Source organism: Strongylocentrotus purpuratus, unplaced genomic scaffold, assembly GCF_000002235.5.
Source record: "Strongylocentrotus purpuratus isolate Spur 01 unplaced genomic scaffold, Spur_5.0 spur5_scaffold_9, whole genome shotgun sequence".
Lineage (NCBI taxonomy): Eukaryota > Metazoa > Echinodermata > Echinoidea > Camarodonta > Strongylocentrotidae > Strongylocentrotus > Strongylocentrotus purpuratus.
Genome location: NW_022145615.1, coordinates 7,640,083 through 7,784,261, shown reverse-complemented (window position 1 = coordinate 7,784,261; position 144,179 = coordinate 7,640,083). Strand labels below are relative to the sequence as shown.

The 144,179-nt window shown below is 38.1% G+C and overlaps 6 protein-coding genes across 8 annotated transcripts in view; 4 read left to right on the top strand and 2 right to left on the bottom strand.

Annotated features, from left to right (window-relative positions):
* LOC583039 (SURP and G-patch domain-containing protein 1) overlaps nucleotides 1-5,159 on the bottom strand; it is a 13,234-nt gene extending 8,075 nt beyond the window's left edge. The window contains exons 1-5 of one of the 2 annotated variants that reach the window (XM_030976639.1): nucleotides 5,033-5,159; nucleotides 3,613-3,894; nucleotides 2,666-3,009; nucleotides 1,492-1,701; nucleotides 179-302 (exon numbers count right to left, since the gene is read on the bottom strand). In XM_030976639.1, coding sequence (XP_030832499.1) covers nucleotides 179-302; nucleotides 1,492-1,701; nucleotides 2,666-3,009; nucleotides 3,613-3,848 — 914 coding nt within the window. In that variant the 5' untranslated portion in view covers nucleotides 3,849-3,894; nucleotides 5,033-5,159. The remainder of the gene's footprint in view (nucleotides 1-178; nucleotides 303-1,491; nucleotides 1,702-2,665; nucleotides 3,010-3,612; nucleotides 3,895-5,032) is intronic. The other variant, XM_030976640.1, reaches the window with a different exon arrangement.
* Nucleotides 5,160-6,896: 1,737 nt separating this feature from the next.
* On the top strand, nucleotides 6,897-14,324 carry LOC105436648. Its single transcript, XM_030977070.1, has 5 exons — nucleotides 6,897-6,942; nucleotides 10,352-10,719; nucleotides 11,745-11,916; nucleotides 12,303-12,617; nucleotides 12,988-14,324. The coding sequence occupies exons 2-5, from the start codon at nucleotides 10,396-10,398 to the stop codon at nucleotides 14,322-14,324; spliced, it is 2,148 nt and encodes a 715-aa protein (XP_030832930.1). The 5' UTR covers nucleotides 6,897-6,942; nucleotides 10,352-10,395.
* Nucleotides 14,325-18,052: 3,728 nt separating this feature from the next.
* LOC115920642 lies at nucleotides 18,053-49,601 on the top strand. Its single transcript, XM_030976924.1, has 3 exons — nucleotides 18,053-18,213; nucleotides 40,899-41,134; nucleotides 47,953-49,601. Exons 1-3 carry the CDS (start codon nucleotides 18,109-18,111, stop codon nucleotides 48,044-48,046), a joined length of 435 nt encoding a protein of 144 aa, XP_030832784.1. The 5' UTR covers nucleotides 18,053-18,108; the 3' UTR covers nucleotides 48,047-49,601.
* Nucleotides 49,602-69,433: 19,832 nt separating this feature from the next.
* Nucleotides 69,434-92,075, top strand: LOC577098 (glutamate receptor 3). The gene is made up of 10 exons (XM_777350.5): nucleotides 69,434-69,864; nucleotides 81,131-81,307; nucleotides 82,012-82,266; nucleotides 82,926-83,101; nucleotides 84,160-84,213; nucleotides 84,650-84,973; nucleotides 85,494-85,601; nucleotides 86,440-86,571; nucleotides 87,114-87,365; nucleotides 87,888-92,075. The coding sequence occupies exons 1-10, from the start codon at nucleotides 69,753-69,755 to the stop codon at nucleotides 89,103-89,105; spliced, it is 2,808 nt and encodes a 935-aa protein (XP_782443.3). The 5' UTR covers nucleotides 69,434-69,752; the 3' UTR covers nucleotides 89,106-92,075.
* A 2,919-nt stretch (nucleotides 92,076-94,994) lies between these two features.
* Nucleotides 94,995-112,461, top strand: LOC591955 (glutamate receptor 3). The gene is made up of 10 exons (XM_030976307.1): nucleotides 94,995-95,492; nucleotides 103,919-104,092; nucleotides 104,682-104,936; nucleotides 105,531-105,709; nucleotides 106,250-106,303; nucleotides 107,210-107,533; nucleotides 108,286-108,393; nucleotides 108,791-108,922; nucleotides 109,421-109,699; nucleotides 110,239-112,461. The coding sequence occupies exons 1-10, from the start codon at nucleotides 95,372-95,374 to the stop codon at nucleotides 111,460-111,462; spliced, it is 2,850 nt and encodes a 949-aa protein (XP_030832167.1). The 5' UTR covers nucleotides 94,995-95,371; the 3' UTR covers nucleotides 111,463-112,461.
* A 787-nt stretch (nucleotides 112,462-113,248) lies between these two features.
* On the bottom strand, nucleotides 113,249-131,540 carry LOC591929 (glutamate receptor 2). 2 transcript variants are annotated; one of them, XM_030976461.1, is made up of 9 exons: nucleotides 124,880-125,033; nucleotides 121,933-122,108; nucleotides 121,425-121,478; nucleotides 120,548-120,829; nucleotides 119,569-119,680; nucleotides 118,250-118,384; nucleotides 117,383-117,558; nucleotides 115,852-115,939; nucleotides 113,249-115,085 (listed from the first exon to the last, which is right to left on the bottom strand). In XM_030976461.1, exons 4-9 carry the CDS (start codon nucleotides 120,622-120,624, stop codon nucleotides 114,114-114,116), a joined length of 1,560 nt encoding a protein of 519 aa, XP_030832321.1. In that variant the 5' UTR covers nucleotides 120,625-120,829; nucleotides 121,425-121,478; nucleotides 121,933-122,108; nucleotides 124,880-125,033; the 3' UTR covers nucleotides 113,249-114,113. The 2 variants fall into 2 exon arrangements, 1 of the variants encoding a protein (XP_030832321.1); XR_004062394.1 differs by lacking the exons at nucleotides 113,249-115,085; nucleotides 115,852-115,939 and adding exons at nucleotides 125,756-125,941; nucleotides 131,099-131,540 and having other exon boundaries at nucleotides 117,537-117,558; nucleotides 124,880-125,128.
* Between the last annotated feature and the right edge of the window lie 12,639 nt (nucleotides 131,541-144,179).

Below are 144,179 nucleotides of genomic sequence, written 5' to 3'. Positions count from 1 at the left end.
AATGTAAATGCTGTAGATCTATGACAATGTGAACCCTTGAGAAACCAATGCCAGTAAATGGTGAGAGCAAACAGTGGCATGGACGGCCTGCCATAGTTAAATCTAACTTAAAGTTGATCTTAATCATTGTGAAACAATCCCCAGATGTGCAACCTGAGAGTGTGAGAACTGAACTAACCTGTACTTTGGTATGTCCCGGTAGGTGCTAAGAAGTACCGCCTCCACCGCGTCCCCACCCTCGGCCACCTGCCTGGCGATGCGGTCAACCAGGTCCTTCAGATCCACGTCCTCTGGCGGAGAGACTTAATATGCTTCTATGAGTATCTGTTGCACTCTGAGCTGGGAGGGGGGCACTATCGACCCCCTCCTCCCATAAATCGGGGGCTCTCTCTCACACCACTCTTTTACCTTACTTGTAATGACAAGGGCTTTGGAAGCGAGAGAATGGTTCAGAAGAGAAGACAGATTGCCGGGCAAATTATAAGGCTCTTTTTGTTTTTTTCTATCATGGGCTATGCAAATTGGAGAGGGGAAGGGGTAGGTGGGGAGTGGAGGAACATTGTTTTGTACACTTCAGATAATTAGGATATGACTAAGAAATTTTTGTCTACAAATCATTAAGGATTTCTTAAATGACTTCTGTCATGCAAACTTGATATACTCTTATAAGTACTTTGATAAGAAATCTCATAACATCATGGTCTAGATCAATGAGGATTATATAGATAATGGTTTTGTTTAGACACAGCATTAATCTATCCAAAATGAAAAAAGGCCGTAATTTGGGAAATTAAAGAGTGATATTTATAAACAATTTTACCACTCAAATCTACTAAATAGAAGGGGGGAAATGATGAATAGGGCAGGTTTTGTTTAGACTACCAAAAAGGGGCTTTCAAAACAGGCCTAGTAGACACATGGGAATCCAATTCAGACAGTTGCCAACTTTTCCATGAGGTAAAACTGTATATGAGATGACCTTTGTACGATAACATCCTCAAAAGTGAAATCATCTCACACATGAAGACTAGATTGCAATTGATATTCTAATAATGAACTTCAAGAAATATATAAAATTTTGTCCAAGTGTGTATTTGCCATACACACAATAAGGTCAAGTGAACTCACGACGACGTAACTCCATTTTGGCCATTTTGATAAAAAAAAGTGGTTTAAAGATAGAGGTTCACTTGGTCCTTAAGGAGTTAAGTGGTGGTGGTAGTGGTTATTTTACCTGACTGCTAAGAAAGCATAAATGCTTGTAAGTAAGCAACCAGGGGACCAAGGCACCTGGCAATGAGGATTAAGTCTTTGTTTCACTAGTCATTGACTTCAACAGGGTGTTGGGTGGAGATAAGTCTTTGTGTTTCCTGGAAAGCCCACCTTTTCCTGAACCTTTTGATATCAAATACTCATTTGAGCAAACTATGGAGTTACGTTTTTGTGTCACTGAAGAACCCTCGCAATCATCACTGAGGACAAGCAACTTACCAAGTCCGGCATTGCTCGATGAATCCACCCCCTTTCCTGCTGAGCCATGTCCTTCGTCTTCCTCTTCAGAGTCGCTAGAGTTTCCAAAGACGTTTGCTATCTGTCTCTCCCTTTGCTCCCTGATCTTGGCCCGGACAGCAGAGGTGCTTGGTCTGTTTAGGGGTACGGGGCTGGTTGGTGATCTGGCTTTGCTGGGGGGAAAGGGCACTGCTGGAAGAGGAGAGGGTGTCAGGGTGAGAGCCAGATCAGAAACAAAACAAGGGGAGAAAGGGAAAGAGACAGAGGCAGTGAGAGAGAAGGGGGTGGGGGGGGGGGGAAGAGAGATAGCGAGAGATAGAGAGTGAGAGAGCGAGAGATGAATACCAGTCTGGTTGAATTAATACATAATTACTACTTAAGTTAACTAGGACTTAAACTTTTGAATTTTTTCAAATAGAAGAGTATTATACTGATGGTCAGATTCCATTATTTGTCTCCTTTAAAACCTTCAGCCTTTTTTGACACACGAGTAAAATTCTTTAAAGCTGATTTGTTTAAAGGGCTTTAAACTAATCAGCTTTACATACAGCATCATTCACACACAGAAATTTTGGTGCAATCGTTAATCGTTTTGTGATTAACTACTGCTCATAAAATGCGCCGTAGTGCCATTGCGCATAGAAGGTCAGGTCATATCAAACAAAGCGCACGTTCCATCCAGTTTAAACACGTATAACCGTTCACACACAAAATGTCAAGCTCTCTAGATAAAAACTTCGTATCTGCAGCCTGCTTTGAGGGGCGTATGAATTGCGACTTTGTATCTATCCGAACATCGTATAAACGATGTTCACACAGGGAAAATTTTCTTTAAAGCTGTTCAAAACTGTTGAGTTAAACAGCTTTAAACTAATCAGCTCTAGATACGATGAATTTTAGCTGTGTGTGAAAAGGCTGCATGTTCATGAGAGTTCATAAACTATTTGATAGTTTCCAGATATTTCACTCCTGTATTTCCATAAATCATACACATCTATATTACAAACATTAACAAAGATTTCATTGCAAAATAAATGTATGAATTACATTAAAAAAGAAAATCATAATAACATTTCCTTGACATCTTTCCTAGTCAGACACTTTCAGGCATTTACGTCCGAAGCTTTGAATAAAACATTTCTGAACAGATTCTTACCTACTTCAGGGGGAGGTGGCAAGGGTATTTTCTCTATTTCTGCTGCCTTCTCTTCTGCAAAGTGTCTCATCTGCATTCCAAGAGATGGGGAGAAGCCTTGCTGGGCCTCCTGCAGCAGCATGGCATGGGTGAAGTCTCGGGGTGGCGGTGGGGGCTGCTGGGCAAGCGCTGCCGATGATTCGGCGGCCTTCTTCCTCTGTTGCTCTTGCTGCATCTTCATGAAGTGAGCCATGAAGCTGCCGTCGTTTGAGAATGTATTCTGAACAGGGCTGGGTGCGGCCGGTGGGGGTTTGGCCTGAGCGGCACTGGACGTGGATGCGACTGGGGTCTTCCGCGATTGGTTGCTGATAAGGAACAGGCAGTTGAAAGGAACATTGCATTATAAACTTATGCAATGTATAAAGGGTATGTGATTAAATACTGTACTGTGACATACGATTTGGCATCACTTAAATCTTAAATCAGATGCAGGCTAGATAATTATCTTCTAGATGCAGGATGCCTTTAATGTCTCTTTCCCTGTCTGTAAACTCATCAATTATATATGGAAAACCTGGCAGTATCAATTTTTAAAGTAATTTTTTTTTCTGAAGCAGTAATAGAGGAATTCAAGCAAATGTACATTTATGAAATAATCCCTTGTAATGATGAAAAACATACTCTAACAAAAATATTCATGTTCACAGACAAGTTACGGTACACAGAATATTGACCATACTACAGGTAAAGCTAAACAAGCTACATTGTAAAAAGGCTGATACATTTTAACAAAACGTCTCATATATACAGGATATTAAAACGTCAAATGTGCTTTGCAGGAAAAGTGATTTCCAGCTAGTTGATATTTTCTTTTACTGGTCTAAACAACTTATTTCAGCCTCATGAAAAATGACAAATGAGTGGCTGCCCTCCACACCTGAAACTGAAGGACAAGCATCAATACTTACAATCTAGCCAACGCTGAAGTAGCGCCACCAGGAGAAGTCTTGGGTTTAGCTCCAGCAGCAGCAGCTTGTGCGGCAGCCGCTGCTGCTGCCTCTTTCTTCTTCTGAGCCATCTTCCTCTCGATCTCCTGTCTCTTCTGGAGCAGCATACGTTCCTGATCGCTCAAGCTCTTCATCTTATCCTGAAAGCTGGGTTTGATGGGGCCCTTGTCCGCCCCATGCTTGAAAGAGAAGGCCATGGTCAGAATCTAGGCCTGGCTGCAAAATCAGATCTATCCCTTGGCCCTGTAGAGTTAAATATATGATGTATATAATATAATGTATTTGATTTTGATTTACAGGCATGTAAGTATCAAGTTTAGGGTTTACCAAGGTGTAGTGGGCAATATCTCTAGGAAAAACATTGGGGTAAGTATGGAGTTAATTTCCCGAAAGGACAGAAATCGTCATTTACTACAATCCCGAACATCCCGACACTGTCGCTCAAATTGTCCGCCAAGTGTTTCACAAAACCGTCTTTGCCAAGATGAACGACAACTTCCGCGACTTGTAAATTTGATTCCAAACCTGTCATATCTTTTTAGAACGGGTAACTTTAAGTTTGTCTATGGGCAGTGAAAAAAAATGAAAATTGACAATATTTTTGTAAACTTATTTCTTATTCTTCAAGCTCTCATTTCACTAATCAGTTTATATTTGTAAGGCCGGGATCCGGTAACTTTGTCTTACTCTTAGATCCTTTGAAAAAATCCTTGCTTTAGCTTATGCTGCAATGATAATTATAAACCTTTAGGTCAGTCAGGAACCCCATAACCTTTACAAGCCTGTCTGATTGCCAAGATATTTATGAATGAAAATCGAATTCCCCTGGCTGCTCACCAGAGACTCTACTCTAGATCTAGAGGGTTTGACTGAAATATCATAATTTTGGTATTGAATTAAACAGAAAATCGCAAGCTTACTGCTCCTCGCCTAAATTTCTCATAACATTGAGTGATGGAAGCCAGCGTGCAGCAATAAGGGCACTTGACCAATTTAGTAAAATGAGACTGCGATTCGCGAGATTGGATTACATTTTGTACTTGCGCTTAGAAATCTAATAAATGTAAGCTAAAGTTCAACGTGCAGAGAAGCCAGATGCAATCTCAGCGGAACAACCATTGATATCAGAGACTGAAACTTTGTGTGCCCAGCAAGCCATACGTACGTGCATACCCCGCGCCCGCGAGCCGGGCCGCTGTTCGACTCCCAGCAGCCCAGACCGACCCTCCCACGGCCCAGGCCCAGGGGCGCGGCCGAACCGCGACGCAGCCTTAGCGCTGGCCGGTGAAGTGGTTTTCCCACATATTTTGCATACATTTCTCTCCGGTTTTATCAAACTTAAATGCTTCAAATTAGACTAAAAATGTTCTGATTGTCCTACCTTCGAATTGCAAACACTGAACTGCACAAAACCTGAGTATTTTTGCGACTTCCCGTTGTTTCTTTCTGCACATTTTCTGTCGCGGGTGCACGGCTCACGCAATATACGTCGCCTGAAATTTACTGAAGTTGCTGACAATACACAAGAGTGGTACGCGTACACTAAAACTTGCGAGTGTGCCAATTTGACAAGCCGTAACATAGGGAAGATCAGCAGGGATGCAAAGTATATTGAAAGTATAAATATGATGTTTGTTTTAATATAGTCTACTTGGAATCTTTCTGGGCTTAGGCCCTACATATTATTCAAATCATGCATTGTCATAAAAAAAATTGTTCTTATCAAAAATGTTGAAGACAAAATAGTATGATATGGAGGGGGGGGGGGGGGGGGGGGGGGAGTCGGTATAGTCCGGACACTATAACAACACTGACCTCTATACATGTATAACAAACATAACTCCGAGTTTGCCTTAATTCGCTATTGGGGGCGATACACAAAACAAATTTCAGTTGTGACATAATGAAAAACTGAGTTTCAAATTTGAAAGAACATACAATTTAAATGACAAAATCATCTTTGTTTGATCAAAATCGGTTCAGAGACGGCTGAAATTTAATATAGCGGTTTCTAATAGTCATGTACCACCACAAATATTAGATATTTTGAAAAAAGCTGTTGAAAAAACAAAATAGCGCCTTTTACGTTGTATTTCAGCCAATGCCGATGTTGGCTTTTTTGTTGGCATTTTCTTGTTGGTTATATTACGTACAACCAGCCGGCCCATGTATTGTTATTTTTAATTAAATAATTAACGGTCACCGTATTTTTTGGAAAGTGCAGCTACATTGGTATGATCATATTGGCTAAATTTCACACATTTTTGGGGTCTAAAGTTACCTTCATAGCAATTTTAGGTTCTAAAAGGGCACTAGAAATGTCAAAGATAAGAATAAGAGCAATAACCATGCACTTTGAAGGCCGCGGTCTGAAAACAGAACTCAACTGTCCCTTTAAAGTCCCATCATATTAGCTACTTATGCTCTCTAAGTGTCTATAAACGGCCAAATCGGTGACCATTGGTACCCCCATGGTCCCCTTTTTATGCTAATTGATAGCTGTTTTGATGTGAGTAACCCCCCAGGGGCCGGGGGGGGGGGGGTACTCACATATTAAGACATACGGGGGATGTGCCGCTCCAATATGGGTCACTTTTTCACAACAAATCCCTAAACATGGGTCCAATTTAAAACAAAATATGTACATGAGTCCGTTTTTTTTTAAGTTTCAAAAAAATGTCGGGCCTGTTTCCATAGCAAACACCTGTCAGTGACCATGCAATGAGGTTTAATTCATCCTGGCCTAGCCAGTGCAGATATTCATCAATTTTTTTTTTGTCCAACATAAGTCCTAGAATATTTATGAAAAATTACTTGTATCATCTTCAAATTTTTGTTTTAAATCAACTGTCCGAATCAATACACAACTAAACCTGTCTTTGAAGCTTTTGGAGTCTTAAATTCATAGCCCCACCCACCCCCTCTCCTGGCCGCCTCCCCCCCCCCCCCCCCCCCACAAAAAAAAAAGAAAAATCTCGATTTTCCTTGTTACACCCATTACAAGATTTATTAATTTTAGTGTTGTTTCACATTTAACAGTTCAAAAAGAAGAAGAAGAAGAAGTAGAAAGAAAAAAAACAAAATATACTTAAATGACGGTAAACAATTTTATCATAAAACCATAAATCTATTTTCCAACAAGTCTCTAAAACCATAAATCTATTTTCCAACAAGTCACTAAAATATTGGTACTACGGCCATATAGATGTAGCGCGTGCCTGCTGTGTTCCTCTCATGAATAGCTGGTAATTTCAGTTTAGATAGATGCCGCTCGAGACTTGAAAATAAACGGTAAACATCACAACATTTTTCTTATTTTGTGTTTACTTACAATTGCTTATTAATAATTGATAGATTCATATCAAGGCACATTTTTCTATGTGTAGATCTCCGTAATACATTATCCAATGATTGGTGCCATGCAATGGAAATTTACTTGTATTTCAATCGTTCTAATAGTAATATGTCGTCGAGTCCCATATGCAGTAATTCGTGTACCAAACTGGTAGAGTGTCACACCGCTGAGCCGCCCCGTCGTCATGCCAGCGGCCACGGCGGAATCGAATGAGCGAGCTCTAGCTCTCCTACAAAGTATGAAGGGGTGACCAAAGTTCGCAGAGATTTTGATATTAGGGGCTTTCCGTTTGTGTGGACAAGGACGGCGTTTCCGTCCTCTAACGATGCGAATTGTTATTCTTTGTTTTTATCTTTCTATCACTTTCTCTTTCTGTCTTTCCTAATGTTATTCTTTGTCTTTTCCTTCTTTCACGTTCTCTTATTAGGGAGGCCAATGCCCAAATCTAACTTTTTAATTACTAATTTGTTTATACTAAAACTAAGATTAAAAGAAAGCATTTACTTTCACTAAGAAAATCCACCCATCTGCCGACTCCATAGGTTCCATCAAATAGGAGATATCCAGCTGGTTTGTAGCCAATTCCTTCTACGCCTTTCCGTACGTAAGAGCCTTGAAACAATTATATTTCATGTCGCAAAGTTACGTTCATAATTAGACAGGCCCGAGGGACAAAGTTCATGATGAAGTTTAAAACTTCGCGCGAAAGTGCAATCACTCAACAGCGGCTAGCCTTGAATCGGTCGCACACGTACACACCTTCTTCTTCTTAGTTGATCCCTCCACCGACACAGGCAACCCCCGATGCAGGCTGAAGTCCAGCCATCAATGTGCGAACGATTACATCTTCTACTACTACGAGCCGAAGACGATGGTTCAAAAAAGGAAAGAAATATATATAATTCATTGATATTTACCTTTGATGTGTATTCCAATAATTTGATTTCCTCATGAGTATTCCTTATTATCAACGATCGAGAAGTTACGAGGTCCAATTAAAATCCATCTTGCAGCGAACACAATCATAGCGCACATCCATGCATGCAACGTACGTGTACTAATATTTCTCTCACTCTCTCTCTCTCTCTCTCTCCCTTTCGCTATACGTAACATACACACTCACTAACCAACACACACCTTCAAATCATGGCTTTCATTTCAATTCTCAATTGGAGTATAGACTGCTCACGTAGACTTTTTTTTTTACTGAAATATCTTTTTTAACACTTCTCATACATTACTGCACGACACTCGTATCTAGTGCTGTGAGAATAAGGTACTAGGGTCTATAAATAAGACTACGCTTTGCGCACGATTTGACCGGAGCTCAGATTATGTCGCAATACCCTTTATTTTTGGCGCGAACAATGACGTCACTGTTCACTGTTTTCCTTCTCATTTTGAGATGGATGTAGTTATAGGGCTCAAACCAACGCAAGATTGACAGAAACATCGTACTCTATCTACTTTCGAATGTTCAGTTTGTAAAAATCTGTATTTAAAAAGATATAATCTTTTTTCTTTATATTTTCTAGTTGTTAGAAGTGGCAATTGTGAACATCTGAAATGTTGATCTCTATCAAAAGTTCTTTACTCAAAACGGATCCCATATTTTTAGGGTCTACCTTCTGCCAATGAGAAGGTTTTTAGTGAGCAAACCTCTACGCCCTCTAGGATTTTCTTAGTCGGTGGTGCGAGTGCGTCAAGGTCGTCTGCAACCACAATTATTGGATTAAAAAACGTCAAAATCTGCAAGATTGTCAACAAATGGTGAAAGACTGTTACAGATCCGTGATTATAGGTATGTTGTGAAATGTATAATTGTATTTTCTTTTCATATTTTCTTCAATTTTTATTTTTACATCATTTTTTTCCCTTTGCTAATTTTTTGAAGTGGGCGACGAGCGCACAAATCGTAGGTGTAGAAGCCTTACGCCCGGGCATTGGCCTCCCTACTCTTATGGTTATGGCATTCTTTGTGTTTTTTTATCATTCTAGATCTACCACTTTCTCTTTCTGTCTTTCCTTATTTTATCCTCTGTTTCTTCCTTCCATCATCTTCTCTTACATTTTGTTTTTATCATTCTAACACTTTCTCTTTCTGTCTTTCCTAATGTTATTCTTTTTGTCTTCCTTCTAATTCTATAAGTATAACCATATCTTTCTCTCTTTCCTTATGTTATTCTTTGTTTCTTCCTTCTATCACCTTGTCTGTTATTTTTTCTTTTTATCATTCTATCACTTTCTCTTTCTGTTTTTACTCTCTGATTTACGCTGCGATGTAGCAAGATGACATCATTCTGACAACGGGGCACTAGTTTACATTTAGTAGGGTGTCTGATCGCGCACTCGTGATCGTTTTGTCTGCCAAAACCCTTCCCATAGACATTGCACGCACCCCTATGCAGTCTACATGCATTGCAAAATTGGTCAACGTTTTTAAAAATAAATTTAGATTCAAACCTTTATCTGTTGTGATCCTAAAGGTGATACTCAATATATGAGGTGTCATATGAAAGAGCAGATTAATCTCCATATTTCCAAAGGGGTGTAATTTCGGATTTTTAAAAATATCTTGGTCAAAACAGAGATTTAAATGTTGTTCCCATGGTAACTCAGAGATTTCCCACTTTTGAGAATCGATCCCCAGGAATAATTAGTTCAAGTTTTAAGGAATATGTTGATGTGCTTACTTTTTTGCTAGCCCCAAGGGATCACATATGATTTAAGTTTGAAAATACCCTTCCCCCAATTTTTTGCATATCGCCTAATGCATTGTAATGCAGCTGTTGAGCAAAAATTATAACTCGGCATGTACCACTTTTTTGTCCATTCTGGACCAAAATTGGATGAATATTGCTTATATTTCAGGGGACCGTATCTTTTGATAGAGACATCGGTGAGTCTTGAAATTTGTATTGTGTTCTTCTGAGTAGTTGATTTTTTCAATTATCCAACCATAATGGTGAAAAACAATCCGAAAGGGAAAATTTAAAAAATCGTTCAGACACCCTACATTTAGCGCATGCGTAGATCGTTCATCCAATGTCAGCCTCATTTTTGTCGTAAATTGGCGCCTAGCCTAGACCAAAAATTTCTGTTGTTAGCCTCTGATTTGGGTAGGACCCTCGACTCCTCTCTTTCGAAACAGAAACCGACCACAGGGACTGCATTGTTAGGGATCTGAACACCAAACTTGTGCCCAAATACTACATTTTAGAGGATGCATATCCCATGCATTTATGTTTGAAAATTAGGCCTAGGCTAATATACATCGGTTCCACTTATCGATTTGACTGTATAATCCGTTGAAAGGTCCCTTCTTCTTCTTCTCCATCTTTCCAGGAAATAACAGACAGGTATACCGTGTAGCATGCTCAGCCATCACGATGCAAACAATGGAAGGCGTAAGGAGACTTACCATGAGTGACATGAATGGCCGACCTGCAGGTCAGATGGACTTCCGGTACAGGTCGGTCAAGTCCAACCACCAGTCTATACCCATGAGCAAGAGCCTTCCTGTGAACCCTCCCAAGGTCATGACCCCTCAAGACGACATCTGGCGCAGTTCTCAGAGTCTTACCGGTCGAACCTCGGTCATGACGTACAACCACAGGCAGTACCCATCGGCATCGGCGGCGCTGTCCGATTATATTTCAGACTATGAGAGCCAGAGTTCTTCACAGGATTCACAGTCTCAACCCTCCTACAGAGTGAGTGTTTGGAATTGTTTGTAGGCTGAGTGGTTTGACAATAGTGCACATCATGTGGGGATTCTTTGGTCCCAATATGTTTTGTATATTTTGCTAATTGTTTTTGTAAAAATGCTAATTGAAAGACTTTAGGCCTTTAGCTTTATGCAATAATGTTAATGAGAAGTAGGTAAGTGACTAGACCTCTTCAGGCCGTTGTGTACTTTTGTTTTATTTTATTCTTAGCTCTCTCTCTCCCCCTCTTTCTCTCTTCTTAGAAACATTATATTAATTAAGCAAGTTGTGTAAATGTTACGTGGCTTAAACTCTTTGTATTATATCATCAATGAGACGTAAAGTGTAAGAACTCAGGCCTGATAAAAACCTGATTTAAATCGGTTTACCGATTTTTTCCTGATTTTTTTTTTTTCTTCCCGATTTACAAAAAAAAAAAAAAAAAAATCCAGATTTTTTTTTTTTTTTTTTTTACCAATTTTGTTTTCTTCTTCCATATTTTATTCTGATTTTCCCGATTTCCCTCTTATTTTCCTCTTATTTTCTCTATTCTTCCCTATTTTGCCCTATTTTTCCCCAATTTTGTCCCAATTTTCTTACTTGAAAGGGGGGAATGTTGTTAGATGCCATTTTTTCCCCGCGAATCCTCTTTTCTTTTTTCTTTTTTACTTAAGGGGGGCGTGGTTGAAGGGAAAACAAAAACCTTTTTTTTTTTAGTGCTCACTTTCACCCCTGGAACTGCATTATTGAAATTTTAACGCTCTATCACCATCAGCCACAGTCTCATGATGATTACTGTTGAATTTTGTTTGTGATGGAATCTTAATGGTAATGCCTTACAGATTTAACATAAAATGTGTACATAGTAAATTATATTTAGTTTACAAAGATACATATGACTGTCAAAGGTTGCTGTTTACAGTACTCTGTTGAAATAGTATGATTTCTTGTTGAAAGGAACCATCAGAAAATGGAAAGGGAAAAAACAAATCCTCACCCGCCGTGATTTTTGTTTGTATCCCCACATATAGAGAACTGTAAGTGATCTTCTGCTTCCTAAGACATCACTTCAGAAAACTGTGCAGAGAAGCTTGGACACCGGAGATCGAGACACCAAGGATGAATTTCATCGCTATAACGTCCGCAAGCTCATCGATGACTCGTATGAGCAGATTTTAAGGGCAGACTTAGAGCAAGGAAAAGGTACGAAACTGAGATTTCCAAGAAAATTTAACAATTTTTTTTCTTCATTTGAATTAAGAAAAAGAAAGTATAGTAATGAAAACTAGCTCAATGTGAATGTATTTTCATCAAGCTTCCAATTACATAGATTACTGGTAACACTTTTCCATTACAAGTCACAGTGGTTGCATTTTATAATGTTCTGAGGTTAAGTTGATTTGATTTTATGACTGGAAAGTGCAGACATGGATTTTATTTTCTGTGAGTCACTTTCTCCTTGTTGCTACATTAACACTGAATATTTCAGTGTGATTATTCTGTTTGTCATGAGAGTTATTTTTTTCTTCTTCTTGTTTTTCTCCTTTCCCCACCATACTCCTTGGCCTTGGATTCCTAAAAATCTTCAGCATCTGCAATAGTCGCTACTGCAAAACATCTAGGTACAGAAAGCACTTTATCCTTTGAGGATACAGCTCCTCGTGAGAAAGAGTTTTCAGACTCTGTAAGTGAAATCAGCTCCTCGACTGATGCTCTACTGTTGGCCAACCCATACATAGTGAACTTCGGTCACAGGGATAGGAAATTACACCATGGGGGTATGCCATCGTCAAAGAGCATAGATTCTGCACGCCTTCCCATGGCATCCAGCTATGCTAGGCAAATGCACATGAAGAGCAGAGGGAGAATGAATGATTCAAGACAACAGACCCGTCCAACCTCAAGTAAGTTTAACGATGAAGTTGAGTTCTGGTCATGCGATCGCATTGTCAAAGAAAACGTGTGGAATGGATCTGAAAAAGTTGATCATGTAGCATGTAAGTATTGTTGTGTACTGCAAGGTTCTGGAATCATCAAAATGATAAGAAATTTGGCCCAGTCTTGGTAAAGTTACAATGCTGTACACATAAAGATGTATATGGGACTACACAAACATGAATGATTTAATGATTTTCATGATGTAACATGCAATATTTCGAATATGGAGGCATTTGAAGAGCCATGCTTTTCAGGGAACATTTTTTATCTGATGTTCTTCCAAACTTGCATAATAACAATGATAAAGCTCACAAATTATTTTTCACCTCTTCCCAGAACTCAGTCTTCCCTTTAAGGATCAAGGACCTCATGCCTCTTTGGACAGCACCAGCTTCTTGGGGACATCGCATCATGGAGTCGTGTCGCCCAAGCATTCGGTGTATGATAGGAGACAGGAGTTGAGGAAAGCAGTGCCTTCCAGGAGTGATGGAAGACCCATTCCAGCATGGGTCTCTGACCTGGACAACTCGGTGGCTAGCCAGAAAAGTCTGAATACCCTCTACACGGACACATTGCTGGGTGCAGATGGGCATGCCACATCGCACCAGGACTCCATGAGACAAAGTCAGATGAACGGAGCATCCATGTCGTCGGCTAACCACGGTCAAAGGATACGCAGTCTGTCTTCGCAGGGTCAGTCAGAGGAGCGACCTATGTCCGTTATGTCAGGAGCAAGGCCTCCACCCTCTTGGGTTGAGGATTTAGATACGACCGTTGATAGCCTCTCGGGATCCTTAAGATTGCTTGGGAAGAGAATGGAACATCGATCTACAAGAGCTCCTGGAGTAACCTATCAAGATGTCCCCACCAACAGATATGGCAAGACTGGATACTTTGGACAACAAAGCAGAGAGTTGTCCAGGCCAGCGAGCCTACAGTCAGAAATTGGGCAGCCCAGGGCTACATCCAGTCACATTGCATCGGAGTTGAGATACCGCAAAGGTGACAGTATGAACAGACACGTAAGGAAAGGAAGGGCCACCTCTGATTTGGATTTTACCAAGGACAGGATGATGGGGCAGAGACCCCACAGGAGGACGCAAAGTGCTAGTACCGAAGACCTGATCAAAGAGTCACCATATGGGGATGCAGTTAGTGCTCCTTCCTCTCACACCATCAAACATCGTCTCCACTTACTGAGGCAAGGTAAAGGTAGAGCACAAGCCAACCATACAGTCAAGCCTTCCAGATCATCCACACTGAAATCATCCACCCAAACCAACTTGCCTTCAGCTCGGGCAACTCGCCAGGGTCACCTCCCATCGTCATTGCTTCCATTCAGCAAATCAAACCCTGAACATTCCAAGATGAAAGCACACCTAGATGTCAGTGCCACCACAGATAGCCTTATCTACTCATCTCCTTTCGGCCTTGATAGGGACATGCCCTTCCCTGATTTATCGATGCTACCTCCAGCCTATGGCTCGTCAAATCATCTGTCTGCCGTCCGTAACGCTCATAGTGACGGTACGCTGAAGGAAGAAGAACTTGCGTCGTCCCTAAGTTCACTTTCATCAATAGCTTTAGAGACGAATCACATCAGGAATGAAAAGGCAGAAAGAACACCCCTCATAGCAGATCACGTCAGTGAATCTACAGTTGGTGGTGAGTAGTGTCATCTTTTCAACAACCTTTCCTGTGCCACAAAGTAATGAACAGTCATCAAAAGTTAATCTTCAAAAATAAAAATATGATGAAAAACAGTTTGCTTCATTGATAAATTGGATGTAAGATATATATTTTTGGACGGATAATTTGTGATAGAGGTAAATGCTACTGCTTTTGGAAGAAAGACGCAGACCTTCTGTAATATTCCAAACTCAATGTTCCAATACCCAAATGTGGATCAGGATTTGCCAGCCACAGCATTAACAGGGTTAGAAAGTGAGAAAGACTCTTATCTGTAGAAAACAATCCCATAAAATCTTGTTTTTAAATATGTTGTATTGCCTGTGAATCAGAATGTTCATATGTTTTAAAATATTTTAAAATCAACTACATAGTAGAGGTGTTGTGGTCGAGTGGATACGTCGCCGGACTGTCGATCACAAGGTCCGCGGTTCGAGTCCCGCTGCTGCACTAATGTCCGTTGGCAAGACATTGATCTACATTTGCCACACTCCACCCAGGTGAAGTAAATGGGTACCTGGTAGGAATTTATTCCTTGAAACGCAGCGCGCGTAACAGCTGCACTGCTAAAGCCAGGGTAATTATGCTGCATTATTGTAGAGCGCTTAGAGACTTTTGACAAAGTAAGTGTTAGGCGCTATATAAGCACTGTAATTATTATAGAGCCAGAAGCGATTATATCTTCAATACAACACAGAGTTTAAACACCTTTCCTTCTCTCAAGTGAAGATACAAAATCATGTCGTTGGCTTGATACTTTTGCTGGGGTTGCAATCAAGAGGTCTGACTTAAGAATGCTTACAATAATCTCGTTCAAATATAATACTTCAGATGAGATTAGAACTTATAACTTCATCTTGACAAGCAAATGAAAAGTCATGGAAATCTTAAATTCAAGCATTTTTATGAACCCTGTTTAACTGTCCCCAATGTGCAGAGACTGCCAGAGCGAATGCCATGCTTCGTCGAGCCAACCGCATCGTGGATAACACCCAGGCTAGTCTTAACATGTCCATTCACTTGGAGCAGAATGCCCACACACCAGAGAGCTCAGATACAGAGGAACTCCTGGCAGGAGACCAAGAATTAATGACGAGAGTGCAAACACGGTAAGCTAAATAGTGATGGCTCCCTAAACATCACCTGTAGCCGGTATTCTTGCCGGTGCATATACAGTCTTCTCGGTCTGCGTATCAACGTAGTATGGTTCTGTACATCATAGTGGCAACGTAGTAGAAAAGGCCGCTTGGTCGACAATGGTCTAGATGTAATTGAAGTGGCAGCGAGTCAGCAGCGCTTTTGAGGTAGAAGCATGGCAGTACAGTCGCGATGTATTCTCTAATGTGCCAAATTATTGGATCTTGATTATTAGATAACTTTTTCATAACGGGGTGATCGGCATGGTCTTCGTAAGTTTGCAGCGATGTATGAACGGGTGTTAATCTTGGTGCTAATACCAAGCGTTCAGGGAAAAAAAGAAAGAAAAAAAACACCAATTGTAAATTCTCCTTGACAAGGGTACAAACATGGGCATAATGATTGATCATAATGTCTTTATATGCTCTACAAAATTCTGAAGTCAGCCATGTGGCTGTGAATGGATTTTTAACTAATCTGTTACCATTACTATTTGTAATGAATTCAATGCATCTTATACCTGCAGAAATGTGGTTATCACCCAAACAAACCCATCTAATGCTGCATTGCCATGTTTCGCTCAGTTTGGAACGATAGTATGTGAATATTTGCTCAGATGCCTGTGGATGTCTTTTTTTCTTTCTCTTTTATACATTTCTTTTCACATTTCACCATTAACTCTGGCACAGTCTGCCTTTGTTGCATCATCATACTTATTGGATTAGATGTTTATATTTTGTTAAGAAAAATAAGAAAAAAAATTATGTTGTGACAATCTATTTTTTTATTTTTTCTTATTCCTTAGAATGAAAGCAGAAGGAGATGCTCCCACGGATCCTGCAACTCAGAAAATGCTGGATCATTTTCTCGAAGACTGCATCCTTTCATCAGGAAGGGTGAGTCTATGATTATGTTAATAATCCAGAAGAGAGAGAGAGAGAGAGAGAGAGAGAGAGGGAGAGAGAGAGAGAGAGAGAGCATTTGAGTGAGTTACGTATGGAGCGGAGGAGCTATGAGAGGGGAGAGAGAAAAAGAGAGGGGGGGGGGGAGAGCATGTGAGTGAGTGACATAGAGAGCAAGGGGAGCTACATGTATGAGAGGAAGAGAGATACAAATGATGACATAGAAAGAGATTGGAAAGGAAAAAACAGAGAGGAGGGATGAGAAAGAGAGAAAGAAAGAGAGATAGAATGGATGAATCCGTAGTATTGCTTCATATAAGAGTTCCAATGGCATAATGGTTAATAGAGTGTTTTCAAACCAAAAGATCCTGTTGATATGCTAGAGGTGTAGTGGTCTACTGGATACATCACCGTATTATGGGTCATATGGTTCGCAGTTCAAGTCCCGCCGCAGCACTTACGTCCATTGGCAAGACTTTAATCTACATTTGCCACACTCGACCCAGGTCAGGTAAATGGGTACCTGGCAGGAATTAATTCCTTTCAATGCTAGAGCACCATAACGACAGCCATGCTAAAGCCAGGATAATAATTGTGAAGCACCAGGGACTCAGTGACAAATATGCCGATAAGCAATCAGAAGTAAGGATTAGCTAGCTTATAACAAAAAACTGTCATTCGTCACTGATGACAAATTTTGTGAAATGGGGCCCAGGAGTGTCAAGTCTGACAGACATGAGCAGTATATAATAACCAACTATTATTTACCCACTAGTTCAATCAGATTTGGTGTTTAAAATCTTCAGATACCCAACTTACATGTACATGTATATCTACTAGAATCTGCAAGTTGCAAGTTCTTTGGTATCTTATTCAGAAGTGCAATGAAAGCATCCTGAAACATCAATATTAAATCAAGTTAGAAACCTGAATTGGCAATTGATTTAACACAGAATGTTTGTTTACATGCCCCCCCCCCCCCCCCCCCCCCCCCTCATAAGATAATAATTTACTACCACTGGGCTGAATTGTATAACATAGGTCCATTTACCCTTGCATGCAAACACGCCCCAAAATGCCAAATCGGAGCCTGACCGCGATGTTTCAGTGATGTTACCAAGGCAAATATGCTTTACCGGCAAAAATGCCAAGCCCGAAATATTCCAAACCGAAGTGTGATTTGTTGGCGTGTTTGTCGAGTATAAACGCTTGCAGCTTAAACATCGATGTTTGTCACGTGACTATAGGAGCGAGGCTAGCTTTCGTCCTTGAGGCCTTATTTGGATAAAGTAAACAACTTGTTAATGCTGACCCGCTATGAAAGAGTCCCAGCTTAACTGTAATATCTTGCTATATAAACCACATCGGGAAGACCGCACATGCGCATTACCAACAAAAACACGCCAAAAAAATCACTGAGCTTTTCAGTCGGTGATGTTTCAGCACAAGTGTCAACGGGAGCGCAAAACATCACTTTTTTTTTAATGAAGTATTTGACAGTATAAATGCGCCTCATGTATTTCTAGATCGTTCATAAAAAAAACTTACATGTATGTTGATGGATAATTCAAAGAAAACTGATGATATAAATTGTGGAATTAGGTGCAGACTTAACATGCTGCAATCTTGTACATTAACCACAAATATGATTTATTGCAATAATTTTCAGACAAGTCCTGAAATCTCTGAGGAGCGTACCTCAGAAGGCCCGCTTGAGTCACTGAAAAATATGCTTTTCAAGCTCCAGGACATGGCATCATTGCATAAGGTGGAATCAGGAGGAGGGACTAAATCACAGCAACTTAGGGAGCCTTTGTCAGGAGGAGGCAAGAAGGTAAGGCTAAACAATTTCATCTACCACCAGATTGAAGATCTAATTTCCACAGATTTTGTTTTGAAGTTTTGACCTGTTGTGATATTAAGCTGTACTTTACACCCCCAGTTCGCATAACTAAAGGGGGCATAATTTCATCCGTAGAGATACATACATGTACAAGTCTTGTATGTACACTGTATATGATAAAACAAAATCAAATCGTAATGAAACGTACAGTGACCTACAAAATGTATCCTCAGGAAGACGTGAGTTTCCTTCTTTTTTTCTTCCTGAATATGGGTCTTGATATGTGTGTGTGAAAAAAAAGTTAGAGAGAAATGTGAGCTATAAAGCATGTGCAGTAACAGCAGACTACATGTACATGTAGATCTCCATGGCAATAAAATAATTTGATACCCAAACCCAACCCATAATTAAGGCTTAGACCAGACTTGGCGTCTGCCCTGGCCTCTGAGAAGTGTAAAATTGTGATACTTATTTTGGTCTGTTACTCTTTGCAGAGCCGACTCTTTGTTCTAATTATTTGTCTATAACAAGTTTGCCTCCCTCTGTAGTTTCTCAGTTGTAGAATGACAAGCAGAATAATCATAACCATAGTGTATCAGCACAAAGATGTTTTGAAATCTGGACTTGTAAAGAGAAGACGGTGGTAATACTGATTGTGTAATAATAGAAGAAGATGTCCTACATTCAGAAAGCTATAGATTTTTTTTTAAATTGTTTAAATGTGCAATCTGATATGTGATAAGATTTTGATTAGAAAAGCATTTTGATCACATGAAATTTGAAACGATAAAAATGGGCTTCATCTAGAAACATACATATTTGTCATAAAATGTTCTTTTTTTAATAGACAGATGTTCAGATTGGTCTCTTTAGGTCAAGAGGGTCTGGAGTACTGGTATGAACCATAAATCACAATAGTTAATAACATATGTTGTAATTATTTGCACAAGTGCTTCACATAAAAAATGATAGGCTATATCAGACAACTCCCCACTTCCTTTACCCTCCCTCACTTCTTTGACTTTATCTCTGTCTGTCTCTCTCCCTGTCTTTCCATGACCTACTATGAACGTCTTCGTAGTAGGTCCATGGGCTCTCTCTCTCTTCTCTCTCTCTTTCTCTCTATCTCTCAACCTGTCTCCCTCTGATTTCCGACTTTTGACCCACACATCCCAGCCTGCCCTCCATCCATCCATCTCTCTCTTTCTCTCTGTCTCTTACTCTCTCTTTTTCACTCCCCTGAAGAATGCAAGGTCCCTTGAATCAACAACAACTTCCCATTCATATCCCCCATCATATTTTCCTTTCCCAGGCTTATCCACTCACAGTTTACTCCAATGTTTATTTCCCTGCCCCACATCTGGTCTGTATACATTACAGCACGCTTCTTATTTTTTTCTTCTTTTCTTTTTTTATGAATGGCACCATGTCAGCTGGTAGTTGATCCCAGATGACCCCAGTTGACCTTTACAAGGTCTTGAGTCTTTCTCTCTCTCTCTCTCTCTCTCTCCCTCTCTCTCTCTCTCTCTCTCTGTTTCTTCATTCCTCTCTCAGTCTCTCTTCCTCTCTCAGTCTCTCTTCCTCTCTCTCTCCCCCCTCTCTCTCCACCCCCTCTCAGTCTCTCTCTCTCCCTCCCCTCTCAGTCTCTCTCCCTCTCTCTCCTCCCCCTCTCAATCTCTCACATAAACTTACCAGAGGCATTTCATAAGGATCTACTACTAATGTACTCCAATCCATGCTTTCTCTCTCTCTCTCTCTCTCTCTCTCTCTCTCCTTGTCAAGTTCAGGACCACTATTCTAATAGTCAGGTCAGGGCCATGGGAAATAGACACGAGGCCTGGGTTACATGTATATGATGCGCCCAAACTTCTAATTGGCCATTAGTGACACTATGCTCCGAAAGTTCTTGAGTTCTCTTCCTTTGATGTACATTCATGTACATATTGCATCCCCATGAATTTTCCAAATGCCAACATGACAGCATGAAAACATAACAAACAGAAATACTACAAGGCCATGTAGACATTGGGGAATGGTAATTGGATGGCCCACTGAGAGAGCTCTATGAACATTTATAACAAAAAGTTGTACTTTCTTGAGGGCCAGATAGTAACATTGAACTATAAATGGAATTATGTGAAGGTCTCTTAATATCATCCATAACATATCATCTTTTTCTGGTTTGCTGCTATGAAAATAATTTTCATTCAATTTTCGCTCCTGGATGAATGTTCAAATTAGTAGTAAAAGCAGTCATTATAGTTTTGAACAGTGGTACCTGTATACATGTACTAATACTACACTACACATGTATGATGTATTATATAGTATCAAACATGTATGTTATCTCAGGCTTTTTATGTCTTTTTATGTTTATATTATTGACTTCTAATTTGCTATTATTGATACATGATACATATATTGGACTACCCGGTATGTGCATTATTTCTTTTCTCTATTTTTTTTTTTTTTTTTAGGGGGGGGGGGGGGGAGGTTCTCGATAATACGATGGAGGTTGTACATATTCTTCATGGTTTTGAGAAAAAAAAGGACATCCTGAATTCTAGTATCAAATCCGTATCAAAACTGTGTTCATGATCTTGTGTTGCTTCAAGATAAACTCCAGTTCTGGTAAAAAAAAGAAAATTATTTCTCACAGAATCAAAAGAAATTTACACTGAATGTCAAGATTACAAATAAATGACATGTGCCAAACAATTTTGGAAGAAAATCTATACTGGCTGAGTAATGAGCATAGAAAGACAAGGAAATCAAGGTAGTACTAGCCCGACACCATGTGTGTTGTCCCATATATAGCTTCCTGTGTACAATGCTTGTTACTTTACCAAGACTCGGTCAAATTATTAGGATTTTGATGACTCCAGAACCTTGCAGTGCACACCAATACTTACATGCTACATGATTAACTGTTTCTGATCCTTTCCACCCCTTTTCTTTCACAATGCAATCGCATTACCAGTACTAAAGTTTATCTTTAATATACATGTACCAAACTAGCATTAGACAAACCAGGTATATGTACTGTAGGTGTGAACTGAATGGTGATGCTGTGAGGGTTAATGTTTCTTATCAAGAATACAATCTACTGTATTTCCTCCATTCTTTTTCTTTCTTTCTGTGAATTGTGTACATTTTGTATACCATCCATGTGATTATTTGTGGTCTAGCGCCATCACTTGGCCAAGAATTGACATGAGTTTAAATCCATTCAGTTTCTGTGTGCAGTGCACCTTGTTATTGTTTTGTGAGAACTACCTGGGATTAAATTGGTTTTAACATTTGTTATAATATATCAATTTAATCATTTTGAAACATAATATGAGATTTTACATTCATATTTGTTTGTTATACAGGCATAGAATACTGTATAAATCAGGTGTATTACTCAATCTGGCAATCATGAAATACTATTTAGTGTGTGTCTTCAAAAATTGGTACTTCAAAAGGGGGGTTAAGCAACAGGAAAGAGGAACAGAGCAATAGAAAAAGTAGAACAAAAGAGAGAGGTTTATTGCAATGCAGTGAGAAAGTAAAGAAAGGAAGAGAAAATATAGAGGAAGGGGCACAGAGAGAGAGAGACTGGGGGAAGAGGGGAGGGGGAGGCAGACCGATAACTGTGATCATTTCAGTATTTCATCTGGATTGTATTTGTATTATAATTATGTCACTGTATTTGCCAGAATTCAGATCGACCTAGACTCTGCCTAAAGGTGTTCTGTCTAGCTCCTCCAATACCATGCCATATTCTTTCCAATTTTTGTCTTTTTCTTCCAAACATGACTCGGTCCTTGCTCCTGTAATCTTGCTATTGTCACCGAGGGGCATGAGAAAATATTGTAGGAAGTTTACAAACATAACAGACATAAGATACTGTACGTCTAGAACTTGGGAGTTCAAATTTTTCTTCGACGGATAGCATGCTACACAACTGTCAACCAATTCAAAACTTTTTTAAAGACACATTTATTCAAAATTGCTTTTGATGATTAACTTATTCTTTTCACATTGATGTATATTTCATATGAATTGTAATTTGTAGGTTAATTTATAATTGTTTGTTTTTGTTTAATATGTAATTGTTTATCATTGTATTTTGCTTGTTATAGCGCTTTAGAGACTTCGGTGCTGAGCGCTATATAAGCACCGTTTTTATTACCATTGCGATTGAAAACAATTGCAACTACATGTACCGGTATGTACAGTACATAAGAAATGGGAGACTACAAAATTGCATTGATAAGAGAACTTGCAATTGATTTGGATCAATCATAAATCTTTATGAGATGGGGGCCCCTGATCTCATCTTTCCTGTACAAACTCACATTCGTTTAGTGCATGAAGCACCTCTAACATGCTGTGAACACTCTTTATAATAAATCACCATTTTTCTCATCATTCTGGAATCAAAACTCCACCATTATTATTACATCCCATTATCTTACAAACGGTGTACTCCCTGAAGTAGGGCATCTGTGCCCCCACCGAGAAGATGACCTCATCAGGTGAAAGGTCATTGGGTCGCATCTATATGACTTGTGCCATTGAGGGAGGCCAGAATCCCTGCTGGTTTTTGTGTTATTCTTTGTAGGTCCACCTTTCCTCCTGATTGGAAATGTGAAATGGATAGGCCAAAGGGTGTTGTTTCTTTTTCCCTCTCTTTTTTGTATTCCTTGAGGAAAGCAGCAGTCTTATTATTGAAATAACATGAACAAAAAATTGAGTAAAGTGTTAGCCAGCAAGGTAAACAAACAAAAAATGAATAATGTCGACAAACATAAGGTGCTATATATATTTTGATTACCGGTAAGAAAAAAGTTCCAAAACAAAAAACGTTCAGACCTGTTGATTTTGTCAAGGTTTGTGGATACAGAGATAAAGAATAGGGAATATAGATTATATAGAGTGAAACAGACAGACAGACGGACATAGATAGAGGGAGAGAGTGAAAGAGAGAAAGAAAGAGGGGGACGGGGATACATGCATGTACAATTGTACATAATTATGTACATACAGTACAAAAATATGTTTGATTATAACCAGAAAGACAGAGAGAGAGAGGTACAGTGTACATGTAGACACATAAAAGCAGAGAAGGACAGAGTTTGGAACAGAGAGAGAAAAATAAGCGGGAGAGAAAGAAAGAGAGAGAGAAAGAGAGATAGAGTCTGAGTGGGTGAGTGACAGAGAGAGAGAGAAAGAGAAAGAAAGAAAGAGAGAGAGAGAGAGAGAGAGAGATTGGGAGGATCTGAAATGAAAATGAGGTGATTATGTATTGTATGCTTAGATTATGCAAGTAGGGGGTGTGTCCTTACTCAGCACCGCCCACTCTCTTGCAATGGACCGCCCTCTCTCCCCATGTCATTAACATAATATGAGGAACATATGTTACAGAAATGGAAAGCCCCCAAATGCCTCTTAAGTGAATAACAATTTAAAACCTTCACTAAATTGAATTGATGGGTTTTCTTGTTCACAGTTTTAAAAAAAATGGGGCATGATTTGTGTAGCCTTCAAGAGCACACTTGATTTGTAGTGGTTTCATTCAAGCTTTGCTACCATATGAAGTCAACTTTTTTGTGAAGACATGATTAATGGGAATAACCTAAAGTGTTGGATTTAATGATTTTCACCTTCACAGGCATGGGAGACATCATTTTCGATAATGAAAGTATGAATGAAAATAATAACTTGAATGAAGGCCTCCATGAGCTACTTTGGCTCTTTTTTAAATAATTGATTCACTTGCTGCAGAATTTACTTAGTGATATCTTAAAAGGCCTGTGCAGTGGCAAAACAGAAAACTATATTAATAACAATGTATTTTCCTCACTATTTTGCTGAGCCTCTTTTGCAGTGTTTTACAAAGAAAAGGAGAGGGAGGAGATCCTCTGCAAACAGAGGATGAGACCCCCCTCAAACACATATCACTTGCTTGTTAGGCCTTTTCTTTCTTTCTTTTTTCCTTTTTTGTTTGTCTGTTTGCCGTTCATTCACCTTGTATTACAGACTGGTACCCACGTGAGACTGGTACTCTTGTGAAACCAGTGTCCCCCTCCTTTCCATAGCATCACCCACACTCTCCCTCTGCACAGTGCACACAAATGCAGTTGATGGAAAAGCATATTTTCTGCGTTCGTCATGTTGGGCCTACTCATACAAAACTCCTGTAGTCCTACATTATTCATATACATGTATATATAGCTGCATTCACACTGTTAGCAGAAATGGACAATTTTCTCACATTCAGGTGTTTCGTTGGTAGTTTATAAGCAACTACCGGTAAACACAGATGGAAGACGCAAATAATAAAATCCACCTCTGGAGTATGCATGGTTTATTGAAATTTCACCTGTTTTGCAGTGTTAATGCTTGCTCTTAACAAATCTGTGAATTATTCTGGTTTTCGGTCACTTGTCTCTTCTATCTTCTGTGTGATCACATGCAGAGCAGGGACAAGTCGCGCATATACACTACACATTAAAAGAAAATAGAATGAGCAACCACCTGTGATTTTGTAATTTGTTTTACGGGGCTGTGTAAATGGGTCTACTACTGACTGTTGATGAAACACTAGCTGCACATGTGTAAATTTTTTGTTTTGCAAACAGCTGTTATATGCAATGATGTAATATTTGCTAACATAAAAAAGGATAAATATTGCCCTAAAAACTCTCCACCACAGTTATGTTTCTCTTGAGACAATGGTAAAGAACGGGACAGGAGAGGTAGATTATGAAGGGGTGTATAGGGCGAAGTAAGAAGGAGTTTGGGGAGCAGTTGGAGCTAGAGAGAGAGCAAGAGAGAAAGATAGAGGAGAAGAGAGAAAGAGAGAGAGAGAGAGAAAGAGAGGGAGAGAGAGAGAGAGAGAGCAAGAAAGAGAGAGGGGGAGAGAGAGAGAGACGAGAGAGAGAGAGAGAGAGACAGACAGACAGAGAGAAAGAGAAGGGGAGATTATAATTACACTACCATTTTAATAAGAGAACTTATTCTGCTCCACACATGATTACATGAACAAATAAATGTAAAAAAGCTTTTATTGTGAATGTTCTATTTCTATCACTGGTAAAGAAGAACAAAAGGCCTTTGGTAGACCATTTCTTTTTTGCAATAGCATAGCTTGTGATTCAGCTGCCTCTAGCCAAAATTGTTTATAATTGACAAGTTGCTTTCATTCACATATCAAGTTACAGTTTCAGAAGTTATGTTTCAGTTGTGAAACCCAACTCCATAACAAATTAAAGAAATTGAATATAGCTTATATTTTCAAATGTAATTTTGTTCATGTATCCAATGAGTGTTTTCTGCCAGTCATTTTTTGGCGAGTCTTTTCTTCATTCAGATACATATAGTTTCAGAAATGTCTCTGATGGTTATTTTTCATATTTTTATGAACATCAACTTGACGACTTGATTTCCATTTGTTTTCCTGCAACCTGTAAATAGAGTGCTTGTATAATCCAGTGTATATCTAATATAGCGCATGACACATTACGAAGTTTGCCTCTACAGTATGTGCTTAGAAAGAAAATCAAAGAGAAAAATAGGGTACATTTTTAATAAATAAATATGTTTTCAGGGTGGACTTAAATCTATCAATTTTTTCTCTGAGAGGCTATTCCATAAAACTGGGGCAGCATGGGCAAATGAAAACAAAGAAGTAGTGTACATCTATTGATATTCAATTCATGTGAATTGCAAGTGAGAAGCAAGAACAAAGTTAAGGGTGGGTGGCTCGTATTGGCTCGAATTTTGATGAAATTTGGAGAAAGTGTCAAAGTTGATCATCCTATGGACTTGGTCATATGAACCATAGATAGTCCAGTAAAATGAAGGGTGGGTTTACAAAAATGTATTCCCCATACAAATTTCCATTAGATAGGATGAAATGCTGCTGTTCTAAATATTGAAATCTTATTAAGTTATTATATGTTCTGTCATAGGAATTTACATGTACATTCTGCTAATTCTAAATATGAATTATATATTTTCATTACAGGCTTTATACTTCCACTATTAACTGCTAACAATGGCCATTTTCACGGCAAGAAACTTACACAAATTGCAAAAACTTGGTGATGCATTGCTTCTAGCTACTGTTTCAATTAATTCATGATGGTATGAATCTTTGGAGAATGTGAACCACTTGGGAAATTTGGCTAACATTTTATGTGCTGAAACTTCTGGCTTCAGAGTAACCACTACATCTTTTATAACGAAGGCCTAGACTCTGTCTGGAGCAGTTGTCAATTAGGCCTGTTTTCATCAGCCCGCAGTTGCAATTAGCGGCCTCTTTGGGCGAGAAAATCCAGAGAAATATTTTTCTTGATTCCATGTAGGCATACTTGCAGTAATAAAAAAAAATATATATAAAAAAATAGGGGGGAAAATTTGCACCAGTCTGAGCTAGTTTGTGATGAGCATATCGGTCTGATGAGGACACAGTTTGGGAAAATATTCCGAGCCTGAAAGTATTTTGCAAGTAGGTCTGTAGCATATACATGTATGTCGGAGCACTCAAAGGTATCATACTTGTGTTTTCATTGTGGTGTACCTTATGCAGATTATAGACCTGTGTACCAACATGCATTCACTTCAGTAAGCAGATATTGTTCTGATGTGCAATTTGCAAATTATCAAGGCTATGTCAATATTGACCATTCAATTATTGACTCTTTCTGCTGCGTTACACAACACTTTCTCAGGCCTGTAAATCAATAATGCACACAGATTAGTTGTACTGAAAGTTTTCAAGTCCCAATACCAGTTGTGTATTTATCATGTAGGCCTACTTACAGTTATAAAAATAAAAATAAAAATAAAAATGGGGGGGGGGGGAAGTAGTATAGTTTCCCTTTCTGCATGTTGTTCAATTTGTCAACTGAATCAGTTGCTATTAATCTTGATCCTGGTTTGTCATTTTCAAATGCTCTCCATGTGTCAATGAAATAAATTTGTTTATAATCTGTGGTAAATCATGAAAAATCAATTTATGAAAAATTGTATGTTTTCTGGTAGAAATTTGTCTCTTAAGTAGAGCTCTTCAAAGGGTAAAAGACAAAACCTAACATTTCTTACCTAAACCACAAAAGCTAAAATGTTTGTAGTGTCTTTGCCCTCTAACTATCTACAAGTATCTTGCCCCTCCCCCCCCCCCTCTCACTCTCTCTCTCACTCTCTCTCCCTCTCTCCCACCCTCTCCTCTCTCTCCCTCTCTCTCCTGTTTACTCTTCTATTCTCTTGCATTTCTCTTGCATTTTCACATTTTATTGTTTCTATTCTCTTTTATATATGTGTGCATTGTGTGGTCTTTTTCCTCTCTTCTTACACACTGTATAGTATCTCAGTCTCTTCTTTTCCTTTGAAATTTGACCCCAGCTTACTATTAATCAACCTTTTTGACATTGAGGAGGTGTCACTAGCATGGCAATAACCAATTACTTTTCTCTTTGGAATTTACTATTTGGTCAAGTATGTGCTAAAACCTCACAGTCCACTTTGATGACCTATAGGTTATACATTATATCGGCAGTTATATGGGTTTGTTTTTTATTTTTGATGATCATCTTTGAAAGAAAAAAATCAGGGCAAAGGTGGATTGGCCCTTGTCTTTTTGACATATCTGCTGGGCCCCCGTCTTAGACCCGTTCTCACTCACTTTGAAAGTAGTCTTAGTTAGACCGCTCCAGAGGAACGGGTCTTGAGGAACGGTTTGCGAGCGTACACACTCCGAGCAGTTTTTAATGGCTCAAACCGCTCCACGAGTCAAAGTGGTCTTGTTGCTATGGCAGCTCAGGTCAGCAGATCAATTTTTTCGCGCGCGGAATACAAACCGTATGTACCGTACTACATGTTTCGCACCGAAGGTCACTAGCTCACTTCCGTTCAAAGTACGCTTTCCGTTCACATTGCACGTTAGAGCGCTCCAAACCGCTCTTAATAAGACCCGCTCCTCAAGACCACCTCAGAAGGTGGTCTTCTGGAGCGGTCCAGAAGTCCACTTCCTGGACCACTTTGACCGTTCTCACTCACCTAAGAACCGCTCCTGAGGAACGGGTCTTAGTTAGAGCGCTCCAGAGCGCTCCAACGAAGTGAGTGAGAACGGGGTCTTACAAAGAGTTGCTATTAATTGCAACTAGAGTTAACTACATAAGAGATAGGAGACTGCCACCTTGCGATTTGATTGGAGGACTTATGATTGATTTGAATCAATCGTAACTCTTTGTAAGACAAGGTCCAGGTCTTTATGATGTAATACAGTAACTCCTTTTAATGAGACCAGAGGCTATTTAGACCATTCAATATCCAGCAGACCTCTTCTTTAGAGGTGCTGCAATGGTAGTCTGTTGCTTTTGAAAATAGTGATACCTTTGACTTCAACTTCAAGAAAATTCAATTTTCTTTACATTTTTGTACAAGGTATATACCGGTACCTTTGAGATCAAAAATAAATTGTAGACTTTTGGAGATGGTACAATTTAGTGTGTATCCTAAATCTCACTGTGTTTGAAGTATGAACAGGTTGATGTTGTGAGTTACTTTTAAATTTGCTTACGGGCTGTGTCTGGGCAAGCAACTTCAAACACACTAGTGATACTGCATCGTTCACATTTCAGAAATGGCACGATCTAGTGCGGGCTAGACCATGCTATTCCTGAAGTGTGAATAGCCCAGTATGGTTAGTTACCCACACTTCAGAAATAGCATGGTCTGCTTGTAGTGCAGACTAGACAATGCTATGTTTAAAGTGTGAATGTGTCAGTGTTGTTAGTTAAATATGTATGTATCTCCAAACTTATTCTCTATTTTGTAGGAATTGTAAACCAGACCATTCACGCTTCAGAGATGGTACGGTTTATGTGTAGTGCAGGCTAGACCATGCTAATCTTTGTTGTAAGTGTGAAAAGGGTCCTTAAACTCAGTATTGTTACATTCACACTTCAGAGATGGCACGGTCTATGTGTATAGTGCAGGCTAGACCATGTATATGTATGTTTGAAGTGTGAAAGGGTCAGAATGGTTAGTTACCTCCGAATTCACTCTCTGCTGTGTTTCTATGCTGGAAGGTGGGATGGAACTCCAAGGGTTAATCGGTGACTTGCTGGTTTCAAGTGGAGGGGGTGTGTTACCCGAATATTGAATTCCTGATGCTTTAATGAACTCCCAATTGAATTTGATTCCCTCGTTCGATGTAGGGTCATCCATTCTATGCAAATAAGTCATTATCAGATTCAAGTCTTGTTTTTAAAGCATTTTTTGAAATCTTCAATTTCTGCCCAAAGGCAAATTCAATCACTGAAATGAAAATAGCTTACGTACACTGTACAATGTATACATAGATGACCATGGGTAATTCAAGCTGGATACATGACGCTCATAAGTCATAAGCATCAAATATGAATGGAAGTGGCTTTAGTTATTAAAAGGTATAGACCAGTTTTGGAAACACTCCCCAGCCTCTCAAAAAATGAAATGGAAGCTCTTATTACGATTTACCAATCATGTGAAAGATAATGTTTTGACTAATCTGTGATGATACAAATTTTGCCGGGGAAACCGCCTACTAATTGATATATTTGGTAAATTATTATATCTATCCGGCCTGGATAGATATCGCGTAGTCCCATATACATCTTTCTGTGTACAGTGCTTGTAATTTACCAAGACTGGGCCAAATTTCTTATCATTTTGATGATTCCAGAACCTTACAGTACACACTAATACTTACAATAATGTATGCTAGATGATCAACCTTTTCTGATTGATTCCACGCTTCTTTCACAATGCAATCACATGACCAAAACTGGTCTATACCTTTAAGCCACTTCTTAAAAAGCATGGTATGGAGTTAAGTTTCAACAACCTTAGACCAATTTGAAATTTACAGTATATTAGTTGAAGGAGCTGCTTCAAAGCAAATTCAAGAACACCTCTGTCATATATGCATTTTCCCCATGTATGCAGTTTGCATACAGACAGTTTCATAGCACTGAAACAGCCTTGGTCAGAATAAAAAATGATCTTCTGGCCATGGACAATCAAAAAGTAACGCTATTAGTATTGTTGGATCTAATTGAAGATAAAGTTGAGTTCTGGTCATGCGATTGCATTGTGAAAGAAACGTTGTGGAATCGATCAGAAAAGGTTGATCATCTGGCATATAAGTATTGGTGTGTGCTGCAAGGTTCTGGAATCATCAAAATATTAAGAAATTTGGCCCAGTCTCGGTAATTTTAAAAGTTACAAGCACTGTGCACAGAAGGATGTATTTGGACTACACAAAGATGTGCCTTAAAAATCTGTCCCGATTTGTATGATGTAACTTGCAATATTTAAAATATTCGGGCATTTGAAGAGCCATGCTTTTCAGGGAACATTTTTTAACTGATGTTCTTCCACACTTGCATAATACAATGATAACGGTCACAACTTATTTTTCACCTCCTCCCTGACGAACTCAACTTTCTCTTTAAGAGTTGTTCTTCAGAGGCTGATCAGCTGATAAACAGCGGGACGCAATCAAATTGGCAACCTGATCTGACCGAGCACAGTGAGAATGTTTTCGGCGTGGAATGTATTATTTAGAAAACATTCTCACATCATACAGTGCACATATCCAAATCATTATCAGAACATGTCAGTTTAAATTATAAACTTCACCCACTGCTCACCTAACCCCAGCCAAATTAATGCCCCATGCCTACACTGAGATACCCAATCATTTACAAATTTACGAACTGAGATGGCAAAACTAGTTTTGTATCATTGAAGAAAGCCAAAAAATGCCTCTGTGGTTTCATTGGTCATAAACACCTCTTGAATTCAAGTATTAATGATATCAAGCCCGAGCTGAATTATAAATGCCTTCTATTTCAATGTGAATCTGGTAACATTTATACTGTTAATTTTATTAAACAGAAAGGGACACAGATGCCAGGAATATACTTTCAACTTGATTGCCAAGACTTTCTAGAAATCAATTGAAATCAAAAGAAATTTGATGCCCTTAGGAACCATATTCTGATGATATGTCACTGTCATGTCCAAACATATTAAAAGTTGCACAAGGCTATTACATTTAATCTTGTTAAGTCTGTACCATTGTGTTTTAGTAGCATTGCAATATTTCTTGAAAGATATTCAGGGAGAGTATGAATAGGTCATTGGTGAATATATCGAGTTCTTGCGTCTCTTCAGTGGTACCTAGTGAACCCCGTGGAATACCAGGGGGGTAGTAAAATGCTTCAATTTGGGCATATCTCCATGCCCTGACGAAAATCTAAAGATTAGAACTAGAAAGGAATTTGAAGAAATATGTGATGTGGTATGTTTGTGTTTCAATGATATACATGAACCTGTACCCTCACAAAGATACTTGAAATCAAAAGATATACATGTATGTACAGTACATGTATTTTAAGGGTCTTTATTACTGAGAAATTCAATGTTCCTCTGATCTTAAAAAAAAAAAAAAGTTACAATTAAGGGAACATAGATCATGCTTAGCTCATGGACAGTAAAGTCAAGGAATTTGAAGCCCTATTATTCTTAGGAATCTTTAGGAAAAATTCACAGGGAACCTCATCGTTTGGATTTTTATTCTTATTGAGTGTCGAAGAAAAGTTGGGAATGTCAATTGCCATACTTTCCTAAACTGAACATGCCCCCCCCCCCCCCCCCAATTGCCAATTCAAAAATGGTTAAACAGTGTCCCTGCCTTCGAAGTAAAGTGGGCAACATTATTTGCTTGGCCTGTATGGCAGGCATCTCTTTGCGCATTCCTCAGCAGTAATTGCATCAGGCTTTATTTCGTCAAAGATTTAGGGTTAGGGTTAGGGTTGCTATAAGGTTTTACATGTAGGTTAGGATCAGGTTTAGTATAAGGGTTAGGTATAGTGCTTAGACTCCAGATGAAGATGATACTGCAATTCTGTTAGTGAAGGAAATGGACCATGGATCACCTTTTGCCTGAGCACATGTCGCACATCCCATTTATTAACAGCAAAATAAATATTTCCATAAGAACTTCCAAGACTAGCTACCTTTGTAGTTGGTTGACCTGTATATTATACAAATTGCCACAGTTCAACCTTCGTGCCTTCCATCATACCATTCTGACACACTTTGAAGCATCATTTACTGACGTTTCAAATCCAAAGGGCTTAGATTTATCAATGGTCCAGTGTGAATGACAGATAGGCAAAACTAGTTGTCTCCTATAGCTCTCCCCTCTTGAAGTGACAGACAGATATAAAACAAAAGTCTCTGACAACCATTGAGATGTTATCTTCGGATAGAGGTCTGGGTTAGGTAAACATTGGCTTCTGGTAGCAACCCCTTTGCTACTCATGCAAAGCTGAGATTTTTAAAGCTAAACCTTAGTAATACCATAGACGTAATGGTAATACAGTCAAACCTAGCTGCTTTATAGTGACAACCTGTCTACAAAGACCACAATTTTTGTTTCCCTCGAAAATGGTTTCTCATTGAAACATGTACTAAAGGACCCTGTCTATAAAGACCATCTGTCATCAAAGACCACTTTTTGTTTTTCCCTTCGGCGGTCGCTATAGACAGGTATGACTGTAGTAGGACTATGGGACTACCTTTTGGGAGAAACTGGCTGAATGTAATTCAGAAGTGTAATTCGTCTTCCAATCGATTGTTGTATGGACCTAGCTGCAAAATGTCAACAAATAACAAAACTTGCTGGAAATCACATCAAAACCATGTGCTATGTTGTCCCAACATGAGGTTTAGATGATAGGGTTCATGTTCCACACTGGGCTTTTTAATATCTCCATTAATAGTCTTTAACATTCAGTAAAAGTTTAATGTGAACCTGTGCCTTTTCAAATTCATTAATATTATTATTCAATTGAAGGAGCTCATGCTCTCCTATATACACTCAGGTACAAGTATTTTGCTTCATGTATGCTGCAGGCGATCTTACCATATCAACAACATTCATTGTTTACAAGTGCATAAAAATGAAATTCATGAACAGCTGGGAAATGTTAGGGAGTGGGAACATAAATTATAGTCTGGGCTGGGTCATGCAAGGTGAACGCTAATTCTCAAGAGTATTGTTGAGATTATTGTCATCTTTAATAGTTCTTGAAGCACTCCCAGAAAGTCTGAAATAAATTTTCTGCAGTTTGTTTGCAATGATAAACGAGACCAATTTCACCAATTTCATGTCTTCCGTTTGTATTTCTTTCCTTTTGATCAGGGCCTTTGGCTTTACCCTCATTCTGCTATGATGTTCAAATAACATCCCCAAAATACCTTGCAGAGTTAATTGATGTCAAAGACGGAGATTTTATCAGGTAAAAAAAAGTGGAGGAGAGGATAGAAGGGTTGCAAGGCTCCGCTCCATATATTTGGCAAATAAAACCGCCTATTCCCTCATCTACTACTCAACCCCCCCCCCCCCTTCACTTTATATTTATTAAATTGATGTTCTAAATTCTAAGCATACCGGTAATAAATCATTCTGTTCAGAGAAAGATAGACATTAACTCTGTCGAAATTATCAGCTATTAGTGAGTCTTTTGGCTCCATTCTTATTGGCCATCGGTCTCATGAACCCTGAGATAATTTTTCAGCAGGGCTGTGACTGTGAGACCGATATATTCGGCCTTATGGGCTGTTGGCCTTGTGGGCGCTGTAGCCAGTAATTCAAGGTATACTATTTTTACCGACACAGCAGCCACTTCTGTAACATATTTTCAATTGCACCATCTCACGGTGGAGGCGTTCAAAGAGCAATTTCCGGTTCCTTTAACGAGAACCGCTATGTTGTGCGTCATCGGTCGGTGATGCATTGTGGGCCATGGCTCTCGACACATCGGGACATTGTGAGCCGCAGCTGGAACTATACATAAATCTGAAGTAATGTCAGTAGAATACCCTGCCTTTTAACTCTTTCTGTTGGTGACACTATCAGTACTACTATCATTTGAAGCTCCTTGGTATTATAAAAAGTATATACCGGTAAGATGCCAAGATTCACCTTTCTGTCATATTATTTGTTATTTGAGAAGAAAATTTGCTGCTGGCTATTGATTCCCCATGTTTGCAACCAAAATAACAGAATTGTTGACCTGACAGAACTTTCCCCTCAATATTCTTGATATCATTCAACAAATGCTGCTAGGACTATTTTGGTTTACCTGACAAAAGTACAGACTTACAGAAGAAGAAAACATGACCACCCACTCAAAAGTGCCATAGGCAATTATCACAACCAATTTGAATGAATAAAGATATTGTTTGGTGTTTTTTTTTTTTTTTTTATCTTCTACCATTTCAACAATCATTTAGTATGAAAATTTACGATTCAAATAATACTCATGCATGATTTCATTTTCTTTTTGAAAATGTTTTGGATAAAACAAGCTCCTGTTTTTTGTATTATTATACATTCCATGTTCTATTGGTGTCCAATGAAATTGTAGCAATACCATGCATCATTGATCAAATTATATATAATATTAGTTGTACCTGTACAATTTTGTGATTATAATAATTTTGTTATCCTTGCATGGCTTGTCTTATAGATCAATGTCAATGAGATATGCAAGAATTAAACAATATAAACTGAGCTGACCATTGTACAATATCCAAAATAAAAATGAATTTTGGTATTTAAATTGACTTTTGAAATGTTCATGATTAAAGATGACAGTTTTCATACATGTACAAAGTTACAAACACATAAGAGTGTCAGTAAACTTTATCAGGTTAGTGAGAAAATTTGTCATATACACATTTGTATATATGTTATCATGGTTGTTCATTCTCACTCACCATTAGAGTGATCTATAACGTACATCTGGATAGGTCTAGCCTAGATTGGTCCAGGTATACTAGTGAGTGAGAATGGGGTCTTATTCTGGAAGGAGAAACCCTGGGTTACAGCATGGATGAGTAGGTCCATGGTTACAGTGAGTCATTTCGCTTTTCCCCTCCCGAGCACAAGTGGTGCCAAATACTTGATATTAAATATAATAGTAATAATAATAATAATATGAGTTAATACCCCTCCGGCTTTCAGCACAAAGACTTGTCCTTTGAATTCTATTTTTTTTTAGAATATGAATTCCTCTTTCATTGGTGGCTATTTAATGTCAGAAATAGATCTAAATGTACCATTCAATTACTTTGAAATAACTGGGGCATGAAGTACAGCATCATTATGTGGTCGGACAAATGTATGTAGGGGCAGTGACAAAGAGATATGAGATTTGGGTTAAAGTATGGCTTCGGGAACCATTGGTATACAAGTCAGTATAAGAAATGGGGATAGTTAACCCCGATAATCACAGATCCGGTTGCACTTTTACTGTCAGTTCTTTGTATGGATGTGTTTACGTTTTTATTCATTTGTCACATAGAGAGATGACAAGATTTCCATCAGAATATGACGCTTTGAAGGAGAGGGCTTTGTAAAATGTGCTGGAGAACAGGTCAAAACCAGATTGTGTGTTTAGAATGGAGAATTAATTATACATTTTTACTTGTTGACTACTTGTTGACTACCGGTACTGATTTTTTTTTTTAATTACCATAAACCACCTCGTTCCTGTTGAGAATGGATTAGAAAACAGTACTTGTGATTTTAAAAAGTTTTGATTTGTTGACAGAAAGAAATTAGCATGAAAATGGGTCAGGCAGTGAATCAGTAAATGATGAAATTGAAAATTATCAGTGCAAATCTCATGCCTGTACGTGCACATCCGAATATTCCTCTAAAAAAAAATTTAAAAAAATTAAATTAATAAAATAATCAGGTTTATGACTGATGCTTTTTGTGAGAATCTAAAGCCTTTAATATACCAAGTGTTAAATCTAGCCAATATTATGAAACATTCTCCAATAACTCAATATTTTCAAATCAGTGATGATTCCTGTTCTTATCTTCATAAGGAAGATATTGAATTGTAATTTTACTCCGATATACCATTATCCTTCTACAACTTTATTTCATATTTTGTGACAAGTCAGTTTCCAGCACTTATATTTATATGAAGATTTCTAAATTGTAATTCTGTCAATATACCTATTCAATATCATCCGCATACAACTTTTTCTTTGAAGGTATATGCAACAAAAACCATGACACATGTATTTATAAGGAGGCAAAGAGTGGGGTTGTGAAGTTGCTTATGCCTTGTAGGTTTAGTTATTTTTACTTTTAGAAGTAGGATGCAAAAAAAGAAAGATTATATTTATATAAGGGGTGAACTTTCACCAAGTAAACCATGATCTCGGCACTCTATGATGATTAGAAATTGCTCGCTTTTCAATTTTCAGTCTAGTTTCATATCATGAGAGAAGTTTTTATTATTCACCTGGGCTTAGTAGTAAAGAGGCCTTCGGAAAGGACATCAAATTCAATGCCACCGTTGTGTTCTCATATGTTCATACTTTTGCATTGGTTTGGTCGGCTTTCTCTCTCATCGTTGGCTTATGCTTGCTTTTATTTTATCAAGGAACCTTTAAGGGCGATTCTGTGTAATGTGGCTAATGTTCCTCTTTTTTACCTCCAAAATAGTTTGAAATTATAAACTTATATACCACAAAGAATTATTATTCAGTGATAATATAAAAAGATTTTATTTTTGGATGATGTAGATAGATGAATTACAGTATGTCATATTGGGCATATTCCACATAATTGCCTCAAAGCTCCTTGAAAACTATTGTTTAGTGATAAACCCAATAGATTTCACTTTTTTCACTTTTTGATATTAGATATGAACAAATAAATTACATCATATTCAATATAAAAATCAAAATATACAAAGTAATGTTAATATTTAACTATGTTTGTACCAAGGTTATATGTGGGGCTTTCCATGAAGGTTGCGAAAACCTGTGAAGTTGGATCGCCCATTACAGAATGAATCATATGGAGCACATCCCACAGAATTACCTCCAAGCTCCTTGCCCTTGTACAAATTTTATTCAGGACCATAATAATTATCATTATATTTGTTTACTAAGTTCCATCTCTATTGAAACTTCCTGCACTGGCTTCACTTTGTTATTCATTTTTAATCAGTTTTTTCTTGCAAATTGAATATTACTCATCTCACCAATGTTGACCATTTCAAGAATTGAGCCTGACATGAGATGGTACATGGGTTCCCAAATTCATAACAAAGTCTAGAATTATACCGAAACCAGCTCAGGTGACTCTCATCTAACAATAGCAATTACAGAATGCCAATTTTACATAGTATATTTACCTCCAGTTGTTCAAATTGATACTTTTATGAGATGTATTCATCAGAATCAAAAATCAAAATAGTTTTTATCTTCCAAGAGCATGGGCAAAACCCTTCATAACTTTGACAAGATGTCATTGGAGTCACGTTTCTTTTCTTCTTTTTTTTCTCCATCGTAAGCAATCGCTACCTGATGTTGATAGAGTCTTTATGCGGTTAGCTGCACAAGCAAATACACACTCGCACATTCCAAGAGCTTGTCGATTTCCGGGAGCTCGGCCGGTGGAGGCGTGCAGTCACGTCTCTACCACCAAATGGGAAGTTGAATGTTTTAGATGTTGATTTTTCTTTTTATAATCTTCTTTAAATTGGGAAGTCTGAATGTCAAAGTTCTGTGATAATATTCATAAATTGTAGTTTCTTTTCCCCTTTCTTGTATGTATCCTGTTCCCTTTTTTTTCTTCATTGGTTTTATCCATCATGCCCATATGAATTGCAAATGAGATTGGCATGCATCGGAAGAGTTCCCTGTCTTGTCTGCAAACGAGATCGAAGTAGAAGAAAAAAAATTGAATTGAATCTTCTGATGTGTATATTTGGATTCGGCAAACAATGTTGGAGGACTTCTTAACCTTTGACTCCTCCATGTTTGCTCAGTCAATATCAGAAGAGATGCAGGCAAATATGAGATGCTCATGTAATTCAGCATGGGACCACACCTGGTCTTCTCTTCTTCGTTCTTGGTGTCTTTGACTTTGGTTGAATTGGAGGAAGACATCAAGTGTCAATATCAGTGGGTGATCGAGCCTCAGAGCTAACAAGTAGTAAACTGATTTTGGCACCCTATCTTAAACTTAGGGATAGTGGTTATTTTTCTTTGTTGGCTGTTATTGGAGCTGTTTTTGGAGCTGCTGTGAAAGTCTTCCCCAGTCACAAAGAGTGCTTTTCTTATGTTAGTTTACTAAAAATCTTGTTGTATTTTTTTTTTCAAGAATTATTTTTTTAACCAGACATCTTTTTAGATTTTTTTTCAAGAAAAAAAACACTTCTTCAGAGGTAGTTTCATTATTTTCAAGTGTTTTTATTGATTTAACAGGCACTTTTTAGTTGATCAGTTGACTACGTGCATGTAATTGAATAATAGATTACTAACCAATTTCCTGATTGATTACCGGTAGCTTATGTATTGATTGATAAGTTGATGGATTGATTTGTTTTATTGATTGGTAATTGATAGTCACTTCATTGACTGATTAATAAGCAGACATAAGTATACACCCACAGCCTGGCATTACATTATACTCTTCTTCTTAACAGCAAATCATTTTTTACCCATTTCTTCTATATTTTGTCACAACATGTTATTTTTCTCTTCTGCCTGTATGACGTCATATGACCATCCTTGCAATGCACACCCAAAAAAGTTACTGTCCATAAAACAACCTCCTTCAGAACATTCTTGACCTCACACAAGGGAACATCCATGGCCATGTGAAGGAAAGAACTTGAAGGGAATGTTTTGCTTGGTTACATGAAATAGATGAGGCTAGATCAAGGAACCTGCATTTTTTAGTATTGAGCCTACGGTATTAAGAAAATTGGGCACTGAGCAGTCAATGGGTTTTTAAAAGATGTTCAATTATTGGAAATGCCCCGCCCCCTAAAAAAAGTGGGCTTTATATTGATTTTTGAGAAGGAAAGGGTTTGCATAGAGCAAAACTTTATGACAGCTGAGCTTTTTTTTACGCAAGAGTACGTTTCTGTTCCCTTGCAAAACAATATTTGCCTTGGGAATTCCTTTTCCTTTTGTATTTTTTGGAAATAGAACACTTTGCTTTCAAATTTGTTGGCAGCAGAGGATATTTTTCTTTTCTTTTTTTTAACAGACCCCTCGTAGGTTATTGGGGCATCCCTCCAAACAATGTCTCTTAGCTCTTGATCTTGTCAAAGCAGTGCCCCTCTCAAGCACTTAGACATTGGAGGAGCACCTGTTCTTTCTAAAAATGGAAGGATTTAAACAGCATCCCCGAAGAAAATATAAATGTGAAGATAGTCGAGACAGAGAAGTATTCTACTTTTGAGGGTTGTGAAATAGAAATGGTGTATAGACACAATTACAGGTATTACTGAATGGATGCCCGATTTGAAAGTCTTTATTGTCTCTCTTCTCTGTTGAGATCGGCTAGAACTAAACAAGACTGACAGCCAATAAGACTGACATTGTTCATGTTTTTGGTTTCCCCTTTTCAATATTTTCTGTGTATTTCTTTGTTTTGCTGGTCTCTTGGGCCGTCGGTCTATTTAAACCATGGACCTACAGGACTTTTCTTGTAGGCTGGTCGATCAAACCATTTGTGAAGGTCGGTCTCTTTCCCCCTCCTTCTCTCTTTCCATCTTCGGTCCAGAAGATCGCTTCCTGGACCGCTTGTCTGTTCACACTCACAGTTGGACCGATCTAGCCTGGATTGATCTAGGAAGTGAGTGAGAACAGGGTCCTACTTTGTAAGCTTATATCTCCATCTTTAAAGGCCATCTGTACTAGTGTACAGGAGGGATTTGACCACCCTGCATGGTCACCGACTGGTGGTTAACTCATCACAACAGCTCTCAATTAACATAAGAAAAAGAGGATCATGGGGGACCAACAGGCACCGATTGGGGAAGTTTTCTATATAGAGGGCGCAAGTAGCTACAAGTAGTACAGTTTGGCTTTAAATCTGTTCCCTTCCTTGCCCTGATCATTGGTCATTGATGTAGGTCAAAGGTGATCCTCTGCAGAATTGGGGGGAAAAAAACTCCACAAATTCCACAACTGACCATGTGTCGATCTGTCACCATTAAAGTCATTGCGATGGTTGTATAGTCAAGACAATGTTTTTTTGTACTCCATCAATGAAATGAAGAAGTACATCTGTTTCATAAGCCTGGGACCTGTCCTGAGTTATGACTCCAAATGTGAAAGGTTAACCATGGACCTACTAATGGGTTAACTGTCCCAGGCTTCCTTAGGCCTGTTCCTATCAGCCTGAATTTTCACAAATAGCCCATTAATTCCACTTGGAGAAATACAATAAGAATCTTTCTTTTTTGTCTTCATAAATTTTTTATTTTTTCTGTAAAGTGTAAATTTTAAATCTCAATTAATATTAATCGTAAATTGTAAATAAGTGTAAATGTTGTGTGATTATTTATATTATGTTGATGGGACAATTTTTGATTAGCATTATGTTAATTTGTTTAGTTCTTTTTACCCAAATAAATATATATGTTTATATTGTAATATGTCTTCAATTAATTGTATCTACCGGTATGTGACATGGATTTTGGTTACAGCTGATATTATCAAATCAAAATTCTGCTTCCAAAGAAAATAGTCCAAAACTGGGTATTTCAATCTATCTTCATCTATTTTTTCTTCTTCAGAATATAACGAGGCCTTCAGCGACTTCCACTGGTGGAACGTCAACTAGACATCTTGCTTCATCAATCAAACATCCATCTCCACCATCATTGTCATCATCACCACCATCAGTACTCCATGGGGATGGAGAAAAAGATGCAACATTCTCATCAACATCCCAGAGCCGCATCGTCAAGAGTGTGTCCTTTCAAAGTCAGAAGAACTTTGAGGAGGAGCCGGGAGGACAGTCTTTGCAAAGGTAACAAATATTCAAATCTTTTAACTATTGATTTGATTTCTCTAGAGAAGGATGACCCATTTGTGTTGGTTTTGCAAGGAGTTTTCAAGGGGTTTCAAACTTAAATGTTGTAATAGTTGGAAGTAAAATTCCTCAAAATGCTTAGAAATAGACATGCATTTGGATGGATTTCACATTGGACCATACTTCGGTTAACCTTGAATCAAATTGAATAGAATTTATTCATTGTCATGCACAAATAAAAGGAAGGCATAAAAATCATCTTACAAACAAAAATAAAGTATTAAAGTATATCTATAATTGACATACCTAATTTGCATAACCCATACAAATGGAGCATCGTATAGGAAAATACAATGACCCTCTGATGGATAAGTAGTTCCAGTCATAAGGAATATATCTATGGCTTCTCTAATTACTTTGACTGAAAACACAATTCTCATAGCTGCATTTATCATTGGGAATTGTATTTATTTCCCCTAACAAATATACCCCAGTTGTAATGACTATGTAACTTTGAGGAGTGCAGTAGTAAACCAATAGACTATTTAGACTACATTATTATTATTATTATTATTATTATTATGATTATGTAGTTTTTGCTTTTACTCCTATACTTTAATTTCTACAATGTATTTCCATTTATTTGTACTGTTTAATACACAATAACATTATCTCAGTTCCTACAATGTATCTTTCATATTTGTTGATGTAAATATTAACCCTGTGATTGCTTCCTTTGCCTCTCTGCATGGTCGCTCATTTACCATGCATGCATTTTTGCACAAACCAATAGACAACAATTGAGGGAAGGCCTGCTTTGTGCAACATTGGTTGTGTTTATCGACCAAATTTTTGGCTAGAATCAGGTTTCTCAAACGTCTTTCGGGCAAATTTAGAAGGGGATAAATGCAAAGCCTTTTTTAAAGGGCTTTAGATATGGGCATATCTAAAGACGCAAAAAGGTGTGTTTTGAATGTGACATACAGCCAGAATCACGTTTCTGAGAGATCGATAAACGCAAAGCTGTTTTGAACCTCACATACAAATAGGAATTCCCAGGCTAGTTTCCGGTTCGAAGAAATAGCGCTGAGCAGCTGCGAAGAGACAAGGCCTTTATTGTGAATCGTGAAGAGTCGATAAACGCGAAATCCCGCAAATCACGATCGTATAGTGGGGTACAATATGTACATATCTAGTGGCAAGCCCCGATAAACGCACCCATTGAGGATTTGCAAAATTACCCATTTCCAGTCTTGATTAGCTCCATAACAACCCGTTTAACACCATTAAAGATTAATCTCGCACTCGAAACAAGTATTGAATCTTGAAGCCCTTGATGTATCTATCCCATGATGAATACAATGTGGCACCTGTAGGGATTTATTTTTTTGATTCAAATGATTTTATTTCTGATGCAAAACATAATACAAGAATCATTATATCACAACAAATATGCAATGAAACTGCAAATATATGGAAAAAGCATGAGAAAAAGAGGAACTAACTTGAACAGCGCTCAAAATACATGGGGGCGATGGGCGATTCGCCCCCGTGAGCTCCATAATCGCCCCCGTCAGGTTGCTCACGGGGGCGATTGAAAAATTAAAATCGCCCCCGTAGAATTATAAAATTAAGATTGTCTTTTCTGATATAACTTTAACACAATATTGAGTATCAATTTTCAAACCTTAAACCAATGAAATAGAACTTAGATGGCGCTTTCTCTCCATCTCTATGAGTATTACCGATACAAACAACGGAAGCTCGCAGTGCAGCTAGTGCGGCCCTCAGCAGTGGCTATACTGCGCCGGTAGTACCGGTGTGCACGCTGACGCCCAATATCTGCTGGAGCTGGAGACGATCGCGCAAGGACTGAAACATGGAGAAGTTTTTCGTTGTAATAAAAGGGAATCCTCTGAAATCTGGTTATTCTAACAAGCCAGCAAATAATGTAACTCCACCAGTAAATCAATATTGAGAAGAATATTACCAAGATGTTGCAGGGGCGGATCTAGGCGGTTTAGGGTGTTTAACCCCCCCCCCCCCCCCCCCCCCCTTTGGCTGCCAAGTGAAAATGTGATGTGCATAGAAAATGCTATCATGTGTTCAGACCTACACAGTATTAGTATGTTAGTAGATGCCAGGAAAACATCTTTTACGGGGGTTCAAAATAGCAACAACGAAAATCGCCTCGCCACTACGCGGCTCGTGGACGATGCTCCACATCGTATTTGGGTTACCCCCGCCCCCCCCCCCCCACCCTTAGCAAAAAGATCTGCCTCTCTGTTTTGGAAGGATATGGTAAAGACTAAAAGTAAAGAAAGAATGTAAATAAGGTTGCTCTGAATAATTAATAAGTAAATTCTAAGAGGGAAATTGTCGACTTAAATAAATGATAATAGTAATAATAATACTGTGAATATCATTATCATTTTCATTATCATTTTCATTATCATTAACATTTACATTTACATCAAATGAAAGAGAGGATCTAAGCTTTCCAAATATGTGTCATTTATTAATTATAAATGTGATTAAGTTATGATAAAACATCGATAATTTCGGTTTCGTTTTTTCGGGGACGCACTGTATAGTAACATGTAGATAGAAATCATACACTGCGAATTCGTTGTGTAACGACTTTACACAGGGGTTGTGTTAAGTTGTGTAATGTTTTATTACACAACCCTTGTTTAAGGAGTGAACCATCCAATGTCGTTACACAACGAAATTGCAGTGCACACACATGTAAATCTGAGATTGTTCATTAATATTATGTTATTAAATACAGTTTGCAGAATCATCAGTAAATAACTATGTTTAGCATTTACAGTCTATAAAAAGTGGTTCCATAAATTGATATCTCTGTGTTTGGATCAAGCAAAACAAATGCGTTTCCGGAAGCGAGAAAAAAAATATGGAAAGAGGGGAAGGTCGAAATCTGTTTATGTGCAATACTTTTAGTGCACCACAAGGACCCTATATTATGTCAAAGTCCTGTTAATCCAGATAAGGTTATTCGAGGAATAAACTTTCAGATTCATATTTAAATCCCAATAAATAATATGTAGTCAAAATTAGATATAGTAAGGTACAATCGACATGTCTACGGGTGCTTCCACTAAACGAAATGACTTGAAAAAATAATATGAATGGATATATATGTAATGTTATAGATTAATCATAGTAAATTATAAGTTATTACCATGGAAATTATAGTTTGTTCTCTTCCTACTTGTATATCTTCTCTCTTCTCTCCCCCTTTCCCCTTTCCCAATCTTTCGTAAGTACATCTATATTTACGTAAGATAATAATGATAAGACAGAGTGAAAAAGTATCAAATATTTTGTCTAGATATCAATTGGCACAAGGTGATAAAGCATACATTTGTTTGTCTTGTACAATGGCCAAATTTCTATTTCCGAGATCACCCCTGCGTGAGAACAGTGAAGTTATATATTTTCGAGCTCAAGTACTTCCTTATTTCAGCTTATAATCAACTACAAAGGCGATATGGGCGCGACAAAAAAATAAAACAAAATAGGCTAAAGTTCAGTCGATTGCAACGGTTTTTCCCTCTGGCATTCACGAGTTTTCATAAAATGATATAATACTTGTATATGTTTAAAGGTAAAGACCAGTTATGGTCATGCGATTGCATTGTGAAAGAAACGTTGTGGAATCGATCAGAAAAGGTTGATCATCTAGCATCTAGCATCTGCAAGGTTCTGGAATCATCAAAATGATAAGAAATTTGGCCCATTCTTCGTAAAGTTACAAGCACTATACACAGAAAGATGTATATGGGACTACCCTATATCTCTCACAGACCATGAGAGAATAAATTTACCAAATATATCAATTAGTAGGCGGTTTCCCGGCAAATTTTTTATCATCATGTATTAGTCAAAACATATTCTTTCACATGGTTGGTAATGAGAGCTTCCATTTCATTTTTTGAAATTGGGGCGTTTCCAATACTGGTCTTTACCTTTAAGAGAACTAGTCCTAACGAACAAAGAAAACTCCAATTTGACTATACTACGTTGCGACGATCATATCTCCTACAGATTGAGTAATGCGTATGCAAATGAAGATTAGATTGATATTTTTAGAGCGAGAACATTAAAGATAAACTCCAGTTCTGTTAAAAAAAAGAAAATTAATTCTCAGAGAATCAAACAAACTTTACACTGAATGTTCAAGATTACAAATAAATGACATGTGCCAAACAATTTTGGAAGAAAATGTATACTGGCTGAGTAATGAGCATAGAAAACAAGAAATCAAGGTAGTACTAGCCCCGACACCATGTGTGTTGTCCCATATAAAGCTTTCTGTGTACAGTGATTGTTACTTTACCAAGACTCGGTCAAATTTATTATGATTTTGATGACTCCAGAACCTTGCAGTGCACACCAATACTTACATGCTACATGATCAACTGATTCTGATCCTTTCCACATCTTTAAGGCAAAATTGCCTACATTGATAAGCGTGGTATCAACGCAATAAAAAACAGCTCGTTCGAAAAAATACAAGACATGAAGTAATTTGCACCTAGTAGTTAAACATGGTCTTGTTTCTGTATAACATACGTACACAGTGTCTATGTAAGATAAAGTTAAGTGATTGTGACGATTGGTTTATTGTTCTGAAACTTGTTTGTTTCTTTATAAGTTTATGGATTTATGTATTTAACCAGAGAGTGAAACGAAACAAAAAATCCAATCTAAAGCTATACTAACTTACACATTGCGTCTTACGCTGTCAACTTTATATAAATATAACATTTTCAAAGAAAAATCGTCAACATCTATAGAATTGTCATCGGTTTAATTTCTGAAAAAAATCAAAGCCTAAGGTTTTGTTTTCAAATCACAAACACAAAGTGAAAGTTGTTTACATCACAAGGCAATGTTAAAAGCTGTCTTTTAATTTGTCGTTACTTTTCTTTATTGATTTTTATTTGATAGTTTGTATTTTTATATGCTTTTTCAAGTTTATACTCATACGCGAATGTATACGGGCTTGGACCAGATATTTTGTACGAAGGGAAGAGATCTGACCACTAGCTGCATGTTATAACTTGTAAAGTTGTAAGAGAAATAATGCCGACTATTAATAATAATGATAAAATAGCAAATAATTTAGGAGTTTCATGGGTACCACCAATTTAATGGAAATTTATATTAAAAAGAGCCCCTGTCTGTACTAAAACAGCCCCCGTGAGAAGGCTCACGGGGGCGCTTTTTATTTTGGAAGAGCCCCCGTGGACAAAAAATTAATTTGAGCCCTGAACTTGAAGCAGAGCTTGTTGAAGTGTTAGTTCCTCAGGTGCTGTTTTACAATAAAGCATGAACAAAGTATGCTTAGAAAACAATAAATAGACAAATATGTAGCTGAGAAATTCTTTTTATAAAAATTGGGGGGGGGGGGTAAATACAAAAAAAAGAGGGGAAAAATGGAGGAACTAGTAGAAGGCAAAAAGAAAGAAAGATACAAAAAAGGGAAAATAGGAAATTAGATCAGTAGAATAAGGGAGAAAGAGATTTAGAAAGAGATTGAGTGGCATTCAAAGAGTTAAAGACAATCTACATGTATCATTAGTACCATATTGTAGCGCAGTAGAATATATACCGGGTACTTAATGTTGGATATGGCTCTATAAATGTATTATTATTATATTTACATTATGCTCTTTCTACTGGTATCATTTCCAAATCAATCAATTTCATCTGTTGAGAGCCAGAATTCAAGGGTGTTAATTAATTCTAAATACTTGTTACAGAGTGAACGCCCTTCCAGTTGCCAACAGACGATTTATTCATGCACCGAGTTCCATCACAAAGAATATTGCATTATGATTATGAGGATAGCATCGTTCAGCTTTCGCAGGCCAAATTTGCAATTGTAATATTGAGATTACCATCCGTTGAAAAGGAGTAGAGCAATTCAATACCAATACTGTCAGAAATAAATGGGAGGAGGCATTTATTTACATATACATACATGTACATCAATCATTATGGATTTCCCTTGTGTTCAGTTTGTATACATCCTCCCCATAAAAGTGCAATGTTGAACATTAGTTGAACATTGTACTTTTACTGAAAGTGGCTTCAGCCTTCATCCTAAAAAAGAAACAGGTGCCCTCATTTCAAAGTTTATTCCCTTGGCAGCGTTACAATTTAGCCCATCTATCAAAAAATGAGGCATTTCAAGTCTAAACCTAACTCTGTAAGTGTTTAAAACATTAACGCAGAACAGGTAAAATGGTAATGTTAGCTTTCTTGAAATTTTCTTCAGCAATTTTTTAAAATTATTATTATTATTTGAAGTTAAGGGGGAACTCTATTTTCAATGAAAATGCATGAACACTATATTCACTTAAGGGCGTGAATAGAAAATATATACAAAAGTTTAAAAAAACAAATACCATTACCGGTATATGAATTTTTTGGGGAAGCAAATATTCAGCAAGGATTAGAATTTGCCAATTTGTTGCCAGTTCGAAGATATATTATATTTGTTTTTACATGCATTTAATTAGTTTTTTTTCTACATGCATTTAATTAGTTTTTTTTTCTACATGCATTTAATTAGTTTTTTTTTTCTACATGCATTTAATTAGTTTTTTTTTCTACATGCATTTAATTAGTTTTTTTTTCTTCTTCTTGATGTCTATCATCATTATTTTGGAGATCTGTTCGACATGCATAATTGCTTGTGATACGTTTTGAAGAAATCAATATATATTAATCAAATCAATCAAGGTATTATTTACTTCTATGTTTCTCTTTGATCAACACAGGGCAATGAAACATCTGAGCAGGTTGAAAACTCTGGTTGCCATAGATACAGCATCCCCATCGTCATCACAGGCAGCAAGGGCATCTTCTCTGTGAACTTCAATAACGAGGCTCTCCCTCTCCTAGAGGCTGTGATCGTGATCTGAGAGAATTTCGTAACGAGAAATGATATCACTGTGTGTGAAGTATCAAGGTGACACTGCAATGTACATGCATTTATAAAGACCGGTTCACTAACACATTCAAATTCTATGTATACAAAAAATGGTTGTTCTTGACAACCTGAAATATTGGCTTGGTTTGCCTGACATAGCAACAAGTATAGTATGTTGACTGGATTTCAAGAATTGTCAGGGCATTCATTAATTACAGGTTAATGGAATAACATGTCACTGGGAAAGAAACATCCATAAATTTGAATATGGTAGTAAACCAGACTTATATTGCATTATGTGGAAAGGCTGAACTATTTATATTTGTATGCTGATATTCTGCAGCATCTCTGAGAGCTAGATTAATTAATTAATAGACATTTTTCCTTCAAGAAAGAGTCAGCGCCCCTCTGGCCCTCAACAGATGATACATACAGTTTACAAATGAATTATCTATACCCTTACTAAGTTTTTGTAATGTTTTTGTACGGTATGTGAAAATTGAATACTCCCAAATTATGTTTCTTCAGAGTGGGACATATTAATATGTTGATTCACATGTTGATACCATACTTACAGTACAATTTGTCTCCAGTTAAGTTTTTTTCCTTCACGTTTTCATATCCTTTTTGGTTGTTGCTGTTAGTAAAAAGTTGCTTAAGTAGATTTTCCTTTCTTTACCTTTCATGTAAAAGGATTTTATTGTTTTCTTTCATAAAGCTAATGTACTTTTTACAAAGGTGTATTAATTGATATAGATTGACAAAGATGTATTAATTGATATAGATATATTCGATAGGCCTATATTCTTATACCCCAATTTCCAAAGTGCTTTTTACTTCATGCAGTACCTTTCATACATTCCATTTGACACATTAAGCACTTATTGTTTGTTATTTATAAACAATTATAATTATTTAAAAGACCTTTTATTACCCAAACTTGATCGTAATTGAGAACACGGACACATTGGAAATATAATTCTTTGGCAACCAGATACAGCTAGATAGCAATACTGCTAGTACCATCTGGAACTCAACTCTCTCTTTAACACTTTCTTGCGCTGAACCTTGAATCCTCCGAGGCTGTCACATTCAATTGGAAACTTGTGAGGACAGAAAGGGCTTCCGATACTCTCCAATTAATTTCAGAGGTATCCAGCCTGCCTCTTATTGCATAGTTGGCATTCCACTGACTTTAGTCATATACAGAGCAGCTAATCAACTGTTAACGGCTTATGATTATAGACAATTTTCGACTTTGAAAAGGATTTCACGTTCAAAATGCCTTTTATTGTTGTTGAGGATGACTCGTTTTGTTGTTTCCCCTTTTTTTAAACATATTGCTTCAGAGCTTGTTATGAATACTCGGTAATATATTAATTCTTTCTGTCCATGGCATTGGAAGTAGATGGCAATGGTGCAGGTATCTTCTCCCTGTCAGATCATTTATCTATCTCAAACTTGGTATATTCTCTTTTTTCTCCTCCCCCCCCCCCCCCCCCCCCCCCCCCCCCGTCTCTCTCTCTCTCTCCCTTCTTCCTTCCCATTCTCCATTCCTTCTTCCCTTCCTCCCTCTCTCTCTCTCTATCTCTCCCTTCTCCCTTCTTCCTTCCCTTTCTCCATTCCTTCATTCCTCCCTTCCTCTCTCTCTCTCTTCTCTCTCTCTCTCTCTCTCTCTCTCTCTCTCTCTCCATCTCTTATCTTTGTATTCCTATGATTTATGTTTCTTCTCATTCAATCTTTGTCTCTTTCTTTGCTTTTTCTACCTTCTCTCGTTATATCTCTGTGTCTTTCTCTTTCTTGCTCTTTCCATCTTTTCTCGTGTTCTACCTGTCTGTCCCATACTCTCTCTCTCTCTCTCTTCTCCCCTGTTCTCTCCTGTTTATTTCTGTTATCTGATAATCGTTCTTTTTCCTAATACCTCATCCTCCCAGCATGCCTACATAAGTTCAGCACCAAGTCTTTTACTTTAATACTCTTATAGTTGAGACTTAGCAGCTGTGATATTTAGGCTTACACTTAGGTACAGTGTACATGTATGAAAAGAACAGGAAAAAGTACCCTTTAATCCATGGAAAAGCCTGGCTTATACCATGGACTTACTTATACCCCATAGAAAGAGGCCCTGCATGGTTCTTTTAGAAAATCATAACAATTGACCAATTTTTCAAGAGCAGTGAAATTGGTGCTTTGAATGTTTGACAAGTAATTGCAAATACACAAGAGCGTGCAAGGAACTGCACTCTGCAGGTCAAACCCGTGAAAAAGTACATCACAGACTCACAGTTGATTCATTTTGGGATTCCGGCGTGTTTGCTTTCAAAGTTGTCCCCCGGTGAAGTTGGTCGTTCTTTCGGATTTTCATGAAGATTTCTCATTGCCTTTGATTGTTTCCAAATTAGTTACCGCAAAATAGCCCAGGGGTTTAATGTTAGGGTGCTAGATTGTGATTGTGGTTGCATTTGTATCCTTTCATGCAACCGCTAGTTCAATGTTTTTTTAGAAAGTTTGATATCCTCTTCTCCACTCCACATCTTTCTCTCTCATTTATGTTCCTCTCTTTCTCTCTCTCCCTCTTTCTCTCTCCCTCTCTCTCTCTCTCTCTCTCTCTCTCTCTCTCTCTATCTGCTTGTCTGTCTGTCTCTGTCTCTCTATCTTCTCTCTCTCTCTCTCTCTCCCTCCCTGTGTCTTTACCATGTCTTTATTACCCTCTATTATTATTTTCCCTCCTCTCTCTGTCTGTCTGCAAGTCTCTCTCTCGTCTCTCTCTCTCTCTCTCTCTCTCTCTCTCTCTCTCTCTCTCTCTCTCTCTCTTTTCCTGTTCCCTCTCTTTCTCTCTATGTTTCTTATTCTGTCTTTCTCTCTATGCATACATTTTTTAATACCTTTCTATCTGCCTGTCTTTTTCAATCCATGTTGTGTGTATTTTTTTGCATACTTCATTTTTGTTTGTTACTTTGAATATTCATACCAGTCTCCTCTCTTTCTCATTCTTGTTTTTTTTCCCTCTCATTTTCTCCTCCTCATTCAGTTCTGTCATATATTTTCTTTTCCTACAAGTTGCTTCTCCTCATTGCTGCAAATTACCAAAAGCACACCTATTATATGTATCTCACATTGAGGCACTAACGTGGTTACCCAGGTGTTGTATGGATTCCCCTTTTAAATTTGAGGCTTTTGGGGGCTCCCTGCATTCACACGGGGAACAATACAGGTCTTATAGAATTGGGAAAGAAAAGAAAATCACAGCTTGATTAAAAAAAATTACAACATCGTGGGAATCTGCAAAGATGAAAAAATGAATGAGCACATTTGTTTGTGTCTTGTTCGGGACCAAAGAAAAGCTGGCACAACCTCAAAGTTTGTGAATCCACACGGCACATTACATTGAGTGAGGACCCCTGCTCCTCATAGTTATTGCGCTAACCTTAAAGAGGAAGTCCACCCTAATATTAAGATGGTTTTAATAGAATCAGACAAATGAGAGAAACGGGTCAGTGAAAGTTTGGGCAAAAACCAATTAAACATGAGTAAGTTATGAATTTTTGAAGGAGCAATTAATCAAACATAAATTGGCAACTCTGTGACGTATCTTGCGAACTCCCTCCCATTTGCCCTGTACTGTCATCAATAACTAAGAAAATGAAAGTTTATGATTTTTTTTTGGACAGAGCAAATTGGAAAGGAACTCGCAAGATGCGTCACAAAGTCGCCAATTTGTGTTTGATTTATTGCAACTTTAAAATTTCATAACCTTTTTTTTTCTTTTGATTTTGCTCAAACTTTCAGTGATCTGTTTCTCTCATTTTCTGCTTCTTAATATCAGGGTGAACTTCTCGTTTGAGATCGCCCATTTTTAATAACTTTGAGCAAGCTTAAAGTTTTGTAACCACGAGTGCCTCTGCACGGTCCTTAATACAAGGTACCCATGAAGTTTAAAACCACAACGTAATCTTTAAAGTTAACACACTTTATATGTGAACCTAACTGAAATCAATGTTAGATTTATCTTGTTTGATGGTATCTCTAATAGCCTGCGGAATTTATGAGTTTTCATGCTATTCTGCATTGAAGCATTTGCAATTAAACTTTACTTTTCAAATCAAATGTCATTAAATTGTTTAAATGGGGAAAAACATATCGCACATGATAAAGAGTCTGCCAAATAGCCGCAGGCTACTGATTACCATTGCCTCCCTCAACAATACCTCTAGCAACTCCCGGGTTGAGCTTCAGTAATGCTTGTTCGGCAGTTTTCTGGAAAGCAAAAGAGCACATGTAAGAAAATCATAGAACATGAATTTTCGTTATAAATAGATTTCTGTTTTTGTTATAGCTGTGCCATTTTAAGAATTTGTCATTAGGAGAAAAAAAATGGGTTATTTCCAATCATCAGGTCATTGGTCGGGTCAGGCCGGTGGCGGCATTACCAGACGTTTTGTGAAAACACTACATGCCCCTTTATTCACAAAATGTTGGGGTTAATGTTCGTGAAATACACCAATCTTATCTACAAATGATCTAGTCCAATTTACCCAACACTTGTGAAAAACTTATGGCGAATCCCAGCTGGTCGCGATGATTCAAACTCAAAGTAAGCTGGAAAAAAAGGGGATGCACACAATAGATGCATCGAGCTTGAGATTGTAAATTGTAGATAAATCAACTTTTTAATTGTTATTTAATGATAGTTCTAAAAGTGTAAGTTCCCCATCTCCACAAGCCAAAATGTGCACTAAAACATTAACACAGGTCCTGAGCACATACACTATAGGATACACAACATTTGAAATATTGGTAAAATTGCATTTCAGTAGTGGTTGCTATGCACTGGTTACATGTCGTAAGTTATTGGAGGTCAAAAAGTGTATTCACAGTTTTGCAAGGAGCTTTCCAGCATCTCTCTGTTTCATTTACATGTAAGATTGTCCATCAAATGACAGTGAGTCTATAGCAGCTCCAGTTCTAAGCTGCGAAATCCACCTGAACTGTTCAGTGTAAGCAACTCCCTGATTAAATATAAGATCCATTTACCCCTGTTTTGAAAAGTATCAAGAAATTGCCTTGGAATATCAATTACTGTATAAAAGCCTGTTTCTCTCTGTGTGTGTGTTCTCTTTGAGGAGGCATGATGGCTCAGTGGTATCGTACCAGGGAGGCTGTGAATTCAAAATCGAATCGTTTCGCTAGATCCCATTGGTAATACGTGGATCCTCATTACCAAGTCCCTTGGATAGGACTTGAAAGTCGTAGGTTAAACCTCTACAGAATGAACACTCGTTAGCACGAAGTAGTAAAATACAAGTACACTCAACCCTGCCTATAAAGGCCACCCAAGGGAAGCAGAAAAAGTGGCTTCTCTAGACAGGTAACCTTTCTAGACAGGTTCTGCAACACACATTTCTTTTCAAGTGAGACAAAAAGACTGAACGAGTGAAAAATGTTGGGAGTCATTATTCCAGCGATATTTTCCAAGAGAAGCACCCCAGAACAGTTCATAACTTCATATCCACTTCATGAGCATCGCATGAAATGTATCTGGGAAGCGCAAGACCCCATTCTTCAAGCATTGTCCGCCCCCCAGTAAACAAAATTTTTAAAAAATTATTAAAAAATAAAAATAAACAACAACAACAAGGGAACTCATTCCTCTCCCCTCCTCCTTCTCCCCTACTCCTTCTCCCCTCCTCCTTCTCCCCACTTCTTCCCCCAGATCGACCACCATTTTTCTTCTCTACATCACGACTATACACCATATCATTCGTAGTGTACTTCACAATGTCAAGAGACTAGCTAGCTAGTGATCTTAATTTTATGCAAATATCAGCCATATTTCGCTCTCAATCTCTTCATACTCGTACATGTGTAGGTCTCATCAGAACCAAAATTTGTATTTGCGTAGGGGAGGGTCCAGGGTTTCATAAAAGGAGGGGCCATAGTTTAACAAAAAAATCAATTAAAGGGGCAGTATTTTGTTGTTGAGTACTACACTTTGCCCATTGAGTTTTAGGGCGTGGGCAGCGACATTACTGGCAAATGGCACTAAGGATGTTGTTAGAGGGAAAAAAAAAAAAATTATAACAGCAAAGGAAACTCAGACATGTTGATTCAGCACTTTTTTTTTCTTTTCTTTTTTTGGACAGAAGCAACAGTCTGACAGAGTCTTTGTATGACTACCGGTATTCAAATACTGTTAACTTGTTCATCCCTTTCTGGGTCACATACATGTATTGTATTGGCAGACAGTATCTTTCATCTGCAGAAGAAAAAAAAGCTTTTTGTATTGTTTTTTTTTGTTACAATGCATTGTCCTCTGCATGTCTCTATTCATGTCTCTATTCATGTCTCTATTCTTCATTAGTCATACTCTCACCCGCATTGGGGTTTTGAATGGTTCGAACATGTGGCCTACGTGCAGATGCAGCCGTAGCATGGTCCCATGATGCAACGCCCCCGTCCAGTCGGATATATCGCCTGCGACTTGCGGGTTTTGAACCTGCAAATTTTATTTTGAGGTTGATACTCAACGCAGAATGAGTTGCTCCAACCCTCAGAGGCCAGTTGTTGCAGAGACCTCTAGACAGATGCTGTTACCATAGTCTCAATGAACTTCTAATAATTTTGTCTATATCTTACATGTCAGATGGTCACCTCACAAAGATGCTGTCAAAGATTCAGTGTAGAGGTTAGGATAAAGGGAAGGGCTTGTGTTATTTCAACTGAGTTTTAGGTTAGGTTTAGGGTTAGGGTTATAGGGTTAGTAAAGTTATTGGTCCAAGATCAAAGTTGGGAGTTCATGTAGTGTAGGATATTGAATGTGGAGCAGTTGTCACCACAGCACTTCTCAAAAAACCGATCGGACCTGTGAACAAGTTGGTCAGCTAGGATGTCCTCGTTTCAGGATTTTTAACAAACATGAATTAAGAGAAAATTTTGGCCCAGACACAGTATACCTACTGTGCTGGAAACAGGATGCTATAGGAAGATAAGGGGCAAGGTTGAGAGGACTGTTCATTTTGGAATAAAAGAGGTAATTTTAAGAATAAAAATCAGTTAATTTCACAATGCAATTATGGAAATACTTAAAATTCCACCTAAATGTTGTCTTTGTATGCACAAAATATACCAAACATCATGTCTGCAGTTAGTTTGAAATTGAAAAATTTATTCTGAAGTTAAAAAACTTTTTTCCGAAAAATTCCATGTTTTCAAGAAAGTGCTATACACATTTTCAGCTCACATTCCTTATAAATACATGGTTTTCTACTCAATTTATGTGTCTGTAATATATCACTGAAATAAAACAATTGGAGTACTTAACTCATTAATTTTAAACTGTACTTTTCAAAGGAGTTATTTTCTCTCCTTTTGTGTGTATGCTCCTTTGTAGATTATTATTTCTGAAATGCTTGCAGTCAAACAGTGTTTAGGATCGAGGGTGTTTTTTTGTTGTGGCAATATTCAGATTTTTCCCTTTGATTTATGTATGTATGATTATTATTAGTCTTTTGATTGTATATTACAGCCAGATAACATGCCATATTTCACTCGCCAGCTTTTCTTTCCAAAAAAGTACTTTGTTAGATGAAAAATAATTTTAAGTGGTTGTGGGTAGCCTCATGGTTAGTTTGGCTTGTTTATGCGTGGTATATATAATGTGTACAAAATTGGTTGTTGTAGAATGATCCACAATAGAACGGTTTACATATTCAAATAGTAGCGATACTTTTTTTTACACAAAGGTTATTCTTGCCAACCTGAAAGCTTGCCCGAGGCTTGCCTGGCATAGTAACAAGTAATGTATGCAGACTGGAATCTTAACATTGTAGTTCATTCATTAATAACTTATTAATATTATTTATTAATGGGATAGCAGTCACTAGGTATCCAGGGAAAGAAAAATCCATAAATTTGAATATGTTTGTAAATGGGTCTATTTGGACTCACTTTTGAGCAATCTTTTTTTAATATCTGAATATGAAATATTAGTGCAAGAATTGAAAAATCAAAAATATTGAAATGTATTCATTTTATGTTCTCATGTGTGTTAAAATCTATTGTATTCGGCCTTTACTGAGTGAAGCAAATGCTAATTGAACAGAAATCATATTCATAAGAATTATTTTAATGTAAAATATATATATATTAAATGAAATCTTATGTATTGAAAGTGAAATGAATGATTGTAATAAACTTGAAATTTACAACTAAATAACCCTTTGTGTGTATTGTCTGTGTGTTGTAGTGATGTGAATAGTCCACTGAAGGTTTCAGTTGCTGAGCTATGAGCTAATGTGTTTTATGGTTGATCTATGTGAAATAGAATTGGATCAATATAGTATTTATTAGGGTCGAACTATATGAAAGGTACAACATAGAATATGTAGAACGAGGAGGACGACAAAGAGAAAGAGAGGAGAGGTTATGATGGTGCCTTCATCAAAGTGGTAGAATTATAAAGGTGTTACAATCTCTATTGATGTACATGTATATGCATTCTTTATTACCTATACACATGAACAAAACGTTATTATGAAAATATTGTTTGTCGAAATATGATTTTTTTTTTTAAATCATTTTTGTTAGTTTAAAATGGGTAAAATTCAATAAGATAGAAGTTGTGGTTCCTTAATTAGTTCCAAACCAAATTATTTAATGTTCTTAAAGACTTGTGAAACAGTTGTAATTTGTGCGTTTTCTTTGTATTTATTTTAGAATTGTCTAGATGTTTGGATTAAAAAGTCATTCTCAATCATTAAAATATTAAAATATACCAGTAAACGCTGGCAGCTCGGGATAATGGAGGCTTGATGGCTCCGTGATAGAGCAGTAGTCCCATATTCGTGAGGTCTCGACTTCGAAATCCAGTCAGTATGCTACCTCCGTTTGATAGGCATTCCTCCGCATTCGTGTACCGCTGCTTACCTATGCAAGCATTAGCAGTCGCGTAAAAATACAGATATACTTGTATTTTAACAACTAGCAATACTTTAAATCTTTCGTACTGAAATTTGAGAATATTGATTTTCAAGCTGTTTATTTCAACTTGTGTCCTTTTGCATTTATTTCAGAAATGTAGAGTTCTGTAATAGATATATACATTTTTTTCAGCCTAGGTAAATACATTTCCCAGCGGAAGTTTGATAGCATGGCATCAGTATAATAAAGTTCCACCCATCATCTGCTAGAAATAAGCGGAAATATCTGTATTTAAGGAGGGGTCTCCCCATATTAGCTGACCTTCGCAAACGTTATGGACCACATTCCCTAACCCAGGACTGTGAAAGTGTTTGATGAGCTCCCATTTTGAAAACCGCCTTTGTATTTCCCTACCACTGGACCAAACAAGTTAAACCTAAACTCCAATATTGACAACCCTATTTTGGAAGCTGTTTTTAAAGAAACCTTACATACCATTTGGCGCAAACACAAACATCCCCAATGAAAAGAGACCAGTACTCACAAACGAAATCTCTTTGGAGGAGAGACCCTTTCCATTGGTGCACTTTCTCTCCTAATAAATGTATTTGCCAGGTTTAAGAGAGCATGTCGATGTCTTTCAGTGATGGAAAATGACTGAAGAAAAATTGTGTAAAACAGTTGAAGTAAAATTGTGCAATACAGCTTTGTTAAAACTGTGTAATACAGCTGAAGTAAAACTGTGTAGAACAGCTGAAGTAAAATTGTGTAAAACGGTTGTAAGATTTCACTGTTTTCGCCAAAATTAGGGGTTGCTATAGGTGTTTTGGTACGTTGGTCGACTTGTCACTATAATAATAATCTTTAACGTGTTTGAATGAAAAATTACCCCATTGTGTTCTATTCATCGTGGGTAACACTTGTCACAAAAGCCATTCAATCATGTGGAAAATGTACATATTCAAGATAATTTCAAAGCATTCATTTTTCTGGCAGTTTTTTTTTTTCTTACCTTCGGTAATACAGAAAAGAAAATGGTAAGAGGGGACGATAGGGTGCGATTTTGCTGGTAATCACTATTTATGTATTTGTATAGAAAGTGCAGAAACCGCAAAAGTAATTGCAAAGAAAAGAAATTGCGTCAACAGCTCTATGCAAAAGTCGTTGTTTGGGAAAGAATGTCGTCAAACTCTAGTAGTGGATAAAGAATTTCGATGTATTATGTGTAGTTTTATGATTTCACTACGCTGTCGTACATGATTGACTCTAAATTTAATTTCTTTTTATTGTGAATTTCAAGATTGTGATAACCTTTTTTTTTTAGGATTATTTTGTTGTTGTGTGTGTGTGACTGATCATGGAGTGTGCAAACTCTTACTAGAAGATTTCCCAAGGTCGGCCTTTTCTTATGTTTGATGATGGCTTTTGATAAGAAGTGTTTGTAACATTATACAAATCGGGTAACAGCCCATGACTCACCGTTTTATCATATTTGTTATGCTTTTTTAGTTTTCAAAGGGATTTTGATGAAATTCCCTTGTCCATCAGGGGCTTCAGTTCACCCTCGAGAATATGGTAATTTAGTGGATGGGAGGTGGGGATGACAAATGCATTAATTGAGATCATGTCCTCTCTATATGATCAATCCTACAATTGTATTCCATAATCATCATTAAGAAGGTGGAGCATTTAGGGAGAGGAAGAAGAAGAAAAAGAAAGGAAGGAGTGGGATGAGGAGGAGAGCAAGAAGTAGAAGATTAGGAGGAGAAGGAGGAGGAGGAGAAGAAGGAGGCCAGGAAGGAGGAGAAGAAGAAGAATAAGTAGACGAAGAAAACAAAGAAGAAAACAACGACAATAAGGAGAAATGTGCAAGAAGAAGTAACAGAATATAAAAGTCTATTTGAAAAAAAAAGGTAATTAAAGGCAGAAATCCGAATAAAAACAAAACACAAAAGGGGGCACTCAAAAGAAAATTTCAACCGAAATGATCAAACTATCAATGGGATTCTTACGTAAATGGCTGATTTTTTTCAGAGTAACTTGCGCTATGATATCTTATCTTATCGAAATGAAGATTCCCTCATTCTAAGAAATAAAATATGCGCAATATATTCAATAGCACCTGTTTTACTCTGTGAAGCAACACCTTTCATTGCATTTCGGGTAAGGAGGAGGATGGTAAAATGTCACCCCACCCAACGGATTAATCAGCGAGTCCATGACTTTCCTCTCAAAAATAAACATGCGTACATCTTAACACGTAAAAACATTATACGGTGATTCCTCACCATAATAATACCGTTTGTTTTTAATGACATCATTGTTTCATACAATCGTCCTTGTTATAAATAGATCGGTTTGCCGTCTGCATTAGTAAGAGTGAATCATATTTGAACCACACCTACCTGTTATTAATTACATACCAAATGCAATTTCACGTCTAATTTAGCTTGACCTTTATTGCGTATTTCCCGGTCATTCTCCATCTAAGCACTGAGTTTTAAGCCTATCTCAGTCCGAAATAAAATATGTTTGAATAGAATTTAACGTCAGTGTTAAGTGATTTGTAAGATTTTGTAAATAGGCCTCAAGATTTGCTGAAAAGATGAAGAATCCGGTAATTCGAACTGATTTTAATTCAAACTGTAATGTATCAACGACTATACAGTCTGTATGCACACTTTCCAATTTGCATACTTCTGAATAATTCATTTTGGGTTGGGCCTAACAGTGGGCGTGGTCTGTTCCCTTATATTCCGAGAGAATATCGATCTGATATCGATCAATGTCGTCTGCCCGTTTTTCTCACAGCTTTTCGAAAAATCCCGACAGTGCGCAGCCGCAAATTGACTATTCAGATAAAAAGCAACAGCAAAATTAACAATACCGTTCGATAAGTCTAGATTAGTATTAGTCTCTAATAGAAAAGAATCGTCGGCCTATAGTTGCAGTTCTATAAAAAGCCAGAGCAGGGAGTTTCGAGTCAATTTGTTTCATGCAAGGACCCCATAGAGAGTTGGGTATATTGACAAGATTGTATACATGCATTTTCTTTACGAATGAGAATGTGTCATTAGGCATGTAAGCCATGTTCCTTGGTCACACCAATGAGACCGGCACAAGACCGAGCAGAAAATTACATTACCCCAAATGGCTAAGAGTCCGTTGGTTTGGAAACGGTTTGGCGGTATGACTGAGCCTCTTATTAGCGCCCACTTCATGCTTATTATAAAGATGCAGTTAAATTGATACCCATGGCATATTTTGTAGGGTAAAATGGTTCGTAAAGATTTCTACAAAATGAAATAGGAAAGAAGATGACATACTCCCTTAATGCATGGAAACCACTTGTTACATTCATAATCGGAATCACTTCCTTTAGAGTTGAATTCACTCCAAATTACAGTTATTTAATTAATCTTTAGAGAGTAGATTCCACTCCAAACGAAGAATTTCCTAATATAACACCCCCCCCCCCCCCCCCCCCAGAAAGAAGAAGGAAAAGAAGATAATCTGGGACTTCCCTTAATGTAATCCTCGATTTGAGAGAAGGTCTAAATGAATTCATTTAAAGTGTTCGCTTTATACGTGTTGTTAAATCATTTCGTGTTAAATTCATGCCTTTCTATCTATTCATAAATTAAATTTTTGTAATTCTTTATTGTTATTATATTCCTTCGAAGAGCTCCTCTAATTACTACTCACTCTCTCTCTCTCTCTCTCTCTGCCCCTTTTCACTTATTACTTTCCATCTCATCGTCATGATCTTATATAAAGGTTGACATAATGTTCATGAAAGAAGTAGTCCTAATAAGACGGTTTCACGGAAGACTGTTGTTTTTTGTACGCTGTGAGTAAAGCCAAAGAAAATGAAATGGGTAAAATTGTATTCAGTACTGAACTAGGTCACCCCTACCTTGACCAAGAATTGGAAAAGAAAAAATAACTCGTTAGCCATGTCATGTATCCATTTCACGTGTGATTAAACATGGTCATCGCCTTGACACGGTTCACTGAAAATGGTCTTTTCTTCAGAATCAATGGCGTAGTTATAGGGGGAACGGGGCACGTGCCCCGCCCCGGTAATCGAGCGGTGAAAAAAAGGAATAAAGCGAGACAAGGAAGAAAGGAAAATGAAGAGGGGAACTGACGAGAAGCGAAGATGCCTGAACCACCTCCCGTATACCCTCTCCCTATAATCAGTAACCTTGTAAATGTTGCATTTCATTTTGCGAGCAAGGCCGGTGCCCGCCCCCAATCGTTTCGGTAGGGTTCACACTATATGTTCAGTGTACATGCAAATACATGCTTGATTTGCTATTCAATTTATTTTGCAATATAAACATCAGAGTAGGCCTATCAGAGTAACAGTAAATTTTAACTCTATTTGCAAAGGTTATATGCGGGGTTTTCCATGAAGGTTGCAAAAACCTGTGAAGCTGTATCGGCCATTACAGAATGAAAAACCACCCCCCCCCCCCCCAAAAAAAAAAAAAAAAAAAAAATACAAAATATTATAAGCACCCAACAACAAATTAAGTAAAACAAGCAGAGAAATAAGAGAGAATAAGAGAGGGAGAGAGAGGGGGGGGGGGGGGAAGAAAAACAGATAACAAAAAATCAACAACTGTGATGATTAATAACTATTTAGTAGTAAGATTTTATATTTTTTTCTAAAGGAAGATATGAATTGTGACTTCGTATTAATTGGAGAATCGTGTTCCGCTGTTTAGGACCTAGATAATTCATTGATTTACCTTCATAACTAGAATTAACAGACCATAAATAAAATTTGTTGGAAACTCGGGTATTATACTTATGAATTTGACTATTATATGAATTGAAAGAGGTCCTAGAAGTGCATCGTGCTTTGATTATGATAACATCAAGCTATTTCCAGCGATTACAGCATCATGTTGTTGGGGACTTTCCAAATATTTGTAAAATTCTGGACTGTCATATTAAATACATTTTGAGCGGATTGTGTCTAATCCATTTGGAGATTATGTGGGGATCTGCCCGGTTTCAAAACATGGCAGGATAATCCATCATAAGTGTTAATTTTAATTTATGAAACTTTGACCGATCATCTTGTAAATATTAGACCTTATCGTATAGTCCTGTAAAAACGACATATCCCTAGCAGTTGTGATATAATAATAATTGTATGCCCTGTAATGTAAAATAATTCTTTATTTTACGAAATACCGCGTTGGAAATGAAAAGGACAGTAATTCTTATATCGCTTTTTTCCATTTTACCATGGAAAGTAATATTCTTGCACCAATTAAATCCGTACGAGATCCACAATGAACTCCATTCTTCCAGAATCGTGGACATTTCTATACGTGTGATTAATTTTATTAAATAATTATTATAATTATTTATTTAATAATATATACAAAATGTATGTTTTTATTCAGGTAGGCAAGAATTGGATATTAGCAATAAATCTGTTTTACATCATGGTCCTGCCTAGTATAGACTAATAGAATACAAAACTTGTAATACTAATCGAAAATTAATATGCTACAGTCAAAATTTAAATAAACATTGAATCCATGATTTTCGGATAGGATAAACATTACCAATAACAAATTACAGAATGTGCACCTTTTTTTTATAAACATTTCTTCCTCGCCTTTGTTTGTTAGCTTGTTTGTATGTTCGTTTCTTTGTTTTTATTCAAATCATTTAACAGTTCCAACATAGATTCAATTCCATGATTCAATGGTATATAGAACGAATGATAACCCAATCCTTATTTTGTTTTCATCTCACTCAATCATTGTTGGATATCTCAACTGATCCATTATGTATTCGATGATGCGGCGGTTGCCATTGGCAACGAGAGACCCGTCGCATGATTACAGGGCGACGCATCCGTGTCGGGCCGTGCCATGGTACCACAGTTACCATCGAATTGGATTAGCAAGTGTCTGCCAAGTGATCCATCATCCTTTGATTAATTGTATGCATTCGAAATCGAAACTGAGGCGAGGCGTAGAATAGTGCTTCACTAAACTTAAAAGAACGAAAGAAAAGAAGGAAGAAAAACAAACACATGAGCAAAAAAAGCCAATGAATGATATAATAATCATTATAAAAGAATCGTATTTGTTGTAGAGACGCGTCATCCTTAGCCTCAGGCACATCAAATTGAGGCTTATAATAGAGTCTGAAAACAGATTCCGGAACATGTACAGTTCTTTTAAATGTTTGATTAGGCGTGTTGTTATTTTCATTTTGAAAAATATATCGTGTCATCCTTTTTGGAAATAGTTAAGGGCTCGGTGATGAATAGTACGATCTCGAAAAAGGGGAGATTTCGGAGTAAGGTCCTCCACCCTCCCCTATCTCATTCAAAATCTTTGTCAGCAGATTTGGGGCACTTTAAAACAGTTTTGCACCCCTGATCGAGTCGTTCATGTGGAAAATAGATAACCAATTGACTCCATAACAGACAGAGGCGGCCCTCCCGGGGAGCAAGGAGGCACGGTGCCCCCAACTTTTTTCAAGCACCCGAAAAGTGCCCCCTTTTGACATAGGAAAAATGCCACTTTAACTTTTTAAGAAGTGCCCCTTCTTACATAAGAATAGTGCCCCTTTTATTTTGACAGGTGCCCCTATTAATTTGTAAAAGTGCCCCTTCCCCTTTTCAACTCTGATAAGTGCCTTTTTTTATTTGGACACGTGCCCATTTTCCTTCGACAAAATCCCATTTTCCTGTGCCCTGTTTAATCTCTAGTAAGTGCCCCTAGATAGATTCGAGAAGTGCCTCTTGTCACTTTTGATAAGTGCCCCCTTCACCTCTGATAACTGTCATATTTAAATCTGAGAGTTGCTTCTTTTACTTTTGACAAGTGCCCCTTTTTCGTGGTAAGAAGTCCCCCTTCTCCTGGCCCTATTTTAACTTGGATAAGCGCACCTTATATTTTCACATATGCCCTTTTCCCTTTCTAATAAGTGCCCCTTCTATGGTAAATGAGTTTATAGTACGAGAAGTTACTCCTTTTCAATTCAGATAAGTGCCCCCTTCACCTCCGATAAATGCCCCTTTAAAATCTGATCGGTGCCCATTTTCTTTCAACTAATGCACATTTTCCTTTATTACAAGTGCCCCTTTTTCATTCACATACGTGCCCCTTTTCATATCTGGTCATTGCCCCTTTTCAGGTGCGATAAGTGCCTCTTTTCACCTCTGATAATTTCCCTTTTAACAATGGTACGTGCCCCTTTTCTTTTCTAATAAGGGACCTATCCCATTTTCATAAATGCCCCTTTTCACCTCTTATAAATGCCCCTATCAAAATCTGATGGGGCCCCTTTTCCGTCGACAAATGCTCATTTCCTATTCTCATGACTGACTTTTTTCATCCCTGGTGAGTGCTGAGTGCCTCTTTTTGAGGGTGTAAGAAGTGCCCCATTTTTACTTCTGATAATTATTCTTTGTACTTTGGCACATGCTCCTTTTCTTTCCTGATAAGTGTCCCCTTTTCCTCTCATCATTAAAAGCGTCCTAACTAATTTCAAGCGACTAAGAGCAATTTCACCCAAAGCTCGCTTGCTACGTTCGTATGCATCTATAGATGTAGTTATGTTACTTATCAAAGGTCTTTTCAGTCTTCCGTTATGGGAATGTGCTTATAACCCCATTAGGATTGGGTTTTCCTCTTTATAAGATGTAATTTTTCGCACTGCGACCTCACACATCTTAACATTTTTCCTCGCTCGCAATTTTTTAGACAATCAAACCCAACTGCAAAGCATGATGCTTAAGCAATATCTTGTATGGCATATAAAGTAAAACAAATATTGAAATCATCCCTGATAATTGTAAACACCAATGTCTAAAAAATTGTATTTTTTCGCTTTGAGATTTTCCTTTGTAGGTGCCCTTTTTTCTTGGTGCCCCCCCCCCCCCCCACTTTAGAAGTCGCTCGGCCGCCCCTGATTACAGATTAATATTGTGACATCTTAATCAAATATTTGAGAAGACAAAAACGAAATTTGTAGGACGGCATAACTTTTTTGGTATATGCATGTTATACTTAAAATCGACTTGGATACAACTGTATTTATGAGTCAGTGAACATCACTGTACTGATCTACATGGACATATCCAGAGCAAGTAACGTGGTTTGAAGGTATATGTAAGCACTTTGAGTAATTGAATTCTTTAATATTAAAAGGGCTTATTAGATTTAATTAGTAATGGAAATAAAAGAAAGTCATATATTTAGAGGTCGAAAGGAAAACGAAGACGGCAATTATTGGCGGATCCATGATTTTTTTTTAAATGGGAACGATTTCAAACAGTTTTATGTAAGCACTTTTAGTGATTGCATTCTTTAATAAAGAGCTAAGTAGATTTAATAAGTGATAGAAATTAAAGAAAGTCATGTATTTAGGGGTCGAAAGGAAAACGAAGATGGCAATTATTGGCGGATCCATGATTTTGTTTAAGAATGGACACAATTCCAAAACAGGTTAATGTAAGCACTCTGTGTGATTGCATTCTTTAATAAAGGGCTAATTAGATTTAATAAGTCATAGAAATAAAAGAAAGTCGTGTATTTAGGGATCGAGAGGAAAACGAGGACGGCAATTATTGGCGGATCCATGATTTTGTTTTAAAAATGGGAACGATTCCAAAGCAGGTTTCTGTAAGCACTCTCAGTGATTGCATTCTTTCATAAAGAGCTGAGTAGATTTAATTAGTAATAGAAATAAAAGAAAGTCATTAATTTAGGGGTCGAGAGGAAAACAAGAACGCCAATTTTAGGCGGAGCCATGTTTTTGTTTTATATTGGGCATGATTCCAAAGAATTACCCAATTAATGGGGAATGTGGGTTTCTAAAGATGGAACGAGCCGGTGCACCCATCCCCACCCTCGAATCCGCCAATGGAAAAGAAAACGTTATTATTGTCACTGTCCGTGTATTTCTCGAAGGCATTTGGGTGGTCGAAGCACTGGTTCGGAGTGGTTTCAAGTAAAGGTTGTTTCTGGTTTAAAAAAAAAATGATGTTAATTGTGACCTTTATCATTGTTTATGACAGAAGAACATGTCACCTGTATGGGATTTTCTTCAAATGTAGTTCCACAAAACCCTGATTTAAAATGGGCTCATTGTTAGATATTTAAAACACTTACGCGATGGCAGGGTGGCAGGATCACAGGGACTAGGCCACAGAAATGAAATATGTTGGCTAGGTCCGGATTAAGCCCGACTGACTACCGGATTAGTGGTTTACCGCCCTAAAATGCTAAATGATTTCAGAGCGATTAGCGTCGATGGCTTATATATTGTCTTTAAATCCGTTTGAGTAGGCGATAGCGGTTACCAGTGACGCTCTGCTTCCAGGCATTATTCGACGAATCAATATGTACTCCGTTTATCCAAGACACTAGATTCTTTTCTCAGGAAGAGGAGGACCGATCGCGGGACATCCCGCTAGACCGTCAGCCCGCGAGACTTACAGTGTCGGTCCCATGAACCATCAGAAAAGTTGTTGGAGGGTACTCCTCATGCACAGACTCTCACTTGACATCATATTGCTGTCAAGTATTTAGCCAAGCCTTAATCATGCCTAAACTCTCTCAATCTCGGGCGGTGTGATATGGCAATGTTTAGATTGTCCGCAAACTTATCAGAAGGCTCGTGGGCCGTTGGTCTCGAGAACCCTCTGATATACCTTGCAGAATGCACAGTCGAGACCGTCGGTCTCGTTGTAGTCGGTCTCGTCAGAAGTTGGTCTCTTGAATCATCAGATACTTTTTCAGAAGGCCCACAATCAAAGATCGACGTTGTCGATCTCGTGGCCTTTAGCCAAATAATTAAGAAGCACAAACAAAAGTACTTGTTCAAGAACGCTTTCTAGCTCATGTCATTTAAACTGCACTATTGTATCTCATCATAATTTAAACTACATTACTTTTCTTTGTCATAATTTGCTTTCATTTCTTTATAGTTGGTGTTCGGATCCTGATTTGTGTCGATAAATCTCGTTCTTATTTGATATTCGTTTAGTTCATGAATTTGTAGTCATCTGTAATTTTGTTATTTTAATATTGTAAAGCGCATTTATATTTTCTCTGAAGATAAAGTGCGGTGTAGAATCCAAGGTTGTTATGTATTAGTAGTACACGTAGCTAGATACTTTCTCGAACATAACATATCCGACAAAATACTAATTGCTAATTATAATCTTAAGAACTTCTTTTTATTTTCATAAATTTAAAATGATCTATTTCCTTTTGGAATGTTAGCAAACATTATACACAACTTCAAAAAAGGCGCTGTAGTAACATGCACCCAAACAGATCATACTTGGTCATGAATCGGTATTGGAAAACTCCTCCATATTTTTAGAATGTATATTGTCATTTGCAATAAAAATCAATCGTTTCAAAATCTATTGTTTCATTCGTCAACTCATCTGTGGCCTTCATTTTCATGCAAGAATACCATTTAACAGTCATATTTTGCCAATCGCATTTCAGGGGGAAACCATACCATGCAATATTTACCAAGAACAAAACAGAGAGTTATCGACTGCCGATGATTGACGGATACATGCATGATTTCATTGCATTTTGTTTCAAGTACTGTGTTTGAAAAGTGTTATGAAGCGGAGTGGAGTAAATATCGGCATGGTTATTAATGGTATCAACTGATTTGACAATTAAGTTTGACAATCGATGAGTAATTGCTTACCAGGGCACGCAGTTCTTAATCAAATAAACTCTGATACCAAAGTTTCGCATCAATCGAAGAGCTTGTTTGGTTAAACAACTGTAGTAAAATTTAAAATAGATTTGGAAAGAAACAACAAAAAGTTCCACATCATGAAAAGTGGTGTGAAAATGTCGTCCATGAAGGGTGTACATGAAAGATGGAAAGTTGGAATCGCTTCTCGTTCTTTTGGTTAAGATCATGTTTAGAACCACTGATGACACATTCTCTTCTTCTTCTTCTTCTTCTTCTTCTTCTTCTTCTTCTTCTTCTTCTTCTTCTTCTTCTTCTTCTTCTTCTTATTCTTCCCCTTCTTTTTCTCCTTTTTGTTCCCTCATTATATTTTTCTACCTTCCTTCCTCAAACCATATGTTATTCATTCAATTTATTTCACTGTGATGATGAATAACCATTTACACCATGGTGTGAAGCGCGACCATTTTGATGTCAATACAACAAACACACCAACAATGAAATAACAACGAAATAGTGCACTAAAATACCACAAACTCAATTGAATCCTTGTACAATACAATTTCATATCCCAGCATAGAATTTCTATTAGTGGCCAGCGGAGTATGAATATTGCAAAACCACAAAATAGGAAATTATTTGTCCTTTGCTTGCATTCAAAAGAAAATGCATATTGTGCAGAAAACTATTTTCTCAATCATCCGGTATGACAAAATGTCTTGTGGAGTCTAAAGGGGGCTTTTCTTCTCTATTTTGATTTGAAGTCGTCATGAAAGCCCGACAAAAACTGGCAAGCTAATTTCTGAATGCGTTACTTTGTCTTTATCATCACGTTTGTTACAAAAAAACATGTTGTTGCCCTACCCTTAATTTGTTCACAAAAAATTCATTTATGCACAAAATGTAGGCCGATAATCGATGATCTCGTTAAATAAATTAATCACCCAAATGGAGCAGTTTCGTCTCTATCCACGTTCAAACGGTGACACTTGATTGGATGCTACTACTCAAACAAATATGAATGTAACTTACAGAGACTAGAATGTGCCAAAATGAAGCTTCTTTTCCCAAGTTTACATTTGTTCTTTATTTGAATACGAAATTTCGAGGTTCGAACCATTTCGAGCTTATCTTGAGAATTAGTAAGACCTGAATATCATATTGTTGCCTTTCTTTTGTAAGAGCATTTCCTCCAAAACTATTGGCGAATCATGGATCCAAAACTGAGGGTCGATCTCACTATCTGGATGAAACACAACTTACTCTACCAAATATGGGGTGGGCAAGAAAGAGAAGAAGAAGTATTTTTTTTATTAACTCATGATTGTACATTATTTTGATCTGCATCCATTGGCGGAAGTCATTAGTCATCGTGAAGCAACTACCTTGTGACCACAAGCTTACTCTGAAATCATCCATAAATTCCTCGTGGAGTGGTTGGGATAAAAAGATATAAAGCCCAACTCCTGAATTTTCAAATGATGACTGTTTCGATGGAATCGTCACCCGACGCAATATAACGTGCCCGCCTCCCGAACACAAGCCCCGCCTCCTCTAACCCTCGTTGCATCAAGTCATGCATATGCATGAGTTTCGCACCGCTTTTGTTTATAATTCAAAAGCTCTGCGTTTCGTCACGGGCTCATTAGCGCTCGCCGAGTTTCCGAACTTTTGTTCCGCTCTCGTGGAACGACTTGAACCCCCCTTTCGTTCAAAGTGATCCGGTCCAGCATTCCAGCTTGGCGGGCGGCTTATTTTATTTCGTCTTTCTGCTATCGGCGTTCGGATTTTTCCATCTCGGGTTTGCGTTGTCGACACCGAGCTACATGCACACGACCGTGCGATGAAACATCATTTTGGAGAGATCAACGTTGAAACAAATTTTTGTCATTTCCTGGCCAAACGAAATATAATAAAGCTGGTAAAATTTTGGATCTAACGGTCTTATACCTCTGGATTTATAGCATCATTGGATGACACTGTGTCATCAGGAATAATTTGTAGGAGGATTGAGCAAAGATGGCGAGAAGAAGAGAGAGGAAAGACGATTCGCGATCGAGAAGGACGCTACAGATTTGTATCTTAGCAGCAATATGCTTTTGGATGACAGAATCCGCAGATGTAGGAATAAGTAAGTCTACACAATTCTTTAAGATTTGTATTTAAAACGTGTTATTGTCTCTGCAGCTGTGGAAAGTTTAAATCGTGTTGGGGATGACAAAATATCGTTTATGAATCCCGTTGCTAATTTATGATAGATGAAGCCACTGATGATTACCATGTCATTATATATTTATAAATATGAATTCGTGTAAATTCATGGCAGTCGTTAATGGCAATTTTGGTCAAATAAGCCTTTTGCCATCTTGTGAAAGGTGATTCCATCTTAATTAACGGTTACATACTTGACCATAGATAATGCTCATTGCAATTACATTCGCACGATTTCGAAATATTTTGATACGGAGCATATCATGTCGTATTCGAAATCGGCTATTGTATTACCCTTGCGATTCTGTAGGCTGACGTCATCCGCCTTTGTGATGGTAAACAGTTGGGCGTGGCCTTAGACAGCGAGATGCCGTTTGGTATGCAAATCGGGATATTATATGCGGGTGATTACCTCAATACAGATCGTGTATAGTTTAAATTCAAAATGGCGCCACAGAGCCTGACGAAAATAACCCAGTTGCACTCTATCCTCTATTTTGAAATCTATTCTGCCCTTATCAAGACTCAATAATATACGAGATGAGATGGGCAACATCATTTATCTATAGATTGGATGAGAACTGCATAACATGTGCAATGTGATTATTTCAGAAATTCAGAAATTGCATATTTACTTCCTTAGCAGTATTGAATAGGAAGGGGGTGAAGCTTGATGAACAGGTCAACTTGAAATTTTTATCGTCATTATCATCATCATTATCATCATCATCATTATCACCATCATCACCACCGCCCCCATTGTCCCTTGTTGATGTCCTCAACTAAGGCTCAGTATGCACCATGACCCTTCTCCTCCTGCTCCTAATCTTCACTATCACCACCACTAACACTACCACCACTTCCATCATCACCACAATCACCATCAGCATCATCTACAGTACTTTGTACGTCACCACAACCACCATCATCACCATTGGTAACAATGTCTCAATTCTATTCATCGATATTACCATCTCCATCATTTCCCCCATCATTATACATCACTGTCACTGACTTCACAATGGTCACCTTCATCATCACCATTGCCACAAGGTCCCATAAAGGGAATGATAAACGAAGGGCTGTATGCCAGAATAAATGCTGTCCCCGTTTGTAATCTAGTGACTGGAAAGTATTAACCCTGGCATTACCCCCCCCCCCCCCCCCCCCCCCAAGTGGGAAAGACCAAGTTTTCGACACCGTGAACAAAAGCATGATATTTTAGCCTTGTTCATGTATCTGATGGAGCTCGAGTACAAACATACTACAATGTCATTGTTCATCACTGTTCATCACCATGGAACAATATACACATCTTTTGTTTGGTTGCAAGATAAACACAAAGTACAGAGAAAACAACTTATTGCTAGCATAGCCTGGTTAGGTACCCACGTTGTAACTAAATGCCTCGGTTGTCTGCTCTGGTAGTCTTTATGTATAGAGGTATTGTGTATTCTATTGTTCGAATGATTAGGGAAATACATCGCGAACATGGTTGGAAAGCATTGCCAAAGTCTCCTGTGTGAAACAGTTGGACTTGAACTTGCTTCGCTTGTCCATGTCTGTAGACTGTAGAGTGTATAGCATGATGATCCGTTGAAGAAGAAGAGAGGAGGAAGAAAAAGAAGAGGAAGAAGAGAAGAGGAAGAAGAAGATACGACAAATCACCAGGCAAAGGGGCTCTTATCCTACTCTGTTGAAGAAGAAGAAAAAATGTTTAATGTTTATTCAATCTATTAAACTTGAACCTTTCTGATAGTGATGGTTTTATTCGCTGTCAAAAAACAAACCCGTTGTCCTTATAAAAGGCGGTTGAATAAAAACCAATTTGTCCAGATTACAAGGGTTCTGCAATAGATTTGTCAGGGATCACTTTAGGGGCCACCACAAATCCTTTTTATTAAATTCTATGGGGGTGTACCTACAATATTGTCAGGGGCGCAGTGGACCATAATCACGCCATTAACATTGAATAGCGAAGTTGGCTATATTGACGTTGTCGATTTTATGACAGCTTTTCAGCTGAAATCGGTTGTTATTGTGCCTTCTGAAATTGGGAAATATAATTGGTTTTTGAGATTAGAGAAATAGAAAGAGATTAAAGAATAGAAAGGCTAAAAAAAGGAGGGTTTGCTTTTGTTTTGGTTTTTTTTAAGGGAATGTCAGTTTATCTGCTTTTTGTCTCCTCATCATCGCAAGACTTGATTTGTTGTAGTAATTTTGTTGTTGTTTTGCTGCTGGTCAGGCTTCTACAGACGCGGGTCAACTACAAGTGATAAAGCTACATGGGCATATATAGGACTTCTTCTATCCACGGTCGAGTAGTTCCCCCCCCCCCCCAAAAAAAAAGGGAGAGGGTAAGATGATAGAACCCTTCCCTATATTGGTGACCCTGTTGATACACAAAGCATCAACCAAGTTAAGTAGTAAGAATGATGCCCCCCTCTCCCCTCCCCCCACCCCCCCACCCCCATGACTAGACCCAGGCTACGCCATTGTCAGCCACGACATCATTATCATCATCATCATCATCATCATTTGACCGACATCCCAGCTCGGATTCGACCCGGGGACCTGCATCATACATGAAGCACGTTTTCCGTTTCCCTTTCCCCGTGTTAAAGATATATATATATATATATATATATATATATATGTATATATATATATATATATATATATATATATATATATATATATGAATATAACAACACGTAGTTTAATACGTACCTTAACAATTATTAAATCAAATCAATCACATGTTTACTCAACTACAATAACCAAGAGCTTGAGTGGCACTTCATAGGTTGCGTTTATCTAGGAAATTTTTGGCTAGAATCAGGTTTCTCAAACGTCTTTCAGGCAAATTTAGAAGTAGATAAACGCAAAGCCTTTTTCAAACGTCTTTAGATATGGGCATATCAAAAGACGCAAAAAGGTGCGTTTTGTATGTGACATACAGCCAGAATCACGTTTCTGAGAGGTCGATAAACGCAAAGCTGTTTTGAACGTCACATACAAATAGGACCACACATGTGTTGTGTACAAGCATATGTGTGGATTTGACCTCCGAGAAACTGTCTGCTTCCCGGGTCAAAACAGCTGGGCAGACACAAGGCCTTTATTTTGAATCGTGAAGAGTAGATAAACGCGACATCCCGCAAATCACGATCGTATAGTGGGGTATGATAGTGGGGTTCGATAGTGGGGTACGATATGTACATATCTAGTGGCAAGCCTAGATAAACGCGCTCATAGTCGTAAATTGTAGGCCTACATGTGTTCTGGGTCGTAAAGGGTTGAATTATGATTCGCAATCATCCAAGTTCATATGCAATTCTGCATGCGATCAATACGGTTTAGAAGTCTTTGTCAGGGGATTGTACATGTACTATTGCAGACCGCTCCAGGCGTCAGCCTTTGATGGAAAGCATAGATAAAATTATGATGCATATTGTCATAGTGCAGTACATGTGCATGCGCACTCTCCCCTTCGCACTACAGCGTGTATTATATTAAAAACAATGCAAATATATATCATAATGATGCCTATTTTTCATGGGAGCGGTATAAACGAATATAATGCTCACAGTCACATTCAGTTTGTGTTTTAATACTGTTAATGACTGGAAATAAACTGTCTAGTTAATTGTATTACTGCAAAATCATCCTCGGTATAAGGAGGATATTTAGATCATTTATTTTGGCCGTTGGAAAAACATAATTCATACTTTATTTTAATTTAAATATTAGAAAAGATTAGAAAAGATGAATGAACATGAGTGGGTGCTGCACACCACCTATAGTACTCGTACCTGTACACATAATATGCAATAATGATAACGCATTCACGACGATCGAAAGTTATCTCGACGAAAAATAATATTCTCTAAGGGGGGAGGGGCGAGCAAGAGGACAGGTGCGGGCCATCTCCGGGGTAACGGTTCATGTGGATCACCCTTAGGGGTCGTTTGACGGGGTCAAGGGGTGACCCGACCCTCACACCATGGAAACAAGAAGGGGTATTATCCAAGGATGACATTGTGACGTCATTGGGGCAAGGAAACAGGACTCGGATTATTGTGGTAGCTTCGTAACACCATGGTAACACCGTAACAATGTACATTTCATGACCAAAAAAAGACACTCTCTTAAAAACTTAGGGGCCCGAATTCCCAAAGCAAGGTTTGAGCTCAAACCTCCTTTTGTTTCGCCAAACCTCCTTTTGTTCTTTACAAACCAGGTTTTTAAAAAACGCGTAAAACGCGTCATATGACGTACGAAAACCAAGGTTTTGTCGACAAACCTCCTTTGTGAATTCGGGCCAATATGTTCCACATAACGATGTCGGGGGGGGGGGGGGGGGTTAATTTCAAAGGCTATAATATATGCCTTAAGTCAAAATCAATACCAGAGTGCCCGAAAATGTTCTTTACGAGCATTCAGTGAGTATAGCTACTAGATGAATTTGATGCTGATGTAGGGTCCTATACGAAATTATGATTGTGCTCCAATTTAATTTAATTTTTAAATCAGTGACCCTCCCATTTCATCATCGTATTAATATTTATAGTCTCTATTAGTTCTATTTCATTTTGGTTTTGGAAATACATGTACTTCAGAGATGGTTGATTGATTAATTTATTAAAGTTTTGTTTTGATGGTTAGGTCATCGTTTAATAGGTCCTCTCGATGTATTCCCTGTAAAATTCGTGTATAAAATGTAGAAAGCATAAAGTGAAATATCACCACCTGTTGTTGAACGTTGATCATACCCTAATCCCCCCCCCCCCCCCCCCCCATCGCCCTCCATTACCCAACCCCCATAATGTTACCCCGCTGTGGGGACACGAGCTCTAATTGTTTTGTTATTTCAAAAGAAGGCTTTTTTATCATTCTAAAGTGAAATATCGCCACCTGTTGTTGAATGTTGGTCATACCCTAATTCACCCCCCCCCCCCCTCATTAGCCCACCCTCATAATGTTACCCCGCTGTGGGAACACAACCTCTAATATTGTTTTGTTATTTCAAAAGAAGGTATTAGTCACTCTACGCTGTAGTGCCCATGAAAAGTCGCGGCACAATACGTGGTTGATACGGTGAGGTACACTATAGCCATAGACCTGCAAACTTTGTAAATAAAATCCTTTCAATGGGTTCGAGATGAAGAATAGAAGCTTGTAAACTAGGCCTACAATGTCGGCCTGTATACATGCTGTAGGCCTGATATAGGCAATCCGGATACATGTAGGCCTGTGCCAAATATACCTGTTTGCTCATCTATTCAATGATGTATGTTTCTCTCCCTAATCCTTAGTTGCCAGCCATTTCAACCTGCTATGAAAAGTGGCATTTTGCATGCATTATTTATTGCTATGTCGGGCATTCCATTTGCAACTTTTTTTCGTTGTTTAGAGAAACTTTTCTTTCAAAAATATACTTAAAACTAATACAAACAAGACTATTCAGTAAAAGTTCTTCTCAAAAACAGATAAGCAGCGATAAGGGAGTGTGATCCTAGGCCTACATATTAAATGATCCTAAATGTGAAAGAAGATTCGGAGGAGGGGATAGGGTAGAAGTTTTGTTTTTAAGTATTGGAAGAATGAGGAAACGTTCGCATGAACTATAAACCTGCAAAATAGAAGGGGGAAAACACCTTTGTAACCTATTTAACCGGGATGTATTGTAAATGTTTTTCGTATTCATTTGTAACGAGCTTTCAAATTCCTTAAATTATCAAGGCGGATTGTCCTTTAATCTGATAATGCCTTTTTAATGGATCATTATAACATGGGATTTCTGAAGTATTCTGCGACTAAATTGTCATCGGATTATAGATTGCGTAATACATCGTTCTGTTGTGAAAACGAGGCCACAGAAATTTCATTCGGAAAAAAAAAAAGGCGCGGAAATTTAGGCGGGAAGACAGCAAGTCATTCCGTATTGTCATAAATTCCCCAATGCAGGATTTGAATCATTGTGAAATAGATCAAAGTAAAAGGAATAGTTTATGGTGACTCGATACCAATGGAATGTGTCTAACCACAATTTTGCAATGAACAGAAATGAAGCAAATAAGCCTATTCAATCGTTGATATAACTTTGATGGATAATGCGCTGTCCATTGTGTTTTGTTTATAGTGGAGATATTCATACACACGTAAATTTGTTTACTATTATGATGGTTGATGTATCATACAAATAGTACGCTTATCACAGTCATGAGTCATGGCTACCATATTTTTCTCTATACGTAATATTGCTGGCATTGTTGCCGTATAGTGGGCGTACCTATAGCTCTCATGGCTACATTCTACCCCCCCCCCCCCCACGCACAGACACACACTCATACTTCCTCATACATCATTATTCATAACAATAATTGATTTACAAAACCTGACGAGTCTTCGTGATTAATGTATTGTTTATATATTTTACTTGACAATACTCATATGCATGTAATTATCTTTTGAAAAATAAAAAAAGTCGATTGAATAAATGATTCAAAGTGGGCCAAAAAAAAAGAAGCTTTCTTTGATATAAACGCCTACAACTGTAAATCCCAAATCAAGTACATTTGTACATTGAAGTAGAAAACAACGAAAAGAAACCGTATGGGAACGAAATATAGAATCATCAAATATAACACTTGTAGGCTTGATTTGTCATACGTGAAGGTTTAGTGAGTGTGTACTGCATCACGATATGGCTCTTAGGAAATCGAAATCGAAATAAAATTGACCAAAAATGAGAAAACATACTCCTTATCAGGCTCATATATCTTTAAGGTTAAATGAAGCTTCTCCGATAACTCATTTGAAAGAAAGTGGGGAAATTCAATTTTATTATTTCGTTGAAAGAGAAAAGTAAAAGGTACGACGAAGAGGTAAACAATCCTTGTTAAACTGTCCTCTCTCAAATCCCATATCCTATGAAAGTTTAAAAAATGATACGTGGGCTTAATCGAACTTGTCGAAAATGAAAATGTATCTGTTTCAAGAAGAAATGTATCAAAATGTAACACCTCCAAACGTTATCTGAAAAACGAGAAATATTTTGATTAAGTTCCACGTATACCGGAATTGTTTAAACTTCTTAGATTAGAAAAGGTGCAACCAAATAACTGTCCTGACGCATACTGTGGCAGAGGTGTTGCATTTCCACAGGCTGTATAATACAAGGATGAGATGAACGGGGAACGGAGGGGGTTGGGGGGGGGGGGTATCCGTTAAAATAGTATTTTGATTATTTTCTACCTATCCCGGAACTGTTTCAACTTCTTAAAATGTGGAACCAATTATTGTCTCAACGCCTACTTTAGCAGAGGTGTTGCATTTCTATACAATGACAGAATTGAGGGGAAAACTCCGTAAAGATTATCGAACAATTCTTTGATTATTTTCTAGCTATACCGGAATTGTTTAAACTTCTTAGATTAGAAAAAGGTTCAACCAACTGTCCAGAGGTGTTGCATTTCTTTATTTTGAACTATAGAGGCGAAGATACGGTAGAGTAAAGAAACTCGGATGCCAATAGTGTCATCTTTCGTCGAGATCAGCAACCTCCAATGATCTCTTATATCACTTGGGTGATATCGTGGGATATATGCAAGGCATGCGTAAGCGAGTTTATCTTAAAAGATACAAAGAATATGTCAAAATGCGAGATGAATTGACACCCTTTCCATATTGTCTTCGGTTATTGCTTGCGTTGTGTTTGACGAAATCATCATTTTTGTCATCATTTCGTTATTTCAGATATAAGTATAATAATACACGAACTGCAATTGCAATACCAGTAAATAAAGGCATAAGAGGTTTTGTCAGAGAGAAATTAATTCACGAAGAAATAGAAACAGTCCTTTAAATGAGATGATGACAACGATAGGCAAAGTATTAAAATCGGAATGTTTTTTATTTGCTGCTCATATTTTGCACCCCCTTGACCAAATTTGTTTAAAAATAATTTTGTAGTTTTCCCTCACGATTAAACTGCCTTCCACTGATGGTGCACACATTGCGTCCTATTGACTAGTGTCTAAAATGTGTTCAGAGATGTTTTATTCAGCACCGTACATAAATTATTTTGTCATATTATATACCGATCAAATCCTCTTTTTAGAAATATTTGTATTTTTCAATGTGATGGGTCATGGGGATCCCGTATTACATGCAGTTAATCTTTGGACTCGTGTGAAATTTCTCACGTAATAAAATCGACACAGTTCAAGTTCACTGGCGTATCCAGTCATTGATATAAACTCCAGGGGGGAAATATTTTTTTAAAAATGGGGGCTATTTTCCAGCTTGCTTGCATTAAAATTACAATCTTTAATTTGTTTTGCATTGAACTCTATGCAAAGTTTGGGGGCTCTTTTATGACATTCAGGGGCTCTTTTGGGCATTTCGGGAGATAATTCGCCCCGAGCCCCCGTGTATTTTCCCTGGGATACCCCCCGTTCCATCCTACACTTGCTACACCATAACATTTTCTTTGTGGAAAGAATGTTATCAGCTGAGATTGGAGCATTTTTTTCCTTCACGACCGATAAAGCTGTCAGCAATTTTCGGATGACACAAGATGTCACAACCAGGTGATCATAAGGATTCTATCGCCTGTCACGTCGAGTGCTGAAGAACATCCCAAACACTCAGTGATAGTTATGTAAAGAATGAGAAGGTGAAGACTCTGTCCGTACCGTCGATCATCATCTTTTCATCCATTTTTTAGCTGTAAAAGCGAAGATGATCCCGTCATGTATCTTCGGGATTGGAAGGTTCTCTTTTTGCCAATCCGGGTGATGAAAATATTGGAAACCAAGCGTGTATATATATTGTCCCCCCCCCCACCCCCTTCTCTTATCAACTGGTTTCACATGTATTTCAAGCACGAGGGTTAGTTCAGTTGGTGAATAAGCGAAGAAATGGTGTAATTTTAAGCTATAATACTGTAGGAAAAATATGAAAAAGTAAAGAGTCTTTTTTTTTTCCTTACAACAAAGATAAATTTTGTCCTTCATTTTTTGTATACGACTAAACATGCATATACTGTAATTCGAGTTGAGAATTGTGTTTTCTTTTAGAGTGGTTCATGTCAAAAACTTTGTGGTTCCATGGGGATAATTTTCTCCCGTCATTAAAACTAAACCCGTGCTGAGAATAAGAGTAATCAAAATACCACAATGGCCTATAATATTCGGTGGTCATCTCCTCAAGATGAATGACCCGTAAACTGACCACGGCGCCACCGGCGACATAAATGCCACATCGGGATTTGGGTCGAAAGCTCGAAATATGTCTAGACGTACGTGACGACATGAAAAATTGATTTTCTGAAAGAAAACTTTCAAACTTCTCTTTGGGGAAAATCTTTTTTTCACGATTTTATCCCATTTCAGCTGTATGGAATTACAGGTGACTGTAAACAACTGTTTAGTCAGATTCTCTGGTTGTCTTTCGTCAATGCTTTTCTAGCGATGGAAGAATTAACAAAGTGTATGAATTATCGCTTTTCTAGCTAGATACTCAAAGATTCATCTTGGCAACTTTGCTTCTTAATGACGGTTGCACCAAATACGAGTTTTTAGGCATAACGACATTATCTGTTTTTTCTTCTTTGAAATGTTCTCGAGCTTTCATGTTAATGGCGGTTGCACCAAATAAATCAAATCCGTTCTGAATTTGCTTTGTACACAACAGAAAAAAGGGACCATGCATATGATTCATTCGATACAAAGATAGGTTGGGCCTCGGTATACATGTACATGTATAGTTAATGTATAACACGCGTTCATTACCTGTATTTTTTTCCATCGACATAATTTCTGATAATGATTCATCCAATCAAAATCATTGCACAAGAGATACATCAATACCGATTACCGAACCATCTGGTTGTTTATTTATCCAGTGAAATTGGTAAATGGCTGCCAGGCCTGTACTATTAGCATAAGGCGCGATGTGCGTGCCTGTTTCGTATTGACAGGCACAGAAAAGTAATCCGTGCCACTGCGTATCGGGTACTCTCTCCATTTCAGAAGCCATGTTTACTGATTAAATAAGAAAATGCCTTTCATCTCTTCATTTTCATTGAACAACTGTAGCAAAATACATAGGCTACACCCTGACCAAAAAGTACAAGGATGTACAAGGATTATGTAGCATGAATCGGATGATTATTACGAAAATTGCCTTTTGGGGAAAACTGTAGATATTCGTAATAATCAGTTTAGACCTTCGTCATTTCCATGTACTCCTAAACATAGATTCAAATGCTGATGATCACATTAATTCATTTTCAACGTTAATTTTGTTACATGTAGCGTATCTTATGAATAAGATATTTGAAAATATCCTATAAACTTACCCAAGAGTAAGACCTGGGTATTTTGTCATTTTGTATTTAACTGTAAAGGAATTGATAGGACCCATACATGAACAGTGGAATTTTGCAATTGCATTGACTGAAATGTTTCTCTATATTTATTACTTGTTGGTAATGTTGTGGTAATTCAAACCTACAAAAAACATTTTTATTCTATGTTTCTATTTTTAACTGTAACATTGATATTTTACAGTATTGAAGGTCATCGTGTATTTATAAATCTTTTTTGTTGTTGGTAAATTGTTATATGAGCAAACAAATGAATATCATGTTCAGTCTATGAATATTTTTATATTTCCATAGTTACAACTTACAATGTATCTATAATCATTGTGTATTTATTGACCTGCTGATATTATGGTAATCAATACAAGCAAACAAAATTCATTTTGTCATTCAAGCTGTTGTTACGTTTCATAGTAATATTGTAGTGTTTTTATAAGATGTTGATGTTGTTGTGGTAATCAAAACAAACAAACAAATTTCGTTTTCTTTAAACTTGTTTATTTCTTCAGGTGCTCTCTTTGGAAATGAGACCGATATAGATGATTACTTCAAAACAATGTTTTTATACCCTGTTGATGTTGTTGTGGTAATCAAAACAAACAAACAACCAAAATTTCATTTTTCTTTTAACTTGTTCATTTCTTCAGGTGCTCTCTTTGGAACGGAGACCGATATAGATGATAACTACAAAACAATGTTTTTATACCCTGTTGATGTTGTTGTGGTAATAAAAAAATAAAAAAAAAACAAGCAAACAACTTTCATTTTTCTTTAAACTTGTTTATTTCTTCAGGTGCTCTCTTTGGAACGGAGACCGGTTATCAGGATAACTACAAAACAATCATACAAGATGGGGTCAGGTACATCAATAGAAACACCACATTCCTCTCCGAGGTTCATCAACTGGTATTCGTTGATTCTAGTATTAACAGCAGACCAAGCAACTCCGTGTACGTCGCATTGCAAGAAGGTATGTGCCTGACGAGCTTTTTTAAACACCAATTTTAAAAAAAATTTAAACAATACCTAAATTTTGATGTGAGACATCTCAAAGACGTTCAAGAATTCAACCTTTAGCACTTTTCATAGCTTTGTCCAGTTATCCATAACCTTTCGAAATGTTTGAAGACTTAAACTTTACAAAGACATAATACGTAAGCTGAAGGTGACTTCTGTAGGCAATGGAATGCGGTATTGAATCTATTGATTTGACATCTTGAAAACATTTGTGAAGGTGTTATTTGTGTAAAACAGAATAATAGTATGATAATTTTACAAAATGATTAATATCGTGCAACCATTATGTTCGATACTGTGCAGTATTATGTGTGTTATTTTGGTTCTTAGCCAACCTTCGATGATAAAAGGTTCAAAGCTATCAAGGACATTTATCTAACCAGGTAACCATTTGCTTCACCTGGGTCGAGAGTGGCAAATGTAAATCAATGCCTTGCCAAACCACATGTGCTGTAACGGAGATTAGAACTGTGTGATATGTGTGATTCGAACTTTCAATTTGCCAAACCGTCTTCCATTTTAGGGTTGTGTCAGGAATCAGTTTGAGAGAGTTTCTTTCATCTTCCTTCCCTTTCCCTCATCTTCATTATCCTCATCTTCCTTCTCCTCCTCCTCCTCCTTCTCCTCCTCCTTCTCCTTCTCCTCCTCCTCCATCAGGATGCGACCACGTGGCGACATCGCAGGTGTCCGCCCTCGTCCTGCCGAAAGATCGCTGCACGGCAAGCGACGACATCGCCGGCGTTCTCAGCCACGCGACCAACCCTGTCTTCTCCATCGACCCGGGTAATCTGGGCTCGGGCTCGACCGCCTTCAAGATGCAGCCGTCTCCCGAGGACATGACCAGCTTCTACATCGACATCCTGTCCTACTACAGTTGGATGAACTTCACCCTGCTCTATGACGACGGTGGAGGTGAGTCGACATCGAGATCGTGAAAGATAATAAGAGTGTTTATAAACTGAATGTTAGAGGTAACTTGTCTCTGGTGAACAAACATCCTGTATACCCCAACAAAGCAAGAAAACTGATTTTGTTTGTTTGTCGTTTTTTTTGTTGTTGCTGTTGTTGGATGTCCCAGGTCTTAGTTAGTTACAGAAAAGGTGTAAATCAATGTTTTCCATGATTTTAAGAAATTATAATTGGGATATAATAAGGCATTTCTTTTGTAAATACATACACAAGGTTTTATTGTTGTATCTAAGTTGAGGGCTACGGGCACGTCAAGCTACTTTGCTTATTCTGTAGCCCTCCTGCATATAATGCATGTTAAGTATGCATTCAATATATTTGTTTAATTTCGTATGTTATCTGTATAAAATTATGTACACTTAAAATATTGTATCAAAACATATTATGTTCGATGTGCTGCTTGTAATTATCGGCTTGCATGGTGATGTAGATATACAGTAGGCTTGCGGGGGCCTCTCTCTCTCTCACATGGTGCACCCGCAAGCCTACTGTATACATATTATGTTCATGAAAGTGTATGATGAAAAAAAAAAAGATGCAGAAACCAATAAATCAAATCAAATCAAATCGGAATACACTTCTTTCCTTCCGGTTTTCCGTAGCTTTTGCAAACATGGAAGGGGTCATGGAGTACGCCACCATGAACAAGTGGAACATCTCAACCGTCATCATCGACGAGGAGTTCGGAAACAACATTCCAATGATCGAAGAACGAGGCTCCAAAAACATCTTCATCTACTGCTCTTCCGAGATTATCCTTCGCAATACCATTGATCAGGTATTTATTTATTTTATTTTATTTATTTCAAAATATTTATACAGGATGACGATATCAGCCAAAGCTGTTTTTCATATTGGTCCTGTATATACACGGTAAAATCCCAAATATCAATGAAATCCCAAATATCAATGAAATATGCAAAACATAAAATGTATTACATGGATATTAAATAATATTACATTTTATAAAATAACCTGCGAGTAGAGACATGGATACAAATTAGGTTCAAACATGGATGTACATTCAGAGATATACCTAGAATCACAAAAGGAATGATTTGAAACAAAGTAAGAAAAAAAAAGAGAAAACAAATTATATTTAAGTGGGTAAAAAGACATACACGCATCCCTGGAGTCATTGGTTATTAAGAACATTTATGAAAGTACAATTTTTTATAAAGGTATTTAAATGAAGAAATAGATGTTGAATTCTGTAAATTAATAGGTGTGCCGGAACAGTGAAGGAATTGTAAGGGCAATCCAAACCCTTGTAATAAGTTGATTTGTCTGAAAGCAGAAAACTATATAACATAAACAGAATGGCAAAAGTTTGAAATGAATCGGGCCAGTAGTAAGGAAGTTTTGAATGTTTGAAATATGAGATCACAAAGTCTATGCGAATCTCAAGTTGGTAGTTCGGTCAGTGGATTGTGACGTAGGACAGGGTGGATAACTTTCCGATTGGCCGTGTACAAAAGTATCATTAATTATTGTTTCTCTCGTAAGTTACTTGTCCCTAATTGGGGCACTTCTCAAAATATATTATAGCTACATGTAGCATGTTAGTATAGGTCCTCTTAAAGATATAGACCCTCCGGAGCATTGAATTTTTGAGAAAAAAATTTTTTTTTAGTCATTTTATACTGTACTTACCCTCTAACAAGCAAAACATCCTTAGAAAATTCTCAATTTGTCAGATTTGTAATTTGTGATTTCCTCGTTTTGACGTTTTGCATACCGATGACTGTGTACGTTTTCTTGAATGTGAATTTGACTTCATAGGTTTGTTTGATTTCTTAGTGAAAATATTCATAAACCCTCTTTCTCCGACACCAGGCTCTTCTCTTTGGTACAATGGGACCAGCATACACATGGATGATTGGCAATATGGTAAGGATATAGCCGTCCCTTTCACTCTGTCTCTCTTCCTCCCTCTCTCCCTTAAGTTGAGAACTATTTCTAGATAAGTAGATCTATATTTTGTTGTTCCTGTTGCTGCTGATTTTGTTTATATTGCTGTTTTTTAAACTTTTTTAGTATTTAAAAATTGATTATCTCTCAGAGATAAACTAAGCATGTTTGAATAGATCAATATTTTAGATTTTTTAAATAAATCTTTATTGTATTTAGCAAAAATGTGTTGTTTATTTCATAGAAGAAGTTATCAAGATGTTTTCCTAGGCATCATTTCATAAAGGCGTCATATGTACAAGTTGTACAAGTTCATCCCATTGAAACGTTTTGTTTAAAAAGATTAACACGCATATCAACGATATGTCGTTGAACTGAGTTGCATCCATCATTCTTAATCGTTTCCCCCCTGTAGGACATGGGTATCGACCGTCAATTTCTGGAGGATCTCGAGGACAGCAACGGTTTCGTCACCCGCTTCAACATGAACTACACCCGTGAGCAGCAGTACGCTCTCCCGACCGCCCGTAACACGCCCACCGGAGAGTGGCAGTTCCGTGAACGTTGCGCCTTCGATGCGGTGATCGCCGTCGGACACGGGCTCCGCTTGTACCGGAAGAAGCGAGTTGCCGATGGTAATACGGGTAGTTCGGTGCTTCCTGGCGACTCTTCGATGCCTGCCTGTCCGACGTCGTCCTTGGTGGTGAACGAAAATGACCTGACCTATTACCTGAAAGAGGTATGTGGCCACAATTCAGTCTGAATTATTAACCCCTCAAAATAAGTTTGGAAGCTCAATTTCGATTAAACTATATCACTCTAGTTATAGCATAATCATCGCTATGTTTAATATCATGTGTTTGATTCCCTTTGAAAATGATACCCCATTTGTTATGATTCTACAGTCATGGAAATAGCTTAATATGAAAAATATGGGGCAAGGTCAAAGGTCAAAGGTTGATATATGATATGATATGATAATCCTGGGGGAGAACTGGTTTCCGTAACATTGCGTAAGACTCTTGCTAAACTTTCCAAAAATAAATATCTTGATATGTCTGAAAATAACAAATTAATGATTGTGTTTCAATGTCCATTAACTTGTAAAGAAACATTATTTCCTTTAATGTTACATTTATTAATGTTTCGTAGAAAGAGGGCGACGTTTCAAAACAAAATTCCACATGAGAGCAATATTAACATTTTAATGTCATGAATCTTCCAAGGAAATGATATATCAAATCTTCCTCTCATTACAGGTCACTTTCGAGGGGATCACGGGCACCGTCGCCTTCGATGACGAGGGCAACCGCGTCAATTATACCATCACCGTCCGCAGTGGGCAGGGTGAAACCATCGACCAGATCGTAAGTATCTTTCGTCTGCTGGCAGCCAGAGAGGCGTCAACTATATATATATTATTTTAACAAATAATTTGGCTTAAAATACCTTCTCGTTCTCGACAGACGCTTTAATCTCCCTGCCATGATGAATTTATGTTCATGATTATGAGACAGTTATTCATGATTGCTATTGCATTTTTTATTTATTTTTTTTTTTTTTGGGGGGGGTTACCACTATTGGTAAAAATGTGCTACCCTGTATAAATGTCAGAAATCACTTTTTTTTTAAAAATAGTTGTATCTTTACGAAGCAATTGCATAGTATTTTCCTCGTCATCTTTAACCCATCACGGCTAAGGTGGTGATCTTAAACTTAAACAAATACAGAGTATTTTAAAGATCAATTATCAAACCCCTTTTGGTTTTAAGATGTTTTTTCCCCCCAATGTTTACAACGTGAACGAAAACGTTGTATATATTTTCCAAATATCTTTAGAAGCGCATGGAGAGACTTTATATCAAAATGTGTCATGCGTTACACAAGAGCGGACTATTATTATTATAATGATATATTGTTTATTGAATTGATCATTACATTACCTTCTCGTTTCCTCTTGTGTCTAATGTACCTTTAAAATAGCAGACTTTGATACTACCATTCTAAATATCACACCCATTTTCCCACTGACGACTTAATTGCGATCCCTTACATGTTCTTAAAAAAATAACTTTTAAATGGAAAGTACTTTTTTTATTTTAAGCGTTGTGACTTACGATAACCACTTATCGAATAGCCTTTGGTAGACAGAATTTTTGTTGAATTCGTGTAGTGATCCTGATGCTGTTTTGTTTTGGAATTCAGAGAGGCGACTGGACACAGAACATCGAATATTGGGAGGACAAATGGAACAGGAAATGGGAAAGTGAAGGTCGTTTCAATGTCACCACCTACAACTACGGTAACGACCGAAAGATCAAGGTCGTCTCGATCGAGGTGAGTGAAAAAAGAATTGTCTTGATTTTTTAATTTGTATTTGGCATATAGAAAATGTGATGAATTCCTATATCTCTTAACATTTATTATTGTTTTCAGAAGTATTTTTCAGAAATTAATTAAGGGAATATTTACTTTACTCAATATTTGTGTTGTTGTCACGTACCATCTCCAGTACTGATAAAAACATTGTAATCTAAAAGAAATCTGTCCATAAAATGGATCAAAATGGTCCAAAATAGTTCATCATGAAATGGGTATGAATTTTGAAGGGGTTGTTGAAATTAACATAATGGCAACAGAAGTACAAGTTGCTAATATCCGCATATAGTGAAAAGCTACAAAAATGAGTTTATTTCATATGGTCATACAATTTCGAAACATTGAATGGAATGAGTAATTATAATTTTGATTCGATCATCGAGGGGAATCAAAAAGGAAAATCCATTGGCAATTGTGATATTAAAATACAATTTAAAGGAATGTGTTGAAAGTGTCATGGCAATTAAATACTTTTGTGTTTGTATTCTGATCGTTCTCAGGCGGAACCGTTCCTGTTCCTCCGCGAGAAGCGTGCCCAGGAACTTAACCAGTACAACCTTCGTCAGAGTTCAACCTACACTGGCAATGACCGTTACGAGGGCTACATCATGGACCTTCTAGCCAGGATCAAGTCCAACATGCGCGGCATCGACTTCGATTACGAGGTCGAGCTGGTACCCGACAACAAGTACGGCAACAAGGACGTGTTCAGCGAAGAGTGGGATGGCATGATCGGCGAGGTTGTACGAAGGGTAAGAAACTATTTTGAAACTTTGAATGATTGTATTTCACACTTGTTTTGGGGATTGCTCGTTTACCCATCAATATATTTTAGACTTCCAAAAGCTCTCTTCACAATAGTGAAGTTCGTTTGAACAAAAAAATAATTTCTGTTTGGTTTCCCAGATGGTTAACAATGTAGGTCTATATATTATTATAAAATGCAAAGTTGTTCTTGCTCAAGAATGATTGAATACAATTTATCTTTAAAAAAAAGAAGAAAAGGATGAAATGTAAATAAGAACGGTTATCTTTAAATTCTTTCAAGATATGCTGAAATATTTTGTTTAATGAATTTGATTCTTTGTATTAAAAACAAGAAGGTTGTGTTGACAGTAGATAATTGACACGGGTACCACTGCTGTGACCATGTTTGCTTTCCAAGTCTCTGTGATATAAATACTTAAAAAACAGAGACAATTGGCTTGCCAGCTTCTTACCGCTTCTATTACAATGCTAACATTTTTAATTTATCTTATTAATTTGATTCACAGAAAGCTGACATCGCAGCCGGACCGCTGACTGTGACCGAGGAGCGGGAAAGGCACGTCGACTTCACTTTTTCATTCATGAGTGGCGGTGTCAAGCTCCTCCTCCAGAACCCCTACTTTGTACAACATTACATCTTCCGTCTCACGTACCCCTTTGGAATCGAGGTGTGGTTCATCAACCTCATCGTCTTCCTGCTGGTGGCTCTACTTCTCTTTCTCTTCAACTACTTCGACCCTTACGAATGGCAGGCTGCCGCCGAGCGCGGGGAGACCTTCGAGGAGAACGGCAAGAACTTCAACTTGAAGAACTCCCTCTGGTTCTGTACCACCACCATGTTCTTGCAGAGCTACGACAACTCCCCGCGCTCCAACGCCGGTCGAACCCTGACAGCCTTTTGGTGGGTCTTCATCCTCGTCATGGTTTTCCTCTACCTCTTCAACCTGACCTTCTTCATCAATTCCAACAAGCGTCTGGTGCACGTCAAAGATGCTGGAGACCTCCTAGACCAAGATGATGTCGTCTTTGGAACTGTGGATGAAGGATCCATCTACTGGTACCTCTACAAGTCATCCATCCCGGAGTACAATCGCATATGGCAACGCATGTATTCGGCCCAACCATCGGCTTTTGTCAAGAACACAACTGAAGGAGTCGAACGTGTACGAAACAGCAACGGGTTCTTCGCTTTCTTGGGAGAAGCAGGAGAGCTCGACTACATTGCAAGCAAGCGCCCATGTAACCTGATGGTCAGTGGTGGTTACATAGACCGCACCACTTATGCCCTAGCCGTGCAGACCGACTCGCCTCTCCGTGACCAACTCTCGTACGCCATCGAGACCCTACGAGACTCCGGCGTCCTTGAAGACCTGCAACGGGAATGGTGGGAGAGGGAATCAGAGATCAATAACAGATACCGCTGTAACAACTTGACGACATGGGAACGACAGGGAGTCTTCTCCTTTACCGTCAACGATCTCCAAGGTGTGTACTTCATGCTGCTGCTCGGTTTCTTGGTCGCGTTCATCGTCTTCCTCCTGGAGGTCATCTTCTTCGCTGCTTTCGGAGGTAAAAGTAAGGGTACCCGCAATAAGAGCAGAGGAGGAGTCTCAAGGAACCCGCCGCCTCCTATGTCAGGCGGTGGCGGTGGACCAATTGGTGGAGGACAACCGATTGGTGGAGGGGGAGGTAAGAGCGACGGCAAAGAGAAAATGTGGATATAGTGAATGAACCACCAAACAAGACTCTAATCCAGTTCATGGCCGAGCACGTCAGGAACTAGCCTGATGACACCCTCTCCGCCGAAAATCAGGTACTTTTTATTACCCAAGCACATTAACTCTCGTGCCTATACGAATCAAGTCGAGATTTGGTGGGAAGGTTATGATCTTTGCAGTGATTGGTGCTAAGAAAATGCTGAGAAGCCTTTAAAAGAAAGAATGTAAAGCAGGTTGGGTGAATTTAAACGGCTATAAGAACTAAACGTTTAACTGCACCAAATATGTTCGTCCACTCATTGTCATTCCATTATTTTTAATGATACCCTTTCCCCCTTTTCTTGTGTAAGTAATTGACTCTGATTTACGTACTCTGCAAGTTCTTTGGACTTGGGGGTTTGTAAAGGCTCCTTGATCAGGCAGGCAGTACACAAAGAAATTCGAGAAAACATCAAATTAGTCAAAGGATGTGAACACATGTGAATGATTCTCCTCAAAATCGAGTATTTTGGTAATGTCATAAGCGTTGAAATGTATTGCTGGACATAAGATTCGACGCATTTATCTTTGAATTTCCGTATGATGTATCGCCATAATTAATTATAAGTATTTTTTTCAACTGTTCGCTTTTCTTTTGGCGTCTATGTGAAGTGCTGTTTAAGGAAATTACAGTGATTGTGGTACGCAATTTAGGAGATTGATACCAAACTTTGTATTTAAGGACATTGTGATTATTTCGTCCTATTTGTGTGGTATACTTTTCAGCAGTACTAATACAACATTGAACTATATTTGCATTTGTTTGCATAATATCGCCGCACAGTTTAAGGTGTATTCGTAATAGTTAAAAGGTATTGAAGAAAAAGGATTTTTAATTTGCATTCTGCTGATTCACTTTTTAAAAACGAACTTAAAGCTGCTTCATTGTCCTTTGTATGGGATAACCACCATATTGACCATTTAATCAATATTTTAAAGATGATGATTTCTCCCGGCTGTACAAGAGGCATATATTCTTTGTGCCAAAAAACTGCCAATTATAAATGAATTCATGCAGCGCCCGTTGCATACGTTGCGTCATTTTGAATGCGTTATTACCCGCTCTAATCCAGCCCGTGAAAGGTAATTAGCGTATGCGCCAGTAATTCAAGGTAATATGTGCATAGTTTATTTTGCGTTTACTTTGTGTACATCCGTCATGGTACGTCAAAGACTGCGCCAATTGCTGAGGCAGTAGTACGTTATCAAATGACGTCTCGTATGTAGTGGGCATAACTTTCCGATTCAGGCAAAAGGAACTTTTTTTTCTTGCTCTCTCCGTTTCCGTGGTGTTCTGTTGTTGCTTTTGTTTTCGGGCACGTCTTCTGCTTTATCTTTGTGCAAACAAATGCAAATCTTTCTTAAGTTAGTCTGTGAAAAGAGATCGAGCCTGATTGACTGTGTTGTTAGTTACGATGTGGATATATTGAATATATATTGTGTAGGATTTTTTTTAATTACTGGACTGTCTTCAGTCAGAAAAGTGTGGGGGGAAATGAAGAGAAATTATATACTTTGCTAAGCTTCGTTTTATGTAAGTTTTTATTATCTTTCTAGTAAAGTAATAAGATAAGCTAGTCTGCGTTTTTCAGAGGATGTAAATAGTTTGGAAGATGTCTGAACAGTTTTTATGAGAATTTTTCGACGAATGTGTGTGTATACTTATTCAGAATGTAGGGAAATTCATACGATTTTAAGTTTAACCATTGTGAACGGGACCATTGTCACTTAATGTCGGTACATGAATGTGTGTTTAGTTCAAGTTATGTGCCTCTGGAACTGCATCCTAAATGGCGTTTAACATTCTCGTGTGAATGTTCCTTCTGTTTTTGTGTATGCTAGAAAACTATGTAGATATACTGTTCAGATAGATTGAACATTTCATATGTATATTACGGTTGAACGATTTATATTTCAATTGATATACACCAGTCGCTTTTTGTATATGAAAACAGACTATATTTTTAGCTAAATCCAAGATGTACTAGTCTCCCCATTTTATAAATGTATAAAATAATTAGAATTAGTAAAGCATAGAACTGTTTCTTTCATTTAAATGTAGAAGCCGAGTTCTTGATTATCAATTTCAGATTTCCCTGTTGATTGGTTTAAAAGAAATAGAACTGCAAATCTTGAATAAGACAATACATGTAATGCCGCCTGTGACCTAAATATATTTGGGCAGTTCCTAGGTTTTTGGTTATTTGGTGTCCCATACTTGTACGTTTGCAAGAACTGTGATGTTCTTAACCGAAATGACACCGAATGTGTTTGGTTCGGCCTGCTCTAAGCTCTAAAGGAGTGATTGTTAGCCTTGATCAGATGTATGTAATGGCCTTGTGCATTTAAGAAATAATATAACAAACTGTATTCAGATTCTTATTCTAATTGAGGATATCATGAAATAGAAGACCAATTGACGAAGTAAGAAGATTGATGGTATTGTAATTAAAATCACGAACTTTACATATTATGTAGGCCTTCTCACTGCTTGCCCTGTGGCTCCCGAATAATTAAACAAAATTGCACTTGCCCCTTCGTAATGGGACAGGCGAAACATCAATGTGTTTTGTCTATCGCAAAGTAAGAACTAATGTCGGGCAAGTTGAAGTCCTATCTTTATCGCAATCTTCGTTCCTGACTGCCCCTCGTGAAACATTTCATTGTTATTCAGTTACTATTTTTTTCACTGAAATACGAATGAAATTTGTATGTATTCCTATCATAGATTATAGCATTAGTCTCGAGGAATATTCATTTTAATGATTGAATAGGATAACAGATACATGTGTAGTCAGTTCTACGCTTTTACTGATGGTAATGATATTCAAATTTTGTGAATTTTCTTAGTAAATACTGTAACGCATTTACACTCAAGAATGTATAAACTATTTCACTTTTTTTCTAAATAAATTGTAGTAAAATATGACGATGAAATTATAGTCCTGTTATTGTTTGTTTGTGTGAAAATGGTATCCACAGCATAAGGAATATGACAATTATACGTTGTGCAATTATTGTGTGCACAATTATGTGATGTTGTTCTTATTTGAAACTTGTGGTACACTTTTGCTCCTCGCATACATTACACACACACATAATATACGCACACAATATATACGCTTATAAATTCAGAAGAAATCTGTACATCATGCTGTACGACTTGTATATTAGGTAGACAGCCGGATGAAAAGGGGGTGGCGTTATATGGCATAGTAATGCAATTACGGGGTTTAAGATTTTTCTTTTCTTGTAAATACCATTTTTAAAGTTCAGCCTGAAAGTTATTTTAGAAAGTGTTGTAGGCCTACTTAGAAGTCTTTTCAGGTCTCTACATTATTATCTCACATTGTTATCATATATTTTATGTCAATATATAGCAAAACATGTTCTAAATCCACACAGTCCTGTGTTTATAATGTAGTGAATCCACAATTCATCTTCTCATACGTGTACTGTTATTTGTACATGTATTGCAGATCCGCACTGACTTCAGCACATACATAAATTCAGCTTGTATTGTGTTAATACCAGCCAAGCATGCAATTTCTAATTCCCAACCCAAAAAGGGAACTATATTTTTGTTCCGCGTACTTCTAACGATAACCTTAGCCGTTTTTCGGCGTGAACAATGAAATTTGAAGAAAAAAAGCGGTTTGTTGCGAAAGAGAGGGACTATGTTTTTAGAAGCGTAGATATAAATTCAAATGAAGGTGTGATTCGTAGATCTTTGTGTTATTATACTGAATGAATTAAGAAGCAAATTATGTATGCTTATGCTTGATGAAGCAGCAGTATGGTACTAAGTGGTACGTGTATGTGGGGAGAAGTAGACGAAGATAACGAAGTTATTATCAAAGGCGTTATTTGTTCAACATGAATTAAGTGCTTATTGACTTTTAGGATATAAATTTCACATTTATCGCCTAATCATGGCTACTCATTATTGCTACAGCCAGGGTAATAATGTGAAACTTTAAAGGGATAATTAAAGGGAACGTTTCACATTACTACGCATTGAGTATATTCATATAGTATATTATGTTGCTGCGTTAAAATGGACATATTTTGTTATTATATCCACATGAAAGCAAGTTCAAGGTTCAAGGTTCAAGGTTCATTTTATTTCTTTCTTTCACAACATTTTTACATATAATAATAGAACAAAAAAACAGCATAAGAAAAAAACAATTTAAGTGCAATTTTAAGTCGATATATAATCCAAATGAAAGAAAGTGAGACCTTAGAAAAGCTTATAAACGTATGCAAACAATATTGCCAAAGCGATATACTCAAATTATGTAAGCTTACACATTATTTTGTTGAGGTATGACTTTACATAAACACTCGAAATACAAGGCTAAGCTCGAAGAATACCAGTTCTATGTTAATTAATTCACGTTACTCATTTTTCACTACTCAGGAGTTTTTAAAATGAAAGCTGCTATATAAGGTTTTATTCCCCACTACATTCATAAAAGCAGCATCTCGCGACTATTACATATACACAAAATCACATCTGTCGTGTGTACACCGGACATGGTGGACGCCATTTCAGCCGTTATCAAAAAAGGCGGTAGAATCATAATCTAACTTTATCTGATGTGAATGAAAAAAGGAAAATGCCATGTGTCTCTTAACACAGGGTCACACAAGAATAAGGTCATCATTGAAGAAAGAAGGGAGAAGAAGAGAGAAATGACAGATCTATCTGTTGAATCCCCCATAATCCCCTCCTTGTGGACGAGGTCATCCGTAAAATTCCAAAGCTTGTAATTTGTATATTAAATGATAATCAGTTATGAAAACGAGGGAGAAAATAACGAGATGACAACCCCAAATAAAATGTGTTGCATAATGCACCAACCACCCCCCCCCCCGGACCATCATCATTATCATCATCATCATACCCTTTCTTTGATGTTTCTCACCCCCCCCCCCCACACACACACACACACACACACACACTTCTCTCTTCTTCCTTTTTTCTGCATCAGTCCGTCGCTCTCTGTCTCTTTATTCAACCTATCCTTGTTTTTTCTTTTCACCTTAAGATTTACATGTATGACCAGATCAATTCAAAATGATGTCATTGGAAAAATCCAAACTTCCTGAGAAGGGATAACAAATTTCAGACCGCATATAGCACATACATTAGTCAAAAAAATATAAAACGAAATGACATTAAAACAAAAAAGACACGGTTCCTCTGACGATCATTAAACAAAAATGTCGTCACTTTCGTGCATTAATCTACAAGAGGGATACGATGAAGAAAAACACCAAGGAGACAAAATAAAACCAAATAATGTTCCCTCCGAACTCGCTGACCCTTAATAATCCCGCTTCAAATATTCAGCTGGCCGTGTCCATCAGCTGATAGCTAAAAGCCTTTTAATCAAAGTCAAATTATTCCGCGGGACTATATTTTTGTCCAATCGCATGTTTTCATAAGCCCATTTCAAAAGCTTTAAATCCATCTTTTTTTTTTAGATATGTACAACATATCTCACAGGGATTTCATCAAATGGGTGTTAAGTATCATTAAAAAGAAATAATGATTCTTTGGACTTAAATATAGAATCTTCCTGAAAGAAATCAAATAAATGAGTGATTTGCCCAACGGAGGCAAACGGTAGAGCAATAGAGGTGCTGTTCCCTTTCCATCAAATTCAGCTCTGCCCAATTTCCTGCCTGTCAAAAGCGTTCACCAAATTGAAACTGGTAACCCCTTTTTGCGATATTAAACAGACACATAAGATCTATGTCCTTACAAGGAGAACAATATTTCACGAATTTTATAGATAAAAATCAGTGAAAAGATAGCTTAGCAACAACAAAATACTAGCTGAAAAGCGAGACTACGAAGTTACACTTGAATGGGTAAAGCTCGAACAGAAAACCTACGCGAAACGAAATCGGATCGGAGGCAGGCGTAACGCATTGGAGTGGTGTTATTCGTATCGGCGGAACCGCGCTCTGAGATTCTTTTCCCCGTACTTTTGGATGCTTTTTCCAGAGAGGCGACATTAGAACGCTGATAAATCGCATGAAAACGACACTCATGTGATATTGTGACGGCTTTATTGAGAGCAAAGAGACTCGAAAAGTGGATAGATTTTGCGACTTTTCATTTTGGGGGAAGTGGTGAGATCTGGACTCGGGAGGGGTGAAGTAGAACAGATTGGATACCAGTTTTGTGGGATCTTTTGGTGAGCGAGAGGGGGGCAAAAATGGCCGAAAGGCGGAGAAGGAGAGGCGAGGAGGCTCCATCACGAATACCAGGACTGGTCCAGGTTCTGGTCGTCATCTGGCTTGGGTCTTTGGCTTGCGATGCAGCAAACGTGGGAATAAGTAAGTACACCCAAAATGTTATTTATTTTATTTCGAAAATTTAATATGCAATAATGTCGTACGATTGACAGCACGATCGTGCGCGATCGTGCGCGGTCGTCCGGAGTGATTGCATGGGGGGGGGGGGGGGGGGGGGTATAGTTGATGACGTCACATGACCAATTAGTCATCCACTTTGATGCGTTAGTTTCCGAGAAGGTACATCATTATGCCTTAATTAAAATAATATTTTCTACAACCATTAGCCAAGTCAATTATTAATTTTTCATTTTGATGTTTCGTTATCCAAATATTGAGCGCACATTAAAAAAAGGGCGGGATCAGCTCTATACACAACTCTATATCATTTTGGCTTACTTAGCTTTAGGCTATAAACAAGTATGTCTTCCATAATCTTTTTTGGCTGTAAGAACTAATGGAAGAGGAGAAGAGAAGGCACAGTCGAAACATTGGCAAATGCACTTTTCGTAAGGTGGAGTAAATACGTATCCAGGAGTTTCGCTTTGGAATCGGAGATCCCATGATATGAATGGCCGGCGCCACCGAACCTGACTCGAAAGCCGAGCGAAGAAATCATCTTCAATAACCTCCGATCAGTATGACAAAGATCGTGTACTTTCTGGACATTTTTGGCGGTTGAGTACCTAATAGTAGGATGGGTCGACAATAATGTCAATGAACGTAGTGGAAGTAGGATGAAAAGTGGCCTTTGTTATTTGGTCTGACGTCGCTGATACGAATGTGCGCTAAGAAGTCAAGGATTATGACTACCCATTCTCTTGCGATTAGGACATTTGGTTGTGTAGGGTTTGGATTAGTTCTTACAATGCAACCGAATAAAGGTACACGTAGGTTTTGTTCTGTTTTTGTTGTTGTTGTTTTTTTTCGGGGGGGGGGGTCAAAAGTTTCTTCAAGTGCGTGTTCTTATTATGGAAATATCTACATATCATACAGAGAGAATGTACACTACGACAAGTAGCTGAATTACAATTGCAGCGAAACACAATTAAATCGGAAACGATTATTTCACACAGTTTTGTCGGAACATGAACCAAAGGATATCGAAAAACAAACCTGAATGCTCCTTTGGAGAAGTAACACGAAACACTTCCTTCCCCAGTCACTTCACAGGGGATCACCTTTCAAAACTTCACTAAACTGCTAAAAGTCAAAAGAGCCATTGATATGCTCTTAAAGTTCAAAACCATCAGATGACAAATGAACATTTGTTAGCAATGCGTCAGAAACTCTCTTTTCGACTGTCACGTTTTAAACCTCACGGGTACCATTTGGGCTCAGCTATGATACTCCAGAAAACTTCGAATCTGCTGGGGAAACGTATATAATCTGGCAGGTCAAAAACACGCAGAGTTATTGCTCAAAAATATCTGGTAGTATAAAACTTGAGAAAAAAGAGAGTGTAGAGTACATGAACCATTATAAAGAGAAAGAGAACAAATAAAAACTTATTTAAAGATAACAGGAATAATGGAGCACGTAAAGCAAGGAGCGGCGGAAAGAGAAAGTGAAGCAAAGAGAGAGAGAGAGAGAGAGAGAGAGTCCCCTATGATATTGCAGGAGACACTTTGTTTTGTTTTGGGTAATTTTGATGATTATTAATTCGCCTTCATACCACTCATCCCTATATAAATGACGCATAATTATGTTTTTCATATAATTCCAGAGATGATTAATTTGTTTCAAGCTATGAAATGCAGTGATATATATATATATATATCTTTTTCTCCGAACAGACGTTTGATCTCAGAGCTGTTGTTGTTTATTAGAAATCCCTTATCATTTTGTAACTGAACATGGGAAAGTAGCGGCCTGTCAAGACCTGACAATTTATTGTGCAAAATCTTGCTGGACGTTGACATACAACTCAAAATTATGTTTTATTTCCAGTGTAATGGTCTATGAATCACAATAGCTGATGACATCTGAAAACACCTTCCATTATGTCCTTGGAAATATGAAGGTCAACGATATTCAGGTCTAATTGATTTCATACTTGTACGTATCATTTGGCACCAATTCAAAAGGAGAATTAAATAACGTGAAGGTGTTTTTTAAAGGTACTATGTCCCATTTGCAGGCCAAAAAAATGAAAAAGTTAAATTCCAACTGCATTTGAAAGATAATACTAATTTAGAACTTCCCTAAAAAAGGTGGGGCTTGAAAATGTCTTCAAGTGGGAAAATAAAGACTATTAGTTGTCAAATCGACTTTAGGGCTATAGAGCCCAAAAGTAATAGTCTTGATTTTCAGACTATTGTACCGAATGGTCATACGTTTTATGCTGCGCAAAGATTCAATCAGTTTAATCTTGGCCATCACAAGAAGTGGGTTATTGATGTAGACAAATGCTCATGTACCCTTTACAACTCTTTTCATGTATGTTATTACCAAAGAAGAAAAAAAAGCCGTCAGTCACTCAATAGTGTCTGACAGTGAAGTCTAGCAAGTAAACAGGTTTCCTTGCATAATTTGAATATGAGGACACTGCTAAAGTTTAAATTTCACAGATAGGACATACATGACATATTCATAATTCCTGCAAAGTTCTACAGCATTTGAGGTTGGCTGCAAAAGGGACATAGTACCTTTAAGGGTGTCTTTTTCAAGGTTTCAAACTGAAAAGTTAACCATGGTAAGGATGACGATGGTGACGGTTGTGATCCTGATGATGCTGGTGATGGGAAGTAGAGAATAGGAGGGGAAAGAGGACGAGTAAGAGAGGATGAAAAGGAGGAGGAGGAAGAGGAGGAGAAGTAGTAAGTAGTAGGAAGAGGGGACCAGTATGATTTTGCAGAAACACTAAAAACGTTGACAATATATGTTTTATGTCCAGCGTAGTGGTCGATAAATCAAAGGTGATAACATCTGAAAAACACCTTCATTATACTCTTGGATATGATGAAGGTCAACGATATCTTCGAGTCATATTTCTTTACTCACATAATTTGCCACCAGTTACAAAAAACAAAAAACTACATGACGCAAAGTGTATTGGGTCAAGTGCACTTTCCAAAGTTCAATTTCGATATATCAGAATTGATGGTGGTGATGACAACAATCATGATCGTGATAATGGCCTATGATGTTTATTATAATGATGATGATGATGACGGTGATGATGATTAATTGATTATGATGACAATGATTAAAGATGTCGAAAATGTTATTAATGAAAATCATGCTACATGGTATGGTCACAATGGAAACTTAAGCTTTATTGCACACTTTAAACATGTAACATCAAAAGAGTTTAAAGCTAAATGAGCGTTAATCAATTAGCTTATTGTAATGTGATCTCTGATAAATACAATAACCCGCTGGAATTTCCTTTTGACATTTTTCTAAAGTTGTCGTCCCGCGTGCTGTGCGTGTCTTCAGCAAATTTAACCGGGGATGGCATTCAACTTCAAAACAATAGGGAAGGAAACCCAACAAAAAACTTGCTAGACTAAAACCGATTGTCTCTTTTTTTTTTAATGGGTGACGTACTCGATCTTTGGAGGGGGTACCAAGAGGTGCAAGTTTGCACCCACTTGAGTGAAGAATGGGCGGCTTTTGTTCGACTGGGTCAAAATTGGGGTAATGGCTACGCCTGATAAATTTTACCGCAAACAACAACCGGCAATGAACTTGTGTCCACCCCGCACTCATCCATTGTCACTCTCATCTTATTTATTTTATTTATTTATCATATCATCATTTCAAAGGAGAAGTACAGAAAGAGAGAGATATATTGAGAGAGAGAGAGAGAGAGAGAGAGAGAGAGAGAGAGAGAGAGAGAGAGAGAGTGTGTGGGAAGGAGAAAGAGTGGCAGAGAAGAATAGATAGACAGATAGATAGATAGATCGATCGATATATAGATAGATAGATAGAGAGATAGATATAGATATCTATAAACAGAGAGAATACATAGATAAAGGGACAGAGACAGACAAACAGGTAGAGCACGGAGGGTGGGGAGGGATGGAGAGAGAGAGAGAGAGAGAGAGGGGGGGTAGGAATAAACATTTTGTAAGTTCAATGGCATGGCAGAATGAGATCAGATCAGAATTTAGAAAACAAACATCAGACAATGCCACATACATATATATCAATACTTTTGTTTACTTCGATATTTCGATGTAAAGCTATTCATGAATTCTGTTTTGGCAATGTATTATTAACCGCATGAGACGATTGAAAGATAGATATACCTATAGTTCGTTATTTTGATTGATTAGACAGGGTGATTGTATGTAGTGTATTGTGTAGAATATGCTCATGCATATGCCATACTGCATTAGTAGTCTTGCATATTAATTGAAAACATTTCTTTCATTTTCTGCTGAAACATAACGTCACTGACCTTGTTCGAAAAATAAGGAAACAGCCGGTGCTGCTGTTGATGTTGCTGCTGGTGTTGTCAAGATTCGCAGAAACCCACAAATGAACAAAAGTATTGTAGCAGCAGCAGTAGTAGTATAGTAGATTTTTTTATGTTATCATTATCATCATTGTCGCCAAAATGAAGGGAAATTATAAAAATACTATGAAACTGTGTTAGATCGATCTGCAAGAATATAAGCTTACTATTGTAGCGTTTAACTCAATTCCATTTGGTAGGCCGTTATCCTCTTTCATTCACAGCACCATATTATTATTCTTAAGTCAAATATATCGGCTACCACCTAAAGCTTCTTATAAACCGAGGGTCGTACAATTTGTTTTTCTCTTTGAAACGAAATATTTCAAAAATACTGAAACTTGATATCATGCCACACACAATCATTACTAGAAAAATAAAGTGCTTGGCCCAAAAACTTCAAGTCAAATGTCAGTTTTCATTCTGTTGTGATAAATTTAATCAAAACGACCTCTTTTTTCCTTATATGACCTTGTGACGTCACCTCTTCAGAGCTACCATAGTTTTCAAATGCGGGTTTCCTTTACTGACCTCAATTGAATTTCTATTGACCTCATGCGATTGAATGTATTTGGTTTGGTCTTTTCTCTCTGCGCAAAATTGTATCAATTTTCGTTTACAATTGGAAATGGTATGCCGAGATACGATCATGAAATGAATTAAGACACACCTTTCTTTTAAAGATAATGTAGAGTTGTAGACTGCGAGTATCCAATCTTTATTACAATGTGGAATCTCAAATTGCTGTCATGTTTCCTACTAGAAAATATACTAGAAAATCTTATCAGTTTAAAAGCCTTGTAATGAGTCTTTTTGGTTACATTCTGTGAAGATCCATTTAAAATAATATCTGCAATATAATAGGGTAACTCGTGAAATTCAACAATTTATTGTTTAGGGTTCATGATTGTGGCTCCAATTATGATTTTATTTTCTTACATGACAGTCTTCCAGAAGTTGAGCAGATTTCATCATCCCTTTTTACTTCTTACTCTATTTCCCATTAATTTTGTTATTAGGTATTTATCAAATTAATTAGTTTTTCTTAAGTAGATATAGCTTTGCATATTCAGAGTAAGTTTGGTTATTTTTTATTGGTTAGAATTTTTTAAAAATATTTTGATACAGTCGTTATCATCAGAAATCATGTAACTTTTCAATAGTTTCTCAATATTACAAACCCTATTTGAGATCTATATGTAAAATAACTTGGACACGTTTTTTGAAGGTCTATTTGTTTAAAGTAGGTGCATTTAATAAATGGAGGAATTTTAGAGGAAAGAAAATAGAATTTATATTACATGTACTCAAAGATATCAAATGACCCGAAAAATGAAGGAAATCAAGCGAAATCATTTACTTCATTGCTAAAATTGCTAAGTTTTGTATCTTGAACTTCTGAATACAATGACGATAAATCACAAAGAAAATGCATGTGTTCGCGACATGTTCCGTTGCGAGCAATAATTCACCAGAGCTGATGATTGACGTATATTAAACGAGAGGTTAACTCAAGTTTAAAGAAGTTCAAAGAAGAAAAAGCAGGAAAATCTACGAAATAGGAGAAGAACACAACATTATTGGAGTAGCCTGAATTGTGTTAACGCTTTCGGCAGGATAGACCCCCAAATGTGAATATTTTTGCTCGGAAAACATGCCAGATCCATGATTTTCAACTGGGTTAAATGTACCCTGGTATTTCCAGCCCGAAGGACAGATAAATTTATTTTATTTCTTCAGCAGATATCTGTCCAATATGATGACATGATGAATAATATTTATTTGAAAATAGGCTTTGTTTCTAGGCCTAGAAGCATACACATGCCAATAAAACATGGACAAAATATGGTAAACATGATTTTGTGTCGTCCTAGTAAATTTTTTAACAAGATTGAAAGAGATTGCAGTACTAATGATTGGCGGATTAAAAAAATGAAACAACAAACAACGGTATCAACAACAAAATTAAATTTGTATTAAGTATTAGGTTTATCTGCGCGTAATATGACAGTGGAAGAATAGTTTATGTATAAAGACTGCAAAACACTAACGTCGACAACAACAAACCATGACAATTCAAGAAATGATGTTCACTTTGGTCGCTGATTATATTGCCCTCATGAAGTTTAAATTTACTCAAGCTAAGGAATGGAAGGATCTAATTTGGGTTAATGGTTGCACATTAAGAACATATAGTTAAAAAGAAAAGGAACTCTGTGGTGATATATTTCAAAAGAAATAACTTTAAGCAAAAGGCCCCTTTCGTATGGTTCGATTCTTGTTTTGAAGTCTTACGAGTCAGCCGTCTGTAAATATCTCGTCTGTTAGCCGCTCTTCCATCATTTGTTATATATGGTACGTGTAGATTTGGCCGAAACTTCACCCGATTACCCCACGGCTAACCCTAATGCATCAGTAGTCATGAACGTTGAATTGCAACATGTATACAAAAAGCATTTCTCTCCCTGTCTGAAATCGTTTGATTTTTGCTACTAGATAAACAATGTAGGATGTCAAAAGGTCGGTTTACCATGCAAATAGTTCGGTTCCTAAGTAATAAAAATCAACATTAAAAATAAACGATTGAAAGGCCACAAAAAAGCAGATTCGTATATTCGGTATTGCCTTTTTTGTTATCTTATTTCCAGTCTTCCGATATTTTTTTAATATTTTTTGTTACTATTCTCTGGGTTTCTCTCTCTCTCTCTCTCTCTCTCTCTCTCTCTCTCTCTCTCTCTCTCTCTCTCTCTTTCTCTCTCATTCTCTCATTCTCCTCCCTCCTCTCTACGAACACATAATACAGTATTACGACATTTTAATGTCTAAATTTGTATGATAAACGATATAAGTCTTTTAAATATCGATGGTTTAGAAATTAGAGTTTACATGAGAAACTGTATTAATCCATCGTCTAGTTGCGGCAATAAAGTCGTCGCCACGGGCAGCTACTATTAGTATTACAGCTCTGACTGACCTCCCAAAAGTACGCTCTCTTGATTGGCTAATGCGCTCGATCACGTGACATACGATATCCTTCACAATCTCAAACATAAAACAGCGTTGCAATGTGTCGTATGGTTGTTACACGCCTGTTTGCTTTACTTATGTTCAGTACGGATTAATTTATTTTCTCAACGGATCCGGAAATTCGGATAGGCTCATTCTTCGGACTGTTACGAATTCTTTAAACTTCTATAGGGGAATATTAAAATAGATATTAAAAGAGCCTTCTATATACTGTAGTGACGCTTTACACACTATTTACCTTGTCAGATATAATATAGATAGGCTAAGATTAATAGGAATAGATTTGAAATGTAGATGTCGATTTCATTGCAATCTAACTACGTTAATGTTTGTCTTAATTGCTTTAAGAGTTTATAAATATAAACCATTCATTCGTATGATATAACAATTTTACATGTACCATCACGCTTTCCAGTTATTCCAAACTAGTATTATTATTATATTATTCCAAACTGATGATAATTTCTTGAATTCAGTTCTTTGTCGTTCACTATACTCGCAATGAAATGCTACATTTAACCGTCATCACAATGTACAAAGGGCTACACTACTTTTCTTGACTTTCTGTTGGTATCCATAAAAATGGGGAGTCTGACATAGTATATCATATCGGGTATATCCCACTCTCCCTCTCTCTCTCTCTCCTATCCCTCCCCTCTCTATCTCTCTATAGCAGTTCAGTCGTCGCTATCATTCGATCCAAATGTTCCTTTGCATTGTTATGAACAACACGATTGCAACGACTTTCGAAAACTCATTTGAAGCGAATTTCAAGAGCATGCACTGTTCATCACCCTTAAACAATGACGTATTACATCATCCAAACATGGTTTCTAGAGAATACAATCAGGTATTGAAGTTGCCCTTGAGTTGATTTTTCGTGTTGAAGATATTTGGCTCAATGAAATTATGGCATTGATATTAACTACGATAATAACACTCTTTCTACTTCATTTTTAATTTCTTTTTCTCAAAGGTGCTATGTTCGGACCGGATACCGGTTACGGCAACAAGTACCGGACCGTGATCAACGACGGCGTTCTTTACGTGAATCGAAACCAGACATTCCTGGGTGGTATCCACACACTGGAGTTCGTCGACCACGACAATATCATACCCAGCAACTCAACATACCTGGGGTTACAGGATGGTAGGTCTCATGGGCACCGACAGATTCCTTTAGGGGGTGAGGTGGGGCGGGGGGGGGGGCGTCGTGCGGGGGTGGGAGACCGGTCTGTACCCCCCTTTTAAAATCCAATCATGCTTAGGCCTATACTATTGAGTAGGCTAGGCAATACTGTATGTATTCCTGATCCATTTTCAGTGATTACTTTGTATCCCGCTATTTCGGTATATATATACATATATATATATATATATATATATATATATATATATATATATATATATGTTTGTGTGTTTGCGTGTGTGTTGTATTTTCTTTTGTATTGAAAATAATCAAAAATTGTGGATTCCATTTCAATAAATGAAATTAAATTGAAGTTGAATAAATTTACACGAAGACAACATTATGCCGCCAATTTGTATTTTTGCACCCCCAACCTATACTATGTATTACTATATGTCTCCATTCGTGAGTCATTGTCTCTGAATAATCACTGCCAGTTTTATTTATCAGAAATTGGACTTTCAGTGTAATAATGTTATCGGTCAATCTTCCAACTTATTAGGCTACAAACATTTATATGAACCTCGATTTCTATCTTTCCCTTGTGTAGTCTGTCAGCACATCGCGACGGAGCAGATCTCGGCCCTGATCCTGCCGGCTGACCGATGTCCAGACCACGACGACATCGCCGGCGTGGTCAGCCACGGTTCCAACCCGGTCTTCTCCATCGACCAGGGTAACTACGGGTCCGGGTCCAAAGCCTTCAAGCTCTACCCGACCCCCGAAGACATGACCGAGTTCTACATCGATGTTATGTCCTATTTCGCGTGGAGGAGTTTCATTATGTTGTACGACGATGAAAGCGGTAAGAATTCAGTTTATCATTTTTTTTGTTAAAGAAAATGCATTTGTTTCAGCGATGTTAGAAGGAGAGTTCCAGGCGAGCGATTTTTTTTTTTTTTTTTTTTTTTTGGGGGGGGGGGGGGGTGAGATGAGAGTGTAGAGAGAAAGAGAGAGAAAAGAAAGAGAGGGGGTGAGAGAGAGAGAGAGGAAAAAAAGGTGAAAGAGAGGGGAACAGAACAGAGAGAGAGAGAGAGAGAGTGAGAGAGAGTAAGAAAGAGTGGGTGAAAAAGTCAGAAGAAGAGAGGAGTGGGCGGAGAGAGTGGGTAAATAAGAAAGAGAGAGAGAGATACAGAGAGAGAAGGGGAAAAACTAGAAACCGACCCCTCCCCCTCCCCCCCCCCCCCCCCCCCACCTTGAGATTTACTTTCAGTTTTCAACAACAAAGCTTTTAGTTTGGCTAGATCGACCATTCATGGTACATGTAGATCTAGTACAGAGCGGAGGCCTTCAAGTTGAGCACTACACCTATCCCGTATGAGTACATGGTAGCAGATTGTAAAACTAAATCAATGTACATACCTTAAATTTATCCCCTGGTCCCCTCTACTCCATCTAGCCTTCGCCAACACGGAAGGCTTGCTCGAGTACGCGTCATCGCAGGAGTGGAACGTGACCAGCGTGGTCCTGGACGAGGACGACTTCGAGAACAACGTCCCCACGATCGAAGGCGAGAAGACGAAAAACATCTTCATCATCTGTACATCGGAGATCGTTCTGCGGACCACTATTAACCGGGTAAGATTCGCAGCAAACCCACAAATGGGCACAAGCATTATTTGAGTCGACTTTAATACAAGTTTTTATCCTTAATAAGTTTTCGGTTCATTTTATATATTTTGAAGCTGGCATATCCAGCTTTCTTACAGACTTACACCAAATGGTATTCACATAATTGCGACGAAATCGAATTTTTCCTTTTGGCATTACAGTTGAATTAGGTTACTGATATATGATTATTTTGCAAACGAGTATTCGTTTGTGCCACGTCTATTATTGCTGAGTTATATCTTTCTGAATGTACTATGGGCTACCCTGACAAAAGATTAAAAAAACAATAAATAAATAGACGTTATATAGTTTGAATCAAATGAGGTGTGATGAGCACTGAAAAAAGGGCCCATTGATTCATAATGATAGGTTTCATGACGGGTCGAGTTAAAGGTAACTCAAGATTGACTTTTTACATAAAACTCTAAACCTCGAAGTCCATATCTTAATTTTCGCCTGTCTTTTGTTTGTGAAGTTCATTAATTCCGGATTCATATTCTCTTGCAGGCCATCGATCTTGGCATCATGGGACCCAAGTATACGTGGATGATCGGAAACTTGGTAAGTAGAAAACGAGACAAGGGGGTGTTTCACAAAGATCCCAAGTTGAACTTATCTCTTAGTTGGACTTAGCAATTATGGAAAGCCGTTAGTATGTATGAAAAAATATGTTTTAAGTTATTTAAAAGGCATAAAATGTTGATTCAAATCATTCATATGTTCTATTATCAAGGAGATTTCATGTTCTTGATGTGGAATTTATAAAAAGCTTAAAATACTTGAATTTTCGCTTTTGAATATATTTTATTTTATGGCTACAAATGGCTCTCCATCTCATTTAAGTCCAACTTAGAGTTAAGTTTGACTAAGGATCTTTGTGAAACACCCCAAGGTAATATATTTTCTTCCCAATACCCCAGAGAGATCAAAAGTTGAAAATGACATTGTGGACATGAAACCTAATAACATGAATAACACAAATGTTTATGACTGAACTTCTTAGTTCACGTACGAAAATGACCGGGATGAACTTGCTGATGCAATAGAGTACCGTCATAATTTATTCGTTCTTTTTTTGTTCTAAACCACAGAGCCTGCGAATGAGGTTCAAACAATAGGCTAGAGCAGGGCAAAATCAATGTTTGGGGCTGATGTGATCACCACATCATTTTTTAGCGCAACAATTGTTTGGAACCAGCAACCTTGATAATTTCACACTTTGGTACTTTATAGTTCTGAAAAATAATTATATAATAAGATATGTACTGACAGCTTTTAAAAATTCAGACGCTGCTTTATGATTGTAGAAGTTGGTGTAAAAAGACTGAAAAACTGAATGGTGTAGGCATGTGCGTCATTTTTACATGGCCCTGCTATTTAGTACGACAAAAGGACAACAAGTTGAGTGTGTACATGAAAGAGTCAAATTTGGCATCAAAACTCAAAATCCTCTCCTCTCGATTGCAGGATTTAGCCATGGACCGGACATTCATGGAGACCCTTGAAGACACCAACGCCTACATCACCCGCTTCAACATGAACTACACCCGGGACTGGCAGTACGCCCTTCCGACCACCGGCTCCTCGCAATTCACGGAATGGACGTTCCGTGAGCGAAATGCCTACGACGCCGCCATCGCCATCGGCCACGCCCTGAGGAAGTATCGATTGAAGAGGGAAGCCGACGGGGTTGTCGGTAGCTCGGTCTTGCCCGGAGATACCCCCATGCCGGCGTGTCCGTCGTCACCGTCCATCGTCGCCACCAACGTGCTCACCAGTTACCTCCAGAATGTAAGTGCTATTAGACTTAATTTAGTTTTATAGAATCTTTAAGGCCCCACTGCACTACTTAAAGCTACTTGCGCCCTCTATATAGAAAACAATGCCTTATCGGTGGCCAATAGTCTACCATGATTCTCTTTTTCTTATGTTATTCGAGAGCTGAGTTGATGAGAAAGCCACCTGCCAGTGACCTTCTCGGGTGGTCTTATCCCTGGGCTTTAAAGCATTCTCCTTCAATCTTTTCTTTTTTCATAACACTTTTGTCTATCAGTTTTTCACGACTTCAAATATCCAAGAAATTAAGCCCAGAGGATTCCTTTCGGGTTTTACATAGGTTTACATGGTGAACCCGAACCATAAACATCATAAAAACTATCGTATTTTTAAATTTTGTTGGAAAACTAATGCTTTTTAATACGTGAGGTATGCAAATAAAACTCCCAAATTGATATCATTTGATTGACCTTAATAATTGCATTCTAATCTCGTTTATATTAATTAATTTCTCCAACTTTCTTGTGCACTTTATTAATGATATTCTTTTTCAACATTCTCTAACTCGGCAACAGAACCTGATGATGATTAATGACGTCATAAATATAAACATATTGAACAGCTTATGAAAGAAATGAAGGCAACATTTACTCTAATGCATTTAAGAAGATATATATTAACTGTTTGACACTGGAACTAACAAAGCGTGCAAAGTACGACAGCATAAATTGATGACACATTCATTTCTTACTTCTCAATATCAACAGATAAGTTTTGAAGGTATAACGGGAAATGTAGCTTTCAACGACATCGGAGACCGCATCAATTACACCATTACCATCTACAGTGGACAGGGAGAATCAGTTCATCAGATCGTAAGTTTTCAGTTACCATGACAACTGTCAAAATGTAACATTTCGGAGATTATACCAGATGCATATACCAGATATAAATGATCAATGATAATTGTATGATGGGTATATATATATATATAGTAGATCACGATGCGCCTTAAATAGTTGCCTTATTCAAACTTCTCATCATACTTCAATTCCAATCAGTCAGTATCGTGTAATTATGTTTGAAGCTGTATTAGATTACCAATATTATTTGCCAGAATTATGAGGATTGTATACCTCGTATTAATGACTTAATTTGCACCTCTTTCCGTTCTTGATATGGTGGGTATTTTTTGTTTTGACAAGCTGAGCAAAATCTGTTTAAAAATAATCCTGCTTTTATTGACCCCCTCCCATTTTTTGATTATTTCAGCGAGGTATCTGGACCCAGAACGTTGAGCATTGGGAAAATACTTGGAACAGAAAATGGGAAAGCGAAGGTAAACTCAACGTTACGAACTACAACTATGGAAACGACAGACGTATCAAGATCGTTACTATTGAGGTGAGTTTATTACTTATCCATTCGATTCCCAAAATACAAATGATGCATTGAAAATATACGAATAACTCAATGAAAGGTAATCGCCAAGGAAAAATGTTAATTTATTTTCTTTTTCTGACACCGAATATTTCATGTGATCATGCATTCTAACAGATGTATTTGATGGGCTTGTAATTGAATGTTAGATAGTGATACAATGAATTGAAGCCTTATTGTAGTCCATTTTAAATGTACTGTGCATGTCTCAATGATTTCAATTTCAAGTTTTTTAGTACATGTACAAAATGCACAAATATATTCCATTGTAATGTGATTTGTAAATAGGTTTACAAACGAAGATAACAAGTCGTGGTTTAAGGGTGCACTATATGACGAATGCGGTCTCGACAAGACAGCCCCCTTTTGGTCAAATGAAAGTATTGAAATGGGGGGGGGGGGACGATGTGAAAGACTCTTTCTCATATTTTCTGATTTCTACTCCTTCTTTTTTTTTCAAAGTCGGAACCGTTTCTCTTCAAGCGAGAAAACTACTTGGAGCTCCGTCGTGAGCAGAACAGCATCTTGAACGGCCGGCGCAAGAGACAGATCCAGACGGGTCCCTACACCGGTAACGACCGTTACGATGGCTACATGATGGACCTTCTGAGCAGGATCAAGGCGTACATGCGAGGCATCGACTTCGAGTACGAGGTTGAGCTCGTGCCCGACGGCAAGTACGGCCACAAGAGCAAGTACAGCAAGAAATGGGACGGCATGATTGGAGAGGTGCTGCGAAAGGTGAGCTATCAGAGTTGCTCTTTTACCTTTCATGGGCAGTGGCGTTACTGGCGTATCCAGCGCAAAGCTAGCGTATGCCCATCCTTTCCCTTCCTTTGATGAACAAGTCATGTTGTAACATGATAAGGCGCAAAGTTTGCTTCAAATCAAAGAAAATGGTTCGAAATAATTATTTTAATAAGGGAGGGGGGAGTCGAAAGAGGCATGTCCTCGCCCCCGAAAACTCTGGATTGACTATAAAACATGCCAAGGGCAGAACTTGAACATTTCACATCATATAGTTAATTTCGTGATGCCCAATTGAAATGTAAAGATTTTAAATGTTATATCCAGTTGTGGTAGACCATAAAACTTTGCCTCCAATTGTTTTCTTCTTGTAACTGGAGCATGGGCCTATCTATACAAATTGCAGGTAGTAGTTGATTTCATCTGCGACAACATTGAAAACAAAAGTAAAAGAAAAAAGAAGAAGTTTTATTCAATACTTAGATTTTAATTTTTATCTTCTTAATGGTTTCATTGCTTCTATCAACTCACAGAAAGCTGACATTGCTGCTGCTCCCATCACCATCACGAAAGAGCGTCTTGCTGACGTCGAATTCACCGATTCTTTCATGAGCGGAGGAATCAAACTTCTCCTCAAGAATCCTTACTACATCGACCACAACCCTTTCCGTCTTCTCCATCCGTTCGGCATCGAAGTCTGGTTCATCAACCTTGGTACCTTCCTCATCGTCGCCGGTATTCTCTGTCTCATCAACTACTTCGACCCGTACGAGTGGAAAGCCGCCGCCGAACGAGGCGAGACCTTCGAGGAGAACGGGCGCACCTTCTCCTGGAAGAACTCGCTTTGGTACTGCACGACCACGCTGTTCCTCCAAGGATATGACCGCGGTCCTCGCTCCAACGCAGGGCATACGCTCACGGCTTTTTGGTGGGTGTTCGTGCTGGTCATGGTGTTCGTCTACCTCTTCAACCTCCCCGGGAAGATCAACACCAACAAGCGACTTGTGTACATCAAGAACGCCGATGACCTGACCAACCAGGCTGATGTAAACATCGGAACGGTGTACGATGGTTCTATCCATTGGTACCTCTTCAAGTCTGGAATCCCCGCCTACAATCGCATCTGGCAAAGGATGTACCATAACCCAGCCAAGGTGTACGTCGAGAACACCACTGTTGGTATTCAGCGAGTCCGAGACAGCAACGGCAAGTATGCTTTCCTTGGGGAATCCGGCGAACTGGAATACGCCGCTAGTCAGCGCCCGTGCGATCTAATCGTGAGCGGTGGGTTCGTCGATCGTAGCACTTACGCAATGGTGGTCGCCAAGGGCTCGCCGCTGGGTGACCACCTGTCATATGCCATAGAGACGCTTAGAGATACAGGTGTCCTTGAAGATCTCCAGAGAGAATGGTGGGGTTTGGACAGGAACTATTATCAACGCTGCAGGAATCTCACCAGGTACGAGCGGATGGGTATGTTCTCTTTCACCGTCAGCGATTTGGAAGGCATCTACTTCTTCCTCTTACTCGGCTTCGCCATCAGCATCCTCGTCTTCGTCCTCGAGCTCATGGTCTGTGGATGCAAGGGGAAGGACGGAAGGACAGGGAACTCGAGCGGTGGTCGTCAGCAGAACGGGAAGCGCACTTTCGGCGGGATTGGATCTAGCAAGTCCGGTGGCAAAAAGGCTGCCTCCTCCGGCGGTGGTGGCGTAGGTTCCGGAGGCGGCGGAGGAAATGATGCAAACTTATGGATTTAACATTCATCTAAACTTCAACAAAACTTTCAATTCAATCTTTATATCGAGATATAATCAGGATAAAGCAGAAACATTCCTTTCTCTGTCACAAAACAGTGCCTCATGTAACAGTTTAGACCTTCTCAGTACTCTCCATCTGTAAATCAAGAACTCATCTGTGCCTTGATCGTCAAAGTCGTGAACGGTATAAAGAGGACAAATTTGTACGCAGAAAAAAAATGGAACTACTAAATTAGGCATTTCATAAGTGTAGACTTGACTAGCTATAAAATTTACATACCCTACAATTTACATAATTATAAAGATGAGACATAAATGATAAATATGTTGTAAAATGAGCATGATTAAAACAGGGTTTGAAGATCCTTTTGCATAGAATGGGGAAAACTTTTTATAGCAAGCATTGTGGGTGGAAAATAGTAACTCTTTACTTCCATGCTAACTAAATCAAAAGATTTCCGTTTGAAATAGTTTCTCGGAAATTGAATGTTTTCAAACAATAATGATTAATAACTACCAATGAAATCACCCTGTTTGTCCATTTATTTCATTGTTTCTTTTGCTTAACATTTGTATGAATGTTATCATTCTATGTGACGAAATGTAGAATTGGAAATACATGCGTGCGTGAATGAATATTGTTATTGATATTGCTCAAAATATGTTGTATATACTTGTTGTATTTGTAATGGCATATGTTAATAATGAAACTATATAGGAACGATATATTATCATTATGATATCGTATTGAAATGAATGTACATTTTGCAATTTTCTGTTAGTCTGTTGTGAACAAAAATAGCTTCTTTTAAAATAAGTATCGTGTTGGGACTTTCCAAAATGTGTTTGATACATCTACCCCAAATATCGTTCAGATGACTTATGTTCGTGTTTGATCGTTTTGTATAAAAATATTGGAAGTATGATGATACTAAAATGTAAAATGTAAAAAGGTGCGAGGGTTTTCTATTTTATAAAATACAAATGTACAAAACATCATTTTTACTGGCAGTTCTTTATCCTTTTGCTTGTGATCGTGATCATGACGACGATGACACGAATGGTGAAGATGATGATAGTGATATTGGTAGTGATGAGGATGAGCATGATGGTGATGATAATGATGATGATGCTAATGATGATGATGATGGTTGTGGTGGTGATGAGGATGAGCATGATGGTGATGATAATGATGATGATGCTAATGATGATGATGATGGTTGTGGTGGTGATGAGGATGAGCATGATGGTGACGATAATGATGATGACGATGATGATGATGACGGTGATGGTGGTAATGATGGTGGTGATGTTGATAATGATTATTATAATGATGGTGATGATAACGGTGATGATGACGATGGCGGTGGTGATGGTGGTGGTGGTGGAGTTGATGCTAAGAAGGAGGAAGGGGATGTTAACTCTAAATTTTATAACGGTAATGATGGTGATGATGAGAATGGTGGTGGTAATCTCTCTCTCTCTCTCTCTCTCTCTCTCACATACACACTGTACACACACTCGCTTTTTCTCGCTCGCTCTCTCTCTTTCTCTCTCTCCCAGTCATTCAATCAATTTCTCTTTCAGTATTTCCATCTCTCTCTCAGTCACTCACTCAATATATATATATATATCTCTCTCTCTCTCTCTCTCTCTTATACTCACGCTCTCAATCACCCAAGAATACTAAAATAGTTTGTGATTATGGAATTCAGTTTTTCCATTGTCAAAAAGACGAAATACAAAAAAGAAAAACGACAGACAAAGAAATGCATCATTCCTGATATTATGTATAGATTAAAAAAGCAACACTTTATTGTTCTCGTGCAAACGAGCACATCATGTCTTCAGATTTCACCTCTATCTCAATTCTCTGATGAAGACATCAAAAGTTAATAAAAATTGGCAACATCATTCCAGATGGTTTAAAGTATTTACAGGGGGAAACAATCATGCCCTTCAGAAGGCCTTTGAAAACAACGACGAAAAAGGGCATCACAAAGTAATTAATCAATATTGAGAAACGTTTGTCTTTGAAGTATATTTATCAGATGTTATTGGCTAAAATATCTAGCAGAGTCGAGTAAAAGTGATAAAGTTTTTAACCGTGTAATTAAATCATCAAATTATAGAAACGCCCTTTTCACACGCATGGCCGAATAAATCCAGAATGCTTATTTCACATTACCAATACAATTGTTAATAATGCGTACATACCATACATAATACTCAAAAATCAAGATGATACAAAACATTATTGCTACCAAGAACCGATACAGAAATGGCATTGAAATATATAGTGATAAATCTCGTCATCTCATTAGAATATCATACAACATAAGCTGAAAGAGTAAGATATTTTGCTCATTTTGTAAAAAAGGAGACAGGTGTGACTTTTATTTACAGCCAGTCTTTCTTCTCAAATTCTCCGGCACGTTGAGGGGGAGCAGCAACGCGTCCTCCGCGATCCATATCACGCATTCCTACGCCACCCCCAATACCGCCGCCGCCCCCGCCGTTACGGCTGAGTGCCAGGTTATCGTTCTGCCGACGGCTTTTCATTGGCATTCTGACGCCGCTGTTACCGCGGAGATAGAAGTAAATGGTCTCCAAAGCGAACATAATGAGACTGGAAGCGAATCCCAGGAGCATTAGGTAATAGATACCCGCCAGATCAGCTCCTGTGATGGATTTCTTCGCTTCCGTTTGCCAAAGGGATGTTTTGGAGCAATACGGTTTGAAAAAACTAGTGCTGGTGATGTTGGCCATGACGCCATTACTCTTGAGTTTCTGGACGGCGTAAGTGAGCTGATCCCGAAGTGGTGATCCCGACTGAACGGCCAGGGGAACTTGATCTTGGTGACATATCCACCAGACACGAAGAGATCACACGGCCACCGATAGGCCTCGTACTCCAGCATTTTCTTCTCGGAGAGCAAGGCATATCGTCCGTTGTCTCGTCTGACCTTGCGGACGCCCTCGATGCTGTCCTGGACGATCTTATCCTCGTCACCGGTCTGGATGTCGTCCCACGTGATTCTTTTGTCGCCTGTGGTCGACTCGTGAAAGAGGTCAAAGGTCGGACTATTCCGCACCACGCCATACCCGAACTGCTCCTGTTTGTTGAGGTCATGAAGGCTCCTGACCTTGAAGCCAACCTTGCTGGCCATTAAGAACGGCGTGAGGTTCGAGACGTAGAGCCAGACCATGATCAGTGTGTAAGCGAACCAAAAGGCAGTGAAGACCTTTCCGCTGTAGGAATGCGGGGACTTCTTTAACCCCTGGAAAGCCCAGATAGACAGCATGTAATACGTGGTGTTGTACAGCGTGAAGGTCTGACCCTCGTCCTCGGTGGCCTCTCCACGGATGGACATCGCCCTCCATTCGTTCTGGTTGAGCCGACTGATCAGCCACATGAGTATCGTGGCAACGAAGAAAGCCAGGAAGTTGGTTAGCCAGGCATAGATATTGAAGGGGAAGACCGGTACGAAGGGGTACTCCCACACGAAAGACGGGTGTTTGATCAGGAGTTTGACGTCGCCTGTATACCAGGTGGACGTGAAATCGACATAGTCCTCTCGAATTTTAGTCTTGGTGAGGGCGGCAGCGATCACGTCAGCGTCCTATAAAAGATTTAAAAAAATTACCTATGTAATTATATGGACAAATATAATTAGCAGGTCTGTGTTCTTTTTCTCTGTGTTGTTGTCGTATCTTTTGTCTTAGTATTTGTTAACACAATACCCAAACTGCCCTTAAATTAATAATATTATACCACAATGTGAAGTAACGTTTGAAACCGCCGTATGCCTCTCCCATTGTCCCCCTCCCGTTGGAAGTTTAAAAGCCCACAGTTCAAAAGAAATACCATTACAACTTGTGTTTGTTCTACAGCATCTGAGGATGTATAGATGCACCCTTTCCCTGTCAGAGTCGATGCTGGCCCTCCCCTTCATTAATGTGCGTTCCCCTTTTAAAGGTATACACCAGGTCTGGTCAAGAGATTGCATTGTGAAAGAAACTTTGTGGAATCGATTAGAAAGTTTGATCATCTAGCATATAATATCAATGTGTACTTCAAGGTTCTGGAATCATCAAAATGATAAGAAATTTGGCCCAGTCTTGGTTAAGTTACCAGCACAGTACACAAAACGATGTATATGGGACTACCCTATATCTATCCAGTCCGGATAGATATAATAATTTACCAAATATATTAATTAGTAGGCGGTTTCCCGGCAAACTTTGTATCATCACGTATTAGTCAAAGCATATTCTTTCACATGATTGGTAATAAGAGCTTTCATTTCATTTGTTGAGACAGGGGTTTTCAAAACTGGTCTTTACCTACAAATCACTCCCTCAAAAAGGTCAAGAAAGAAGACCTACCCCATCGTATAGATCCCTCATCATGCCGTCCCACTCCAGTGTTGACTTGTCGTATTTACCGTAGTTTCCTTCACCGAGGAGCTCCAGCCTGCGAGATCAAACATAATTTTTCCAGTAAGTAAAATATCAGTATTTTTTTCAAATCTGTAGGTATATTCAGGTTAGAATCATGTATTCTTTTAAAGCCCATCTGCACTAGTTTGGCCAGTGGGGTTACCCCTTCCTGCAATGTCACTGACAGGTGGTTATCTCATCGAATCAGCTCTCAATTAACATAAGAAAAGGGGATCATGGGGGACCAACATGCACCGATAAGCCATTGTTTGCTATACAGAGGGCACAAGTAGCTATAAGTATCGCAGTGGGTCTTTAAAGGAACGAGAGCCCTGAAATTAGATCAAAGTTCTAGTTCTCGAAGATTTGATCAGTATGCTCCTGAAGACTACCGGAGCATACTCGAAGGTTACTGTGACGACACCAGAAGAATGTATTGGACCAATAACAGGATGCTAAGAAAACAGTAATATAATTATTGTCAAAGTCAATTAAAAAAAAAGGTGTAATATTGCTTATAGAAATCAGGTTTGGTTTGTGTAATATATTAAGTAAACTTTGTACATTTTCTGATGCAAAAGACTAATTAAATTTCCCTAGGTTGATTTTTCAACAGTCTATGCAATCATGTTGGCCGAACTATCTACCCTCAAGTTTCCTGTAAAAATAAATCGCTCCCAGTGCATAACATTTTTCACCGATTGTAACTTTGCCATCAATGAAAATTAACTACCATGGCAACATCAGTCAACAGCCAATCAAATCAAGGTTTCCATGGGAGTTACCATTAATACTCCCACGTTTCCAGGGATTATTTCATATCCATGATTCGACAATATTAATTTTTTTTTTTCCAAAGAAAGTTGTTATTCAATCATTCTTGAGCAAGAACAGAAAATAAATTTGAACAAAGTACATGTTGTCTGGCGCTGCTCAGTGGCTGCCGGGCTCACGATCAATTGGGCAAAAAGAATTTCCATTTTCGGTTTAACTTAATAAAATTTGGAGTGGACTTTAAAAAAGATCATTAGTAGTATTATTATTATTATTAATTATTGTGACATTTCGGTAAACTAACATTGTTACTTCAGTTGCACATGTCTCCATTTATCTACTAATACAACAAATTATTGCGTTTGATAGAAAGAACCCGCTCAACTTCATTAAATTAAGCATCTTCTTAAAAGAATTCAAAGATATCCGTTCCCTGTTGTATTTTCGCAGAGAATGTATAGTGTTTTTGCATATAAAATTACATCAGTTGCACATGTCTCCATTTATCTACTAATACAACAATTTATTGCGTTTGATAGAAAGAACCCTCAACTTCAAATGTTAAGCATCTTTTTAAAAGATTCAAGATAGCCGTTCCTGTTGTATTTTGCAGAGATATATAGTGTTTTGCATATAAATGTCAAAATTAAAGATGCATTGCATTCCATCTGGGAAACCAAACAAAAAGGAATATTATTGTTGCCTGTAGGTGAAGTCCAGTCCCATGTCCTCTTCGAACACCTTCTTGAGCTCCTTGAGTAGGGAGGGGACGTAGCCGATATAGAGGTCGAGATCAGGATTGACCTCCTGACGACGGAATCGACGACGATTAGGAGTTCGAGTCAGCTCGTAATCCCTGTGCATCAGGAAAGGTGGTTCCTATAGGGTACGATAAGGAATACGATGACGACATTGTAAAAGACCGACTGGTATTTACTACGTAACGCAATATCAAAAATAAGTGTGAGTACGGGTAGCAAGAAAACGAAGAAACTATCATGATGATTGCCTAATGGTTGTATATAGATGATTTCGGCAAATTGGGATGCTTTTTTGTGGCTAACATAAGAGGGGGGAAGGTGTCACTCTTAACCCTTGTAATGCCGCTCTGAAAAGATAGGTTTATCAATGAGCAAAGCAGCAAGGTAGACAGGAATTTTTTTCGCGGGGGCGCAGTGATCACAGCTTTCAGGGGGAGGAGGACATATTTATTTTTAAAAATTACTTTGAAAATATTGAAACTTGTAATTCTGACGCATACAGAGCTTAGGTGGTGCTATTAAGGAAATTTATGGGGACGGATGGGTATCTATGGCTCCAAGAATCATTTTATGGGCACATGCCCCAGTCCCCCCATCCTTGGGTACGCAGTTGAAGCAAATTAGGGGGATGTACGAAGAACGACAGACCTAATGCTGATAGTGTGGGATGACTTACAGTGGATGGGGGCGTGTGAGGATAGGGCGTCTGGGGTGGGGCGTCTGAGAAAGGGCGTCTGGGGTGGGGTGTCTGGGGATAGAGCGTCTGGGGTGGGGCGTCTTGGTTGGGGGTCTGGTGGTGGGGGACTTACCTCAATACTAAGGATGTGAATATGAGTGGCTTCAGCCATCCTGTAAGGTTTCATGTAGAGTCTCGAACCTCTGTTCATCCACGTCGACCGTTCCTTTTTCTCCCAATGATCAATGTTCTGAGTGAATACGCCAAGCTGTAGCAAGAGAAGGAAATATACTTTAATTGTTGATTGAATGATTGCTTGATTGATTGATTGATTGATTGATTGATTGATTGCTTTGATTGATTGATTGATTGATTGATTGATTGAGTGATTGCTTTGTACTGATCGATGGTCTCAGTGAGTCAGGAGAAGGAATGGTAAACAGTTTGATTATTTGATGGATTGATTGACTGGTTGATTGATTGATTGATTGATTGATTGCTTGATTGAATGAGTGAGTGATTGTTTGATTGACTAGTTGATTGATGATTGGTTAATTTATTGTTTGGTCAGGGGATGTATTGATTATTTGATAAATGGGATTGACTGATTGATTGGTTGATTGAATGTCGGGTTAGGTGACTGATTGATTGAATGAGTGATTGATTGATTGGTTGGTTGGTTGAGTAATTGATTGCATTACACTTCATTATCTTGTAGTGACGGACTAGCAGTATCATTAAAACAAGGGATTAAACAAATTACATCATCCGTTGAAATTGTTAGTTGAAATATCGCCTGGATAATCTATCATTTGTATGGATCATGGAATGAGAGACTATTAATAGATTACTGCAGTCTAATTATTTACCAATTGATTTTTTCATCGATTGATCAATCATTAAAATCACGTGAATATGCAATTGACTACAGGGAAGTAATCTACATGTATAGTAATCAAATTGATCATTAAATTGATCAAGTCCGTTTGCTGCTGCATTATGAATTCGTTGAATGGTCATTGGGTTATCATTAAAATGTTCTTATTATTAAATTGAGAAAACGCAGACAGAGTATGTTTTGTGACGACATTTCCCTTCATCTCACTATTACGGTTATTGTATAATATTTTTTAGACATGATTTGCTATGTATGTAATACTTAATATGTACAAATGTATAACTTTTATTTGTTATTTGAACGCAGGAATAAAATCAATCAACCAAACAAACAAACATATCGGTGTATACATTTACGTGTTCAGTTACATTTCATCATTTTACTGGCCATGAATCACTCTGATTAGGGCATTGGAACTTTATGATTGTATGTGACTTGAGGTCCATAACATTGCCAAGTCCTTAAAACTTATCAAAAGCACTTATCAGCGACATAACATAGATTTACTACTTTCTGAACAAAATGAAGATATGGACTTAAATATTTCCTTTTACCTTGCTGGTCGAGAGATACTGGTTCTTGCCGACAAAGATATCAATAGTGTAGTTGACTCGGTTGCCATTAGCATCGAAGGATTTCTCCGCTGCAGCCTTCGAAAGACTGAGCCTGTAAAGGAGAGAAATGTGAAGAGATAATAAAGTGTCATCCAGCTGTTTAAGTTGTCATCTCCTGTAGAACTGCGTGACAACATTTTACAAAATCCAGATATGAAAAGGAGGAGGGGGGGGGGGTAGAACATTCCAGAGACATCTATACACAGAGGTTGGCCAACTAGGGTGCGTTTAAGCTCAATTTTGAAGGCAGAATGAGCGATTTGAAACGCTCATCGTAAACGCTCATCGTAATCGCAGTTCCACGGTGTACTGTTTATGCTCACTTCTCTGGCTCCTCCAGGCAATTATCGCTGGGTGGCCTTAATTGGCCTTGCAGCTGGATTCGGAAACCTGCACTGTGCATGCTACGTAGACCCACTAGAGGTCAGTGCGTTGACCCCATTTAAACGCATTTACAAATTGTAAACGCACCTTTTTGTGAGTTTACGATCGGTGATCGTGATCGCCGTTTTTTCGGTGATTCTACAAAAGTGAGAAAGGACCAGGACGCAACCTTGTTTTAACTAAACGCGTAACAGATGCCTGATTCTGGCCAGAAAAAGTTGAGCATAAACATACCCTAAGTTTCATCTGGGCACACCACCAACAAAGCGTTATTCGCCAAGAATCGCCATATTGTGGTAGGGAGGGGGAAGGGTGGGGGTAGAAAGAGGGAGAGAGCGGAGAGGGAATGACAAAGAGGAAAGAAAGAGAAAAGAGTGATAGAGCAGAGCGGATACAAATAATATTTTGAAAAAATATTTAAAAATCTTGATGTAATAAATATTTATTTGAATCAAGAAAAAATAAAGATAACTTAAGTCTCAATTTCTACCCTACATATTATTAAGCTCCTCTCGTATCATTATATGAGGCTTACCTTGTTGAAAAAGGGTAGGAGTGGGCTGTTTTTATCGCCGCATCTCCCCGAGCGCGGGTAGCTGCCGTGCTGGTCATGGTAAGCTCGCAGGGCGTACGAAACCGACAGGATTGAATCGTAGGTCATCTGCTGTCGGAACGGCCATTTTCGGATGGCGTCGGGTCTTCGGGTGTAGAAGGTGCCTTCGACCGAAGAAGCTACTTGCATTTTGAAGCGGGTGATGAATGCCGAGTTGTAACGGAGTCTTGTCTCAAGGAAATTCTTGTTCAGGTAGGCCACGTTCTGTATCGTTTGAGAAGGTGGACAAGATAGTTTTAAAAAATACAAAATCAATATAAATATAAAACAAATATGCACTTGGTAAATTGGATGCACAGGGCCGTTTCATTATGAAGTATTTGTTTCATGCCAAAACTGTTTATAAACATTTTTATAATATTCATTTCCATGCGCGTGGCCTGCTAAATTCTTTCAAAATTGTCAGTGATTACGCATCATAAAATGTTGAATACCATAACCATTATCATTCTTTTTTAAAACCCAATATAATACAGCATACCGATATACTGAAGATCGATAGAAGCAAAAAAGTAGTGTATTGCGGCCACAGTTTTATTTGGGAACACTTTTCTAGAGAAAGCAGCAAAAATATGTATTTTTTGTACGAAATTAATGTCAAGAAGCACCGAAAGAAAATTTTAGAGTTGCGACGTCGTTTATCAATCTTCAAAACTTAAGAAAATTAGACCTCCCAAATACCTTTCATCGGCTTTTTATAAAACTTTATTAAACAGACAAGCTTGTTCTTCCATTTTTTTTCTTGACTTGGAACCACTGGATAAAAGAAGGGATTCCGTCTTATCTGTGACCAACTTACCGGGTTTCCGAAAAGCCAATGCCACGTGTCCGTGAGTACTCCTTCCTCGTATGCCTACATCGGGAAAGAGAAACAAGGAAATATAATTGATAAGGAATACATGAAAATAGTAAACTAGGGGAAAGGGATATTGGCAAAGGGAGCGAGAAAGGAATAGGCCGCGAGAAGGGGAATGGGAACTAAGAAGCTGTAAGGCTGAGATGGTAATTTTGAATCAAGAATTTACTAGATAGGTGGGAGGGGGGACCATCGAGTGTTTTTATATTATAACATAGTTTGAATTTAATTCTCGATGTACACTGTACACTGTACTGATCTTCAAAGGAGAGGGAATCCATTAACTTCGGAGTCATATTACGGATCACTTCCTTTGGAGTCGAATCCACTCCAAGACATAGTGAAACCCACTCCAAGGTAGTGGTCGATGAACTCTTTTGGGAGTGGATTTCCACTCCCGTACATTTCGAGAGTTGAAACTGATGCATATAATTATTTAAAAAATACGTACGTGGTCAACCACGGTTTTGATGTTCTCCTCGACGTGCATGTAGACGATGATGTTCTTGATGGCTTTCGCTTTGAGTTCTTTCATCTGGGCCTGGACGTCATCAGCTAGTATCATGGGATGGATGACCCAGCCATGCTGCGGGGTCCTGCTCATCATCGCGGAAAGGATGTCATAAGCTGTCAAGGAAAAAAATTATTATTATTATTATTATTATTAATAATAATTTGGCGTCACCTGTGCCTAGGAGGCGAGAGGCGAAATGAATCACTGTAACCTTGGGTCTCTCCTCCTGGTATAACTGATTGGGGGTTTGCAGGTGGTCCACTTCACCGGGGTTTCCCTACTTTTATACGAATAGTTCAGTGGTTTTTAACGTGCAAAGGGGGAGACTCTCCTCTACACGGGGCCTCCATTTGAACCATACAAATCTCAAAGTTTTGACTACATAAATTATAGTCAGATAATTTGGTTTGGTAATAATTAGTATTTATATTACATTTTCTCGAGGAAGCTGCAAGTTTTATTGTCTATAGTCGATAAGAGAAGATGTGATTTAAAAAGAAACCTTGCGCAATGATGAGCCCCAAGCAAGGACCGAACCCGGGGGACCTGTCATAATAGTCAAGAGCCCAAATTCACTAACTATACCACGCGGTCTGTTAAGTAGGGAAAAGCTACTTTCATGAAGCGCTTTCATGTTTCTAATACTATTGAGCGCATATTCTTCCGATCATAGTTTGAATATGAAAAAAGGCTCTTAAAAAATGTATATTATACAGTCTGCATAATTCAAGATTTGCAGGCGCTCTGAAGAATAATAAATTCTTACAGAATGAAACTTAACAGCTAAACTTACATTGAATGTTCAAGACAATAATGAAGATTTGCCAAACAATTTTAATGGAGAGTAGTTATCAGCCGGGTTAATAAGCAACAACAAAGAAGAGAATCGAGGGTTCGCGCCACGGCCAATGCGTGCACAGGCGCGTACACAGGGGGGGGGGGGGGGGGGGGGGGGGGGGGGGGGGGGGGGGGGGGGGGGGGGTGGGGGGGGGGTTAAACCCCCTTTGGTATTTTTTTTGTGTGTAAACCCCCCCCCCCCTAAATTTCTCTAAAACCCCCCCCCCTTTTAGATTTTTTTTTTTTTTTTTTTTTTTTTTTTATAAAAAAAAAAAAAAAAAAAAGTGTCCTCTTACCCCCCCCCTGCTTATTCAGCGGCTGGCTGAGTCGTTGCGAAATTTTCGGCCCGATTTAGAAAATGTTAACCCCCCCCCCCCCTTGAAAAAAATCCTGCGTACGCGCCTGTGCGTGCATCACATGGTCTAATATGAGTCATGATAATCCAAATAATCCAGTAAACTTGCTGTCAACTCTGACAAATTCTAAATCAGCAGGACAAGATCATGAGTACCTTGTCCTTCACCCTTCAAAAACAAAAGAAAATCTTCTGAATCTAAAATTTGCTAATTAAGTTCTTGAAAATGTACACATGTTATTCTTTCTTGCAATGGAAATTTTATCCCCCACAAAACATGTCATTTCAAAGAGGTTCAACGGACTTTGGAAAATATTTTCTTCGATTTTCTACGAAGTGGCATTACCCATCCCGTGCCATTCAGTGCTCATTGGCGCTTGTAGCATGTAATACACCAGCAGAAAACAAGATAAAAACATCAAAGTTGAAAAGTTCATATTTAAAATGCCATGACGTTCCGTACGATACACATGGAGTCCGCCAGGCACCTCTTTGAAAAGGGAGGGGAAAACATCCAAGTTCAAAAAGGGAACATTTGTTACTATTGTTAGTAGCGAATCAACGGATTTCTATAGAGCTGGTTTTACCAATTAATTTGACAGTTCGACGTCTTTTGAAATATGATTAATGACAAGACATGAAATTAGTGATGGGAAGCCAGGTAAAGAGGAAAACAAACAATGAATCATATATTTTGTTATCCTTGTGTTTTAAGTTTCTGTTATAAAACCTAAAAGACTTCCAATAAAAACATAGATACAAAAAAAATGTGTGAATCACATATGTTCCTAAAAAATCTAAATAATATTGAAAGTTTAAGGCGGCAATGGAATAATTAAACTAGTTCACTGCCGTCACACTGTTTATTATTCAACGTGATGTCAAGCAGTATTATCTGTACTTTCTATCAACAATTTATTAAAGGCATCGTTTAACAATGTTAAATCTGAGATGCATGGCTCTACGTGTTATCAGTGTCTGTGATATGGTGTAATATTGAAGCCCTACAAAATTTCGCTTCAAATGATCATATAGTGCCTCAAAAAAGGAACATCTTTGAGTGACCGGTTTTACCATACTCATTTCCCCGAGTTTACTGTAAAAACCGTTAGGAAAACGAATTTTTAATTTCGATTTCCAACCATAAATATTGATAATCAGACAGGTGATCGGCTTGTAAAAGTCATGGGGTTCCTGACTGACCTAAAGTTTATAATTGATTGTAACATGAGCTAAATCTAGGATTTTGTTTCAGAATCTGAGACAAAGTTACCAATTCCTTTAAACCATGGAGTTAGTAACTCCATGTTTAAAAAGAAGGATGAATACAAACAAATTACACCAATTGCGTGTAGGTATGATACTTCTATTTGTAATTTAGCCTTTCGATTTTAACGAGTTTATGCAAATCGTACTCATCGTTGGAGCACTTCTGCTGTCTTTCCTTGCTTATCATTTTTCAGGTATTGTGCCCGCTCCTTTTATGAAATCTTTTACTTCCGGTCCACGGACTCCGAAAGACAGGCGTTGAGACTGAAGCGAGTTACAGTGGTAACATTTATAAATGAAATGGAGATTCGCCGGTAATAGGAGAAGGGGGTGGAAGGGAAGAGGTGGGAAGGAAGGGGAGGGGAAGGGAGAGGAGGGGAGGGGAGGGAAGGGAGTAGAAGAAATGGGAGTTGCCAGACTTACCACTGTCCTGGTCATACAGGAAGATCATGGGTTCCATCTGTAGTGATTGACCACGCCCACGCGAGATGAGCTCGACCATGTCGTCCTTGACAGGGTACATCTTGATGGCCTGGGACTCGGCGGCCTGGTCGGTGGCGATGGTAGGTAAGTAGGCATCCCCCATCACATAGCCGAGGACCTCCGCAGTCCGGCACACGTCATCGGGCATGATGAGGGCGTGGGCATCCTTGTTGTCGATGAAGGAGCAAGCTGGTGGGAGGATAGGAAGATTGTTTATTTGTTTTATTTCCGAAAATCATCATTACAAAAATTAACACAATATAATGAATCAATCAAAGACTTATATAACAATAATAGAATGATAAAACGGTTGGATAGTCCATTTCAGAGCCTGAACCTAATGGCTCTGTTCTTCCATGCATGAAGTCCAATGAAGATGAGATTGATGCATGGATTGGTGGAAGATTTTTTTGATAAATTCATCGCACTTATCGTATTCATTGAAAATCGTCATCATGCTCCTCCCATCATCATCACAATATCGCAACTACATGTATATACGCCATCAACAATATTTTTAACACCATATTCGTCATCCAGATATGATCTTCATCGCTCCAGTACTAAACCATTTGAAGTCAGGAAATCACCATCTGTGAATCTTTTCAATTAAATGTAAATCTAAGCATGTCATGAGCTCTTGTAGCGCAGTAGAATATATATTTGATGTTGGATAGTTTCTGCGCTCTATAAATGTATTATTATTATTATTATTATACCACCAACATCACTGCGCACCATCATCACCACCACCATTATCACCATGGCAACGGCAGATAATGATGGGAGTGCATGCATCGTTTCTCTTATACTAACCGGCTCTCACTGCCACGGCTACCGAATCTCTTAACCACGTTATCCCATCGGGGGCTTGGAAGTGGACCACGGAGACCTCGTCGCCGGTGGGGAGGATGGAGAAATCTCGGTTGATGAACTGCTGAGCGTCAGTCAAGATGTTCTTGTAGACGTCGTCGACGTGCGTGTACTCACCGTACAAAGCACCTGCATTGAGAAGGAATTAGAGAGAGAGAGAGAGAGAGAGGGGGGAGAGAAGAGGGGAGAGGAGGGAGGGAGGAGGAGAGGGAGGGGAAAGGGAGAGGGTAGGGGGGGAGAGAAAATGAGAGATAATAAGTTATACATGTAACTGTCCAGGCATTTTTCGAGTTCTGACTCCCCAACCACGAAGTTTATCATCCTCCTCGTCATCATCTTCCTCGTCCTCGCCCTCTTTCCTTCTCCCTCCTCCTCTTCCTGATCATCATCATCCTTAACATTATCATCATCAGCAGCAGCAGCAGCATTACCATCGTTGTCATCAAATCCTTGTTTCCCAATAAGAGGGGAGTTACTTATATTGATGTCTCCTCGATCTTAACAAAAAAAAAAAAAACCTGCTTAATGCTTACCACATCACTGTACATTTAGGCCCTTAACTAGTGAAGCTGACGTATTTATATCTCTTTCTCTTCCATAAACCTTAACAATTACTCATAAACTAAAATGACGAGGGATAAAGTTCCAAATATTATTCAGTAATCACCTCGCTGGAAAAATCCTACTTGCAATAAGTCCATGATTAATGACAAAATGTATCCAACGTAATGTCAATTTTATCGGATATTTCTTCTCAAGCCTCCTTGTATTAGACATGACTGCATGAAGAGCAGTTTTTATCACTTGGTTTGAGAGTTATCTTCTATGTGAAAATATTTCTTGTAACAAGGATATAAAACCGGAATAATCGTATCTTCTGACATTTCGTCATCTCCTTGACGAGCGCGAAGCCCCGAGATATGGAAATGATTTATGAGTGCATTTCGTGATAGTGAAAAGAAATACTTGTAAAAGTAGGTGTTTGTTTGATCGAGATCATGAACTTTCTCGTGAACCTCCTCTCCGTGAATCATTGCCTGGGTAATTTTTTACAACGTATTTTCACTTTCATGCAACTATCACCAAGAAGAGGCTATGGTATGGACGGCGATGTCACGGTTAGAAGGGGAGGGTGAGCTTGTGAATTTTGTCCTTATATCACCTATCATTTTTAAATATAAGGACCTCCTTTGTAGATTCAAGACATGTGTCTACCCTTGTTTGAAAAAGAAAAGAATATCTGCGGGCGTTGTTTAATTTGTCTCTCTTTTAGGGAGCCTAATTGGGTTCGATACCCCGCCCCTATTCAAAAATTTCTGGCTCCGCCCCTCCTGACATATAATGAAGGTATGCAAGCATACATGTATTAGTTAGGTGGAGCAAATATCACTAATGATAGTTATATATACGCATTTCAAGTGTCTATTCTATATATTTTTTGTTTTTAAAGAAAGAAGTATTTCAACAAAATATGCCTGACAAAATGAATTAATTTGTAAAGTCTAGTCTTATAAAATAATACTCATGTGCTACATGATCAACCTTTTCAATTGCTTCTACTCAGTTTCTTTCACATTCTTTCGCAATTGCATGATCCAAACTCAACGTTAATTCTGATGAAACGTTTCTTTTCCTCCTTTTCCCGATCTCTTTACAAATCCTCCACCTAACTTTTTGCAATGAAGAAGGGCGTAATGCCTAAGTTTGTAAACACCCCCTCTCATTTTTGTGTCTGTAGTCAATTAGATTGAACAATTGGCTTTGATTTCTCTTGGGCACTGAACCGCTCAATCAAGACGCTACATAATAAAATGGATGACATGGGAGACTGCACTTCATTAAAAGGGGCAACAATTCACATTGGGTGCCCCCTCCCACCATAATCTTGAAGATAATGCATATCTCAGCTTTTTGTTTTCCCCTTTTGCTTTGTTAGTTAAAGTTACTTGGTCATGGCATTGTATAATGACACTCAAAGAGGATGACAGAGAGTGCAGTCCACTTAAATGGTAACCGATTATACAGCTTGTGAGAGTCTCCTCTCAGGCTCTCATATTAGTCTCGAAGATGGGGCACATCTCATCTTTCTTTGTTTGTTTCCTGTTTGCTTTGCTTGTAAGTAAAAGTTAATCGGTCATGACGTTGCATACTGACAAAAAGTGATTCCATGAAAGAGGTAACAATGCACTCTCTGGCCCCTCCCATAATGCCCTTGAAGATACGGGGCACTTCTTGACTTCTTGAAAAGGTTGATTTGCTTTGCTTTATTTGGTAATGACGTAAAATACGGAGAAAGGGAGGGTTAAGTGCTGTCCGTGACCAGTACCTGTTCACAGTTTCTGCCCCTCTCTAATAGCCTTGAAGAGGGGGCGGCATTTCAAAGCCCCCCTTTTTGTATTTGCTTTGTATATTACTTGGTTATGAAGTCATAAAAAGGGGTTAAGTGGAGTTCATGAAAGAGGGTAACCGTTCACTGTTATGGACACCCCCACCCCCTTTCTTGTTAGTCCACAAACGGCTTTACGGTGAACTTTTCCCCCCAAATAATGTTCCAAATAATTACAAGGAAAAGATGGCTCGTTGATTTCCATTCTTGTCCCTTCTTTGTCTCTTCGTCTCTCCTTTAAACGCTTGACTGAGATTAATGATGTGAGCTTTCATTCGAAGATTATGGCCACAGAAATAATCAAAACAATGAGGAAATAGAACGTGATCTCGTTTGTCTTAATGCCAAACTTCTAAAAATAGATTTACCTGAAAAATTTGTCTAAACATTTGATATGAATTAATAATTCAGGGCTAAAAGAAATTCTTAACTCACCCTGATTTTAGATTTCTAGGGCTAGATAGGGAGGTTTACTGATATTTCAAAATCACATTTTGCTGAGAAAAAGAAACAAATCAAATGTTTTTTCCTACCAACATACAACTTACTTCTTCCTCCTTCTACTACTACTACTGCTACTACTACTACTACTACTTCCACTACGACTACTACTACTACTACTACTACTACTACTACTACTACTACTACTCTACTACTACTACTACTACTACTACTACTACTACTACTACTACTACTACTACTACTACTACTACTACTACTACTTCCACTACGACTACTACTACTACTACTACTACTACTACTACTACTACTACTACTACTACTACTACTACTTCTATTACCACTACTACTACTACTACCACCACCATCGCCGCCATTACTACTACTACGTGCGCTATCACACACACATGCATACATACATACATACATACATACAGTATATAACAATGACCCCCCTTGTTTTGCCTGTCAGATTTTTATTTCTTCAGAAGTGTGCCCCCGGCACCGGCCCCCGCCACCGGCCCCCGCAACCCTTTCAAGCATATGGTTCCGCCCCCCTGCTCCCAAATTACATTGAGCGAGCCCTTTCGATCCTTCAAGATTTTTTCTTTCGGCTCTTAGAGAATTAAAGTTAAGGACAGGTAACACATCTCACCTGCAAAGATCCCATAAATCTCCCCACCTGTCTCGTCGTTATCACCTTGGTGATTTACGAGCTTGGTATCACATGAAACATAACATCTCGATTCTATCAACCTAGCATTAAAAATATATATATGTGATACTTATTTTTTGACAACTACCAGGGAAATGTTGCACCTACTACCAACATGTAAGTTCAAGGTTATGATGTCTACAGGTAGCATGGGTAGCAGTACAATGTATGTAAAAGGTATGGTGCATTCCCGAAGGGTGGTTAATGTTGGAAATGCATATGTACTTGTCATAAGGTTTTCGGATCATCAGAGGGACATCATAACTATTTACCTATATCCGGACATCTTCTCCCTAGACACAAGGGTACAATTCCCCCGGACAACTACCCCGATAAAATGTATCCCGGACAATTACCCCGAAGAACAACTCTAATCTAGGGCAACTATTCCAGTGGACAATTACCTTGGATTAGTACCCGGAGAAATCTTCCTCCCTACAACTAGCCTACGATAATCACCCCTTACAGATGACCCTGGCGTCTTTTCTGACAACTACTGGGTTGTCAGAATAATAGTCTGAAAGGGTAGTTGTCCGGGCTTAGTTGTCGGGTGATATTTGTCCTGGGATAATTGTCCAGGTGTGTGTGTTGTAAAATCCTGACGGTTACACATTATTGGAAGTATTTGTGTTATCGTAAGCCTAATGAATGTTGTTTTCAGAGGTTATACACTTATATACTAACCAACATAGCTACCCTAGATTTGATATTTTTGAAACTGGGGAATTCGGTCCTCAATGCATTTAAGTGCAACCATTAAAATGTAGACCTACTTCACAAAAGATCATAATTTGTAGGTCATACAGAATTCAAGGATACAGCAATCAAAATCAAATACATGTAGATTCCATTCACTGGAAAATAAAAAAATCTGTCAACAAATATACGCGGTGATAATTACCTCTGCACGCTATTGGTGAAAATATTTATGATACCCTTTTATCTAATTTGCCGTTTGCAATGACATTGACAGTGTCAATGACAACGACACCATTTTTGACTATATTTATGTCTCGTCGACATGACAAGGTGTCGGCAAATACAATCGTCTCAGATATGTCAATCATGTAAGCAATTATGATTATACAAGTCAAGCAGAACTGACGAACTATTAAAAGTCGACATGTACCTGTTTTTAATTTGACAAGCACAAATGAAAAAAGGGAACAGATTCATTCAAAATGACTAAAGAAAACAGAAAATAATAATATAGGCCTACATGAAATAGAATAAATGAGATGGTGGGGATTGGACCAGCATGTGCTGTTGTGCGACATGAAATTTTATAAAACTTGCGGAATGAAATATCTCTCTCTCTGTCTTTTTGTTTCAGTCTCATATAATTCTGTTTTATTGTGCACGTTTTTTAAATTTGTCAGCCATCCTCTACGAAAAGCTGCTGTCCGTTGAGTTTGATGTACAATTAAAATGTTTTTGTTTGTCCGAAGCCTATTTTATATCTACCCAACCATAAGGACATTTTAAGGGGGGGGGGGTCGGTAAGTCGAATAGACGTATATCCCTCCCTTATTCAAAAACATTAAAGAGACCGGCTTACCACCCTTCTCTCTCTCTCTCTCTCTCTCTCTCTCTCTCCCTCGGTGTGCCCCCTCCCAGTCGTAAATCGAAAGATAGTTGGATAGTCATAAATTATCGTTAACTGCGATATTACTCACATGTTTGAATCAAATTCATAAATAAGAGAAGATAGTTTTAATCTACTCACCGATTTTGATGGACTCGGCGGCACAGCAGGCCACCAGCATCGGCAGAATGATGGCTTGGATCACCGACATTCTTGTCATTAGATCTCACGGGAAAATCGTTCCAATCTTCAAAACAAGGCTCTCCCCTTTGGAGGCTGCCAAGACAATAAAAAGGTAACAATTTTAAAACGGCGTAATGTAGACACTGTTATGAAATGTATTATTAGTGTCACCATATGATAGTACACGGGACCTCCTTCGCGTTGCTAAAATAGAAGTTGGGCATTGGTAGTGAGAAAGTACTTAACCGACTCCTTAACGGCCAATCACCCGAGAATCTTAGGAGGGTGAGACGGAACTATTTCCACTTGAGACGATGAGTTAGAGAAGGTGAAAGAGTGAAAATAGTTTCGGTGAGTACCCCTGATCCAATCTGCGTCTCTTATCGCAGGTCGACAAGGCATCTAATGAACCCTTATCACTCGACTGATTTGTAAATTAGTTGAACAATAAGGAAACGCCAGCTGAATGCTAGACTACTTTTGTGATGAGCCGGGACTATTTTCGACTGATTGAAGTTGCTCCCCCCCCCCCCCCTCCCCCTCTGTCTCATTCTCTTCCATCTCAATCTTTCTATCTCTTCTCTCTACTCGACTAATGGGCGCTTAATGTAACGGGATTGGTTTTAAGCTATGCGTGTCACAATAATGGATGGTGTAGGGTGTATCCAGCATAGGGGATCGCCAGTGTACGCCCCCATTGGAATCATATAATATAACTTGAAAGGGTTTGCCAACGTTTACCCTGCCACCCCTTATCTGGATAGTATTCCATCCTAAAAAGTTTCTACCAACACAAATGGAGTTCTGCACCAACATCAGCTGCAGTAGAAATATACAAGAATATTATTTTTTTGGAAATAATTAAACACGGCTTTAATTCAATGATCAGTTCCGATATCATAACACATGAACACTGTTCAAATAGGGGTAACTTCGAAGTTGTTTTCAAAGTGAGGTAGACAATAACGAGAACGAAATAGATGCCAGTGCAAAAAACAAAATGGGGTAAGAGAGGGAGCGGTATAAAGGAAAAGTCTAACGAGAAAGGAGAAAAGGAGCAAGCGAGCGAGAGAACATTGTGCGTTATTAACCAAGGATAAAACGATTTCTTCTTGCTTAAAGATCCTCGTTCTATTGATAAAGTTCTTTTATTACTTTGTCTATCCTTCTTGTATTGTATGACTTACAAGACTACAAACGCAACAATCCTTCTCGTCATTAGACATTATTCTCTCTTCACATGAATGCTTCTTATCATGCAAGAAGCTATTTGATGAAGAAAGGTTAAGATCCTTAAAAAGCTGTTCACATTCAATCCTTTAAGAACCTTTTTTTTTCCTTCTTCTCCAAGCCCATGCTCTCGTCAATCCGCAAAACAATAGAGAGGTTCACACGACAATCATTTAACTTTAAATTTAGGTGTTGGTTTTAAAATTCGACGTCATCCTGCAGTAAGGTACCTTGTGAACGCACGCGTGGTTATGACTTTGTAAGTTAATTCGAAGTTTCAAACCCATGACAGATCTGATGGTTAGCGCAATAACTACGATCAGCAGGGGAGGGGGGGGGGGGGTGTCATCATTCGAGCAATGTGGACGCCAGCTTTTAGTTGGAATTAATGCTTTCATTGAAATGTAGTTACCTCTGTATACTCGTTAAGTAGTTCCCGTGTGAACACTCAACTTTGTTTATAGTGGATCGTTGTTTATAACTTCGAGCTTTCTCAAACTTAATACACACAAACACAACACTTAAGATCAGATGAAGTCCTTGAACATTCAAGTGGAAGAACCATTAGTTTTCTACAAAATAGCAGTGGTGTATCCAAACAAAGGGCCTAGAAAAACAACAACAACAAGTATCAAACCAATTTCTTAAAGCAACGGCCACTGTGGTATGATTCAAATCACAAGAAAATGGGAGGAGGGGGGGGGTAGATTCCTTTATTTTTTCTTGGGGGAGGGGGGATTCCGCAGCAGGCCATTTATTATTGGTACACATGATCTTTCTGAATACGCCACTATTTCAATTCAAATCAATTCAATTCCATAATGGTAGATGATTTCGACGATGGCTCGCAGCCAAAGGTTGAACAGTGCATGTTCACAACAATTTCTCAATATCATTTTACATATTACATCGTACGATTAACAATTACATTCAAAATGACAAATTTTCAATTGTGTTTTTTAGATATTAAGCAATTGACGCGTCGCCAAGAACTTTATTTACAAGACAGAATTGAGGGCGTCTCAGGATGCAGTCGCGGATATATATTGGGGGCACATCTACGTACACCCCCAATATATGCCCCTAAATCATTTTTCTTCCGAATAGTGCCCTCCTCACTACACAATCCCAAGAACAGGATGAGTCACAATCCTGTAAATTATCTGTTTCACTACTACAGTTTCACTTTCGCTCTTTTTTCAAAGCCCCCCCCCCCAAAAAAAAACAACAACAACAAACAAAACAAAAAAAAAAATGTTCAAGGGCCAATATAATCTCATGAAGAAGACCCCGATGTATATGACATGTCCTTTTCATTTTATATGTAATCCTTCATTGCGACTTAGAGCGTCACGCTGTACATATCATTCGACCTTGATGCTTCCTTATTCAGAGACAGGTTTCACCTCGATCTTGTTGTAACATATCATTTCAGAAAGATAACTTATGGAAAATTGGTGATCATGTTTGAATAATGTGCTGCTGTACTTTCCAATCATTTTGTTTTCTTCAAAGAGGATTTGACATTCCTTTTCGACTATTCATTTTGTAAATCATTTTAATGTTGATTCTTCTTCTGCAATTACTGGTATATTGATGATGATTCAAAATTGTCTTTAAAGGGATTATGTATCTTTGTCTCAGATTCTGAAACAAATCCTGGATTTAGCTCATGCTCTAATGATAATTTTAAACCCTTAGGTCAGTCAGGAACCCCATGACTTTTACAAATAGATCGCCTGTCTGATTATGAAGATATTTATGATTGGAAATCGAAATTTAAAATTTCGTTTTCCCATCGGTTTTTTTATAACACTACAGTCTATTGGGGGAAATGAGTATGGTAAAAACCGGTCACTCAAAGATTTTTACTTTTGTGGGGCACATTCAGTGATCATTTTAAAGCGCAATTTTTTAGGGCTTCAATATTACACCATATCACATACTCTGATAACACGTAGAGCCATGCATCTCAGATTTAACATTGTTAAACGATGTCTTTAAAACTAGATACTTGAAAGCTGTGAACAATAAGAAATACAGAAGGCAAAGGATGGGTTATAAAACCCACCTGGTACTATATATTCACATTTAAACCAAGGAAGAATCACCCCCTCCTAAATGACCACCGTAATGAGGGGATATTACACATGAATAAAGGAAAGTTTGTAATCCTATAAGAACCTCACGCTCTTCAAGCCAAACTTTGAAGAAAAAAGTAGGCACTTGAACGCAACAAATAAGCCAACGTACTCATGTGAACTGGGTAACTTACAAAGGGGCCCTCATTGTGACGTAACAGACCGTAGAAATACAAGGTTGGTGGTGGTGGTGGTGGTGGTGGTTATTTTAAATGACTGCTAAGAAAGCACAAATCCTTGTAAGTAAGCAACCAGACGGCCGACGGCTTTAGGTCCTCTCCGAGGGACCTGGTAATGAGGATTAATGCCTTACCAAAGGGCTCTAGCGCATCGCCTAGGTTTCGAACCCGGGTCACCGGATTACGAGACCACTGCTCTACCGACTGAGCTATCGCGCCTCAAACAGTTTAATATTATTACAGGCGTTTTCATGAAATATGAAGCATATTTTGATCTTTTTTTCTCTCTTTATAGCTGATAACGCCACTGGCGGATCTTCAAAAGTGAAAAGTATTTTTTTTAAAGTAATTGATTTGATCCGGGTTTCTGAATGCGTGTGTGTGGGGGTAGGGGAGGGGTTCAGCTTCTCCTACACATAGGCCTAGATGAATAAGCCTTAAGTCTATAATACAACAAATCCAATTTCCAATTCTTTCGCAATGATACTTCAATACCTAGTTGCCCCCGCTTGCCCGAAATTCCGGAGTGAAAATTTAAAATTGAAGTTTCAGATAGGTTTTCATTGTCAAATAGATGGTGACGAATTGACATAGCTTAATTTGCTACAACTTTACATGACATAAATCACTGTAAAGTTCTCACCAAACGATATTCCTTCTGTTGGGTCAGCTTATACACTTTCGTTCAAGTATACTCTGATAAAATGAAAAAGTTAACCCCCAAATTAAGAATTTTCCCCAACAGACCGACAAATTCTGACAACTTCTTTGTGGATTCACCAAGCCGATGGCCCACGAGACAGAGGCAGGTCGCAAGAAAAAATAATGTCCATCTCGTAGGCCTTCTCGCAACTTTTTCTGAAGGATTTAGAGACTGAAATGTTGTATATTTACATATGCTTCTACATGTATATGTATGTTGGTCTATTGGTCGATATGTGTATCATTAGCAGTCGGTCTCATAAGATGTGCCCCCCCCCCCCCCCCAATCCATGTAACTTACCCTCTCAAATGTTTTTCCAAAGTACTCTTCCACAAACTAGGTATGTTCTTTTGCCGTTGACGGTGGTGGGGGTAAGCTCAAACAATTTGTGCACCTCTGAAGGTGTGAAGATTGCACCCTCCAGGTGTGTTGTGTCGCACCCATATATCATCACATCCACATTTCGAGAGTTTTCAGGTCAAAGTTCACGAAAAGGTCACACCGGGACATTATCTGACTAAAATCACAAAAAACACAAGCCCCAAGTTTGATTGCACTTCCCGCACCGTTCAACTTCAAACTTGACGTCACAGACAACTCAGGTGGATAGATATTTTACGATGATTTCGTGCTTAAAGGTAATACAAAGTTTTGGTATAGGGTCATGAATTTGGTTCGAATGAACAAATTCGAAGCATATTCGATCCTACAATATTCAGTGATCGTTGTCGCGGTTGAAATCGAGTCTAAAGTTAAGAAATTGTGAATAATACACTCTCTATTTTGTATAGCTCCCTCTCAAGGTCAAGATGTTAATTACGCTATAAAACACTGTTTCTTGACTAAAATTGACCGATTAGCTATCCCCATTTAGAATTATATATCACAACTACATATTCTGATATTTCCATGGTCGCAGCTACCATTGTGCGGCCGTATGCGCTATTTGAAATTTATCAAAATTTACCGGGAGCACCGGTAAATTTTTATATTCAATTTTTCTCGAAAGCACAAGTGTTTTAGGGGCTATATTTTCTTGTGCTTATAATACATCCAAAGGGGCATCCAAATATATCAAAATTGTAAAGAATCACTTTCCACCCAATTTTCAAAATTTCCCAAAACTTTGTATTACCTTTAATAATATTGATATACCATACCTTTATAGCGCCTATCAAAGCCCTAATATGTCCTACAAATTGAGGGTTGTTCTGTAAACACAATTTATAGTTTTATGACTTTTATTAATTTTCATCTTTAGTCAATCGTTTAAGAAGACCTTGGATATTAAGCTCTGTTCATGCCAGTAGGTCAAATTTCATAGTCTGATGAATATCGCAGCAAAAGAATGCACCCGAAGGCCTGATTAGAGCACTGTTTTACAAAAAAAAGTCCTTGACATAATTTAATAAGTAGATTGAAATTGTGATAATTCAGTACTTACAGCTATATTAATCTGGCTGACCACTGCTTATGAAAAAACGGTTACAATCATTCTTTTCTTTCCGAGTTTTTTTTTTGTAAATATTTTTTTGTTTACTTATTCCGTTAAGGAAAGGCCGACAGATGTAAACACACATGTAAACGGGTGTCTAATAATTTGTAAAGCTTTTGTATTCATGGTTAAATGATTAAGTAAGAAAATATGATGCTCTATGGAGTGGACTATACGTATGTCAAGAAAACACTGCAGTTAAAGCAAAAGAAGGTCGCGTTAATTAGGGCGTTTATAAAATGAATATTTGTAAAACTTCTGTTTTGTTTGTACATTTGAAACACTATCAGAACAAAAACCCCGCGAATTTGATTTTCTCATAACCTTTTCAAAAACGCAAAGAGCACTGTCACACGATATCAGAGAATTGGGAGAAAATGTGTAAATTCTTATGAAAAACGTAAGCCCCCTTTTTCAAAAACGCAAATGGGGCTATTTTTCCTCTTTCTTTGTCGAGCCGTCCACTTTGATATATAATGAGGAAAAATACCACAGGGAATACAGAATCGAACAATGGTTAAAGAACACGGAAACAGTTTCTCCTTTATATTTGGAAACAAATAAAATACACCCGTGAATTCACAAAAACCGAAAAATAATATTAGAGTAAAAGAAACATGAAAGGAAAATAAGGGTCCATCCATAAGAATGTAGTAGCGATTTTTCATTGGCGTAGCACGGGCCCAGCTAATGGGGGGGGGGTGGCTTTTTCATCATGGGGAGGGGCTACATTCTTACTAGGTAGATGATAGGGAATTAACAAGCCCACTGATTGGAGGAGGGGTGTCTGACTGGGCCATAAACTCTCCTTTTCATGTTCCTTTCCCCCTCTTCCTGTTTCCCCATCTGTTTGTTCTTCTTTTTTCTCTCATTATATTGGGGGAAACGTAATCGGTGTCCTCATATAGATTCCCCGCTTCAAGTTGTTAAAGTTGTTCTTCTTTTTTACTCCCATTTTATTAGGGGAAAATGCCCTGTGCCCTTATATAGGTTCGCTACTCCAACTTGTTTGAGTTGTTATGTTAGTTTTCCCTAAAGTGTTTCGTGGATTAATCCACATTGACTGCTGAAACTGGGGCAATCTCACATGATGGAGGATGGAAAAAGATGTCAAAAGATTTTGGCAGTTAAAGGGATAGTTGAGTTTTGGTGCTGAGGGCGCTACACAAAATAATATTTGTGAGAAAATGAAAAACTGAGTGTCAAATTTGAAAGAACATACAATTTAAATGACAATATCATCTATGTTTGATCAAAATCCGTTCAGAGACGGCTGACATATCCATAAATATAACGATTTCTAATATTTCTGGTGCCCCACAAATATTTAATAATTAGAACCAGCCGTTGAAAAAACGGGATTGCGCCTTATACCTTTTATTCCAGCCAATGCGTATGTTGGCTTTTTTGTGTTGGCCTTTTTGTGTTGGCTTTTTTGTGTTGCTTATAATACACACATTAACCAGCCGGCCCATGTATTGTTATAATTATAATTAATTAACGGTTACCATATTTCTTTCAAAGTGGAGCTGAATTGGAATGATCGTATTGGCTAAATTTCACACACTTTGGGGTCTAAAATTACCTTCATATCAATTTTAGGTCCTAAAAGAGCACTAGATATGTCATAAATAAGAATAAGAGCAATAACCATGCACTTTGAAGGCACCTGCGGTCTTAAATAAAAACTCAACTATCCCTTTAAGATGAGAAATGCAATTCAGAAATTATTTTTCCTGTACCCAGCGAGTTGGGTGATGCAAGCTGCAAGGCATAATGTCGATTTAAATTGAACATTTCTTGGATAAATGTTATTTCAGGGTTACATTCTGATGTTCACTTTTTAGACACATTGAAAACAAGAATGTTTTTAACTTAGACGTTGACAAGACTGAGGAAAGTCTCAAAATTGAAACTGAAATTGAATGCTGTACGAATCGTCATTGCGAAGCAACGGGGGCATGATGGGGCTGCATCCTTTAAAGCTAATTGCGATACTAAAAAAAGGGGGGACGCAAGAAACAGAGAGCCCAGGAGTGAGAGGGGCAAAGTCAACGTGATAAATGAAGTCGTTCCATGAAATCACTAACATTTTGACGGTGAAATGATTATTTCAATAGATTATTCAACCGATTGATAAATATGACAGTACACCTTCTCCCTGTGTTTTGAAACACTCATTGGAAGATTTTTAATTCACTTTAAATTGATGAATTACCTTTAAACTAAAGGAACATGGACAAATATAAATTGGGCTTGAATATTGAGCACTTTAAACTTTCTTGTCAAGTTCTTCATGTATTATTTTAACGTGGGTAAAGAAAAAAAGGTCAAAGACTGGATGATTACCTCCGTTGAAAGGGTACCCGATTCGGCAGGATCGAGTTTCAAGTCGTAATTTTTTGCCTTGCGAGGTAATCACATGTGTCAACCGACTTTTTCTGATTTAAAGGAGAAGTCCACCATGATATTGAATTGGTTTTTTAACAATAGCAGAACAAATTAGAGAAATAAATCAGTGAAAGTTTGAGCAAATTCCGATTAAAAGTAAAAGTTATGAATTGTTGAAGTTGTCATCAGTGAAACACAAATTGGCAACACTGTGACGTATCATGCGAGCTCCTCTCCAATTTGCTCTGTACAGAAAATGTCATAAACTTAATTTTCTTAGTGATGTTTATTTTACAGATTTTGTTTAATACAGGTGTTGTATAAACATATTTGCAATAATAATATTTAGGGTGAATGTATGATTGAAAATTGTCTTCAGGGAAAATAAAGATTTTTTATATTTTTTTAGTACAGGGCAAAAGTGAGGGGGGCTCGCAAGATACGTCACAGAGTTGAAAATTAATGTTTGATTCATTACACCTTCAAAAATTCATAAACTTTCTTATTCTTAATCGTTTTTTGCTCAAACTTTCACCGACCTCTCACTATTCTACTTCTATTAAAACCAACTTAATATCAGGGTGGACTTCTCCTTTCAAAGTTACATAATACTAATTCTTCACTCGCATGATGCTGGGAAAATCTGCATTCATTGTTCGACCACCGACTACCGTGCGGTTAGCGCGCGATGAGACCAAAAAAAAAATGAATAGAATCGACCCAAAAATTTAATTACACGTATTCAGTCGCATGATTTAACTCAAACGTGATCAGCATTCGTTATTATACTTTTTTCTGCCTGAATTGATAAGTTCAGCGAGGTTGATTCTGTTGAAATAACAAAATTTGCTAACTTTATGTAGAAGTCCCGCTCTATCGGTTTAGCGTGCGCACTATTACTCTCTTTTTTTTTTCTTTTTTTTTTTACTGGTACACAGATTATAATTGGCATATACTTCAAAGGAATCGGTACTTTGTTCAAATGCAAATGTGCTCAAAAGTTCAAAACAATTCGTTTGAAAACAATAACATCTTAATTTTGGATATTTATTTATTTATTTCCACCCCCCCCCTCCCCACATTAAAAATAAAATATATGAGGCGTGTGACAAATTATATATACAATCTATAACATAATACAAGCAAATAATACAGAATAATGAAAGAAAATTGTAAATTACGGCCATCCGAGACTCGCTTATGGAGGTAGGGGGAGGGGGAAGGGGTAAGCTTCTCTTGTAGTAATGTTTGGGGGACAAAACTAGCGAAACAATGCTGATAAATTGATGGGGTTTCGCGCCCCCTGTGCTTCGGAACCCCTTCTCAATTTTCCTTTAATCTCCGTGTCATTGAACCTTTACCTGGTAATCATATCCATTCAAGCTGTAGGGCAAATCCACAATTTCAGAAGTGACTGATTATGCATACAACTCGTTCACGTCTTACATGCAGAAAAATGTGGATTCTGGTAATAATAAGAGCTTTCTATAAAATGTATTAACAGTTAAATGTTTCCACCAATATAACCCCTTTAATGCTGATATTACATGTATGTGCACGTACATATATGTATCGGGGGGGGGGGGGTGGTGGTAGGATGAATAAAGCTGTGTTTTTGCCCTCCAGATCAGTCACACCCCTACGTCACCCGTCTAAAATGTCATTGATAGCGAAACTATATCACCTTTTTCTAAGGGAGGGGAGGGTTCGTGTTTGAGACGTTGGGATCCCTCTCGTTCATTCGGTACACGATGGGCTTCTGAGCTTGATGTCCAAATCTCGCCAGGGGTGTCTGGTGTCCTACCTCCACTAAGAATGTTATCGACAAATCCCTGATTCTTGTCAGTAATTAAGGATGCTAATGCATTATACCCTAGATAAAAACGAGTTAATATACATTCTTTATTTCATTTTTCATTTAATTTAATTTATTTATTTTTCTTTGGGGAGCGAGGGGCGACATCCTCTCCATTCAAATTTCTCTTTCACACGGTGCCCAGAGGACGGACATCGACCCGTCATGACCACGAAAAGAAAATATGAAATGTCACTATCCTTCAATTTAAGACCAAAGTATGTAAGCAAAGTTCATGAAGTTCGCTTCGAATTGTTTTCTCTTTCCGACGGTATTACTGCACAAGACTACCGAATTGAGGGCAATACTGTAACACAAAAATCGACGAGAGCGTGTAATGGAGACGAGTTTGTCCAACGCCTGATCCCGGATTCGATATCCTTCGCAGAACATTGACCCGGAGTATCGAGCACTGGGCTAATTACAACTGAGACGGGAAAAAAGTCAGAGGGACGACGTCGAAATGGAATGTGACAGCGACCTTGAAATTTAAGGCACTGGAATGCTGACCGAATGTTGCTTTTACTATCATTTATTGGAAACTGAATATTTCTGAGAAAAATGAGCTTGTATATGTCACGAAATATGACAAACATGATTTGGTTCGGGCTAGAGCGGGAAGAGGTGGGTGGGATTGGGGGGGGGGGGGGGGGGGGGGGGGGGGGGGGGTGGTGAGGCCTTTTGCTCGAGTATCAACTTTCCAGCTCCTAAATATTGCGAGAGAGCGAAGAGTACGAGCAATATCAACTAAAAGTAAGACACTTCTTTATAGTGAAGAAGTTATTACGTCATTAAAATTCACAAGATAATTAGTTATAAAAAACCCACATCCGAATACCTCGCTGACCGAAGTAGGCCTATATTTGGGTACCTCGATTACCGGATTTCAGGGGACGGTTGCGCAAGTAAGATTTACAAAAAAATGGGGGGAGGGGGGGGGGGTTCCAGCCCCCAAGCCCCCAAACCCCTGCATCTTACGCCTCTGCGCTGTATGCTGACATATGGGATATATGCGTTGAACGACGTTGGAAGGAAATGTGGGTGACGGCTAGGAGTAGGAAGATGTTACATTTGACATCGATGTTCTAATGATGTTGATTATGGTACTTTCGGCGGGGTTCCCCAAAATAGAACAATTTTTAAAGGCGATCGTGATATTAAATGGATTAGGGGTCCTAAATGAAACGATGAAACTGGCTTACAACGACGAGGAAAGGGCTGTATACACCTCATCATAAATATGAGCAACACAGAGAGGTGGTCAATATTAGGGGTTTGGTGAAAATAATCTGATTTTCGCAAAGTGCACTTCGATGTCTAATTCCTCTCTATCCCTGTAACCTTTAGAAGCACCGCCTATGTTATTCATCCGCTCAATAATCGTGAACAATATTCATAACTTGGGATTGGATCCGGTCACGATAAGAAGATATGGTTAAGTAATGATAAAAACAAAACACTACAGCAAGGACATGGAAAAAGTGAACAGCCTGGTCTTAATACACATGCGATAGCGGTGTTCTTAGAGAGGCTCAAGTGCTTGAGGATCGAGGCCTACAATCTTCTGAAAGTCTCAGCGGCGACGAAATATGATCAAAAACATATGCCACTCAATTTCTTTCGCTCCTTTTCTCATTCTCACTCTCCTCCTCCTCCTCCTGCCTCTTTCCCTCCCTCCTCCCTTTCTCTCTCCCATTCTCTCTCTACCTCATTTTAAAATGATCTAAACCATATACAATCTCTCTCATATTTAAAAACATGTTGATATTGATAATTTTCACGAGGTCAAAATGGCGAGTCATTTAAAAACGCTTATATATCATTATTACAATTTACGTCTACAAAGAATACTTATGCCAATAACTGGTGGAGTCGTAGAATTACATCATTAATAATTACAATAAATCATCAGGCTAACAAATATTCAATGAGGTATGAAACACTAAAATTGTGTATTATAAGTTGCTGGCATCATTAGATTCCATGTCCATGTCCGTACTTTCCCCTGCGTACTCTCACACCAGGGGGGTAACTATAAGAATAAAGTTATCAATTCGGACATGTTACAAACCAGTCCCTATTTTCCAGCAATCATAATGATGGAAATAACAATGTATTAGGTAGATCCCATGTCCTTTGGCTATTCATAATCCTTGAAATTGCCTTTTGCACACGAGGCGTCATTTCAACTGCGTTATTACTTGCGCTAATAAAGCCTGAAAAGGCCATTACACCATGACAGCAATGTAAAAACACGTGCTTTTTACCTTTTTAGGGGGGGGGGTGCAAATTTAAAATTTTTCGAGGACCCCCCCCCAAAAAAAAAAAAAATATGCTCACTCCCCCCCCCCCCCCCCCCCCCCCCCCCCCCCCCCCCCCCCCCCCCCCCCATTGAGCCACTTTTTTCGACCGGCGCGATTTTCAAATTTTCGGGAGCAAAAAAACAAAAAAGTTGGGCCCCCTCCTGGATCCGCGCCTGACAGCAATTGAATGTTAGCACTGTTATCTTGCATTCACTTTTTTGTGATGTCACTCTAACGTGGAGCTTCAAAGGCAACGCAAGTTGATGACGCAGTCCTGCGTTTAAAAGCAAAATGACGCAACATATATTTGCCAACGTCATTGATGAATCTCGAGGACTTCAGTAATATATATCGCAACTATCGAAATAAGGACGAATCATGAGGGGTTGTATTGGTGAGAAAATTGTATGAAATTAAAATATGACATTGATTGTAGGCATATGACGCGAGTGACCGAGTACTACTTAAACATGTGGAGTTAATTTTTTTGGCACCCGCATCGTCACCGCATATAATCCGAATCGTGTTGACAAGTCAAAGACATTTTCTGAAAAGAATTGCACTCTGTTTCTTCTTCTACATGTGTACCGACTGCCGTGTTTCGTACATAGGTAAAATAAATGACACATACTTAGCTGATATATCAGGTACCAGCACGTCACGTGGTTTTGATAATATGAAATCGATTCTTCAAAGTAAGTTCAAAGCTAATTCATTTCATACTCAAAGTAGATTTCTTGTA

What these genes read in the sequence shown, in the direction of transcription:
- LOC577098 (XM_777350.5), top strand. Translation starts at nt 69,753, where the DNA reads ATGGCGAGAAGAAGAGAGAGGAAAGACGATTCGCGATCGAGAAGGACG. An exon ending in TGACCTATTACCTGAAAGAG is followed by an intron (nt 84,974 to 85,493) that starts GTATGTGGCCAC and finishes CTCTCATTACAG; the next exon opens with GTCACTTTCGAGGGGATCAC. An exon ending in TCAAGGTCGTCTCGATCGAG is followed by an intron (nt 86,572 to 87,113) that starts GTGAGTGAAAAA and finishes GATCGTTCTCAG; the next exon opens with GCGGAACCGTTCCTGTTCCT.
- LOC105436648 (XM_030977070.1), top strand. Translation starts at nt 10,396, where the DNA reads ATGCAAACAATGGAAGGCGTAAGGAGACTTACCATGAGTGACATGAAT. An exon ending in AGTCTCAACCCTCCTACAGA is followed by an intron (nt 10,720 to 11,744) that starts GTGAGTGTTTGG and finishes CCCCACATATAG; the next exon opens with AGAACTGTAAGTGATCTTCT. An exon ending in AGACTTAGAGCAAGGAAAAG is followed by an intron (nt 11,917 to 12,302) that starts GTACGAAACTGA and finishes AAAAATCTTCAG; the next exon opens with CATCTGCAATAGTCGCTACT.
- LOC591929 (XM_030976461.1), bottom strand. Translation starts at nt 120,624, where the DNA reads ATGACCAGCACGGCAGCTACCCGCGCTCGGGGAGATGCGGCGATAAAA. An exon ending in AGTATCTCTCGACCAGCAAG is followed by an intron (nt 118,385 to 119,568) that starts GTAAAAGGAAAT and finishes CTCTTGCTACAG; the next exon opens with CTTGGCGTATTCACTCAGAA. An exon ending in TGAGGGATCTATACGATGGG is followed by an intron (nt 115,086 to 115,851) that starts GTAGGTCTTCTT and finishes AATCTTTTATAG; the next exon opens with GACGCTGACGTGATCGCTGC.
- LOC591955 (XM_030976307.1), top strand. Translation starts at nt 95,372, where the DNA reads ATGGCCGAAAGGCGGAGAAGGAGAGGCGAGGAGGCTCCATCACGAATA. An exon ending in TGCGGACCACTATTAACCGG is followed by an intron (nt 105,710 to 106,249) that starts GTAAGATTCGCA and finishes ATTCTCTTGCAG; the next exon opens with GCCATCGATCTTGGCATCAT. An exon ending in TTGGAGAGGTGCTGCGAAAG is followed by an intron (nt 109,700 to 110,238) that starts GTGAGCTATCAG and finishes ATCAACTCACAG; the next exon opens with AAAGCTGACATTGCTGCTGC.
- LOC115920642 (XM_030976924.1), top strand. Translation starts at nt 18,109, where the DNA reads ATGCTTTTCAAGCTCCAGGACATGGCATCATTGCATAAGGTGGAATCA. An exon ending in TGTCAGGAGGAGGCAAGAAG is followed by an intron (nt 18,214 to 40,898) that starts GTAAGGCTAAAC and finishes TTTCTTCTTCAG; the next exon opens with AATATAACGAGGCCTTCAGC. An exon ending in GGAGGACAGTCTTTGCAAAG is followed by an intron (nt 41,135 to 47,952) that starts GTAACAAATATT and finishes TGATCAACACAG; the next exon opens with GGCAATGAAACATCTGAGCA.